Source organism: Nothobranchius furzeri, chromosome 8 (genome assembly GCF_043380555.1).
Source record: "Nothobranchius furzeri strain GRZ-AD chromosome 8, NfurGRZ-RIMD1, whole genome shotgun sequence".
Taxonomy (NCBI): Eukaryota; Metazoa; Chordata; class Actinopteri; order Cyprinodontiformes; family Nothobranchiidae; genus Nothobranchius; species Nothobranchius furzeri.
This window is the reverse complement of record NC_091748.1, coordinates 72049104-72190003: the sequence shown is the minus strand read 5'-3', so window position 1 is coordinate 72190003 and position 140900 is coordinate 72049104. Positions and strand designations below refer to the sequence as shown.

Genomic DNA, 140900 nt, shown 5'->3' with positions numbered 1-140900 from the left:
CCACATTGTCATTGTTTACAGATATGGTCAATGATCACACAGACAAAGTTCGAAAAAGATCTGATCATGCACATGGGAGTTATTAAGTCAAGTAAAGTAATGGCGAAAGGTCAACGTTTGAGGCTTAGCCACGCCCACACCTTTCAACTTTTGAAAAATCCGACGGTTGAATTTTTTCCCCTATGTCTTAAGAGTGTATTGCAGAAGTTTGAAGGTGATTGGTGAAAAGGGCGACGGAGCATCACTCTCCAAACAATGTGTGCGAAAACCACTAAATCACGTACTTGCACCAAAATGGCCGACTTCCTGTGCGACTTTACGCTTGGCTCCAAGAGACTTTTTTGTAGGTCCTGAGACCCCACATTAGTGTACCAAATTTCGTAATCCTCAGTCAAAGCATGGCTTGGGGCTGAAAGTTTTAATGGCTCTAGGGGGCGCTATTTAAGAATATAGGCCACGCCCACAAACTTCAGCTGTCTATTTCTCTTGGAGCTCAGACTAGGATCACTCACCAGAAGTTTCGTAGCAATATCACGATAACTGAAGAAATGAGACAAACGTATTTCCATGGCGTGATGGCGATTTTCGCCATGGTCCCAAAGCCCCGCCTTTTTTCAAAACCTGCCAGTACTGGAGACCAAGTAACCTCAACTTGTCTACTGCTGTTTGCCACAGAATCCTGGTGATTGGGTAAAAGGAGTCCAGTAGGGAGCTGTGAAAAAAAGAGTAGCGTGGCGACAGGTCAAAGTTTGAGGCTTAGCCACGCCCACACCTTTCAACTTTTGAAAAATCCGACGGTTAAATTTTTTCCCCTATGTCTTAAGGGTATATAGCAGAAGTTTGAAGGAGATTGGTGAAAAGGGCGACGGAGCATCACTCTCCAAACAACGTGTGCGAAAACCACTAAATCGCGTACTTGATCCAAAATGGCCGACTTCCTGTGCGACTTTGAACTTGACTCCAAGAGACTTTTTTGTAGGTCCTGAGACACCACATTAGTGTACCAAATTTCGTAATCCTCAGTCAAAGCATGGCTTGGGGCTAATAGTTTAAATGGTCCTAGGGGGCGCTATTTCAAAACATAGGCCACGCCCACAAAATTCAGCTGTCTATTTCTCTTGGAGCTCAGACTAGGATCACTCACCAGAAGTTTCGTAGCAATATCACGATAACTGAAGAAATGAGAGACAAACGTATTTCCATGGCGTGATGGCGATTTTCGCCATGGTCCCAAAGCCCCGCCTTTTTTCAAAACCTGCCAGTACTGGAGACCAAGTAACCTCAACTTGTCTACTGCTGTTTGCCACAGAATCCTGGTGATTGGGTAAAAGGAGTCCAGTAGGGAGCTGTGAAAAAAAGAGTAGCGTGGCGACAGGTCAAAGTTTGAGGCTTAGCCACGCCCACACCTTTCAACTTTTGAAAAATCCGACGGTTGAATTTTTTCCCCTATGTCTTAAGGGTATATAGCAGAAGTTTGAAGGAGATTGGTGAAAAGGGCGACGGAGCATCACTCTCCAAACAACGTGTGCGAAAACCACTAAATCGCGTACTTGATCCAAAATGGCCGACTTCCTGTGCGACTTTGAACTTGACTCCAAGAGACTTTTTTGTAGGTCCTGAGACACCACATTAGTGTACCAAATTTCGTAATCCTCAGTCAAAGCATGGCTTGGGGCTAATAGTTTTAATGGTCCTAGGGGGCGCTATTTCAGAAAATAGGCCACGCCCACCAGATGTTCACATCAGATCTTTTGGGGGGCCGGACTAGGATCACTCACAAGAAGTTTCGTGACGATATCTTTGGAAATGACGAAATGGGAGGCAAACGTAAGGCCAAGGCGGTACGCCTGAATTCGCCGCGCCACCACAGCCCCGCCCTCTGCCGAAAACTCCCATAAAGTGACGCCAAGCAACCCCCACTTGTCTTGAGTTACCAGCTACAAATTTGTGGTGATTAAGTGAAATGGGGCAATTTGGGACCTTTCACAGTAAAACTTGATCTTTTTGGTCCTGAGGGGGCGGGGCTTGTGTGATGTCATCATCCGACCTTTCAATTTACTTTGTGGGTGGATGACGAATGACCACAGAAAGTTTGGTAACTCTATTCCATTCAGTTATGAAGTTATAGCAATTTAAATATTTTTGGCGAGTAGTCAAACTTCGAGGCCTGGCTCCGCCCCTTCAACATATACGAAAACTCAGAATCCTTATCTCATTTTGTTCGCCCATCCCTTCTGAGCAATTTTACACAATTTTTGAGACGATCGTGCGAAAAATGATCGAGCAATCCAATCAGAAACGGACCCTAAAAACGGCAAAAACGGCAAAAAATCGCCATTTCAACCCAAAATGGCCGACTTCCTGTTTGATATTGACCATGGTTGCAAGAGACTTTTCTGTGCGGACTGTTGAGTACTACAAGTGTACCAAATTTCATAACTGTACGATAAACTAAGCTTTATGGAGAGGGGTTTTTTTCACTTTGTAGGGGGCGCTGTTCAGCCATTTTCTTTGCGATTTTTTTGGGACCTTTAAAATATCAAATTTTTCACCAGGCCTGACAAGTGTGCAAAATATTGTGAGTTTTGGGGTATGTTAAGGTCCCCAAAAAGCTGTTCAAAGGGGGCACGGAATAACAAAAAATAATAATAATCAGAGCAAAAACAAGAGGCCTTCGCAGCGCTTTCGCTGCTCGGGCCTAATAATAATCAGAGCAAAAACAAGAGGCCTTCGCAGCGCTTTCGCTGCTCGGGCCTAATTAAAGCTGCAAGCAGCGTCGTTCGGCCCTCGCAGCTCCGCGCCGCTCCGGTCTGGACGGCAGCCCGGGGCACCAGTGCACGTCTGACAGAACAGAAACGTCAACCACCCCGACACCAGAAACCGCGAATGGCCTCCTAGTCTGCACCTCACCCTGACTCAGCATCCCCTCTGAGCTCACCATTAAATTGAATATTAAGATTACGGCGTTACGCCAGAATTCGCCATGGCATCAAAGCCCCTCCCTTTCTGGAAAGCTATCAGATCTGAATGGTCATTACAGCATCATGAAGACAGTGCATGACCTTAGGGTCATGTTGACTAAATTAGAGGGGACAAATATGGGCATTTCAGCATAAAAAATAAATTCCTGTAGTCAGGGGGCGGGGCTTAGGTGATGTCAGCTGTCCACATTGTCATTGTTTACAGATATGGTCAATGATCACACAGACAAAGTTCGAAAAAGATCTGATCATGCACATGGGAGTTATTAAGTCAAGTAAAGTAATGGCGAAAGGTCAACGTTTGAGGCTTAGCCACGCCCACACCTTTCAACTTTTGAAAAATCCGACGGTTGAATTTTTTCCCCTATGTCTTAAGAGTGTATTGCAGAAGTTTGAAGGTGATTGGTGAAAAGGGCGACGGAGCATCACTCTCCAAACAATGTGTGCGAAAACCACTAAATCACGTACTTGCACCAAAATGGCCGACTTCCTGTGCGACTTTACGCTTGGCTCCAAGAGACTTTTTTGTAGGTCCTGAGACCCCACATTAGTGTACCAAATTTCGTAATCCTCAGTCAAAGCATGGCTTGGGGCTGAAAGTTTTAATGGCTCTAGGGGGCGCTATTTAAGAATATAGGCCACGCCCACAAACTTCAGCTGTCTATTTCTCTTGGAGCTCAGACTAGGATCACTCACCAGAAGTTTCGTAGCAATATCACGATAACTGAAGAAATGAGACAAACGTATTTCCATGGCGTGATGGCGATTTTCGCCATGGTCCCAAAGCCCCGCCTTTTTTCAAAACCTGCCAGTACTGGAGACCAAGTAACCTCAACTTGTCTACTGCTGTTTGCCACAGAATCCTGGTGATTGGGTAAAAGGAGTCCAGTAGGGAGCTGTGAAAAAAAGAGTAGCGTGGCGACAGGTCAAAGTTTGAGGCTTAGCCACGCCCACACCTTTCAACTTTTGAAAAATCCGACGGTTAAATTTTTTCCCCTATGTCTTAAGGGTATATAGCAGAAGTTTGAAGGAGATTGGTGAAAAGGGCGACGGAGCATCACTCTCCAAACAACGTGTGCGAAAACCACTAAATCGCGTACTTGATCCAAAATGGCCGACTTCCTGTGCGACTTTGAACTTGACTCCAAGAGACTTTTTTGTAGGTCCTGAGACACCACATTAGTGTACCAAATTTCGTAATCCTCAGTCAAAGCATGGCTTGGGGCTAATAGTTTAAATGGTCCTAGGGGGCGCTATTTCAAAACATAGGCCACGCCCACAAAATTCAGCTGTCTATTTCTCTTGGAGCTCAGACTAGGATCACTCACCAGAAGTTTCGTAGCAATATCACGATAACTGAAGAAATGAGAGACAAACGTATTTCCATGGCGTGATGGCGATTTTCGCCATGGTCCCAAAGCCCCGCCTTTTTTCAAAACCTGCCAGTACTGGAGACCAAGTAACCTCAACTTGTCTACTGCTGTTTGCCACAGAATCCTGGTGATTGGGTAAAAGGAGTCCAGTAGGGAGCTGTGAAAAAAAGAGTAGCGTGGCGACAGGTCAAAGTTTGAGGCTTAGCCACGCCCACACCTTTCAACTTTTGAAAAATCCGACGGTTGAATTTTTTCCCCTATGTCTTAAGGGTATATAGCAGAAGTTTGAAGGAGATTGGTGAAAAGGGCGACGGAGCATCACTCTCCAAACAACGTGTGCGAAAACCACTAAATCGCGTACTTGATCCAAAATGGCCGACTTCCTGTGCGACTTTGAACTTGACTCCAAGAGACTTTTTTGTAGGTCCTGAGACACCACATTAGTGTACCAAATTTCGTAATCCTCAGTCAAAGCATGGCTTGGGGCTAATAGTTTTAATGGTCCTAGGGGGCGCTATTTCAGAAAATAGGCCACGCCCACCAGATGTTCACATCAGATCTTTTGGGGGGCCGGACTAGGATCACTCACAAGAAGTTTCGTGACGATATCTTTGGAAATGACGAAATGGGAGGCAAACGTAAGGCCAAGGCGGTACGCCTGAATTCGCCGCGCCACCACAGCCCCGCCCTCTGCCGAAAACTCCCATAAAGTGACGCCAAGCAACCCCCACTTGTCTTGAGTTACCAGCTACAAATTTGTGGTGATTAAGTGAAATGGGGCAATTTGGGACCTTTCACAGTAAAACTTGATCTTTTTGGTCCTGAGGGGGCGGGGCTTGTGTGATGTCATCATCCGACCTTTCAATTTACTTTGTGGGTGGATGACGAATGACCACAGAAAGTTTGGTAACTCTATTCCATTCAGTTATGAAGTTATAGCAATTTAAATATTTTTGGCGAGTAGTCAAACTTCGAGGCCTGGCTCCGCCCCTTCAACATATACGAAAACTCAGAATCCTTATCTCATTTTGTTCGCCCATCCCTTCTGAGCAATTTTACACAATTTTTGAGACGATCGTGCGAAAAATGATCGAGCAATCCAATCAGAAACGGACCCTAAAAACGGCAAAAACGGCAAAAAATCGCCATTTCAACCCAAAATGGCCGACTTCCTGTTTGATATTGACCATGGTTGCAAGAGACTTTTCTGTGCGGACTGTTGAGTACTACAAGTGTACCAAATTTCATAACTGTACGATAAACTAAGCTTTATGGAGAGGGTTTTTTTTCACTTTGTAGGGGGCGCTGTTCAGCCATTTTCTTTGCGATTTTTTTGGGACCTTTAAAATATCAAATTTTTCACCAGGCCTGACAAGTGTGCAAAATATTGTGAGTTTTGGGGTATGTTAAGGTCCCCAAAAAGCTGTTCAAAGGGGGCACGGAATAACAAAAAATAATTAAAGCTGCAAGCAGCGTCGTTCGGCCCTCGCAGCTCTGCACCGCTCCTGCCTGGCCGGCAGCCCGGGGCACCAGGGCACGTCCGCAGAACACAAACGTCGACCACCCCAACACCAGAAACTGCTAACGGCCACCTTGTCCGCAACTCACCCTGACTCAGCATCCCCTTTGAGCCCACCATTATATTTTATGTCTCACCACTAGGGAATCCTCTATCTTTACCACACTGGTGGTGTGATGACAGTGACCAACTTTAATGCTATTCTGACCATGCTTTTTAAAGTTATCGAAGGATAACGTTATCTAGGTGGCGCTGTGACCAACTACAGAAAAGTCCCATTGAGGTCAGCTTTGGTGACATTATATAACATTCACCAACCGTTTGTGCCTCATTGGCTAAAGGGCATGATTGTTCATTGCCATATTCAGTTTCGGGCAAATCGGAGGCCGTTTGTGGAAGTTACAGTCAAATGTAAGGTCATGGCGTCACGCCAGCATTCACCATGGCATCAAAGCCCCTCCCTTTCTGGAAAGCTATCAGATCTGAATGGTCTTTAAAACATCATGAAGACACTGTATGACCTGAGTGTCATTTTCACTAAATTAGAGGGGACAAATATGGGCATTTCACCATAAAACAATAGACTTCCTGTTGTCAGGGGGCGGGGCTTAGGTGATGTCAGCTGTCCACATTGTCGTTGTCTTGAGATGTGGTCAGTGATCACACAGACAAAGTTTGAATTAGATCTGATCATGCACATGGGAGTTATTATTTCAAGTAATGTCATGGCGAAAGGTCAAAGTTTGAGGCTTAGCCACGCCCACACCTTTATACTTATTTAAAATCCGACGGTTGAATTTTTTCCCCTTTGACTTAAAAGTACATAGCATAAGTTTGAAGGTGATCGATGTAAAGGGCAACGGGCCATCAATGTCCAAACAACGTGTGCGAAAACCACTAAATCGAGAACTTGGACCAAAATGGCCGACCTCCTGTGCGAAATTGCGCTTGGCTCCAAGATACTTTTTTGTAGGTCCGGAGACCCTACATGAGTGTACCAATTTTCGTAATCCTCAGTCAAACCTTGTCTTGGGGCTGACAGTTTTAATGGTCCTAGGGGGCGCTATTTCAGAATATAGGCCACGCCCACAAATCTCAGATGCCCATTTCTATTGGGGGTCAGACTAGGATCACTCACCAGACATTTTGTGGCGATGTCACGATAATTGAAGAAATGAGAGGCAAACGTATTGCCATGGCGTGATGGAGAATTTCGCCATGCTCCCAAAGCCCCGCCTTTTTTCAAAACCTGCCAGTAATGTAGACCAAGTGACCTCAACTTGTCAGCTGCTATTTACAAGATATTCCAGGTGATTGGGTAAAAGGAGTCCAATAGGGAGCTGTGAAAAAAAGAGTGGCGTGGCGAAAGGTCAAAGTTTGAGGCTTAGCCACGCCCACACCTTTATACTTATTTAAAATCCGACGGTTGAATTTTTTCCTCTATGTCTTAAGAGTATATAGCAGAAGCTTGAAGGTGATTGGTGAAAAGGGCGACGGACAATCACTCTCCAAACAACGTGTGTGAAAACCACTAAATCGCGCACTTGGACCAAAATGGCCGACTTCCTGTGCGACTTTACGCTTGGCTCCAAGAGACTTTTTTGTAGGTCCTGAGACCCCACATTAGTGTACCAAATTTCGTAATCCTCAGTCAAAGCATGGCTTGGGGCTGAAAGTTTTAATGGCTCTAGGGGGCGCTATTTAAGAATATAGGCCACGCCCACAAACTTCAGCTGTCTATTTCTCTTGGAGCTCAGACTAGGATCACTCACCAGAAGTTTCGTAGCAATATCACGATAACTGAAGAAATGAGACAAACGTATTTCCATGGCGTGATGGCGATTTTCGCCATGGTCCCAAAGCCCCGCCTTTTTTCAAAACCTGCCAGTACTGGAGACCAAGTAACCTCAACTTGTCTACTGCTGTTTGCCACAGAATCCTGGTGATTGGGTAAAAGGAGTCCAGTAGGGAGCTGTGAAAAAAAGAGTAGCGTGGCGACAGGTCAAAGTTTGAGGCTTAGCCACGCCCACACCTTTCAACTTTTGAAAAATCCGACGGTTAAATTTTTTCCCCTATGTCTTAAGGGTATATAGCAGAAGTTTGAAGGAGATTGGTGAAAAGGGCGACGGAGCATCACTCTCCAAACAACGTGTGCGAAAACCACTAAATCGCGTACTTGATCCAAAATGGCCGACTTCCTGTGCGACTTTGAACTTGACTCCAAGAGACTTTTTTGTAGGTCCTGAGACACCACATTAGTGTACCAAATTTCGTAATCCTCAGTCAAAGCATGGCTTGGGGCTAATAGTTTAAATGGTCCTAGGGGGCGCTATTTCAAAACATAGGCCACGCCCACAAAATTCAGCTGTCTATTTCTCTTGGAGCTCAGACTAGGATCACTCACCAGAAGTTTCGTAGCAATATAACGATAACTGAAGAAATGAGAGACAAACGTATTTCCATGGCGTGATGGCGATTTTCGCCATGGTCCCAAAGCCCCGCCTTTTTTCAAAACCTGCCAGTACTGGAGACCAAGTAACCTCAACTTGTCTACTGCTGTTTGCCACAGAATCCTGGTGATTGGGTAAAAGGAGTCCAGTAGGGAGCTGTGAAAAAAAGAGTAGCGTGGCGACAGGTCAAAGTTTGAGGCTTAGCCACGCCCACACCTTTCAACTTTTGAAAAATCCGACGGTTGAATTTTTTCCCCTATGTCTTAAGGGTATATAGCAGAAGTTTGAAGGAGATTGGTGAAAAGGGCGACGGAGCATCACTCTCCAAACAACGTGTGCGAAAACCACTAAATCGCGTACTTGATCCAAAATGGCCGACTTCCTGTGCGACTTTGAACTTGACTCCAAGAGACTTTTTTGTAGGTCCTGAGACACCACATTAGTGTACCAAATTTCGTAATCCTCAGTCAAAGCATGGCTTGGGGCTAATAGTTTTAATGGTCCTAGGGGGCGCTATTTCAGAAAATAGGCCACGCCCACCAGATGTTCACATCAGATCTTTTGGGGGGCCGGACTAGGATCACTCACAAGAAGTTTCGTGACGATATCTTTGGAAATGACGAAATGGGAGGCAAACGTAAGGCCAAGGCGGTACGCCTGAATTCGCCGCGCCACCACAGCCCCGCCCTCTGCCGAAAACTCCCATAAAGTGACGCCAAGCAACCCCCACTTGTCTTGAGTTACCAGCTACAAATTTGTGGTGATTAAGTGAAATGGGGCAATTTGGGACCTTTCACAGTAAAACTTGATCTTTTTGGTCCTGAGGGGGCGGGGCTTGTGTGATGTCATCATCCGACCTTTCAATTTACTTTGTGGGTGGATGACGAATGACCACAGAAAGTTTGGTAACTCTATTCCATTCAGTTATGAAGTTATAGCAATTTAAATATTTTTGGCGAGTAGTCAAACTTCGAGGCCTGGCTCCGCCCCTTCAACATATACGAAAACTCAGAATCCTTATCTCATTTTGTTCGCCCATCCCTTCTGAGCAATTTTACACAATTTTTGAGACGATCGTGCGAAAAATGATCGAGCAATCCAATCAGAAACGGACCCTAAAAACGGCAAAAACGGCAAAAAATCGCCATTTCAACCCAAAATGGCCGACTTCCTGTTTGATATTGACCATGGTTGCAAGAGACTTTTCTGTGCGGACTGTTGAGTACTACAAGTGTACCAAATTTCATAACTGTACGATAAACTAAGCTTTATGGAGAGGGGTTTTTTTCACTTTGTAGGGGGCGCTGTTCAGCCATTTTCTTTGCGATTTTTTTGGGACCTTTAAAATATCAAATTTTTCACCAGGCCTGACAAGTGTGCAAAATATTGTGAGTTTTGGGGTATGTTAAGGTCCCCAAAAAGCTGTTCAAAGGGGGCACGGAATAACAAAAAATAATAATAATCAGAGCAAAAACAAGAGGCCTTCGCAGCGCTTTCGCTGCTCGGGCCTAATAATAATCAGAGCAAAAACAAGAGGCCTTCGCAGCGCTTTCGCTGCTCGGGCCTAATTAAAGCTGCAAGCAGCGTCGTTCGGCCCTCGCAGCGAAGCTGCTCGCCCTCCTTCCGCACCCCCTCCGCTCCATCCCCGACGCTCTCCAAACCCAGCTCCGTGCTTGTCCATCCTGGCCGGCAGCCGGGGGCACCAGGGCACGTCTGGCAGAACAGAAAGTCAACCACCCCGACACCAGAAACCGTGAACGGCCTCCTCGTCCACACCTCACCCTGATTCAGCATCCCCTCTGAGCCCAGCATTACACGTCTCACCACTTGGAGATACTCTATCTTTACCACACTGGTGATGTGATGTTCAGTCTCTGGCAAATCGGAGGCTGTTTGTGGAAGTTACAGTCAAACGTAAGGTCACAGCGTCACGCCAGAAATCGCCATGGCATCAAATCTCCTCCCTTTCTGAAAAGCTATCAGATCTGAATAGTCATTACAACATCATGAAGACAGTGCATGACCTTAGTGTCATGTTGACTAAATTAGAGGGGACAAATATGGGCATTTCACCATAAAACAGAAGACTTCCTGTAGTCAGGGGGCGGGGCTTAGGTGATGCCAGCTGTCCACATTGTCACTGTCTTCAGATGTGGTCAGTGATCACACGGACAAAGTTTGAAATTGATCTGATCATGCACAAGGGAGTTATTGAGTCAAGTAACGTAATGGCGACTGGTCAAAGTTTGAGGCTTAGCCACGCCCACACCTTTATACTTATTTAAAATCCGACGGTTGAATCTTTTCCTCTATGTCTTAAGAGTATATAGCAAGAGTTTGAAGGTGATCGGTGGAAAGGGCGACGAGACATCATTCTCCTAATAACGTGTGCGAAAACCACTAAATCGAGTACTTGGACCAAAATGGCGGACCTCCTGTGCGACATTGCGCTTGGCTCCAAGAGACTTTTTTGTAGGTCTTGAGACACTACATTAGTGTGCCAAATTTCGTGATCCTCAGTCAAAGCACGGCTTGGGGCTGACAGTTTTAATGGTCCTAGGGGGCACTATTTCAGAAAATAGGCCACGCCCACAAACTTCAGCTGTCCAATTCTATTAGGGGTCAGAGTAGGATCACTCATCAGAAATTGTGTGGCGATGTCACAATGATTGAAGAAATGAGAGACAAACGTATTTCCATGGCGTGATGGCGAATTTCGCCATGCTCACAAAGCCCCGCCTTTATTCGAAACCTGCCAGTACTATAGACCAAGTGACCTCAACTTGTCTGCTGCTATTTGCCAGTGATTGCTGGTGATTGGTTAAAAGGAGTCCAATAGGGAGCTGTGAAAAAAAGAGTGGCGTGGCGACAGGTCAAAGTTTGAGGCTTAGCCACGCCCACACCTTTATACTTATTTAAAATCCGTAGGTTGAATTTTTTCCCCTTTGTCTTAAGAGTCTATAGCAGAAGTTTGAAGTTGATTGGTGAAAAGGGCAATGGTGTAACACTCTCCAAACAACGTGTGCGAAAACCACTAAATCGACTACTTGGACCAAAATGGCCGACTTCCTGTGCGACTTTGCACTTGGCTCCAAGAGACTTTTTTGTAGGACCGGAGACACCACATTAGTGTACCAGATTTCGTACTCCTCAGTCAAAGCATGGCTAGGGGCTGACAGTTTTAATGGTCCTAGAGGGCGCCATTTCAGAAAATAGGCCACACCCACAAACTACAGCTGTCCAATTCTATTGGGGGTCAGACTAGGATCACTCACCAGACATTTTGTGGCGATGGCACGATAATTGAAGAAATGAGAGGCAAACGTATTGCCATGGCGTGATGGTGAATTTTGCCATGCTCCCAAAGCCCCGCCTTTTTTCAAAACCTGCCAGTACTGGAGACTAAGTGACCTCAACTTGTCAGCTGCTATTCGCCAGAGATTGCCGGCGATTGGGTAAAAGGAGTCCAATAGGTAGCTGTGAAAAAAAGAGTGGCGTGGTGACAGGTCAAAGTTTGAGGCTTAGCCACGCCCACACCTTTATACTTATTTAAAATCCGACGGTTGAATTTTTTCCTTTATGTCTTAAGAGTCTACAGCAGAAGTTTGAAGGCGATTGGTGAAAAGGGCGATGGAGCATCACTCTCCAAACAACGTGTGCGAAAACCACTAAATCGAGTACTTGGACCAAAATGGCCGACTTCCTGTGCGACTTTGCGCTTGGCTCCAAGAGACTTTTTTGTAGGTCCTGAGACACCACATTATTGTGCCAAATTTCATAATCCTCAGTCAAAGCATGACTTGGGGCTGACAGTTTTAATGGTCCTAGGGGGCGCTGTTTCAGAAAATAGGCCACGCCCACAAACTTCAGCTGTCCAATTCTATTAGGGGTCAGAGTAGGATCACTCATCAGAACTTGTGTGGCGATGTCACAATGACTGAAGAAATGAGAGACAAACGTATTTCCACGTCGTGATGGCGAATTTTGCCATGCTCCCAAAGCCCCGCCTTTATTCGAAACCTGCCAGTACTATAGACCAAGTGACCTCAACTTGTCTGCTGCTATTTGCCACTGTTTGGTGGTGATTGGTTAAAAGGAGTCCAATAGGGAGCTGTGAAAAAAAGAGTGGCGTGGCGACAGGTCAAAGTTTGAGGCTCAGCCACGCCCACACCTTTATACTTATTTAAAATCCGACGGTTGAAATTTTTCATCTATGTCTTAAGAGTATATAGCAGAAGTGTGAAGGCGATTGGTGAAAAGGGCGACGGAGCATCACTCTCCAAACAACGTGTGCGAAAACCACTAAATCGCGCACTTGGACCAAAATGGCCGACTTCCTGTGCGACATTGCACTTGGCTCCAAGAGACTTTTTTGTAGGTCCTGAGACACCACATTAGTGTACCAAATTTCGTAATCCTCAGTCAAAGCATGGCTTGGGGCTGTCAGTTTTAATGGTCCTAGAGGGCGCTATTTCAGAAAATAGACCACGCCCACCAGAATTTCACATCAGATCTTTTGGGGGGCCAGACTAGGATCACTCACAAGAAGTTTCGTGGCAATATCTCTAGAAATGACGAAATGGGAGGCAAACGTAAGGCCTAAGCGGTACGCCTGACTTCGCCGCGCCGCCACAGCCCCGCCTTCTGGAGAAAACTCCCATAAAGTGATGCCAAGCAACCCCAACTTGTCTTCAGTTACCCGCTACAAATTTGGGGTGATTATTGGAAAGGGCGAATTTTGGAAAATTTCCCAGTAAAACTTGACCTTTTAAGTCCTGAGGGGGCGGGGCTTATGTGACATCATCAATCGACCATTCATTTGTCTCCGGAGGGCGACGACGATTGTCCATAGACCATTTCTTTAACTGTAATTCTTTCATTTATGAATCTATAGCAATTTGAATTTTTTTGGCGAGTGCTCGAACTTTGAGGCCTGGTCCCGCCCCTTCAGTATTTACGAAAAGTCAATTTTATTGTCTCATTTTAATCGTCCATCGCTTCTGTTCGATCGCACACTATTTTTGAGACGATCGTGCGAAAAATGACCAAACTGTTCAACCAAATATAGACCCTAGAAATGGCCAAAACAGGGTCAAAATGGCCACTTTAGTCCAAAATGGCCGACTTCCTGTTTGATATTGACCATGGGTGCAAGAGGCTTTTCTGTGCGTATTGTTGAGTTCTACAAGTGTACCAAATTTCATCACTCTACTATGAAAAAAGGTCAAAGCGGAGGGGTATTTTTAATTTTCCAGGGGGCGCTGTTGAAACATTTTTTTACCAACTTTGACGTTGCCAGTGAAATACGTAAATTTCACGCACTTTCTATATTGGGCCAGAATTTGGTGACTTTTTGGATATGCTAAGACCCCCTAAAGGCCATCCAAAGACGCGGAAGAAAAAAAAAGAAAGAAAGAAAGAAAGAAAGAAAGAAAAAAAAAAATAATAAACGGAGCAGATACAATAGGCCTTCGCAGCTTCACTGCTCGGGCCTAAAAAAGCTGCAAGCAGCGTCGTTCGGCCCTCGCAGCTCCGCGCCGCTCCGGCCTGGCCGGCAGCCCGAGGCACCAGGTTACGTCCGTGGAACAAAAATTTTGACCACCCCGACACCAGAAACAGCTAACGGTCACCTCGTCCGCACCTCACCCTGACTGAGCATCCCCTCTGAGCACACCAAGTTTGGTGCAGTTACGACCTCGTCTGTAGGAGTTATTACAGTTTTAATGTTGTGTAGGGGGTGCTGTGGTGTTATTATACGAATTTCACCAACCATTTGTGTCTCATTGGCTAAAGGGCATGATTGTTGATTGCCATGTTCAGTCTCGTGCAGATGGGAGGCTGTTTGTGGAAGTTACGATCAAACGTAAGGTCATGGCGTCATGCCAGAAATCGCCATGGCATCAAAGCCCCTCCCTATCTGGAAAGCTATCAGATCTGAATGGTCATTGCAACATCATGAAGACAGTGCCTGACCTTAGTGTCATGTTGACTAAATTAGAGAGGACAAATATGGGCATTTCACCATAAAACAATAGACTTCCTGTTGTCAGGGGGCGGGGCTTAGGTGATGTCACCTGTCCACAATGTCCTTGTCTTCAGATGTGGTCAGTAATCACACAGACAAAATTTGATATAGATCTGATCATGCACATGGGAGTTATTAAGTCAAGTAATGTAATGGCGAAAGGTCAAAGTTTGAGGCTTAGCCACGCCCACACCTTTCAACTTTTGAAAAATCCGACGGTTGACTTTTTCCCCCTATGTCTGAAGAGTATATAGCAGAAGATTGAAGGCAATTGGTGAAAAGGACGACGGGGCATCATTCTCCAAGCAATGTGTGCGAAAACCACTAAATTGAGTACTTGGACCAAAATGGCCGACCTGTTTGACTTTGCACTTGGCTCCAAGAGACTTTTTTGTAGGTCATGAAACACTACATTAGTGTACAGAATTTCGTAATCCTCAGTCAAAGCATGGCTTGGGGCTGACAGTTTTAATGGCTCTAGGGGGCGCTAGTTAAGAAAATAGGCCACGCCCACAATCTTCAGGTGGCTATTTCTATTGGTGGTGAGACTAGGATCACTCACCAGAAGTTTCGTAGCGATATCACGATAACTGAAGAAATGAGAGTTAAACGTATTTCCTTGGCGTGATGGCGATTTTTGCCATGATCCCAAAGCCCCGCCTTTTTAAGAAAACCTACCTGTATTGGATACCAAGTAACCTCAACTTGTCTACTGCTACTTGCCAGAGATTCCTGGTGATTGGGTAAAAGGAGTCCAATACGGAGCTGTGAAAACAAGAGTGGCGTGGCGAAAGGTGAAAGTTTGAGGCTTAGCCACGCCCACACCTTTCAACTTTTGAAAAATCCGACGGTTGAATTTTTTCCCCTATGTCTTAACAGTATAAAGCAGAAGTTTGAAGGAGATCGGTGAAAAGGGCGACGGAGCATCACTCTCCAAACAACGTGTGCGAAAACCACTAAATCGCGTACTTGGACCAAAATGGCCGACTTCCTGTGCGACTTTGCACTTGGCTCCAAGAGACTTTTTTGTAGGTCCTGAGACACCACATTAGTGTACCAAATTTCGTAATCCTCAGTCAAAGCATGGCTTGGGGCTGACAGTTTTAATGGTCCTAGGGGGCGCTATTTCAGAAAATTGGCCACGCCCACCGGATGTTCACGTCAGATTTTTTGGGGGGCCAGACTAGGATCACTCACAAGAAGTTTCGTGACGACATCTTTAGAAATAAAGAAATGGGAGGCAAACGAAAGGCCACGGCAGTACGCCTTACTTCGCCGCGCCGCCACAGCCCCGCCCTCTGCCGAAAACTCCCATAAAGTGACGCCAAGCAACCCCCACTTGCCTTGAGTTACCAGCTCCAAATTTGTGGTGATTAAGTGAAATGGGGCAATTTGGGACCTTTCACAGTAAAACTTGACCTTTTTGGTCCTGAGGGGGCGGGGCTTGTGTGATGTCATCAACCGACCATTCAATTTACTTTGTGGGTCGATGACAAATGACCACAGAAAGTTTGGTAACTCTATTCCATTCAATTATGAAGTTATAGCAATTTAAATTTTTTTGGCGAGTAGTCAAACTTTGAGGCCTGGCTCCGCCCCTTCAACATATACGAAAACTCAGAATCCTTATCTCATTTTGTTCGCCCATCCCTTCTGAGCAATTTTACACAATTTTTGAGACGATCGTGCGAAAAATGATCGAGCAATCCAATCAGAGACGGACCCTAAAAACGGCAAAAACGGCAAAAAATCGCCATTTCAACCCAAAATGGCCGACTTCCTGTTTGATATTGACCATGTTTGCAAGAGACTTTTCTGTGCGGACTGTTGAGTACTACAAGTGTACCAAATTTCATAACTGTACGATAAACTAAGCTTTATGGAGAGGGTTTTTTTTCACTTTGTAGGGGGCGCTGTTCAGCCATTTTCTTTGCGATTTTTTTGGGACCTTTAAAATATCAAATTTTTCACCAGGCCTGACAAGTGTGCAAAATATTGTGAGTTTTGGGGTATGTTAAGGTCCCCAAAAAGCTGTTCAAAGGGGGCACGGAATAACAAAAAATAATAATAATCAGAGCAAAAACAAGAGGCCTTCGCAGCGCTTTCGCTGCTCGGGCCTAATAATAATCAGAGCAAAAACAAGAGGCCTTCGCAGCGCTTTCGCTGCTCGGGCCTAATGAGAAAGCGTTATTAACATTGTACCATAGAGCAAGCTGCATGCACAACATAATTACAATGTACAACATGACAATTCAAAGAATAAACCTCAGGAATCACGCATAGAGTCAAGTTTCATACTGAATGTATGCTGGCTACAACAAAAGTGAACTAAAATCTAGACTGGTGAAGTTTAGATTCAGCTCAAAGCAGAAGTTAATAAAGAGTCATGATGAAAGATCTGCTTATTTTACACAGTCAGTCAAATGCTGAAACATCACTCAGAAGATGCTGGAAAACAGTTTGTTTTGTGCTGCCGTGAGTCAGACTTTATTCAAAAGGTGGATTTTTATAGATAAGGAAGATCCCATATCTCCATGCACATAAGTAGACATTCAATTTTGTCAAATAACTTACATTTAACCTTTAGTTTTTAATAAACTTTAAATATTTTGACTTAATTCTCAATTTAACCCCTTTGAACTGTGTGAAAGCATTTTATTTCTGCTTGCAGTAAGTTTGCCTCAAAAGGAAAAGGGCAACATTTGAAGAAGATTTCATGCTGCTTTTAAGGAGGAATTAAAGAATTCCTAAACTTGTGCATTCCTACCAATTCCTTTTAGGGATGAAGCTGAGAATGGGTAATGTAGCGTCCAGCCTTTCCTTTAACCACCACGCTTAACTGTTCAAATACTCTAAAGCTTTATGGTAATTTTAAATTTAATGATTTAAAATAATTAATGGACATCTCAAAATCCAAACAAATCGTTTACCGGTCGTAACATTTGGAGAAGCTACGCAGCATGTTTCTACCAGCCCATCTTGTATGTCGGCGAAGATATAGGAGTGGGGTGGGGCTCCGGGCGGCTCAAAGTCACCTCAAGACGAACTATCTTACAAAAAGTGAAACAGAAGACAGTAAACGTCTAGAGTCAAGTTTTATCCGGTGTTTTGATTCTATTTACGTCTGATTAGACTCTGATGTGAGGGGATTTCCGTCGTGTAAAGCATACGAGTGAAAGTATGTGAACGTTCGCTGTCATTACGAATATCTAAGTTTCTACCCAAAAAAGCACGTCAACTGGAACCATTTGTGTTAATGAGGAAGATTCTAAGTTTTATAAGAGCTGTAAGGCAAGAACACTTACTTTTCCAAACTATTTTCCTCAGCCCGTAATCCGAGCCCGCTGCCATCTTGTTTTTTGTTTTTCTCCTAAACTTCCGGTGTTGCCTGTCTGCTCACGCATTTTGACGCTGTTGCTTCATAAGTGTGCGACTGAGAACGATTGTAGTTTTTCCATATGTGTGAGTTTTTCTTCAACTCTGAACGCCACTTCCGTGTAATGAGTCGGAGCACCCGTTTGAGCCTATGGTTAGAGCTAAATAATGCTAGCTAGTGAAAAGAAAACCCCTAAAAGAAATAAAAAATAAGCAGAAGAAATAAAAAAAATAAGCAGAAAATAAATGAGAGAAGAAAAACTCAAAGAAAGTCTGCGGCTTATACACAACAACAGTTTGAGTAGTCTATCTAAGTAATCAATTAAAATGAACAAATGAATTATAACGGGGTTGTCATTGTACAATTGTTGTGAAGTAGACCAACTGATGTTGTAAAAGGTTGAAGCAGAAGCTTTTTTTCCCCATGATGCGTAAAAACAAGTAGACAAGATAAACTAAAGAAAATACATAAAAACTAAAAAGTTGTATTCACAAAATAAAGCTAAAGTATAAACAAATTAAACCATACGAAGGAATAAAAAATACGAAATGACTAAACAATAATAAAAATCAATAGTAATGGATTAATCAAAAATCAAATTATAAATATTCAGTTAAGTCTTGACAAAAACAACAACAAAAAGCAGCATCCAAAGTTATAACCTTTAGAGATTTTTAGAACAGTCAGTCAAGAACCTTTAATTAACCAGATAGGTCGATTGAGAAGTTCTCATTGACGATGACGATCTGGCCAGAGGCAGCAGCAACAGACACATAGTCAGTTTTACAGAAACATACAAGATAAAAATAAGAAAACTGCTACAAATATGTATGTTCAAGCAATCAAAATGACTTAAAACAATCTTTAAGAACTTTGTGACTCCAGACTTTCAAAGTGTATGAAACTGATCTGAACCCTCCAGTGGAGGGGAAATCCAGCCCCTCTACCTGACACGTATGTCACAAGTGGTGGCTTCATCCTTTATTATAGGATAAGGATATCATGCCTGTAGCTACATGTTGCTCATCTGTCTTTAGTAAGCTTTTACATGATTGGACGTTTGCTCCAAAGCAGGAGGAGCTAGACTTGTATTTTAACTGAATAGACACCACATGTTTTAGGAAAAGGTGACATGAGAGTGTTTTTGGGAATCAAAAATAAGTGTTGAGATAGTAAAACACTGTGAGAAGGGCTTTGATGAACATATTGAGAATGGACGGCGTGAAGTGGTTGATGATTTTTGTCTCTCTGGGCATCTGCTCACAGGTAGGCCTACAGTTAGCCTATGTGATGTTACTAAGATGCAAATTTTCTCCTAAAATTTGTCACTAGAACATTTAAAGTTGAATGTTTCTTCTCTAAATTTGCAGACTGCAGCACAATCCGGTACAGTATTTTCAGTTGTAATCTTGCAGTGGATTGATCTAATGAAAATGCAGTGGAACATTGACTTGCTGTAATGATCTTACATCACTCTCGTGCAGCTATCCAAGTTTCCAAGTTCTCTGCAACATCCAAGACTGTGATTCTCAGATGGACCAAGTATACCGGAGCCACCTCATACCGGATCACTGCTGCCCTCAAAAGCTCACCAAACGTTCCCGTTGCTTTTTCGACGTTTGGTACAAACACAGTGATGGGCTCCATCAGCTCCCTTTCCCAAAGTGTCACATATATCTTCACCATAGAAGCTTTGGATGGTAACCAGGCAGTCCTGAGCACCGCATCAATCGAGACAGAGACAGGTGAGTTGTGTTGTCTAACCTTCTAATGCATAAGATATGGAGGACCAAATGTGATTTATGAAGTCAGTTGTTGTTGATCATTTAAAAATTCCTTCCTGTAGGTCTGTATATTTAACTGTCTTGATCTTGCTTCATTTTACAAAAATGGAACACTTTAGTTAAGTTTTCCATTTAATCAGTTTGTAAAAGGAACGAAAGCAGAGTAAAGTAAATTTAGAAGAATAAAAAAACTTCGTATCAGAGTTTGAGGAGATAAATTTGCCAGAGGAAGACTAAGTACAAAGAAGACAATAAATCAATGCAAATTTTCAAGTGATTTTTTTTTTAGCTGTGATTTATTTTTATTTATTTATTTATTTATTTTGCAGTATTTCTTTAAATGTTGTCTTTATGGAGCAAGACTTTCTAAAAAAATACTGTAACAAATTCAGGCTTTTGGATCCTTCAGAGATTTGCTTTGCATTTTCAGGTGAAGAACAATGACGACACATTGAGGAGCATGTTCTTAAATGTGCACTTTGTTAAACTGCAAACAAACACTGGTTCATCCCTTGATTTTAGGAATATTTAAATGCTTAAATGACTCTTATGTCAAACTTAGGTAGCTTGTAAAGCCAAAAAAATCCTTTGAAATGGTGACAAACTGGACTAAACGTCTTTGGCTTCTTGTAGGTCAAGTATAGATAATATATATTGTGGATTGACTCAAGACTTTAGCCATTTTCAACTGATTGGGAGCACTCCACACAATGATGTCTAACATTCGTCTCTTTTAGCTCCTGATATGATGGATCCCATCAGTGGCGTTAGCTCCAAGGATAGCAGGGCCTTGGTGGCGGATTTCAACCTGAAGACAGGGGCGACTTATTACATCATACGAGTTGAGAACGCCAATGGCTTCTTCAGAGAAGATGCAGTGCTTTCCTCCCCTGCTGAGATCAAGAATCTGACACCATACACTGAGTATTCGCTCAGCATCATGGCTGCCAACAATGGAGGCCGCAGCCAGCCATCGCTTCCTGTGACTGCAAAGACAGGTAGTGCTTTTACCAAGATTTCAGGGAATTCCTCAGACGGGAAACAAAGCACACAGGATCACAATACACCCCGAGGCTGTTCTGTTAGGACAAGAGTTTTATGTTCATCCTCGGGTTTTCCCATCAGTTCCATTTGCCCCAATGAAGTTAATTGATCCACCATAGCAGAGCCTCTCTATCGACAGTCTGTGTTGGTGTTGACTCAGTCAATGTGTCAGCATCCCTGAGGGGCGTTTTGTGTATCAGCGGTAACTTAACCTGAACACACGACAATGTTTTCAGGACACTTCTTTTCTCCATTCTCACCTCATGGTAACATTTGATCTACTTGTGACAAATTCCAAAATCATGCAAGTTTCACATCATGAATATGATATTTTCAGGAGCTCTGATACTCATAGGATGTCAGATCTGGATTTTGCTGTGGTTGTGAAGATCTGAATTAACATCAAACTTTGGAATCCATCTTTCATAGACAAAATTTCATGTGATTTTACCAAACCCTAACCCTAACCTTTCTATAGATGATTCTCTTGATGTTTGAATAACTGCGATGCTTGACTCAGGCATGTGAAACTTTTCTGTACAGCGCTACCTCCTCCCCAGCTCTCCACCTCGTCTCCCAGCAATGACAGCATCGTTGTAACCTGGCCTCCCGTTGCTCATGCTGTCCAGTACACTGTGTCAATATCCATGTTTGACTTCAGCTCTGAGATGAATTACAACACATCCAACACCAGTCTGACCTTCCCTGGCCTGGATGCTGGAGCTCTCTACATCATCGCAGGATCGGCTTGGGACCCCGAGGGCCGAAACGGAGAAAGCAGTTTGAATATCAGCCAAAAAACACGTAAAGACACATTTCTTTGTAATTAATTTGAAAAAAAAAAAAAGAATTGGCTTATTCAATTTTTAAATATAATGTGCAAAAGTCTTACATTTGTGCAGAAACAAAAAGCTACAAAATAAGGTAGAATTTTTGCAAGACCATTAACAAAACAAACTGGACAACAGTTTTTACTCGATAATAATGAAAGCTTATCAAAGGCCAAGCTCACTGAGAAAATGTTTTTTAAATGTAAATTTTGAAATATGATCGGTCACACGGAGTTTAACATGCAGACTAAACGTGAAAATAGTCTTCTACACCGATTTCCTAGCCTGGCCTGCCAGACCCGTCCTCTGTTCTACACAAAGAACTAGTCTGGTTACTCACAGGCAGAGAGGCACATGGGGGGCGGGACTAGCCAGCTAAAAAAATAACCAGTCAGAAAAAAGGCGGAAATGCCGACTGTACCGCGCGGCGCTGTAGTTTTTTAGGTGTAGTCAATAATGATGTCTGGCGGCGGCGCAAACATCTTTTGTAAGAAAAAAGGCTTTTAGCGCTGCTTCTTCTTGTGGTTTCAAAGACATTCAAGTCATTTAGAACAGAGGAAAGAGCCGCAGCGAACTCCGCTTCAGGTGCCATCTCGATTAGAATTCTCAGGGGGCGGGGTTGTTTGAACAGGAGAGTTCCCAGACCCATTCTTCCCACAAGGAGGTATGGGTCTGGCTGGTCAGGCTACCGATTTCCTGCATTAATCACTGATAGAAAATAAATGGGGAAACAACTGGATTAGAATAACCAGTCAGATCTACGTCACACTAAAAATGATCATTCATGGACTCAGCCACCTCGGCTCACGATGGCAAAGGCTGTTGTCAGTTCAGCGTCTGGTAAAAACCAACATTTAGCATTGGCAAGTAGAAGCTAACTGTTAGCATTAGCAATTCTGCAACATGTCAGAGCCCCTTCAAGCTTGTGTTATCTGTGGAGATAAAATATCTACGTGGAGATAAAACACCAACGCTCAATGGTAGAGACGCGTTGCCGTTAGCCAATCAGAGGAGAGACGTCCAAATGTCAGGATCAAAGACTCCAAATCCTGTCGCGTTCTGCTCACCACTCCTCTGACTCTTTTAGCAGGGGTGAAAGAGTTTTCCCCCACACAGATCAACCCACAAGGCATTCTTTTACACTAGAGATCTCTGCAAATGTTTTTTTGTTAAAGAGTGAACTTGGTCTTTAACAGATGAAGGAGGAGGAAACAGCAACATGTCATTTACAGTATGAAGAATTCTTCTTCTTCTGGGTTTGTCTTCATGGTATTCACTATCTTTCACCAGGACCTCCAACACCATCTTCTGTAAATGTCTCAGTGGTGATGAGTAACAACGCGGCTGGACTCTTGGTGTACTGGGAGCTCAGCCAGGAGGTTTATGGAACCATTGAGTATCAGGTGGCGAGTGACCACAACCAAACCTGCAACAGCAATTCCACTTCCTGCACCCTGTCTCCGGTGGGCTGTGGAGAAGTTCTCACCATCCAGGTCACGGCATTCAACGAGGCTGGACCCAGCTGCCCATCCACCCCAGTGGTATTCATCACCTGTGAGTAGCAGCGTAAGAGACAACAGCTAGTAAAACCCAGTAAATTCAAAACGAAACTCAGCTCTTCTTCCTTGTTCCATCACCAGTCCCCTGCTCGCCAGACTCTCTGGCTCTTGTGCAATCAGCAGGAGGAAACTGCACACTGATGTGGAACACGGTGCCGTACGCAGACAGCTACAGGGCCTTCATCACTACAGGTGACGGTAGTGAAGAGACCTGCAACACCGGCATCAACTGCACCTACAGCTGCCAATGTGGCTACACCTACCTGATGTCTGTGTTGGCCTACAATCACGCTGGCAGCAGTCCTCCAGGGAAAGTCCTCAACCACACCACCCGTGAGTAGCAGCAGAGGTTAGATCTGAACGGGACTTTACGGGAATGGGATTGTCTTTCATGTCTGTTTATCTGTGTTTCAGTCCCCTGCTGTCCAGATAGTGTGTCTGTCTCTGCGGTGAGTACCGACACCCTGGAGATCTCTTGGGCAGCTTCACGAGGGGCCATTCTGTATCAGACTCAGGCTGCAGACAGTTCAGGGGTCGTCCTCTGTAATGACACAGCATCAGTGTGCGCCCTCTCTGATCTAACCTGCGACAGCTCCTACAGCGTGGTTGTGATGCCCTGTAGCGAAATCAGTGGATGCAATCATGCTTGTGAAGCTCACACCAGAGACACGGGTAAACGTTTGTGGGGTTTTTGCATTTTGCACTTCTGCATTATTATTGAATTAAAATAGATTACATGTTTGTGCATTTTAATTACTTGTTGAAGAAAAGCAATAAAACCCCGCAGAATGCATATAAATAATAATAATAATAAAAAATCTCACCAAGACTCCAAAAATGAAATTCATCGCTTTTCTTCTTCTGCTCCAAACAGCTCCATGCATGCCAACAAATCTTAATGTAAGTCCCAAAACCTCCACCTCGGTCAGCGTCAGCTGGACAGCCAACAACAGGGCGGCTACTTACACAGCGAGTGCAGACGGAGGTTCCAGCAGACACACCTGCACCACCCCTGGAAGCAGCTGTGACATCGCAGACCTTTCTTGTGGCTCCGCCTACAAGTTCAGCGTCTCTGCAGCCAGCAGCGCCGGCCAGAGTTTACCCAGCTACTCTGTCTCACTGGAAACAGGTGGGAGGTCAGAGGCCATCTGATGACATCATTTTGTAGGTTAAGTAAATCCAAACAGCCTGAAAATGCATGCAATATAAAAGGTGTGGTTTACTGAAAAAACATTTTTAGTGATTATTTCTGATCACTCTGAATTTTTCATGCAGGCTGAATGTGAAAAAAGTCTCCTACACCTATCTCCTGCGTTAGCTTCTGATAGAAAATAGACTATGAAATGCTAGGATTTGCAAATCTTCACTTATCTATGTCACACTGTGGATTTGCATTCATGGCCTCACCCATCCTGGCTAGCGCCCGCCCACACGGTGGCTTTCTTTGGCAGCGAGGACCGACTGTGTCTTGGTGATGACGACTTCGCAGCATGGCTGAACGCGTTCTGTTAGCCAATCAGAAGTGAGGTGTGTGCATATAATTAATAATAAAGAGTAATGCTGCTGTTTTCAGCCCACCTCTGCAACAGCAAACTTCTGCATCTCAGAACAGGAGCGTCATAGCTTCTGTTTTAATGACTCATATTGATTTACACTAGAGAACACTGCAAATGTCTTGAATAAATGACTAAACCACACCTTTAATAAGAAATCAGTCTAAAACAGAGAAGCAAATCAAAAGAAATGTTAACGACCCTCTTTCCTATTCACTCTCTCTCTTTCTTAACATTTTTTCTTTTAAATCCCAATTGCCTATTTTTGCTCATTTTAAATATATCTTTAAACATTTTCTAAATGCTTTTTTATATTTTAACATTTTTTTTTGTTTTTGTGAAGCGCCTCGTGATTTTCATCTTGAGAGGCGCGATAGAAATGATATTTTCTTCTCCTTCTTTAACAAAGAAGAGGACAAATGAAGGATTCACGTGTTTGATCTCCTGCAGAGCCATGTTGTCCAGCGTCTTTAGCGGTGGAACAGGTGACTGTGGCAATGACCAACATCTCGTGGTCTCAAGCCAACGGCGCACACTCCTTCATCACCTCTCTGACGTCACCGCGTGGTCACGCCCGCTGCCACACCCGGGATTCCCACTGCCTCATGGGATGCATCACCTGTGGCACAAACTACACCGTCACCATGGAGGCGTTCAGCCTCAGTGGACTCGTGTCCAACTGCACCTACCAGGGCTTCTCGTCCAGTAAGGGGGAACTTTGTGATTAGTGGCTGAATCTATTGACGTCCCTAAAAGAACAAAAAGCACATCACTTGATCTCTTGCAGGTGTCTGCTGCCCGTCAGGCGTCAGGTTGTATGCGATGTCTGGTGACTCTCTGCGGGTTTACTGGCGCAGCACAGACAGCAGCCACATCTCAGTCACTGAGCTCACGGGCAGCCGCAGCAACTACACCTGCACCGCGTCTCCTGGTGAGAACAGCTGTGATGTTGAACACGTCCAGTGTGGGGACGTGTATCATGTGGTGGTAGCGCCACTCACACCAGAGGGCAGCAAAGTCCTGTTCTGTCCTCAGAGACTGTACTCAGGTACCTGTCACAACTAATCTGTCATCATTCCTTTTGACATAAATAACTTTAGGTTAAGTCAAATTCTCTGAAAATGTTCTGAGTGGATTTCGGTCTCTGCCCTTGTAGTCACGTGTTCGGGAAGTAACGTCGGCACAGGTGAGAGTGAAATTTATTCATGTAAACTAGTTTTCAGCCCTTTTAAATGTCCTGCTTCTTGGAGAATGTTAAAAAAAAACACTTTGAATCCTGTGTGACGTTTTAATTTCACTTTAATCTATTGTCCACCAGTTATTTACCGGGGAAAGAGAAGTGTCGACTAATAAACGGTAAGTTCAAACTTTGTTTAGACCCCAAACATCCAGGAATCAAGCAGCTTGTGCCTGTCAAGATGAGAATCAACCAGATTTTATTTATATAGCATGTTCCACAGAAGCCCGTGGCACTGAACAGTACTTAAACAAAAGGACACGCCACAAGGGTAAAAGTTAATAAAACAGTTAAAACAGGATTAAAAGACATTCTCAGAGTCAAAAGAACACTTCTACAATCAGAAAATTATCACTAATTTAAATGGAAAAAGTGCATTAGTGAAAACTTGCTGAAACATAACAAATTATTTAAAAAAAATGATACCAAAACTATTTTTATTCAAACATAATTTCATCTTAAATCAGACTTGATAAACAGTTAAGTTCTGTGGTCCAGAGTGTGTTCTTTCATTTGCGTGTTCTTAGTAAAGTCAAGCCCTATTTACCACTCAAAGACATTGAAGAGACATTGAAAAGGTTATACACCTGCTAATCATGTCGAGACTAGACTACTGCAACGCTCTTTATCATGGACTGGAGCAGTCGTCAATTCACCGCTTGCAGGTGGCTCAGAATGCGGCGGCCCGCTTGCTGACAGGTAGGAGGCGCAGGGATCACATAACACCAGTCTTACAAGCTCTTCACTGGCTCCCCATCACTTACAGGATTCAATTTAAAATGCTACTGATCTGTTTTAAGGCACAACACAGTTTGGCCCCTCCTTATCTGTCGTAACTTTTAAACGCTCATGTCCCCAAACGAAACCTCCGATCATCCTCTCTACATCTTTTATCTGTTCCCAAGTCTAGGCTGAAGTCCAGAGGCGACAGAGCCTTTTCTGTGGCCGCTCCCAAGCTCTGGAACAGCCTTCCCCTACAGCAGGGGTGCCCAATCCTGGTCCTCGAGGGCCGGTATCCAGCTTGTTTTAGTTTTAATTCTGCTTCAACACACCTGATTTCAATCAGCATGTGATTAACAGGCTTCTGCAGAGCCTGATGAGATGCTGCACAGGTGATTCAACCAGTTAATCAAGTGTGTTGGAGCAGAAAAACCACAAAACCTGCTGGATACCGGCCCTCCAGGACCAGGATTGGGCACTCCTGCCCTACAGATTAGGTCTGCTGACAGTCTTTCTGCTTTTAAGTCTCTTTTTAAAACCTACCTTTTTACCCTTGCTTTTAACTGATTTTATAGTTACGTAATTTTAGGGCCTACTGGAAGGCTCTCAGTGCTTTATCATTTAATTTTTACTGCTTGTCTGTGTGTACAGCACTTTGTGCAGTCTCTGATTGTTGGAAATGTGCTATATAAATAAACTTGACATTGACAGACCAAATTCAGTTTTATTCAAGATGTTTATTTATTTATTTAACCTCTATCTAACCAGATGAGTTGAAAGAGAACTCATTCTCATTTACAACGACGATCTGGCCAAGAGCCAGATTTTATTTGTTTTAGTTTCAATGAAATTATGTAAAAAAAATCTCATTCTGATTTTATTTATGTAAAAAAAAAAAAAGAAAATGTATTCCGACGTTTTGCAGATTTGATTTTTCTCTTCCTCACAGATGCAACTCAACTCCTCTTCCTCCGGCACAAGCCCTTCTCTACTGGAATGAAGCATGATTGTGGTTTAGCTAAATCAAGTTCGTGTCCATGATGCATATTTTAAGACGTAGCTTACTTTGAAGTTGCATTAATATTTCAGGTCTGCGCAAAAGCATCAGATTGGATTTATGGTTTATTAAACCATTAAATAAGAACAAATGTTTAAAAGTTCTCCTCAGATTGCTTATAATGAGACATACGCATGATAGAAAAACATACATTTGTGTCTAATCGGGGAAAAAATGTACAAAACTTGACATATTGGGAAAAAGCAATGCAAAAAGAAAGGCAGCTAGTTAAAACACATCATAACATAAATGTAGTTGTTTCATCCCCAAGTGGGCGGCCTCCTGATGAAGCGGAGATCTCAGGTGAAGTCAGGTGTGTGAAATGTGTCACCCAAAAGGCCCGATGCATTTTTCACAATAATAAACAATGCAAGCATCACTTGTGAGTTCTGTGGTTTATGTGTAATCAGTTTTTGAATCAATAAAGAGATCAGAGTTCTGATTTACTTATAAAAGAATTTTATCAGTATTACATAATTCTACACCTCTACAGTCCAACGCAGGGCAGTGTAGACAAACCCAAGGTCACACCAAGAGACAGTATAGTCTCCAGTCTACAACATGAATGTTTTTGGTCTGTGGGATGAAACTGGGGTACCCAGAGAAAAACCACTCACACATGGGGAAAACATGCAAACCGAACACAGACAGGTTGTGCAACAAGGTCTCAGAACCCGTGAACTTCCTGCTGCAAATCAAATCAAAGCTTTATTTATAAAGCGCCTTCCGCAACCCTGTCAGGAAGCCCAAGGCGCTGAACATGGTACAGTACAAAGTTAAAGAAAGTGAATAAATCAGAAAATAAAAGCAATTCAAATTACAGATTACAAATTACAAAAAAGGTGAAACATTCTAGTAGAAGACAAATGTGTAAAACAAGGGAAAAAGTGAACCAATGAAAACTGAGATAAAATCAACATAAAAGAGGGACAAATTCAAACATGTTCAAGGAACGCCAAGCGGAGGAGGTGGGTTTTTAGGCGACTCTTGAAGACTGGCAGAGATGGGGACCGCCTAACTGAGGGTGGCAACTGGTTCCATAGTGACGGTGCTAGGACTGAGAAAGCCCGGTCCCCGCGAGTACGACACCTAGAACGAGGGACAACGAGCAGGCCTTGGTCAGAGGAGCGCAGAGCGCGTGATGGGGAATGTCTGGTCAAGAGCATGGCCAGATAGGGGGGAGCACCACCCTGGAAGAAATTAAAAACAAAGATGAGGAGTCTGAAGTGTGAACGATAGCAAACCGGAAGCCAGTGCAGGGAGGTCAGAACCGGACTGATGTGGTCCCGTTTCCTGGTCCCAGTCAGGAACCTGGCTGCGCTGTTCTGCACAACCTGTAGGCGACGCAGTGATGCTGCAAGGCAACAGTGCTATGCATCACCTTGCAAGGAACAGTTAGTCTTCTTTAGCAAGACTAAAAGTGCAGACCTCCTAACTCCAAGTTACCCGTGTTTGCATTGACCCAAAAGCTTGTTTGGCATCATTCATTTTCCTTTGTTTTATGATGAGCCGACGCGGCCCTTTTTATTTCCACAGCCCAAGTTTCTGTTGGCTAAAGTCCCTACATAACTGAAAGGAGGATTTTCTGTGTCACTCACGGTGAACGGAGCAGGTCACAATAACAATACTGTGACATTCTTGTGGGAATAGTTTCCATTCATGGCTGATACGTGGAACATGACTGAGCCAAAGAGATGATATAGGAGATAAACATCTCCAAGTGATGAAACTTCTGGGAAACCAGAAGAGCATCAGAGAGCTTCGATCCTGCAAAGGTCAAAAGTTCAGGTTTAGAGTTACTTTATTGCACTTTTCTTGTAAACTTTACTTAAAATTCTTTATTTCCAACATTGTCCAAACATTCTAAGATTAGGAAGACCAATAAAAGACAATCCAAAACATGAAATGATGGGTATTTAACTGTGTTTTGATGATTAATGATCATTTTTTTAAACATTTTGTGCTTCAGTATTTCTTACTTGAAGCAAACAAAATCCAATCTAGTTTTCTGCCTTGTGAAAACTTAAGGGACTAATTAGCGGCACTGTGTTAATGCATGGGACACATTTGTTGATACGCTATCACAGAAATCAAACTTTTTTGAAGCGAGTCTGTTGAAATCAATCTCTAGAAACTCCCTGATTTTACTGGACGGCTTCCTCATTGGCTTTGTATGGATAGAACAAACACTCACATTTCACTCTGAATGATTTTCTTTGTTATAAAGATGCTCAGAAATTTCCCAGAGTGACTCAGCTGTAAATTATAGACACATTCAGGATCATACAATCATTGCTTTGGTGAAGAAACATTGAACAGCACACTAACAGAGATTCTGCTTGCCTCTCACCACGGACTGGATCTGATCGATGGTTCCAGACCTTCTCACCAGGATTGGACCCCTCGTCCACCCTGCAGTGGCTCCACCTCCCCTGCTTCCTCCACACTAACACAACCATATTAAATATGGTGGAAATGTACAACAAAATTAGGGGTTTCCACAGCTTTTTTTGACAACTTTACTCGGCCACTACTGCTACTCAATATTAATGGCTGTATTTTTATATAATGAGCAAACCCTGTCTCCTATAGGTTCAATAAAATTGAAGACCAGTGGATCATTCCCACCACTGCCATCTTAGCTGCATCACGTGTTTCGTCACTCCCCGGAAAACGCAAAAATTGAGCTGTGAGTGGGGGCAGATGAGTGACACCCGACAAACTCAGAATTGCTGTAGCTACGAGCTAACCGAAGCTACTGGAGGTTGGCAGGCGCTTTCAGCCAGAAAACCACAGCTGGGCAACGCTGCTACCTTCTGCCTTCGAGGCTGTAACACTTTGAATGTAAGGGCGAGGCTGAGGCCTTCCCAGGAGCATTCCACTAGCGCTGACGCTGACGGCTCATCTGCTGTCCGTCAATCAAAAGGACACGCCCATGGACGTAATTTTGGGGGGGACAGGGGGGACATGTCCGCCCACTTTTTCCAAAGTCAAGTTTTGACCCCTGCACTTTTTACTATCCAAAAACAATATTACACTATACTAAGTTGACACTGGTTGAGCTCTAGGACCAAGCAGAAAACAACCGTTTGTGTTGAAGCCTGTTTCCCATTAGAAGAAGAAGAAGAAGAAGAAAATATCATTTCTATAGCACCTCTCAAGATAAAAATCACGAGGCGCTTCACAAAAAAAAGTAAAAATATAAAAAAGCATTTAGAAAATGTTTAAAAATATATTTAAAATGAGCAAAATTTGGCAATTGGGATTTAAAAGAAAAAATGTTAAGAAAGAGAGAGATTGAATAGGAAAGAGGGAAGTCAGTGGATCCTGAGGAAGGTGGAATAGGTGGGGAGAGCAGAATAAAGAAAGAGGGGTTGAAGAAGGTCATAGAAAAGGCAGCTTGACCAGGTGAGTTTTCAGCTGCTTTTTAAAGGAGACCACTGAGTCCACTGATCTCAGGCTCAGGGGGAGAGAGTTCCAGAGGCTGGGGGCCACAGCAGCAAATGATCTGTCACCTTTGGTCTTTAGCCTGGTGCTGCACAACCAGTAGGCTTTGATCACTGGACCTCAGGGACCTTCTGGGGGTGTAGGGCCTAAGAAGATCACCAATGTAAGATGGTGCTTGCCCATGTAAGGCCCTATAGACCAGAACTAGGATCTTGAAATGAACCCTGAAGTTGAGTGGCAGCCAGTGAAGCTGGAGGAGAAGCAGGGTGATGTGGGTGTGTTTGGAGGACTTGGTCAGAAGCCGAGCACAGGCATTCTGAACCACCTGTAGACGGTTCAGGGAGGTTCTGCTCAGACACGTGAAAAGAGAGTTACAGTAGTCTAAGTGTGAGGAGATGAAGGTGTGGAGGACTGTCTCAAGTTCAGAGCGGGACAGAATGGGACTCAGCTTAACAATGTTCCTGAGATGGAAGAAGGAAGAGCGAACAAGAGAACTGACATGAGAATCCAGGGTGAGAGCTGGGTCAAAGGTCACGCCAAGATTCCTGACAGAACGTTTGGTGTGGGAAGCAAGCTGACCAAGAGAGTCTCTGACTTTGGGAACCAGCTTGTCTGGGGCACAGATGAGGATCTCAGTCTTATCTTCATTCAGCTGTAGAAAACTCCCAGCCATCCAGGTTTTGATAAGAGTCTAAGCAGGTGTGTAACAGCTGCAGCTTAGACATCTCATGGGGCTTAAAGGAGATGTACAGTTGGATGTCATCTGCATAAAGATGGTAGGAGATTCCTTTGAAGGAGCTCAGGATGTGCTGAAGAGGAAGCAGATAGAGGAGGAAGAGCAGAGGCCCCAGCACAGAACCTTGTAGGACACCATGGGTTGGACAATGTGTTTTGTATCTGAAATGCTAATTAGAGCATACTGTAAAGATCCCCCCCCCCCCCGTGTCCCCCCCACTTCTAAAGCGAAAATGACGTCCATGGACACACCCCTAAATATTCATAACGGCATCTAAAAGGACGAATTACAAAAACCTTCCCACCCCTCAGAGTCGTTGTTACAGTAAACGTGATAAATTAAACCTTAAATGTTTTTTGAACCAGTCTGTAAACATGTTTATTGAAGTGAAGTTGGTTTTTTAACGTGAGAGTCAATAGGGAGCCTAAAGCACACGAGAGCAATCTGCTGAGCAAACGGCCTCGAATGACCATCAGCAGATTGCTCACCGTGTGCGCCTGATTTTCACTGAGTTTTCCGCCTCACGAGATGCTGAGCCGAATATCTGACCAGTCAGATATTTTACGCCTCACGGGGGGGTAGAAACTTATCGTGTGCGCGCTACGTGAGTTGCCAGCTGAGCTGAACTATTCTAGTGGCCAATCAAAGTGTGTTCTCCGCTCACATGACCCCCATGATGTATTCAGATGCAGCCCCCTGCCCTGTCTGCGTGTCAGAAAAATAAACAAAACGGTACAGCAAATAGTCATTCGAGGCCATTTGCTCAGCAGATTTCTCTCGTGTGCTGCAGGCTTAAGTCTGCCCCGTTTCCTGTCGGCTCACGGGTCCCCGGAAAAACAAAAAAGGAATGCATGTCAATGGGACTAAACGAGCTATTGTCTGATCGGCTTTGCCTTAAGCCGGGCATACACTGTGCGACTTTTTCACTTTTTTGAGCTGATTTTCCACTCGTGCGAGAATCCACAAGATCGGGGCAAGTTTTGCGCCGAGCGGTCGTGTAGTGTACAGGGGGTTACGAGAGGCGATTAACACCACGTGACCAGCTACCGATCAGCAATCGTGAGCTCGCACAGACTTCTGGCGTGTTTAATATTTCGCTCGTCCCTCATGAGGGTATCGCACTGTTGAAGCGGCGCTGCCCAAAATGTATCAGAACCGCTCACGGCACATGCGCAATCCTGCAACAACACCGCTCGCCCGCTATTTCCCTAATAACACACGTTGTTCGTTTTTATTTCTACACGTTTTTTTACTCACAAATATTGTCAATAAAGCGTGTTTGTCATGTTCATGTCAAATTAAACTGATCACAAAACACAGATTTACTTTCTTTATTTTGTTTTCCTCGTCCAACCCCCATAAATCCCTGTGAGTCCTCCTGCAGCACTCCCGAAGGACAACAGGCAAAACAAGACAAAAAAGTCTGACGTGTTGAGTAAAAACTGCTATTTTTAGCATATTTTTAGGGCCGATGTGTTGCTACCAGACGTACAGTGTGAGCAGTCAGATCGCATCCGAGAACTGGGTCGTGCAGTGTGAGCGCATGACTCGTGAGATCTGCCCTGCGAGGAAGTCATGCAGTTTGAGCTGAAGCTGAGTGCTACGAGTGAAAAAGTCGCACAGTGTACGCCCGGCTTTATGCCCCGGATTGCAAATATGTTGTAGCCTACTTCAATTTAAATGAAAAGTAACGATGTGTGTTTCAACCACGCTAGTCAGGTTCTTTGAGATTCATCAGCTTGTAAATATTCGTAATTAGCATGACTACAAATCAGACGTCAATGCGTTGCATATAAGATGTCCTCACATAATCTCCTCTCCCCTAGCGTAGCTGCTACTAATTTACGTTATCGTTTCTGATAAACAGAAGTGATGCAACCGACACCGGCTAACTCTGATGAAGGCTAGAGCTACTAGCCGAAACATGTAATGTAAAAAAAATATTTTTTACTAAGCTGTGTAAAAAAAGAACAAAGTAATGGATTATATTTCCTTACAGTGCATATGACAAAAACGCTTTGGGCTTTGAACACCATTTGGGCTTCACACCTCTTCAACTGCAGTATTGTGTATTTCTGAGTTGTAAATTTAATAAAATCTGTGTTTTACATGCATATTCTTAAGGGCTAGGTGTTTATGTTTGTTTGCATCTTTTCTAGAATGATTTTTTTTATGTGCACTTGTGCATGTGACCGATTCAACAGCTGGTAACTCTGCTTTCTCAAATGTACATAAAACAGAGCCATAATTCATTTATAATAATCATCAGTAAAAAATAACCTAAGTCTGTTGTGTTTAGCAACATGCAGCAATAAAAACTACATTCTTGAATGGTTAAAATGACTTGAGAAATTCAAGGGAAGTTGCATCACAAGAAGCTGAATACCCGTGACCTGTAACAGGGTCTTCTTCAGAACAATATAATAGTTGCTCGAAAATACTGAGAAATATCAGTTCACTTTGCTTGTCCTTATTCAGAGTGCGCAAAAATTGTTCTTTTGTTTGTGTGGGACAGCTAAGGTTCCCTCTGCGGTTTACAGCCCATATCCGCTTTCATGTTGACTTCCTTTGTTTTCTAATGATGATCTAGAATGATAGCTCTTTATTCTGCTGTCGTAAAAAGATCCAAGCATGTAGCTTATAAAACACCAGGATGAAGACTAATCTATCTTGAGCAAAACCGACGACTTGATCAAACATTTATTTATTAAGTCAGATCAACTGACAATGTGTTTTGTATCTGAAATGCAAATTTCCAAAGATTACATACCTGTCTAAAGTTTCAGTGGCACTTGCTTTCTTTCATGGACCCTCCCAAGCCTTTGTCTCTGGGGATCACTCACTGTTCCCACGTACTGCTACTAGGATGACAGCTAAACACTTAAAACCCAGAAATATTTGTTGCACCATTCCTTTAGGCTCCTTGTAATTACAGTAGGTTGGTCGTGGATGACATGAAAAATGGTTTTAAACTACGTCATGTTCAACTCCATTAAATTATTTTAGTAACCAACAAACACTCAAAGTTGTGTTTCATTTTTTGTTACCAAACTGGACTAAAATGAAATGCACAATGATTTTAAAGTATCTAAATACTGTAAATTCAGTTTGCATTTTAAGAATAACTCTAAAACGTCCACATCAAGAAAAAAAAACATGATTTTAAAAAGATTTCTATTCATTTGGCAAATCTAAGATAACGTAATAATAAAAATGATCTACTTTCTTAACTGCAGTGCCCTCTCCAAACCTTTTTGGCCTGTGAGCTTCTTTTACACAACGAGAACACAGAAGAGACACTGCCATAAGATGTATCACACTAATACTTTCCATGTGTGAATATGCTTACTATGTTAAAAATTCATTACTTACATATGAACATCATGTATTGCATTCACTAGTTGATTTCTCTGTATTTCAATACATCAATATTATAAAAAAGTACAAGGAACATAGTGACATTCTGAAAATTTAATTAAACAAATATTATGTGTGAACTTTGCCTGAATAATTTGACATTTTTATGTAGAATGGATCAGTAACATAGGATTTTGAGCACACAGGAGAAGCTAACCTATTCCTGATCAGTCCCTGACCCCGTGACCTGCTCGGAGCTGTTTTGTATGCCTTTTAAAATGGCATTTATTCAAAACCTTTAAAGTAATTGTGTGATGTTATGATTATTTTTCCGAGCAATTCTCCTGAAATGACTGAAGCTGAAGATACTTAAAAAAAACAAGCTAAATTTGATGAAAACAGAAAATTCTAAACAGTTTGAACTGAAGTAAAAAAAATGTAAAAACAGAAATGACATTTCTTCATACTTTCTAATTAATAAATAATTTTCATGGTTTTTTTGCTCGTGAATGTTAAAATTTGCATCAATAACTGCTGGTAAAATGATGCTTTGCTGCATTTTTTTGTTGACAATATTAAAATAAGGTTGGAGGTTATACTTTTTATCTGCCACTGGATTTGTCATGGTCTGCGTCTGCGCCTCCCTCACGTGTCTCCTTGTGTGCTCCATCCCCCTCAAAGGATCCCCTCACGTGTCTCCTTGTGCTCCTCATGTGTCCCCTGGTCTGCAGCCCCTCCAGATTATCCCTCCCTGGTCCTGTGCTCACGTTGGTCTCCCCTAGTCACCCCTCTGCAGTTTTTCTATAGGTTCAGCTTTTCATTTAATTAGTCTCTTTTAGTGTGTTTCTTTCCCCACCGGTTTTTGTAGTTTTCCTTCCCCCTTAGAACATTAGTTATTTAGCTTGCTCTTCTTGTCTTTAGGTTTTGTTTTTGCTCTTAGGTCATGTTAGTTTCCTCTCCCTGATTAGTTAATTGTTTTCACTAGGTTTCTCTCGACAAAGTGCCAGCGGATGGAGCCGCGCACTGTGTCGCCGCGCGTGGTTGTGACAGCGCCATGACATCCTGTCCCACCCAACGTTGTGGGGGAAGTGGAATGTGTTGGGCCTGGCTGGAAGCTAGGGCCGGTGCGCAAATGGAGCGCACCCGTACAGCTGGCCGTGTAATATGAGTGACTGCGGGAACATGCAGATGTGTCGCAGTGCTTGGTGAGGGGAACATGTGTGAGGATTCGGCAGAGGATTCTGCAGAGAACTGTAGGATTGTGCTCTCTAAGTGACGTTTTTTGGGTTTTATTTCAAAACCAACATCATTCACAGAGTTATTACAGTCATAAGCACACACATTCCCCCCAACGAGTCATTTTCGTGGTTGCTTTCGGCGAGGTTCCTGTGACTGTGACTGCCAAGACGGTGTCTGCTGGCTCTTTCGAAACCGTTGGCCGCCAACTCTCTGGTCCCGCTTTGGCTCCACCTCAGCAGGAGGCCGGCTCCGTGGGGCGGGCGGTGCAGCTGGGCGCCTGAAGTTTCCGCGCCGTTCATCCCATCCTCTGGAGGAATGGCCGGAGTGCGAGGCTGACAGAGGGTGGACCAGGTCTCGCACCGGGGCTGACAGTTCAGCTGTCTTCTGAGCCCTCTCGATGACGCTTCTAAGATGTGGACCAAACAGAACATCAGAGGTGATGGGGCCTTCCAGCATCTCCCTGTGCAGGTGTTCAGGAATGGAGGGCAGGGCCTTGAGCCACAAGGCCCGCTGGATAAGGGTCTGCCAGGCAGCAATGCGAGCAGAACCGGTGAGTACAGCAGCGCACAGATTGAGAATGCATCAGCAGTTTTAGTAATGATGGTTTATGACTCGTCAAAAGCGTCAAGCTTTTCCACCATTTTGGAAATGCCAAAGGCAAGAAGGGCGATGTTATTTCCTGCAGCGCCGGTCTGGAAGGTGCACTGGTGTGCACGATCGGTGAGCCGCGTCAGCAGCTGGTCATGCTTAGAAGCGGGAACTGCTCGCGGGCCAGCGAGGTGGTTCTTGGCACCAAACAGCGAGGCCAAGTCCGGCACCAGTGGAGGAACGGAAGGCCAGCCTTGGTTGGAGAAGCCCTCGACCTTGTTAATGGGCGCATATGTGGAAATTGGCGCCTTGAGCTTAGCAGGTTCAGAGGGGCCGGACCACCAGCTCATTGCAGCGGGGAAGCGAGGCCAGATGGGGTCTGGACAGCACGTCTGTGTTGCCCCGAAAATTCCCGCCAAATCATCTGCTTCAGGTGGAGCCGGTTCTGGCACGGCTAGCCCCTTGCGGACCGCAGCCGCGGAGATGATGGTAGGCAGCTCCTGGAGCAGTGCTCTAACTGCTGGCAGGGAGGAGCGAGAAGTCACTGGAGCAGAAGGACCTGCTGAGCGAGGCTCGTCGACCTCCGTGTTGTCCAGGAGGGAAGAAGGGCTGTGGCAGCCAGCCTCGTCATACTCCTCATTATCGATGACATCGTCCAGTCGGTTGAAGCCAGCCAGCTCCTGGCCGACGCTGAAGAACTGTAAGGCCTTGTCCAGCGAGTATGTGTCAGCCACCGGAAATTCCTCGTCGGCGGCGGGGGTGAAGTACTCGACCCGGCGGATCTTTTCAGCCACGGGCAGAGCGGCACAAAATGGGCACGAGGCCTGGGGGGGTCAAGGCCAGGCCAGCGTGATGAGTCCCGAGACAGACCTCACACTTGGCGTACAGGTCGCCGCTGGAGATGGAGCCCGTCTGGCAGGCCGGGCAGGTCCTGGCGTCGCTGGACATGGTAGAAGAAGAAGAAGAAGAAAATATCATTTCTATAGCGCCTCTCAAGATAAAAAATCACGAGGCGCTTCACAAAAACAAAAACAAAAAATATAAAAATTGTAAAAATAGAAAAAAAAGCAGTTTGAAAATGTTTAAAAATATATTTAAAATGAACAAGAATAAGCAATTGTAATTTAAAAGAAAAAATGTTAAGAAAGAGAGAGTGAGTAGGAAAGAGGGAAATCAGTGGATCCTGAGGAAGGTGGAATAGGTGGGGAGAGCCGAATAAAGAGAGAGTGGTGAAGAAGGTCATCCAAAAGCCAGCTTGAACAAGTGAGTCTTCAGCTGCTTTTTGAAGGAGACCACTGAGTTCTCGTCTTTGGAGATTAACGGATGCTCCGTGTATTCTGATGAGGAACATAAACAGAAACACAAACGAACGACATTAGCGGGTAGGTGAGTAGAATGCTTCTTGGATAATTGCTCTTTAAAGGAAGCTCTTAAGCTTGGCTTGAAGAGATAACGGAGGCGAACAGTGGAGTCGCTCCACTTATATACCCACAGGGGCGCCCACCATTGGTGGGCGTACATTTAAGCTCTTCATGATTGGCTGATGCTGAGATCATCCTTCCAATAGCAGCTAGCTTAAGGGCTAAGACTAGACAAAATAGAACAAGAGAGAGAGCATCAAAAATCACATTTTATTACTAAATGAGACAAACAGCTGAAACTGTAAAAATGTTCTAACTAAATCACAGGAGACGTCCAGAGTTTGGAAGCCTGTGATCATCATGTGCTCAAACAAACAGCATTAAATTTGCTTCAATGAGTTGTTACCAAAGACAGGACTTTACTGTTGCCCAGATTATTTTTCTGAGGATGTTTTTCTGAAACCAGGTCTGTATAAAGCTTGGTTTATGCTTGACGCATTCACTTTCCGCTTGTTGATGCGGCTCGCGGATGGAACGCGCTTCACAACTCGCAGCGTTTATGGTTCGTGCGGCTCGTCTCTGCGGTGAGCCAATATTCTTCCAAACTGTAGGGGGCAGCATGGAGCTCTAAGGCATGCACCCAACACTTCACCATAGTAGAAGTAGAAATTACTGTTTACAACATGGCATTTCAGCATTTTTAACAGCGTTCTCGTCTTTTCCGACAGTGCGAGCTATTTCTCTCCAAGAATTATTTACAACATGTTGATCACGGTGATCTCTGAGCGCTGAATCATACAAATGTCTATATTTACGAACCTCTGCCATACTAGTTCTTGCCGGTCCGCCATGTTTTTCCGCGTCCGACCGTCCGCGTGGTTAGAAAATTTCCGAGGTGCGCGTTGCGGAAATTCTGGGCCGTATACATATTTTAATAATTTTTGTAAAAGGTTTTTTGTGCTTTGGTTTTTGTTTATTTTTTTGTGTGAAGCGTCTCGTGATTTTTATCTTGAGAGGCGCTTTATAAAAGATCGTTTCCTTTCTTTCTAAAAAGAGAAAGCATTCCCTTCCTGATGGAATGTGCTGGAATCAGTTATGTAACAGAAAATAGCCTAATGGAGATTACACAATCTGACATAAGTGTTTTAATAAACTAATCAAACGCTCATCCCTCCAACCATCCTTCCTACTCTTTGTCCCTCCCGTGTTCTCAAGGCAGGCTGATGGTTGGACTGCCTCTTCCCATTTCAGGAACACCGATTGGTCCCCACCCAAACTGACGTAACGCTAGGAGAAAAAAAATCTAGCACTTCTTTTGTATTTGACTCCCTTGTATACACACCAAGCTAACTTTAACCTCACTTTCAGAGCGAAAGATGGGATTGCTGGGAGCCATAAGCTTTTCATTTGCTTTGTTGTCTGTCACACAGGTAAATCTTTCATTTTTCATTTAAAATTTGTAATACAGATTGAATATATGGTTTCAAATAACCAGTAAAATATTTTAAGCATTTTACATATTATTTTGCTTGTTACAGATACATGAGTGCAATGCACAAGGTAAGAACATAAAATGTATAATGTAGTAAGGAATAAACAAAATAAAATCACTAAAGCCAAACATGTCACAGATTGAAATCCACGTGTAGCATTTAGATGGCACGAAAGAATAAATAATGATTTTTTATTGTTTCTGTAAAATTTTTATCTCTGCTCTGGACTCAGTTCACTACCATGTTTTATGTCTTTCAGTGTGCAAAATCTTATCAGCAGTTCCCATCACCGCTTCTTCAGTTCAAGTAAAATGGCAACAATATTCTGCAGCAACAAGCTACATTTTGGACACCCGACAGATAAACTCCACAGACACCGCACCAATTGTTCTTGTGGTGTCATCAGGGCAAGGGCTTGAAAAAACCGTCCAGGGTCTGAAACCTGGAACTCAGTATAATGTGACACTCAAAGCCATCAACTTTTTTTTTGTAGAATGTGTGACGTCGGTATTGGTGACCACAGGCAAGTTCATTTGGTGGCAACATTGGACAATTTTGTGGGTACATATACTTTGAAGAGGTGATGAAAGTTTGTGATGATTTATTTTTTTATTTTTTTGCTTCCTAACAGTCCCTGACACATCCCAGATCTTAGATGGGTCATCACCAACAAGTACTTCCATTAGTTTAAGATGGAGTGCGGTACCGTCTGCACAGTACTACACCCTGGAGGTGTACTCTCAGACCACTGGGAAAATGCTGAACTTTAACATCACCAACACCTCAGCGGTGGTGCAAAATCTGCAGCAATCCACCAACTATGACTGTTATGTCACCACGGTTAACCAGGCAGGCAAGGGAGACCGAAGCAAAGTCAGGACCATCACCACTTGTGAGTAACAACTTGTTTTGAGTCAGGACCTCTGACAAAAAAGGAAGCTTTTGTACATTTAACGCCTTCTCTCCACTAAAAAAAACTATGCTTAAATAACTTGCATTAACAAAGGGATTAACGTCCACTGAAATTTTGTTGACCATTAAAGGATTGCATGTTGTGACCAAATGTGCATATTCAAATTTGACAAAGTAATCATCAATCAACCAAAACACAACAAATTCTTGCTAAATGTTATGAAACAGTCTGCGTGTGAATTTTTGCCGATGATGTGATGTTTTATGTGACAGATAAATCCTAATTTGAAGATTCAGAGGTAGCTGTTTCAACAATTATGTGTTCTCAGTCTGAATGGTGTGTCTTTTTTTTAGTGGTGCAGCCTCCAGTGAACATTACAGCAATGCGAATAGATGACGTAACTACAAGAATTTCATGGCAACCGGTGGCGGCTGTCTTGATGTACCAGGTCACTGTTCGAAACCTTGATGACCCCACCATCAAGCCTTCAGCGTATAATGTCTCAGACACCAAGCTGATGGTACCTACTCGCCCATGTACCAACTACATGATATTGGTGTCCTCATTTAGCAAGTTCCTGGTACCGAGCGAACCCACAAACTATGCGTACACTACCAATGGTGAGTTTCCAGCCAAATCAATATCAATAACTGGTGGATAAGGATCTAGGTCAGCTATTCTCTCTCAGGGCTTCCTTTCAGACAAGCAGAAAATGATCCTCAGGTTAAAAAGAATTTAGACTCTCTGATGACTTATTAGTGGTTCAGGGTGTCACGTAAACACATATCTGTGACAAACGAATCCCATCAGGATTAATCTGATATCATGAAAAATCCGATTTCAAATATCAAACATAATTGAAAAAGTCAATCAGTGTTTATCACTTTAAACATCAGTTTCTTACATACAAAAATATATTTTTACATCTTTCATGTTGTTTGCAGCGCTTTCACCAGTTTCATCAGTATCGGTGGTCTACACCTGCCCCAGTAACGCTGTCATGGTGTCATGGTCGTCTGTTTCTGGGGCCAAGTCCTACATGGCCACAGCAATGGATGGAAATGGAACAACAATGTTGTGCACGAGCCAGAGTACCAGCTGTCAAATCACAGGACTGAAATGTAACCAGCCATACGTGGTGAACGTTTTACCAGTGTCAGACAACTGCAAGAACTTGGTCAACACAACTTCAGCCACTTTTCAAACCGGTGAGGCAAAATAAAAAACCTTTTGCAAAAGTCAGCTGGTTGTTTGTGACCTCACCATAAACCACCAGCTGAGTTACCATTCATCTGTAGTTTTAATCTTGATTTGTCAAAATGAATAATTCTTTGCTTAGAAATCCTGACAAACCATAGTAGTAAAAAAGCTCTGCAAGTTGGTCTAGCTACGCTTCACTGTAGCCTCAGCGTGTCTACCATTGGCTCGGCTAAGGATAGGCTGGGCCAATCACAGCGCTCTATGTCTATAGAATGATGTTGGGCGGGTTTAGCACCACGGGGAGTCTAAGTCTCCACACTTTCCGGCGGGCTTGTGGGTCCCCAGAAAAAATGAATGCAAGTCAACAGGGCTAAAAGAGGCTATTTTCTAATCTGCTTTGCCTTATGCCCTGAATCGTAAATATGTTGTACTTCAGTTTAAATGAAAAGTAAAGATGTGCATTTTCACCATGCCTGTCACATACTGTGAGATTTATCTGCTTGTAAAAATTCATAATTCCAATGACTACAAATCAGACATTGGTACTTTGCAAATATGACATCGCCATGGAACTTCCTTTCTTCCAGCGTAGCTGCTACTTACCACATGGCAATAATTGTGGTGGTTCTTTCCTCCTGAAGGAAGGATTCAAAGTTCGCTGAACTTACATCCATTTCCCCTCTGCTTCTCTCTTTTTCTGGTTTGATGACGGTGATGCGTATTTGTTGTCCTGGACACAGTTACAAAAAAAACAACAACAACCTAAAATACCTTTTGACCCAGTTCGAAATAAGTGCTTTCTTGGAGTTTAACTGAACTGGTATCAAAATGCATCTTTAAAATTCACAGAAATCATATGTGAAATCCATGGCACAAAACAAATACCATTAGAAAATAGCTTTTATAGCTGCATTGACTTGCATTAATTTTTACGTTCTTCCTGCGACCCATGGTCCCGAAGTAGATGGGCGTGACTTAGGCTCCCTATTACAACAAGGCTTTATTTTCCCATTGATGGATGAGCTGCAAAAGAGCAAAACAATAAAAGATGGCGGCACAGGAACGGTGCTCATTTGAAATGGCTTCTACTTCTTCTTTGACCCGGGAGTCCCTCAAAGGGACAGAAGCTGAAATGAGGGCTTTCAAACTTTCAAAGGCCCAAATTAACAGTAAGACAGACATTATTGTTGATAATCATGTTAAGCAAGCAGACAACTAGTTAGGACAAAATAAGTAAATTTCAACCCCAAACCACTAAAACACACAGCTAAACACTAAAAGATGTTCTATTAAATTATTTGATAAGCATTTGTACCACTCCACCCAGACATCTTATCTTTGTGCGGGCTGTTTATCCTTTCGTCTCACATTTCACGCCATTTAGCATACGGGCCTAGTTGAAACATGATGTCCTGCCCCACCCGCTTGAGTCACAGAGGGGTCCAGTGAGCTTTTGTGACTTGAAATATGCTTAAAATGATCATGTTTAAAACTTGCCATTAAAACCTTACAATTATAATGGAATATTAATCAGATACCCTTCACAAGCTCTTGATTATTTTGATTAAAACATTGTGGATCAAGATCAATGTCATTTTTCCCTTTTTATTGTTGCAGAATGAAAATCTACCGATAAGAAAATTCTTTTAAAAATCTCTCCAGGGCATTTTTAGTTTCTGACTAGCCTGCAGTCATTGAGGAATACTTGTATAAAAGTTTTATTCGCTGTCCCAAGCTCACATGAATGTTTGAACCATCTCTAGGTGTCTCCTTCAGAAACTGGGTCTCCCATTGAGCTTCACTGTCTATACCGTATTGTGCTGTTTTCACTCCGTAAATAATAGTCAGGACTTTTATGAAACCTGACTGCGGTGAAAAACAAAACGGGTATCTTCAGTATCAGGGCGTTTTGACCTGAAAAGAGATTTGAGACATTAGCCTTTGATGGTGACATTTGACCTCAATCATTTTTATTTCTACTTCCTCCTTTATCCATTTTTCTCAGTATCTTTTTTCTCTGCCCTAATAAAAGTTTATAGTTCAACGTGTCTCATATGGTTTAATATCTGCATGCATATCTCCTCTCCAAGCTCCGTGCCCTGCAAGCAACCTGAAGTTGGTGCGAGAGTGTAACAGTGATGTCATCAAGTTCTCATGGAGCCAAACAAACAACACAAACTACTACAAGTCCCAGGCAGTTGACTCAAAGGTGCCTTTGAAATTATATCTAAACCTGCAAACCTTTCTATTTACGTAAAGCCTTTTTTTTGAAAAATGCATTGTGATGACTGAAAATCGTCTGCGGGGTTAGCACAGAAGATCTCCATGAAAAAACTATAATGTTTTTTCTGTATCACGTTTCTCTGTACTCAGGGAGGGATCTACAACTGCCTGACCCAGGACACGTCTTGTGATTTTACTAGTATGCCGTGTGGACGATACTACAACTTCACAGTTTTATCAACTGCCACATCCTCCGCAGGGGAGTGCAGTAGTGTCTCAAGCTCAAGTGTTGGCATCCAAACAGGTAAGCAAACACACACATTTGAAGCATGTTAATTGCTCTTGAACAACAATTAATGGCATAAATAACAACAAATCCAGCACAAAACCAGGATCTGAATTCAAAGTCTCACCCCTCAAAGGCCTTCATCCGAACACGTATAACTATGGAGGTTGTGTCATTTATACAGAAGCTACAAGATAATTGGCTTAAAATTCCTCACGGTTAAAAACAACTTCTGACATTATTGAAGGTTTTTCCATTAATCTTCAGCCCCTTTTAAAAGACACACCGGCAAATCAGTGTAATACTGCCGCCACGGTGTGTCTTATGAACGCGCCGTGGCGGCATGGTGATGCGGGAATTTTGCGGCATTCGTGCCACCATGCTTAGTAGTAATATTACCGCAACGGCTGAGTTGTGAATGAACTTTACGCCTTGGCGTAACAGAGGGAGGTGTCATGATCACGTGGGGAGTTACTGCCAGGCTCCGGAAGGGAAATATTAAAAAAATCAAAGTAAACACGGGCCGTAAGTGTTGCTTTTTAAATCATAATCAGCTGAGATGCCAAACTGGAGCAATGCAGAGCTCCTAGAGCGTCTCTCTGTTAGAGATGGAGCTCAGATCAGGAGAGATTGCACAGGGACGATGGAGGACAGACTCCTTTAGGAGCAGCTTGTTAAAAAAACGTATTGAGCACGGTTTCAATCACAATAAAAAGCAAGGTATGTCTAAGATAAATGGAAGTCTACGGCAGCACAGAGGCCGCCCCCATACCCCCTTTAAACCTAATCTTTTGCAAAAAGGACACGATTGCGCAACATTACCATCATGGTCTGTGCACTTATAAACGACTTAAGGCTCTCTGATGTCGCCACGGCGTTGCGACAAATTGGTAGCACTGTTTTCTAAATAGGCTTTAGTTTGATGTTTCCAATTGCAAGTGATAGTTGTATTGATACTAGGGGTGAGCGGTATTCATATTCAGGTTTTTGATATGGAACTTACGGTACAAGACAGAGGCGTAGCAAGTGCTTACTGGGAATACTGGAATTGAATCTTTGTGAAATAAGACTGTTTAGCCTTTTGATTAAGCTGGGTTTCCCTGCCAGCTCCATGACGAAAAAGTGGGTGCGCCCCTCATAGGGTGCGGGACAGGTGTGTGTGTGGGGGTGGGGTGGGGGGGTACAGCACTCGCAAAAGAGGAGGGCAATCTTTGGTCGAGACAATATTTTTGCTCGTTGTTTGTCACAAAAACCAGCTCAGAGCAGAGCCTTAGTGGTATGAATCAGAATCAGAATCAGGTTTATTGCCATTGTCAGTGAACAAACAATTCACAAACTAGGAACTTGCTTCGGTACTAATGTGCTACATATAACATGAATAATAAGATTAAAAATAGAATAAAATATAATAAAAAAAACTAGAATAAAACTTTCAGCTATAAAAAATGGCAGGCAATGGTAACATGGCCGATAACGTGAATTTGTGTCGAGTACAGAAGACGAGCATGGTTGTGTGTTTATAAGCTATTCACAAGTCTAACGGCAGATGGAAAGAAGCTGTTCTTATGGCGGGAGGTTCTGGTCCGGATGGACCGTAACCTTCTGCCTGAGGGAAGCGGCTCAAAAAGTCTGTGACCCGGGTGCGAAGGGTCAGCTGCTATCCGACATGCACGCCCCCGAGTTCTGGAGACGTACAGGTCCTGGAGAGATGGAAGGCTGCAGCCAATCACCTTCTCAGCAGAGCGCACAATGCGCTGCAGTCTATGTTTGTCCCTGACTGTGGCTCCAGCGTACCACACAGCGATGGAGAAGGTGAGGATGGACTCACTGATGGCCGTGTAAAACTGCACCATCATCTGGGTCGGCAGCTTGACCTTTTTCAACTGCCGCAGAAAGTACATCCTCTGCTGGGCCTTTTTGATCAGGGAGCTGATGGATGGCTTCCACCTAAGGTCATGTGTGATGGTGGTTCCGAGGAAGCGGAAGGAGTCCACAGTGGTGACGGGGGTGTCCGTCAGGACGAGGGCGGAGAGACGGGGCTGTTACTTTCCTGAAGTCCACAATCAGGGTATGAGTGTCCGCGCTGAGTCTGGGAAATCGTGGGTTCAAATCTGCAGTCGGGTCATACCAAAGACTTTAAAAATGGGACCCAACGCCTTCATGCTTGACACATAGGTTTGATTGGGGGGTTAAACCACCAAATGGTTCCCAAGCGCCAGTGTCTGCTGCTCACTGCACCCCCAGGGGATGGAGCAAATGCAGAGAACAAATTTCACACGCCAGTGTGACAACTAATGGCCCTTTAACTTTACCTTTAAAAATAGTGCGAAGTGATCAGTAACCAGTGTGAGGTGATCTGCATGCTACACAGAAAAAACACTCACCACACAAATGGTGGTGATGTTGAACATCTGGAGCAATCTGTGACTCCACCCCCTTTGCCAATCAATGGCTGACAATTATGATGTGGCCCGGGTTAGAGCACATGGAACTGCAATGAAGCAGGAACTGAAAAATAGGGGAAGTAGGGGGAAATACCGAACCGTGCTGTTGGAAAAGGCGGCCAGACTGAACCGCACCCACCCGAGTCACAGAGTAGTGTTGTTGAAACCAGTATTTTCACAGGACCGCGGGACCTGCCTTGTCCCTAGTGAGAGGATACTTTTTACAACCATAGGTCTGGAATCTGTCCTTCTCCACAATCTTCCTCAGGGTCCGGTCACCTCTTCTCGTTGTGCATCATTTTCTGCCACACTTTTTCCTTCCCACTGAGGTGCCTTGATACAGCACTCTGGGAACAGCCTATTCGTTCAGAAATTTCTTTCTGTGTCTTACTCTCTTGCTTGAGGGTGTCAATGATGGCCTTCTGGACAGCAGTCAGGTCGGCAGTCTTACCCATGATTGTGGTTTTGAGAAATGAACCAGGCTGGGAGTTTTTAAAAGCCTCAGGAATCTTTTGCCGGTGTTTAGAGTTCATTAGTTGATTCAGATGATTAGGTTAATAGCTCGTTTAGAGAACCTTTTCATGATATGCTAATTTTTTGAGATGGGAATTTTGGGTTTTCATGAGCTGTGTGCCAAAATCATCAATATTAGAAACAATAAAAGGCTTGAACTACTTCAGTTGTGTGTAATGAATCTAATATATATGAAAGTCTAATGTTTATCAGTACATTACAGAGAATAATGAACTTCATACAATATGCTAATTTTTTGAGAAGGACCTGTATAAGAATTTTGTCATGTACAACTAGCTACATGTTTTTCCAATGGCTACAACATTTAGTAAGCTATTTTGAACCCTTACAAATAACTGGAGATTCAGAAACATGTTTAATTTTTTAAACTGTATCCAGCACCCTGCATACCCCAGAATCTACAAACATCAGCCAGCTGCAGCAGTGATGTTCTTGTCACCACATGGGACCTTGCTGAAGGGGCACTGTGGTACAACGTTACAGCTGTCGGAAACCTTAGAAACAGCAACTACTCCTGCAGCTCACCAATCAACAGTTGCGCTATGAATGGTGTCAACTGTGGAGAGAGCCTGACAATCACCATCACAGCCTTTGACAATCAATGTGCCAGTCCAGCGCTGCTGGGGTACCCTGCTGAGACAGGTGAGGACAGCACACTAAATGATAGGGACACCCCTTACACAAATATGTGATTAAATGTGATTTCTTCCCTCTCCTCCATTGACAGTCCCATGCATGCCCCAGAATGTAACAGCAGTGAAGGAGTGTGGGTCCAGCTCCATCACGGTGACTTGGGTCATGAATAATGGAGCAATTTTTTATGTTGCCATGGCGAAAGGCAGTGACAATGTCATTCACAGCTGCAACTCTCTTGATACGTCCTGTAAAATTACTGACCTGAAGTGTGGCACCAACTATCAAGTCTATGTGATTGCCTCCAACTTCTTGTGCAACAGCACTGCGAGTGATGCAATCATCTTAGACACAGGTGAGGCGGCTTCCATCATTTTTAGTTTTATTTATTTGTTATTCAGGTCATAGCTGAATTTGTCTTTAAATTTAGAAATTTGGAAAATACAGGATCAAACATTTGCATATCTCACAAGGTTGTAATGCTTCATTATTCCAGCCGCCTGCCCACCAGACAACCTCACCGCCACCTTGAACTGTTTCACCAACCAGGCCCTGATCTCCTGGCATGGAGGGCCAGCAGTAAATTCCTACACTGCTGTTATGACAGATGGAAGTCAAGGACTCCTTAGCTGCAGCTCAGCTACAACCAGCTGCACAGTGCCCAACCTAAAATGTGGTCAACGTTACACTGTTGTTGTGTCTTATCATCTTGAGAACTGCTCCAGCGTGCCTTCTCAGCCCATCTACATGGATTCTGGTAGGAGAGATCTCTACTTCAATGGCGAGGCGGTAATTCATTTTAGCCTGAACTCCATCAACTAAATATCAAACGTTCTTAAAACGCCAGTGAAATCAAGCGCAGATGACTCATAAATGTTGGCACTGTCTGATTAGACCAGTAGAGCTGTTCAATCACATTAAATTTTAGGAGTTATTTGGCGGCACAGTTGGTAGGACTGTTGCTTCGCAGGAAGAAGGTTGCAAGTTTGAATCTCAGTTGTAACCTTTTTACATGGAGTTTGCATGTTCTACTCATGTATGCAAGTTTCTTCCTGCTGGCAAAAAGCATGCATGTTAGGTGAAATTGTCATTTGCATTGGATTAAAATTGAACAGGGGCGTGTCCAGGGAGTGGCCTGGGGTAGCAAATGCCACCCTTGGAATCTGATTGGACACCCCAGGTGCCACCACACAGAATTCCCTTTAGATAGGCTTTTCATTGTCCACAAAAGGCTTGGGGTAATAAAAAAAAGCATAACCATTGGTGCCACCCATGCACAAAGTGGTGCCTCACCTGGGCCACCCCATTTTAAAAGATCTGGGCACGCCACTGAAATTGAATACACTTATTTATTATTTTACCACTTGCACATAGCTTACTGAAGGACATTTGTGTCTATACACAGTGTGGAAATGGTCACCCTGCTGATCACCCTGCCTACTTTTTCTTAACAAAAAAGATGTGAATTTTCATTTGATAGAGATTTATCATCATCAGTTCGGTGTAGTTTTTACCGTTAACCTCTGGAAATATCCATCGAAACATTGTTAAAAATGAATAAAATGTCCAGCTGCTCTAAAGTACATAGGTACACAGGTTCCGGGTTTAGCGTCTTTGACGGACGCCATATTAGCCAGCTCAGGGTCCTGCGCCTGTTGATGACATCACACTGGATAATTGGCTGGACGTACGACTTATGGATGTTACGTTACCATGTTCAAAAACATTTAGGCAGTAAGAAACACAAATTCGCATGATTTCTGCTCCACAGGTAAAACATTTACCGTAATGTGACAGTAATGGTGATTTGGTGTAAAGTTGCCCTGAAATGTACGTACTGCGCACCGTCATCAGGAAATTACACACTGCCACTTTAAAAATGTTTCTTTTAACAGTGACATGCTTTGACTGTCAACAGCAGTCTTGATCAGAAATTTCCTCAGATGTTACCGTGCTGTGTTAATTTTGACAAGAAATTTTTATTTAGTTTTAGTCTTTTGACAAAAATTATTTTTAATTTTAGTCACAATTTTTTCATCCTATTTGTTTAAGTATTAGTCAACAAATTATAAGTATTTTTCTTTTGATGCAATCATTTTCAGTTTGTGTAAAGGAAATGTTAAAGTGACAATGTGTATTTTCCCTGGCAATAGGGGGCAGTACATACCTAAATGGTAAAATGGTAAATGGCCTGTATTTGATATAGCGCCTTCTAGAGTCCAAGAACCCCCCAAGGTGCTTTACAACACAATCAGTCATTCACCCATTCACACACACATTCACACACTGGTGGGGATGAGCTACAATGTAGCCACAGCTGCCCTGGGGCGCACTGACAGAGGCGAGGCTGCCGAGCACTGGCGCCACCAGTCCCTCCGACCACCACCAGCAGGCAACGTGGGTTAAGTGTCTTGCCCAAGGACACAACGACAGCGACAGACTGAGCGGGACTCGAACCAGCAACCTTCCGATTACGGGGCGAGCACTTAACTCCTGTGCCACCGTCGCCCCCCTAAACCTTTGCAAGCAAGCAGTATTTTTGTGTGAGAGTAAAGCCTGATTTATGCTTCTCTGTCTGCGTCGGTGTGGCGCAAGGGCTCACTGATGGGGTCACAGAGGGTGACGGAGACATACCCAAAATATTAAACATCCATCGAAAGTGATGGAGACTGCAAGCTTGTGATTGGTCAGGGTACCGCTTCCTGTAAATTTGTCACCAGCACCGCAGTTGCCCTGTTAATAAGTAAAACGATATTTTGCGGCAGACCCAGATTAGATTGAAGAACACATCGCGGAAAAAGTCTGAAAATATGAACGTTTATTCCCCCGTGACTGAAGGAGTACAAAATACGGAGCAAATGTGGAAGGAAATGACAGGAAACGTGGGTTTAGAGGTGTGTAATAAAGTCTGAAATACATAAACACATTAGGGGTTGTATGAACTAGTCGACTAGTCGACTTCACTGCTCTGTAGTGACTTTTTATGCCTGTCATCGACTAGTTGCTGTCACATGATAATGAGCGACAAGATGCAGTGCTCCAGCAGGTGATGAGCCCCTGCGCGTCGGGAGGCGGAGGCGACGTGCTGTGCCAGAGCGTCGGTACTGACACCGGCGGTAAAATGGACATTTAACCAAACTGTGACCTTTTCCCTCTTGCAATTTTAACTTCCCCTCACCCCCATCCTAATCTTAACTGGCTTGCGCATGCAAAGCTCTGATCTTTGATGCGCTCCAGACATCTGTGTCCTGAGCACGGCCACAGTAACATTATCAAATCAGGTGTCACCCCCTCAAAAACAAATTAAACACGCGATCGTTCATGTCAGCTCATTTCCTTTCATGTTTTCTGTCTTTTATTTGTGCCTGATGCGTTTCGCTGCTGCGGAGCGAGGCGCATCACCAGTATTGTCCTCCAGTGACTCACCTCACTGATGCGGCTGGCGAGCAGCGAGCACTTCGCTGTTTTTGCGGTCGGTAGATCTTTTAGAACTGCAGTTCAAAGGTAACTCATAAGGTGAATATATATGAACCCAGGTAGCAGTTTTTCTTTAGGACTGAGAGGAGATGCAGGAAGATAATAAACAGGCAGGACAGAAAAATAGTCAAATAGAAACAAGTTAGTTTTTGTACCTGGTGGTTGCAACAGACAGACACCATTGAATCCATGCTTTCGTTCTTTTTTAAACACAGAAACAGTTTTGTTTACCTGTTTGTAGCTACGGTTTCGCCGACAGCTGCCGGCTTCTTCAGGCTGACGCTGATGGTGGCGCGTCACTTCCTTCTCCGTTTATCTGCAGGCAGCAGAGGACGTTGTCGCCCTCTACTGCCCACTCTCCCCTCTCCGACGATGCAGTCCCATGCGTGGTCCAGCGTGTAAACTCCGTCGTCCCTGTTCATGGTCCCACATCCACGTCTCCTTATCTCGATTGCTTCCTTGATCCATCTTTTGTATTTTTGTTGTTCAGTGGTTATGATCCGTGTGCTGTCCCAGTCCATTATATGGTTTTCTCTTAAGCAGTGATCTGTTACGGCTGACTTTTTTATTGTGCTTTCTGCTTCTTCTTTTGCTGCTCTTGTGTGTTTACGATTTGCCTCTTTCTCGCACTCCTTTCTGTGTTCTATTGTCCGTGTATTGAGTTGGCGTCCGGTTTCTCCTGTGTATGTTTTATTGCATATTTTGCATGGGATTTCGTAGATGACTCCACATTTTTGTCCAGCTGATATTTTGTCTTTTGGGTGTACTAATCTGTTTCTAACTGTTGTGTATGGCTTTGTTGGTGTGTTTATGTTGTGTTTTTTCATTGTTGCTCTTATTTTTTCCGTTATGCCTCTGATGTATGGTAGGGTTATCACTGGTTTTGGTTCTTGTCTTTCTGGGTTTCTGGTTCTTTTTTTGGGTTGTTCTTTGCTTTCTGTTTTTGTTTGTTGTTTTCCTTTGTTTATTGCCCATGTCGGGTATCTGCAGGTCTTTAAAGCGTGCTGTATGTGTTTGTCCTCTTGTTTACGGTCTCTCTCTTCTGTTATTATGTTTGCTCGGTGATATAATGTTCTGATTACTGACATTTTGTGTATGGTGGGGTGTTCTGATGTCCATAATAGATATTGGTCTGTGTGTGTTGGTTTCCTGTATGTGTTTATGTTTAGGGTCCCGTCGGTCTGCCTGGTGATTTTCATGTCCATAAATGCTATGCTGCCTTCTGTTTCTAACTCATAAGTGAATTTTATGTTGCCCGTGTCGTCAATATTGTTTAAGTGTTGTGTTAGTGTTTCTGTTTGACCTTTTGGTATGATTTCCAGTATGTCGTCTACGTAGCGTTTCCATAGTTTTATTTCGCAGTTTGGGGGGGCGGTGGCTATGGCTTTTTGTTCCAGGTCTTCCATGAAAAACTCGCACAGGGTGGCTGATAACGGGTTACCCATGGCGAAGCCTTCCAGTTGTTTGTATATTGTGTTGTCGTATGTGAAGTAAGTGGAGGTAGCTACCAGTCCTATCAGTTGTGCTATGTCATCTGCTGTGAGGTTTGTCCTTTTATGTAAAGTCTTGTCTTGTCTGATTCTGTTAACTACTATGTCTATGGTTTTTTGGGTTGGTGTTTTTGTGAACAGAGGTGTGACGTCATGTGAGATGAGTATGTCGTTGTCTTCTATTGTAATTTCCTTTAGTTCTTTTGCCAATTCTATACTATTTTTGCAGTGTTGGTCTGTATTTCCTAATAACGGGCTGATGATTCTGCTGATATCTTTTGCCATGTTGTATGTTGGTGTACCTATGCTGTCAACTATTGGTCTAAGTGGGGTGTTTTGTTTATGTATTTTTGGTGTTCCATATATTCTTGGTGTTATGTTCGCCGTGGGAATCCAGTGTTTGTACATTTTTTCTGTTATTTTGCCTTTTTCGTGCAGTGGCTTCAGTAATTTTTTCATGTTTTTCTTAATGTTTTCTGTTGGATCTTTTTAAAGTATTTCATATGTATTTTTGTCTTCTAGCATCTGTTTCATCTGTTGTTTATATTTTTCTCTGTCCATAACTACTGTGGTTCTTCCTTTATCTGCCGGTAGAATAATTATCTGTTCATTTTTGGATAAAGCTGTCATGGCTGATTGTTCTTCTTTTGTAATATTGCTGTGTTGAATTTGGCTGTTTTTTAATATCCCAACTACGTTATTTCTGAGTTCTGCTTTCTTTCCCTCATCTGTGATCTGTTGACATGCTAGTTCTGTTGCTACAATAAATTCATCATATGGTATTTCTTTTGGTGTGACTGCAAAGTTTAAACCTTTCTTTAATATGCTTTCTTCTGCTTCTGTTAGTTTGTATTGTGAAATGTTACATACCCATGAGTTTGGTGTGGAGTTGCCTTGTATTTCTCCCCTCTTTTTCTTGTTTATGAGTCTGTTTAACTTCTTTATGTGTCTTTCTTTCACTTTTATGAACTCTTGTTCCTGTTTTTCCATCATGTGTCCTTTAATTAGTTCCTCCATTTGTTTATCAAGTTTGTAATTCCTTTTCAAGTCCAGGTGTCCTCTTTCCAGTTCGTCCTCCACACGCCTCTGTTTGGTTATGACGTTCCTTATCCTCTCCTTGAGCAGTGCTCTCTGTGCTCTTTCTATTATATTTTGTGCTGTCTGGGTCCGGATCGATGTTTTCAGCTGTAGGCTTGTGGGTGTGATGTTTTCGTCCCGGCATCTTAAACAGAAGCGAAGGTGGTTTCTTAGACGTGCGCGTTTCTGGTGTAGTCGTTCCAAACGGCGGAAGTCCTTCGTTCCTTGTTGTCCGTATTTCTCTTTGAACATCTTAGGTGTGTTCTTGCTGTGTCTTTGTAAATCCATGCTTTCGTTCTTTTTTAAACACAGAAACAGTTTTGTTTACCTGTTTGTAGCTACGGTTTCGCCGACAGCTGCCGGCTTCTTCAGGCTGACGCTGATGGTGGCGCGTCACTTCCTTCTCCGTTTATCTGCGGGCAGCAGAGGACGTTGTCGCCCTCTACTGCCCGCTCAGTAGAGGGCGACAACGTCCTCTGCTGCCCGCAGATAAACGGAGAAGGAAGTGACGCGCCACCATCAGCGTCAGCCTGAAGAAGCCGGCAGCTGTCGGCGAAACCGTAGCTACAAACAGGTAAACAAAACTGTTTCTGTGTTTAAAAAAGAACGAAAGCATGGATTTACAAAGACACAGCAAGAACACACCTAAGATGTTCAAAGAGAAATACGGACAACAAGGAACGAAGGACTTCCGCCGTTTGGAACGATTACACCAGAAACGCGCACGTCTAAGAAACCACCTTCGCTTCTGTTTAAGATGCCGGGACGAAAACATCACACCCACAAGCCTACAGCTGAAAACATCGATCCGGACCCAGACAGCACAAAATATAATAGAAAGAGCACAGAGAGCACTGCTCAAGGAGAGGATAAGGAACGTCATAACCAAACAGAGGCGTGTGGAGGACGAACTGGAAAGAGGACACCTGGACTTGAAAAGGAATTACAAACTTGATAAACAAATGGAGGAACTAATTAAAGGACACATGATGGAAAAACAGGAACAAGAGTTCATAAAAGTGAAAGAAAGACACATAAAGAAGTTAAACAGACTCATAAACAAGAAAAAGAGGGGAGAAATACAAGGCAACTCCACACCAAACTCATGGCTATGTAACATTTCACAATACAAACTAACAGAAGCAGAAGAGAGCATATTAAAGAAAGGTTTAAACTTTGCAGTCACACCAAAAGAAATACCATATGATGAATTTATTGTAGCAACAGAACTAGCATGTCAACAGATCACAGATGAGGGAAAGAAAGCAGAACTCAGAAATAACGTAGTTGGGATATTAAAAAACAGCCAAATTCAACACAGCAATATTACAAAAGAAGAACAATCAGCCATGACAGCTTTATCCAAAAATGAACAGATAATTATTCTACCGGCAGATAAAGGAAGAACCACAGTAGTTATGGACAGAGAAAAATATAAACAACAGATGAAACAGATGCTAGAAGACAAAAATACATATGAAATACTTTAAAAAGATCCAACAGAAAACATTAAGAAAAACATGAAAAAATTACTGAAGCCACTGCACGAAAAAGGCAAAATAACAGAAAAAATGTACAAACACTGGATTCCCACAGCAAACATAACACCAAGAATATATGGAACACCAAAAATACATAAACAAAACACCCCACTTAGACCAATAGTTGACAGCATAGGTACACCAACATACAACATGGCAAAAGATATCAGCAGAATCATCAGCCCGTTATTAGGAAATACAGACCAACACTGCAAAAATAGTATAGAATTGGCAAAAGAACTAAAGGAAATTACAATAGAAGACAACGACATACTCATCTCACATGACGTCACATCTCTGTTCACAAAAACACCAACCCAAAAAACCATAGACATAGTAGTTAACAGAATCAGACAAGACAAAACTTTATACAAAAGGACAAACCTCACAGCAGATGACATAGCACAACTGATAGGACTGGTAGCTAACTCCACTTACTTCACATACGACAACACAATATACAAACAACTGGAAGGCTTCGCCATGGGTAACCCGTTATCAGCCACCCTGTGCGAGTTTTTCATGGAAGACCTGGAACAAAAAGCCATAGCCACTGCCCCCCCAAACTGCAAAATAAAACTATGGAAACGCTACGTAGACGACATACTGGAAATCATACCAAAAGGTCAAACAGAAACACTAACACAACACTTAAACAATATTGACGACACGGGCAACATAAAATTCACTTATGAGTTAGAAACAGAAGGCAGCATAGCATTTATGGACATGAAAATCACCAGGCAGACCGACGGGACCCTAAACATAAACACATACAGGAAACCAACACACACAGACCAATATCTATTATGGACATCAGAACACCCCACCATACACAAAATGTCAGTAATCAGAACATTATATCACCGAGCAAACATAATAACAGAAGAGAGAGACCGTAAACAAGAGGACAAACACATACAACACGCTTTAAAGACCTGCAGATACCCGACATGGGCAATAAACAAAGGAAAACAACAAACAAAAACAGAAAGCAAAGAACAACCCAAAAAAAGAACCAGAAACCCAGAAAGACAAGAACCAAAACCAGTGATAACCCTACCATACATCAGAGGCATAACGGAAAAAATAAGAGCAACAATGAAAAAACACAACATAAACACACCAACAAAGCCATACACAACAGTTAGAAACAGATTAGTACACCCAAAAGACAAAATATCAGCTGGACAAAAATGTGGAGTCATCTACGAAATCCCATGCAAAATATGCAATAAAACATACATAGGAGAAACCGGACGCCAACTCAATACACGGACAATAGAACACAGAAAGGAGTGCGAGAAAGAGGCAAATCGTAAACACACAAGAGCAGCAAAAGAAGAAGCAGAAAGCACAATAAAAAAGTCAGCCGTAACAGATCATTGCTTAAGAGAAAACCATATAATGGACTGGGACAGCACACGGATCATAACCACTGAACAACAAAAATACAAAAGATGGATCAAGGAAGCAATAGAGATAAGGAGACGTGGATGTGGGACCATGAACAGGGACGACGGAGTTTACACGCTGGACCACGCATGGGACTGCATCGTCGGAGAGGGGAGAGCGGGCAGTAGAGGGCGACAACGTCCTCTGCTGCCTGCAGTTAAACGGAGAAGGAAGTGACGCGCCACCATCAGCGTCAGCCTGAAGAAGCCGGCAGCTGTCGGCGAAACCGTAGCTACAAACAGGTAAACAAAACTGTTTCTGTGTTTAAAAAAGAACGAAAGCATGGATTTACAAAGACACAGCAAGAACACACCTAAGATGTTCAGACACCATTGAAGGTAATCAGAAGTGAGCAACATAAAATGAAATAATTATTTTAGTGTTTAGAGTAGCAGGAACTCTGAGAGGCTGCAGGCGCATCAGTGAGTTTGCCGCCGCTGCGCAGGGGGAGGGGGGAGAGGGCTGAAGCAAGATGCAGAAACTACCATTGTTAAAAGAGACGTTTAACTTTGAAAATGTGGGTGGGCACAATTTTAATTGTCAAAAACTCCAGCGAACCTACCGACCCCCCCCCCCCCCGTGCCGCTTCAGGTGTATGACGTCATCAACAACTAGTCGAAGTCGACTCGATTTTCATTACTTGACTGTCGACTTTAAAAAATTAAGTCATGCAACCCCTAAAACACATTAGTAAATACCTTATCGTGGACCAGATTATTGTGTTGTTATTGTGACAGGAGACCACAGAAAAGCGCCACGCCCTCTGCTGCCCTGGCCGGGGAATTGTTTTGCAACACTCCACTGCCTGCGCAGAGGTTCACGCGTAAAAACCTTTCCTATAGTCCGTGTGCATCTCTCCATTGTGGAGCTCATGGTGAAGTATAAATCAGGCATAAGACCTCACCAACAGATGCCCATTAGGACAAAAAATCCCTGGGAACACAACCTCCAGCAAAATGACAAGCACATTAGCCTCCCTTTCATCATTGGCAACAAGTGAAGAGGTAAATGTGTAAAGTAACAACGTTTATGAATGGTGAAAGTTTTGTAACTGTTTGTTACAAATCAGTAAATGCATTTTGTCCTCATGGGCTCCCGAAGAAGGAAGCATGGCATCTTAAATGTCTCCCACACCCGCATTAGCTTATTTTAGAAAATAGACGGTGAAAAACTAGGATTATAAAATCCCGACAGATGTACGTCACGCTGTCATTTAACGTTCATGAACTTACCCATCTTTACTCGGGATGTGGAAGGCTGTTGTCAGTTTAACATCCAGGAAACAGCAGAGAATGCCTCTACTAGTAGAAGCTAACATTAGCATTAGCAACTCCACCACATGGCAGAACTCCTTCAGGCTTCTGTTATTTGTGGAGATAAAACATCCATGTTGGAGTCAGTGGTATAAGATACTGTTATCCAATCAGAGGTGAGATGTCCAAATATCAGGAAATAAGATTCAAACGTATTAAAAATATGACTGAAGGACCTCTTAAAAGGTTTTGGAGTTTGGGTCATTGTGGCTTTCCAGCTGGCAGCTTTACTGCTTGTTAAACATTTGGTGTAACAAACTTATAATTCTCTGTAAAAATGTAAGCGTAGATTGTGTTTAATATAATAATGAACTGGTTTCTTTACCTTTTCTCTTCAGTTCCTTGTGGTCCAGCAGGAGTTCAAGCCAACGTTGACTGTGCATCAGGTGTTGTGAACATCAGCTGGAGCGCATTCAAAAACGCAACAGGCTACATCGCTGTGATCTCAGACAGCAACAATCAGATTACTCGTTACAACACTACAGGGACTAAGTTGATAGTTACCCCCAATGTTTGTGGAGAGGTGTACACGCTGAAAGTCATGTCCATCAATCAGAGTTGTGTCAGTTTTCCTACTGAAACAACCTTCAAAGAAGGTAAGAGGAATATTTTTATCCCCTTCTGATGCTAGTATGTTAGTAAGGTTAACAATTTGGTGGTATTTTGAATTTCTATTTTAACATTTTTTAAGTTACATTCTGCCTTTTTTTGGGTCTCAAGTACACAACCTTTGAGAATTTAAGGTATATGTCGTAAGCCAAGTCACCGGGCCAAATCTAGGTGTTAAATCTCAAGGCCTTGGCTCACGGTACGATATTGTAGGCTTGACCTCTGACCCCTCCTGACGGACACCCTTACTCTGTGGAGAAATATTTTACCTTGTGCAACCTAGGCTTTTAATTCTGGTAAAATCACCTTTGTTTTGCTGTGGGAAGACTCTTGCTGTATCAGAACATTGCATGAGCTCATCACGCTCAGAACAGACCCTCGTCAGCTTCCCCTCTGATCAGGCGAACGTTGATGTGAACAACCTAGGATGGAATGAAGCAACCAGCAAACTCACCTTTTGCTGTGCCAGAGAAGGAAAGGGGGCCCCCACAAATACATTTTAATTTCCTTCCAGAAGGAGGGAAAAGTTTAATCCACACACAAAAAGGAAAAAAGGTAATCCAACACAGGGAAGAACAGCTTAGGCTAAATAGGAAAAGTTCTTATCTAAAAACCCGAGATTCTAGCAGATCCGAAGAGAACAAGCTCTCTCTGTGTTTACACACACACCTCTCAGCTCCAGCAGCAACAACAGCCACACCGATCAGAAACAACAAACATCCCTCCCACCTTCGTGCATCATACTAATTTTTTCTCATTCTTCTAGGCTATTTCTTTTTTTTTTTTATTACTGTCTCTAATCAAGGATCAACTTCTTAACAGGACGACTCCTATTTAATTTTTACAGCACCAAAACTCCCCCTCCACCGTTGCAGGCCCCTTTTCTCCAAAGCCCCCTTCAGGCAGGCCTTGAAAAACGGAAATGTTCCGGACTCTGTCCGTAAGACCTTTGTGTCTGAATACAAACATCCGGATAACGTTTTCCGTAATTTAACCGGACGCCGCCCCTAGTAACAGGTCCGGACTTGTCACGGACAGGGTGGCTGCTTCAGACTGGTGAGGTCGAGTTCCGGACAGGGAGGAGGGGGAGGAGGAGGTGACCGGGGGACGCTGTGCGCACCTAGATAGCCCGCTGCTGTAGCATGCAGCGAATCATGGCAGCTCGCCTCCTACGGTACTGTGTCCGCGCAACGGAGTGCATCACACCGCTTCCGTGATTCCTTTTAACCATTGAGCTTCATCACCCTGGTCTCTTGTGTGTCTTCGTGCGCGCAGAATTATGCTTAACATAAGTCCGACCAGTGAGAGGAATTCTATCTCTTCGTCTGCCATGTTTGACTGAATGGCTTTGTTTGAGTAAATGACGCATGCACGCCCGCCGCACTGCACCCCCCCCCCCCCCCCCCCCCCCGCTGTGTGAAGGCAGCCAAAAGGACAAGTTCCAGTACAAAAGTGGTGTGTCTGAAAACACAGTTCCGGTTAAAAACCAGATTGAATTGTCCACACATATTCCAGAATGTCTATCTGAAAAGGGCTCAAGTGTGATCTTTGTCGTTTAACGCTTCTTCGCCCAGCAAGCAGGAAGCCCCCCTCCTCTTCCTTTGTTCTCTTCACACATGCAGTTCTTGTTTAGATTTCACACTCTGGTTTCTGAGAAGTCAGGCATGCAGTCTTGGTTCCAATAAACCCAGTCAGCTTGCTCCTTTCCACAGAACTGAGTGCAGGAGAGGGGGGGTCAGGAGGTCAGAGGTTACCACAGTGAGAGGAGCTCAGCTCAGGCTCGAATCACGCTATCAGCGAGTCTGCCCCGAGTCTCCTCTCAACAGTATACAAAATAAAAAAATCTGTAATACCCCCTTTTTGCTTTTTACAAATCAAGTTAATTTTAAAAGTATTTTCAACCAGATTATTTTGGACTATGATCTCATATTTTACATCCGGGTTCTTTATGAGATTTCTATTTATGTTAAATGATCTGAGCTGAAGTGTTTCACTCCCCCAGCCCCCTGCGTGCCCACTAACGTGGTGGCAATAAGAGCCTGCGGGCAGAAGCGTGTACAGGTCACGTGGCAGGTAAGCCGTGGAGCCAAAAACTACACGGTTGTTGCTCTGGATGACTATGGAAATAGTTTCACATGTGTATCCAACGTGACATCATGCTGGTTGGATGGCGTCATGTGTGGTCGTGTTTACAATATCAGTGTGACTGCCATGGATGACTGGTGTACAAGCATGAGGAGCACTCCAGCAAAGCTAACAACAGGTATACAGCTAGCAGACTTAGCAGTGTTTTGCATTACTTAAATACGTCCTTTTGCATATGCTCCCACTTTTAACTTGAACACTGCTCTGCAGAACCTTGTCCTCCCACTCATCTAATCGTATCCCTGAACTGCACCAACAACTCAGCCAAGTTAGTCTGGGACAGCAGCCCAAACGCTGTGTCCTACACTGGGAAGGCAATAAGCACGGATGGTGATAACATCAACTGTACAACAGGATTCACACCTGGGTGTGAGCTGTTTGGTTTGCGCTGTGGAAATGTGTACACCGTCACTGTGTCGGCATCGGATGGTGATTGTCAAACTGTGGACAGCCAAGCAGTCATTAAAACAACTGGTGAGCTAAAACTGTTACATCTGTTTAGAAATTCCTTTTCAAAATCAATAAAAAGTATGTTAGCATTATTTTTTATAGTCTAATAAAACTAGATCTTATTTGACCGCGTCCTCTTGTTTCAGCCCCATGTACTGTTCAGAATGTAATGACCAGTCTGAACTGCAGCACCAGTGTGTTGACTGTCGGCTGGGTGCCTGGATCCATCCCGGTGAACTACAGCGCCACCGCCGTGGACACAAGCGGCACCACGCTCCAGTGCAGCACAGGGAACTCCAGCTGCTCAATAGCAGGCTTGAGATGTGGTCAGCAGTACACAGTGAAAGTGAAACCCATCAGCAGCACATGTGAAGGCTACCCTAGCACCCCTGTGACTGTAAATTCAGGTGTGTGAGCCAGTTCATCTATCATAGTCAGGCATAGCCACTCTTTTTACTCCCACATTCTTTTCTTTTCTAGTTCCTTGTGTTGCCATGAATGTCCAAGGCACCGTGGACTGTTCCACCAACACGCTGCAAGCATCCTGGGATGCAGCTGCAGGCGCCGTTTCTTACATCTCCACAGTGAAAGGAGCTGGAGGTTCCACTGCCTCCTGCTCAACAGCTAATCAAAGCTGCTCGTTCCCTCATCTGCAATGCGCTCAGACTTATTCTTTCAGTGTGGTGGCTGTCAACGACAGGTGCAACAGCTCAAAGAGCACCGTGGTTGCAGCAACAACTGGTATGCTTCGGCTCACGTCAGCCGCACACTACACCTAACACAGGATCATCTCTGAAAGAAAACTTAACTCAAATGACTTCACTTAATTATTTGGTATACTTTTCTCACTGTCTTATTGTACAATTGTACTATCACAGAAAAAAATTACTTTATAGTTCCCTCACCCCATTTGTAGCAAATACTTTGAATTATAAAATCATTCATGTAAACTCTTGTTCTCTTTATTCTCCAGCTCCTTGTGACCCCACAAATGTTACTGCCTCTCTAAACTGCCTCACTGGTGTGGTGACTGTGGCCTGGTTTGCTAGCGCTGGAGCAAATCAGTACACAGTTGTCGCTGATGCCAACGGAAAGAGTGACTCTTGCAACTCCACTGGAACCTCCTGTAAGCTGACCAACATGCAGTGTGGAGGGAACTACACAGTGACTGTGCTGGCAGGAGATGCAAAGTGCAACAGCTCGGTTTTAGCTAAAACCAGCATAGTAACAGGTAAAATGTCAGTTTTGAGTTTTGCCTTGAAGCACATCTGCCGACACATCCATTTAACTCTTTCGCTGCCGGCGTTTCTCACCGTTTTTACTGTTTTTTTAAGAGTCACAGAACGTTGCGTGCTAGGATGATGTTGATGCCAAAACAACCAAAACAAAGCCGAGACTCACCTCTTAAATCAGGAAGAATCCGCGCGTTTAGAGCGTTATCCGTTCTTTCATAATCCATTGTTGAATTGTGATCGGCAGAAGCTTTTCCGGTTCGCGCCTCACTTTTTTTACAGGAACGGCCCAAAACGACCTCCTAACACATGAATGTTCTGCTTCCTGATCACATGACGTGTTATGTATGCGGATGAAGATCGGCTTCAGGGCTGAGATGTTTGTTCTTTCAGCGTGGGGGCTCGTCCGACGCCCACACAGTGAAAAAAATGCAAATGACGACTTTAGTCGTCAATGGCAGTGAATGAGTTAATATATTCAGAGCAAAGCCCTACATTCATTGGTTTAAAATCATGACTAAATTATTGTATGTCATGTCTCCAGCCCCCTGTGCTCCAGTGATCCAGAACTACAATCGCTACTGTGTCAATAACTACACTGTGGTCAACTGGGTGGAGAATGGGGATGCTTTGAGCATGACGGTCAATGCCACGTCCGACTGGGGACACTCGGTGTCCTGCAGCTCTTTCACCAACAACAGCTGTTCCCTGACGAACCTGCATTGTGGACAAACATACACAGCTCAGGCTGTCGCAAAAGGAGTCCAGTGCTCAAGCAAACCCAGCTCTACTTTTCAGATTGTTACAGGTATATCACGTCTAAGAGAAATACATTTTGCGAGAGTAGGTTACGAGACATGTTTCTGCACACTTAATCTGTTTGGATGGCAGTAAAGCATTTAAACTGACTGTTTCTCTCACCCAGCGCCCTGTACTCCTGCGAACGTGGGCTACCAGTACTCCTGTGATACTGGGATTGCCCTTGTGAGCTGGGACGAGACTTTGGGCAGGATCAGTTTCTACGTTCGTGCCCAGTCTGGAAACACTACAGTCACCAGCAGCTCCAGCCAAGGGACTGATTGCTCACTGTTTGGACTACAGTGCAGCAACACATATTTAATAGAAGTTATAGCAGTGGGTGATAACTGCAATAGCACCGTGCCTGGTGTGACACAACTACAGACTGGTAAGAGCTGGAGGGGCAACAGAACGTTAAAAGCCGTTATGGCAAATCTGCAAACAAGCGAGGTTTTGAAACACTAACATGATCAAGGGACACCTTTCCTTGGGTATCTTCCCTGAGATGCTTCTGCTGGAAACCTGCAAAGCTGGAGTAAGCGAGATAGTGCTAAATACCTGTGGCAATGTGGGGAAATGAGGGCCTGGGCGGGATTCAATCCCCAGACTCCCGGGTGAGAGTCTAAAAAGTCAGCCAAAGAGACATCGCCACGGCCAAGCCACGGCGCATGATCAGTCGGCATATAGTGACAGGAAGCTCAGCCTGTCACACACCAGTTGCTGTTTTCTAAGTCCAAACGTGTCATGTTGTACGTGACTTCAAATGGTGTTTTTTTTTCTCTTTTTTTGGGACTCTGGTAGTTAGAAGTGGTAGCAGCCGGCTGTTTCTCCCTCTCTGATATTACTGAGTGGAGCATCTCTCACACCAGTGGTGTTTTGTTGCTAAATACGCAAGTGTGTAATGAATGGAGGACCCAGGAAAGTGCAGCCGTTTGGCAAGACCAACAACCGGAGGGTCCAAAAGTTGTTTTTGGTCGGAAACGGGTTATTGGCGGAGATTTTTAGACAAATGCGAGAGCCACTTTATTCTTTTATTTTTTTTGTTTTCGTTTTTTATATTCACAATATATTTATAGCTACACTATGTTAGAACATTGTTAAGAGGCATGAAAAAACGTTTTAAGCTAATTCGTTTTCCAAATTTGCCATTGCAGCTTAAAAAGTGCCCGTGCGGCTCTGTAACATTTGCCACATTTTGTGAAAAGCAAACAGGTCTTGACCATAGCACGTCTTTAAAAACACTGTTTCTGGCCAACAAAGTAAACTTTATCCTTTCCTTTTTCAGCCCCTTGTGCTCCAACAAACATCAGTGCTTCCCTGTTGTGTGAAAACAACACAGCAAGTGTGAGCTGGCAGTTTAGTCCCGGTGCAATAAGCTACAAAGTGACGGCATCTGGAAGAAATGGAGACCAAAAAAGCTGCAGCACCAACACTTCAAGTTGTCTGCTTTCCAACATGTCATGTGCTGTGACTTACATCATCATTGTCACCCCGTTCTCTAAACAATGCCAGGGCATAGACAGCCGCCCATACAACTATCTTGCAGGTGAGAGGAACCGAGGGAAAATATGGTTTTAGTAGCTTTTGATTAAATAATCAATGTTCTAATTGTTTAAATTATTTTAAAGGAGTCCTAGAATTAAAAGCTGCATTTACTATGTTGTTCAATATAGGCAGCTTGGGGTACCTAATGTACCACAAAATCTGTGCCGTTTTTGTCCTTTTCTACAATTAGTAAAGCTGTAATGGGTTGCCACAGAGAAAGGGCTCTTTTAGAGCAAAGCTGGTGAAACACATCATAGACATGGACAGACCACCTTAAAGAGCAAGACACTCCGGGGGGGAAACCGGCATAACAGCACGCAGCTCATTTAAAATTCATGTTTTGACTGAGTGGGCGGGGTTAACCCGTCTTTCCATTGTAGGGCTTATTATGGGGTTGTGTGTGGCTGTTTATCAGGGCTCCTTGGTCATTCTGAGCTCCAACAAAGTTTCATGTGCTATATAGAGACTCAAAGAAGAGTTTCCAACTGAAAAAAAAGATGTTCAAAAACCTCTTTAACAAATAATTAAAAAATGACTAAGCTACCAATATAACTGTTTTTTTTACAAGGACAAGACCTTTACATTTTTGCACATGGTCAGATAAGAGAGTAGACATTTGACAATGTCATCATTATTTACAAAAGTAACACAATATTTTGTTTTTGCTTCATTATGACAACTTCACTGCAGGTCCCTGTCCTCCCACACACGTCCAAGCATCTCTGCAGTGTGCAGGTAACGTGGGTCAAGTGACCTGGGATGCTGCTCTGAAGGCAGATCTGTATTCTGTCTCGACTTTGCCTTCCATCCCTGACCCGAGTGTCCACAACTGCTCCTCCAACGGAACAAGCTGCTCCCTCACGGACCTGTCTTGCGGTGCGACGGTTGCCATCTCTGTGGTCACCATAGAACGAGGCTGTCGAAGTCAACCCAGCGACGTTGTCTTTCTCAAAACAGGTCAGAGATTCAAAGTGTTAGACCTGTTTGCATTCTCTCCAGTGACAGGTGACACAAATTCAGCCTAACTTTTCCACGTGAGCAGTACCCTAAACTTCAGACACATAACAAAAAAACCTTGTAATGGGCTCGATACACAGGAGGCGACATCGCCTCTCCTCCAATCATTTCCAATGAGACATGCGCGACAAAGCGATAATCGTGGGTGAACGTGCGTGTGAACTTTTGCGCTCGTGCACGTGTCGTGCACAGGCGACCCAGCGACGCGATCCTAGAAAGTTAAAATATTTTCAACTTTTCATCGCTGTCGCTTGAACGAGGAACAATCAGCGGAGGTTTCATTCACTGACCAATGAGCGGACAGGATGCTCCGTACATCTCCGAGCAAACATGGAGGAGAAGTTGATACTTGCTGTGACGGATTTCCCAGAACTGTACAATATTTCTACCAAAAAGTAGATATATATATATATGTATATATATACATATATATGGGGGGTCCCCGACCACTAGCCCGAAAGTCTCTCCTGGTTCATCAATTATTTGGTAAATTATATTTAGCCTGTATTTGATATAGCACCTTCTAGGGTTATACAACCCCCCACAGCACTTTTCAGCACAATCAGTCATTCACATACACTGGTGGTGGTGAGCTACAATGTAGCTGCAGCTGCCCTGGGATGAACCAACAGAGTTTTTTTGTTCATTTATTCATCCGTTTTCCTCTGCTTATATGGAGTCGGGACGCAGGAGCAGCAGCCTTAGCAGGGGGGCCCAGACTGCCTTCTCTCCAACCAGGGGCGGATTAAGAACTGAAGAACATCCGGGGCTTAACACATGACACACGCACGCGCGTGACACGCACTAGTCTACATCATATGTGTCTTGTACCACATAATTTTTAATCTGAAGCTACATATTAAGCATTTTCAGGGCAGAGTATTGTTCCTGTTAGTGTTTAGTGTGAGGTGATAGTAAATATTCACTTTCTTTCCCCAACCACTTTACCTGATAAGCTAACTTTAGGCAAACCAGCAGCACAACAAAAATTTTCAAATAAGACTCACAAACCTGAGTCAGCACCAGTCTCATCAAAGCTGGGGTTCTGTCGCCGTACTTTTGGTCTAAAAAACGTCCTTATGTCCATCTTCACTCATGCGTTTCAGGCAGAGACTGCAGAAGAAGCCAGCTGCTGAAGAGCTTCTTCTTCAGTGGTAGAGGCTCAGGCAGGCTGTATACAAACTACTGCCAGCTGCTCCCTCTCTGTTGGACTTTGGTACTGCATGTTACTTCCGCGATTTAGATCCGGGGCTTTCTATGAAACATCCGGGGCTTCAGTCCAAGTAGCCGGACCTAACGCCGCCCCTGTCTCCAACCACTTGGGCCAGCTCCTCCGGGGGAATCCCAAGGCGTTCCCTTGCCAGACAAGAAACATAGTCCCTTCCAGCGTGTCTTGGATCTTCCTTTGGGTCTCATCTTGGTTGTACTTGACCGGAGAATCTCACAAAGGAGGCATCCAGGAGACATCCTAACCAGATGCCCAAGCCACCTCAACTGGCTCTTTTCAATGTGGAGGAGCAGCAGGGCTACTCTGAGCCCCTCTTTGATGACCGAGCATCTCACCCTATCGCTAAGGGAGACCCCAGACACCCTGTGGAGAAAAGTTATTAAGGTCGCTTGTATCCACAATCTCATACTTTCGGTTACTACCCAAAGCTGGTGACCATAGATGAGGGTAGGAACGTAGATCGACCGACTGATAGGTACAACGCCCAATCCACCCATCGATCTCCTGGTACATCTTTCTGATACTTGGCTGCATTGAAAAAATAAAACTTTTATTAACTCGTTCAGTGCCAGCCATTTCCTGATCGCTAAAGCCCTTCGCTGCCAGCGTTTCCCACCGTTTTTACTGCTTTTTTAAGAGTCACAGAACGTTGTGGGCTAGGATGATGTCAACGCCAAAACAACCATAACAAAGTCATGTCACCTCTTACATCAGGAAGAATTAGCGCATTTCAAGCTTTATCCGTTCTTTCGTAATCCATTGTCGAATTGTGATCGGCAGAAGCTTTTCTGGTTCGTGCCTCACTTTTTTTTTCAGCAGCGGCCCAAAACGATCTCCCAACACATGGATTTTCTGCTTCCTGATCACGTGACGTGTGACGTACGCGGATGAAGATCGGCTTCAGGGCTGAGATGTTTGTTCTCACGGTGCGGGGGCTCGTCCCGATGCCCACACAGTAAAAAAATGCAGTGAACGGTTGAATTTAAAATGATGACTTTCGTCGTCAACAGCAGTGAATGAGTTAAAGAAAAATCTATATACATATTTGTGATCTTTTTTTTAAATTACTATAATTATTTATAAATCAATGTTGCAGTGACTCCTCCATTCCTGACAAGTTTGTGAAAAAGCTGCCTTGTATGGAACATATTCATTTTGCAAGGAATGTTGGTGAACCATATCATTTCATATGCAACCTCTTGTTTCGTTTCCATCTTATTCACAGTCATCTGTCCGCCCACCGGTGTCACCGGAGTGACCACCTGCAGCAACAGCAACATCACAGTGAGCTGGAACCCGAGTCCAGATAAGGCAGCCGACTATTTCATCTCCTCCCAGGGAAGCAATGGGACGTCTGCAAACTACACCACATCTGCAGCATCTCGAGTGCTCTCCGGATTGCAGTGTGGAGACTTGTTTACGTTTAAAGTCGCTGCCAGAAACTCTGATTGCGCCAGTTTCTTCAGCCAGCCCATCCAAACTAAAACAGGTTCATAGCTGGATTAGTTCTGATCCTAAACAGTTATTATGTATGAAGGTTAAATATATATTTAAATGTATGTTTTTATACTAATGACAGTGTGTTCATGTTTTCATTTCCCCCAGCTGTTTAAGTAATAATTTGTAAATTCCAGGGGTCTCATTTATCAAACATTGCGTAGAATCCTTACTAAAGTCGTACTTAAGCTCAGCAAAAAAAAAAAAAAGTACTTACGCCAAGTAGGTTTGTGATCTATCAAACATGGAGTACGCACAGCTGCACGCAATCTCCGCTTCATGAATCGGAGACTAACGGGTGTTTCTCAGCTGCGTTTTAGTCACATCCCGCCCTCACCACGCCCATTTACTGCCATAAATAGTTAATGCAAAGGGCCTTGTGGATCTCATGCATATACACAAGCCGGCTGTTGCAGCGCTCCAACAAAATGACATGGCGACCGTAGATCAAGGCAGATCAAGGAAGTGCAATTTCACAGAAGCAGAAGTTGAGGTACCTGTGGGTGAGGTGGAGAAATGAAAGGAAGTGCTTTTGCAAAACAAATAAGAGAAAATCCACGGAGTGGCACAGCGTTGCTGAAGCCGTCAATGTTGAGTTCTTCAGAGAGATCTGTGGCGGATATAAAAAAATGGTCCAATCAGGATTCGATTCCCAGACTCCTGGGTGAAAGTCACGCACACTAACCAGTCAGCCAAACGGAGATCTCCCCTGTTCAACTAGCCAGGGCTCATGATCAACTGTGTTACAGTGACAGGACACACACACTGTCACAGATGCATGACATTCTGTCTCAATCTGTCCCCCTGCTGATATTCTGCATTCCGTATTCCACGGTTCTGGGTGTGTGCGTGCGTGTGTGTGTGTGAGTGAGTGTGTGCGCGTGTGTGTGTGCGTGTGTGTGTGTGAGTGAGCATGTGCGCGTGTGTGTGTGTGTGCATGTGGGGGTCTTGTTCTGTGTGAAAACGAAGCAGTACAAGTGATAAAGCTGCAGGATTTCATCATTTTATCCTTCTCAGCAGCAGCACTGCAGGTGCTCTCCATGTCCAAAATGTGCGTAAGCCAGGTCCTTAGTCAACTTAAAGTTGCGCACATTTTTCCGCTAAGTTTTCTTTCATAAATCCCAAACTTTGCGTGGAAAGTTGATTACGCAGTTTTCCGACCCAGTTTTGTGCTTGATAAATGAGGCCCCAGATCATCCTTTAAAGTCCTCATTTGTGTTGCTTACTTATAAAACGCTCCACCTCCATTTCTTTTTAATGAATGGTGACTTTTCACAACTTATGTATTTCTCTCATCTCTCTCAGCTCCCTGCCCTCCAACCAACCTAACAGTAAAAACTGAATGTGGCACCAACAGGGCGATTCTGTCCTGGGCTCCTAGTAAATACGCCCTCTCTTATACGGCCACATTCACTGGTGTGAGCGGCCAGGTCGTTTCCTGTTCCACAAACACAACAACCTGCTCGGTGAAGCTGGACTGTGGAAATCAGTTCTCAGCCGTCGTGGTCGCTTCCACCGAAACATGCAACAGCAGCGCCTCAGCCGCTTTAGGTTTCCGCTCAGGTAAAATTAAACCTGCTCTCTCGGTTTCTTTTACTTTTTGTCATAAATTCAAAGCCAATGACTTCATCAATCTTTGTCTTCAACAGCTCCGTGTCTGCCTAACCAGGTGCAAGCAGTTCTGAACTGCAGCACCAACTCCTTTGCAGTGCAGTGGAAAGGAGACAGTGGTGTCATCATGTACAAAGCAATCGCCATCGGCAGTGACAACTCAAGTGCGACTTGTGACACCAATAGCACCAAGTGCACCATCAAAAACCTCAAATGTGGCCTCCTGTACAGCATCGTCGTCACCACATCATCTGTTGACTGTGGCACCATTCAGGGCTCTGACTACTTCATGTACTCAGGTAGCAAAAGTATAATGTAACGTTTTTCACTTGAATTGTTGCTACGTAACAATTGGTCATATAAATGGGGATCTTCATATCCAATCATGTGATCGGAATTTGGGTCCGAGCGTGATTTTGAAAGAATCCGGAATCAGGTGGAAAAGATTGGCTTTAACCGTATAAAACAACAAGCATGACTCTTTAAATTCATCCTGAGAAAGAGATTTTCAAACTGAATAACACTGGATTAGTTTTAATTTCCTTTATATCTTTGCTTCTTGGACAAAAACAACACTGCAACGTCGCACAATTCACAGCAGGCAGGGATTCAGACACCATAACATGTAGCTGTTAGCTAGCAGGCTAATGAATAGAATGGAACAGACTGCCTTTTATTGTCATTATACATGAGTACAATAAGATGTAACGTGAAAAGTCGCCTTTAGAGAGCGAAAACGTCTGCAGATTGGAAGTATTTTACATCGGACAGTGAAGTGCTACAGCCACTTGTAATGTGTGCATTTTGGGCAATTAACACTGTGGAAAAGACAGAGCTGCAAGATATGCCCCCTTAAAAACAAACTTCTATTTCTCGGCTTTTCCCTTCAGACGCTGCCATAGAAATTTTTTCTATTAGTTCGCCACAGATTTTCCCAGTTCACAGCAGCAACTCGGACAAAAACAAGGAGCCAGCCGACGTTGAAACATTTGAATAAACAGAAAAGTTGCAGACAGACAGAAAAACATTGGGTTTTGCTGTCTCCTGGAACACCTGGAGCTATGGTGGTTACAGATGTTGTGCAGAGAAAGGCGAGCCTGTCTACCGTTGCGCCATCTGCCTGCTTCGTTGTGGGAACGTGCATCATTCGCAGCAGATGCATTTTGAGGAGCAAAACAATTTGAAACAAGGGCAACAAGGCTACTTTTAAATATGTTCAAAATACTAACAAGTTTCTTTAAACTTGTATTTTCTAAACAAGTGATGTTTTTGGCAGATAAATTAAGGAAATTACATAAATACAGACAGAAAGAAATACATAAGAAAAAACCTTGAAGATAACTTGGATGTGTTCACCCCTTTCATCCTTATTTTAAAGCACTGCTGAAGTATCGGACCGGGACTTGGTATGGACAGCCACTCAAAATCAAAAGACTCGGACTCGAATTGGGAACAATAATTGTGATCGGAACATGCGTACTTATAATTTAACATTTTCAGTGTCAGTATAGATAGAGGATGGAAAAAATGGCTTCATGCAACAACAAAAACCTGATAATACTAAGCCATAGGCAACCAGGGCACCAAACTACCTGAGGGATTTTGCTACTCAAAGAAGAAATAAAACTCAACTTTTAAACAGTTTATTTTTAAGAAAAATCAAGTTAGATATGTTATTCTGCCACGTTTTGATGTGCCACACTTTTCCACCATTTTAAATATTTGCAAATATTTTAACAAATCACTGAAAACACTCCTGTTTCTCCATCACTTCTAACAACGTCTCTTTTTCCAGCTCCGTGTAAGCCAGACAACGTTACTGTGGATTTGCAATGCAGCACTAACATAGCCCTAGTCACCTGGAAAAACTCGGGCCCAGACCAGACTCAGGTCGTAACAGCCACAGACCCCAGAGGACTGGTCACCGCCTGCAACTCCAGCAGCTCCAACTGTACCTTCAGTCAGTTGAGCTGTGGGGTGACTTACATCATCAGTGCTGTTGGCTACACCAACTCATGCAGCAGTGATCCAGCTCTGGCTAAAGACCTCACTACAGGTACTTGGACTTCTCAACAGAGTAGTATGAGACAGCTGTGCTTCTTATGATCTCCCACCTAACCTCTTTTTCTCCTCCACAGCTCCATGTGTCCCCACCCATGTCTCGGTACGAACAGACTGTGCTAGTGGTATCACAGAGGTCACATGGGACCCAGCTCTTGGTGCCACATCGTACACCGTCTATGCTACTGGCAGCCTCGGCTACAAAACTCAATGCGTCAACACCGACACATTCTGCGACTTCAGTAGCCTGGCCTGTGGGCAGGACTACAACCTTACAGTCGTGGCACAAGGAGGCTCCTGTTCCAGTTTAGTCAGCAAGACCGTCACCTTCAGCTCAGGTTAGAGGATGCAACCTTTTATCATTTAAATAAATAAGACACCACATGATAACACATTTCTTCAATTTAAAGACCTTGTTTAGCTATTTCAAAGTCAAAAAAGAAGGAAAAACAAAATGTTTCTTTTATTGCAACTCTCTCTGCTAGGTCCTTGTCCCCTCAGTAATATGAACACATCACTGAACTGTGACACCAACACCGTGACAGTTTCTTGGACTCCCGGCAGAGGCATCTTCACCTATAATGTCAACGCCAATGCTTTTAACATAGTAGACCAGCAAACCTGCTCAACTAATGGCTCATCCTGTAATGTCACCTCTCTGACCTGTGGGGAAAGTTACCAAGTAAGTGTGAGTGGACTGGGGAAGACCTGTTCCAGTCCCGCTCAGACCTGGAACAGAGTGAACGCAGGTGGGTTCACTCATGCGGAACTTGACTTTGTTTACAAAAATATCAATTTTCATGCATCAATCTCTGTCACACTGAAGGGGGAGTAATCAGATTTGTTCATTCTGCTTCCCTCCACCAGCTCCGTGTCCTCCCACCCAGGTGCGTGTGGACTTTTCCTGTTCTTCTAACAACATCACTGTGTCATGGATGGCCTCAAAGGGCTCGGTCTCCTACATGGCCGTAGCTGACAACGGCAAAGACCAGCTGTGGACCTGCAACACCAGCAGCACTGCCTGTCAGGTCTCTAACCTGCCGTGTGGACAGGACTACAAAGTCTACGTTGTTGGTATTGATGACAAATGCACTGGAGCCAAAAGTAACATAACGAAGATTCAAACTGGTGAGAATTTAAAGCAGAGTAATAGTTTTGCATTGCTATTGATGGTAATGGACGACAGTGGCAGAGCAGTTAAGCTCCCATCTCGTAACCGGAGGGTTGTGGGATCGAGTCCTGCTCAGTCTGTTGCAGTCATGTTCTTGGGCAAGACACTTAACCCACCTAGCCTGCTGATGGTGATCAGAGGGACTGGTGGCACCAGTGTTCAGCAGCCTCACTTCCGTCGGTGCTCTCTCTAAAGCTTGGTTTATGCTTGACGCATTTACTTTCCGCGCGGTGATGCAGCTCGCGGACGGAACGCGCTTCACAACTCACAGTGTTTATAGTTTGTGCGGCTCGTCTCTGCGGTGAGCCAATATTCTCCCAAACTGAACGGGGCAGCATGGAGCTCTACAGCATGCATCCAACACTACACCATAGTAGAAGTAGAAATTACTGTTTACAACATGGCATTTCAGCATTTTTAACAGCGTCCTCGTCTTTTCCGACAGTGCGAACTATTTCTCTCCAAGAATTATTAACTACATGTTGATCACGGTGATCTTTGAGAGCTGAATCATACAAATGTCTGTATTTACGAACCTCTGCCATACTAGCTCTTGCCGGTCCACCATGTTTTTCCGCGTCCGTCCGTCCGCATGGTTAGAAATTTTCCGAGGTGCGCGTTGTGGAAATCTTGGGCCGTGCGGAGACGCGGTGGAGGGGCGTGGTTGTTAAAATGACACAACTTTTCCGCGCAGAGCCGTGCGGACCTCGCGGACGCGTCAAGCATACACCAACCTAAAGGCAGCTGTGGTTATGTGACAGTGTGAGTGTCCTGTCACTGTGATTGATAATGCGCCCTGGCTACCTGGCCAAGGGGATGTCCCTTTGGCTGACTGGTTAGCGCGCATGACGCTCACTCAGGAGTTTGGGGATCGAGTCCCGCCCGGGCCCTCATTACTCCGCCTTGCCACAGTTACACTGTAGCTCATCACCACCAGCGTATGGATGTGTGTATGAATGGGTGCTTTACAAATTCAAATTCAATTCAAAGATACTTTATTAATCCCAGAGGGAAATTAGAGTTTCAGTACACACAATTCTGAGATCAGACATGCATAGGCATAGAAACATGACAAGAATTGGTGACTGTGGTCATTCGCAACCCGAGTCGCGCTACCTTAATAGAGATCAGAGGGGTTTACATGACGATTGAGTCAGGTGGAGGAAAAAAAGGCACTTCAGAGTTACCCTCCACAGGGAGGGCAGCTTTGCTCTGCAAAAAACTCTCCACACATCAACAGCAGCCACAATAAGCAGTGCTCGCCACCTCCGTCTGGACAGGGGGAGGAGGTCGTTGGGTTTGGAAGGCACAGCGACTCTTGGAACGATTCAGCGGCCTTCACAGCTCGCAGTCCCGCCCAGGCTGGGATAGGGAGACAGAGTTGCCATGGCGACGGCAGCATTCCACATTTCTTCTGAGGGGGAGTATTCGTTTCAGCCTCACAGGCTCAAGGGCACTAGATTCAGATAAGAACTTGTTTTGGGGCCAGACAGAGATCATTTCTTCTCTTAGAGTTTTGCTGGTCCTCAACCTCTCAAAATCCAATAATGGCGTAAATTAATCTATCCCAATCCGTGATGATTTGTCCACTCGCTCCTTGATCGCATCCATCTTTTGTGCCAGAGTCTGAATCTCAGCCAAAGTTCCAAGCTTACGACTCATCTCGACAATTATATGAGTCTGTGCATTCACAGCACGGTGTAATCCATCCCTGAGCTCTGGGAAAGAGTCAGTATTCCTCGACAGCTCATTAATTTTCTGGTAAGCCAGGTAACCTCCCAGGCCAAAAGCAGGAAACCTGACACCAACACCACAAATATCCAGACGTCTTCAGAATCCTCTACAGACAGTTGAGAGAGGCACACTTATCAGGTTCCACTGTTTCCAGGAGTCCATGGTATGCCCAACAACTGGATCTGTCCCAGAGGGGCACCCGGGAGCCCCTTCTCCCCTTCTCATTGTTGAAAAATTTTTGTCAATCACGTTGAGAGACCAGCTGACCAGGTCCATTTTTAATAATTTCCAGTTTCCAGAAAACATGCAGAAGCGTCGTACACCCAAAGACAGACAAAGAGCCTTGGGGATAAGACAGGGAGGAGAGGAGGAAAAAAGCGTCTGTACTCTCCAAGAGCCAGAAGAAGAACGGAACGGAAGAAGAAATACAGGCCATTTATCATTTCTTACCATTGATGAGAATCCCAGCAACTCCTTCTTTGCTCTCGTTGCAGCTCCGTGTGTGCCAGGGAACATACAGCCAAACCTTGACTGTCTGTCTGGTGTCCTCAATGTTACCTGGCAGTCCACAGGTAACTTCTCACAGTTCTATACCTCTGTGGTGAGCAGCACGGGTCAAGTCAGCACCTGCACATCGAACAACCAATACTGCATAGTCCGCAACTTGCAATGTGAAATGACCTACAGCGTGACCGTGATGGCCCAGAGTAAAGCCTGCAACAGCTCCCTCAGCCCCATAAACAAAGTCACCGCAGGTAATTCATAAAGCAATGCAAATATATGCTCCTCTTTATTTGCTTTTCCTTCATTAATTGGATTTTGCTGTTTTCAAACAATTGCTGAGATTTTTAGGCATTACTGAACTTGTCTTGTGCTTTTTCCACTCAGCTCCCTGCCCACCCTCATCTTTCCTTCCTGTTGTGAACTGTGACACTGGAGACTTTTTTGTCAACTGGAATAACGGCATCCCAGGGGTCGTCTACACGGTGTCCGCAGTTAATGCCAGTGGTTTTAAATATAACTGTAGTGGCACGACCAGCGGCTGCCATCTTAGCTCACTTGAATGTGGAACACAGTACAACCTCACGATCACACCGGCCAGGAACGGATGTGTTGGCAGAAACAGTTCGACACACGTTGTCTCAACAGGTAATGGGAAAGGCTCGCTCTTTCCTTGTCCAGGCTTTTTGCCTGCAACACATGCAAGTGATTTACTGGCTGACTGGTTGTACATGCTACAGTGTCACTCACATTTCTCAGGATTTAATCCAAAGTTTTGGTCCGGGCATCAAAATCTGGATAACTCCATAAATAACTTTGAGGCAGCTGCCGGATTTCATGATCTGCATCTCATTTCCTTTAGTTCCCTGCGTTCCTCGCCTGTCAGCGGTAGAGATTGACTGCCTGACCGACTCAGCGTGGCTGATGTTTAATGAATCTGCCGGTGCTGAAGCATACATCATCACAGCAAATAACACTAAGGGAATGGTCCAGATATTTGAGTGCAACACCACGTCAGATGTGACGTGTGACCTTCCACCACTGATGTGCAGCCAGAATCTGACCTTTACTCTGAAGGCTCGAAACCAGCAGTGCACCAGTGCACCCAGCAACGCTATCTCCAGAGAAACACGTAAATGAAAAAGCTTTATATGTTAAAATATATTTTTTGTCTTTTGAAAAGGAGTACATTTAATTTATTACTGTGAATAGATGGATCCTGTTTCCCAACCGATTACTACATTCATTTGGATTGTGTTTATTTTTTATCCTGAGTAATTATTTTGTCTTACAGAACTCAAATCTGCCTGTTTGATCTATTGATTCACAAAAAAAGATGTTAACAATTGGATTTAAATAGAACATTTATTCTTTGAAATTTGTGATGAAAAATGTACCATAAAGTGTTTCTGTTTCCGCAGCTCCCTGTCCTCCAGTTAACGTCAACGAAATAGTGAACTGTGACAAAGGAACAATCACAATCAGCTGGTCAGCTGTTCCTGGAGCAGTGACGTACACGGCCACCCTGGAAGAGCTGACCACTGGTAAATCGAAATGCTGCACCACATCTGGAACCACCTGCAACATCACTGGTCTGCCGTGTGGAGAAATGTTTTCTCTGCATGTCACGGCTGAGGGACGAACCTGCAACAGCTCAGAGAGTGACATCATAATGACGAGGACAGGTAGTTCACCACAGCGAAAGAAAAATACAGAAAACACACGTCTGCAATGTTCAGAAATGGTTAGATAAACAGAAGGTCAAATCCATAAACCTTTGCTTATTTTCAGCACCGTGTGTTCCCGATAATCTGAATGCAAAAATGAGCTGCAGCAACAATGTTGCTACCATGTCGTGGAATCGCAGTAACGGAGGGCAACTTTACACCGTGACAGCAGTCAGTGGCGGTGGCCAGGTGGATGTGTGCAGTTCTCCTGACAACCAATGTGATCTGACAAATCTGCAGTGTGGACTGAACTATACCGCTACGGTGACTGCAGAGGACATACAGTGCAAGAGCAAACCAAGTGACAGTGTGACACTTAAGACAGGTTTGTTTTCTTCATTGAATCGAAACACAATAAATTATGTAACCTGCAAATTTAGTAAAATTATGTTAAAAGTTGAAGATGTTTTCTATTGAGTGAAAGCGTTGAAAAAAAACCCTGAAAATAGCTCATTTTAACCCTCGTGTTTCTCTTCTCAACAGTACCGTGTACTCCTGAAAATACCTCCTCTGTGATGGACTGTCAGGCCAATTCTCTGGTTGTTTCCTGGTCTAAGAGCTCAGGAGCGGATTCATACATCGCCACTCTTCAGGACAGCAATGGCCAGAGCACAACCTGCCAGGGAACAACCGAGGGCAGGTGCAATGTCACAGGAGTCGGCTGCGGTCTAGTCTACCATGTCTCAGTGGTCTCCTCGGATGGATACTGTCAAAGCCCGCCCACGCCAATTCTTAACACACCTTCAGGTAGGAAAGTGTAGAAACATCTCTATGTACATGAATGTGAGTTTATATTAGACTGATATGGTGATAATACTTGTTTATTAATATGTTATTACTGACTTATTAATTATTACTATATCACAGACCAGTGAAACGGGAGTCCACCTGACTAAAAAGGTATTGAGGGATGCACATTTGAGAACTGACACAGGGTTATTACAATGTTACTACAATGTTATTACATACTATTAATGTGGTACTCCTCTGGACTAAAATCCCACCCACGCCAATTCTTAACACACCTTCAGGTAGGAAAGTGTAGAAACATCTCTTCATACACATGAATGGGAGTTTATATTAGATTGATATGGTGATAATACTTGTTTATTAATATGTTATTACTGACTTATTAATGTATTACTATAACACAGACCAGTGAAACGGGAGTCCACCTGACTAAAAAGGTATTGAGGAATGCACATTTGAGAACTAACACAGGGTTATTACAATGTTACTACAATGTTATTACATACTATTAATGCGGTACTCCTCTGGACTAAAATCCCACCCACGCCAATTCTTAACACACCTTCAGGTAGGAAAGTGTAGAAACATCTCTTTATACACATGAATGGGAGTTTATATTAGACTGATATGGTGATAATACTTGTTTATTAATATGTTATTACTGACTTATTAATGGTATTACTATATCACAGACCAGTGAAACGGGAGTCCACCTGACTAAAAAGGTATTGAGGACTGCACATATGAGAACTAACACAGGGTTATTACAATGTTACTACAATGTTATTACATACTATTAATGTGGTACTCCTCTGGACTAAAATATATGGAGACGAATGCACGGCTGTCCAGTTCAGTTTATCCAAGATATTTATCATAGTGGTCTTGTTAGCTAGTGGGCCATTGTATTACTATTCTGTAACTTGATGCAATTTCCAGATTTGGTGGCTGAAGTATAGCTTTTATTATTCTTTGTGCATCGAGTTTTTAAATTAGATCTTTTCATGATGTAAAAAGGTTCACCGTTTTTCTGTTCATCCCTCAGTTCCATGTATAGCGAGACAAATCCAGGCAAGGATGGACTGCAACACTGGGAAAGCCTTAGTGTCATGGAACCCAAGTGATGGAGCTCTTTCATACATAGTCATGGCCACTGGACCTCCTGGTCAAAATGTTAACTGTAAGACCAACATGACCTCCTGTGAGCTGCAAGGACTTTTGTGTGGTTCGAGCTATTCTGTAAGTGTGATGTCACAAGGCGAGAAATGCAGCAGCGTAGCTAACATGGTGGGGAATCTGGTCACAGGTGAGCAACACAGGAAAATGCACGTAAAATAGTGTGTCAATGTGTTTGTGAATGTGTGTGTGAAAACCAGTGGTAGAGTCATGTTGCTGACTCAAGAATGCACGTTACAGAAAAGTCATTCGTCATTCCCCACGCATGCATAAAGAGCAGGTTCACTGAGAAACCACTTTTTACTAATTATTTTTTTAAATAATCAGTCATTCAGAGTTTAACATCCAGGCTGAACATGAAAATAGTCTCCTACACCTATTTCCTGCATCGGCTTCTGATAGAAAATAGACTGAAAAAGGCTTGGTTCAGAGAAGTCTAACAGATCCATGACACACTGTCACTAAACATTCACAACTCTCCAATCTTGACTCGTGACATCAAAGGCTGTTGTCAGTTTAGTGTCCAGGAAACAGCAGAGAACACCGCGACTAGTAGAAGCTAACATTAGCATTAGCAACCCCACCACATGGTAGAACTCTTCCAGGTTTGTGTTATCTATAGAGAAACCACTAGGTGGCCTAGTGGTAGAGTGTCCATCCTGGGACTGAGAGATCAGGGTTCAAATCCCAGTTGGGTCATACCAAAGACTTTAAAAATGGGATCCAACGCCTCCCTGCTTGACACTCAGCTATAAGGGGTTGGATTGGGGGTTAACCACCTAATAGTTACTGAGGGCAGCCAGAGCTGCAGCTCATCGCTCCCCAGGGAGATGGGTCAAATGTGGAGATGTAATTTCACCAGTGTGTGAGGACTAATGGGATTTTACCTTTGAAATGTTGCAGAACAAACAAAACCTGTGGTAGAGCCTTGTTGCTGTTAGCCAATCAGAGGCGAGATATCCAGACATGAGGAAATAAATCCTGCCGTGTTCTTCCACTTTCTCCTATGACTGACTTCTAACGTCATGAAAAAGGCGCACCAGAGCACTTTACCCCAGAGAAGGACTTACATGGTATTCGTTCCTACTAGAGACAACTGCAAATGTATTAAATATGAGTAAAGTTGATCTTTAATTGAATTCATCAATGGAAAGTAAGAGTCCTGTAAAAATAGAAAGTTAGAAGCATCACACACCGTGCTTGCTGCAGGGTAGAAGAATATGTACGTTACGATCACTTGAAGCTGGGTGTAATTAGGGAAGTCCCGATCAGGTTTTTTTGCCCTCGAGTCCGAGTCATTTGATTTTGAGAATCTGCCGATACCGAGTCCCGATCCGATACTTTCGATACATTAAAAAAAGAAAAAGAAAAGGAAGAAACTGTTCCAGAATGTTCCTTATTTTTTATTTAATTACATTTTTATTTTAATTTCTAACAACGGATCACTTCTGTGAGGTAGCTCGAACGATCAAGTAATAAACAACATAAATTCTTCACTTTTGGACTTTACTGCAAATAGAAAAAGTCTAATATAAAAACAGAAAGCACTTCAACCTAAAATAACTGGCAGGGGTCTATTTTGCCTCGGCCCCCAAAATGCTTAGATACGTCCCTGCGCATGGGACGGAGTTTTGAAGATGATCTGAATTGTATCAACTATATAAATACTACATGCTGATAAGTTATTGCTTCATACAGGTACAAACGTGTAGTGAGATAAATCTACCTACATTTAATTTTTTAAGAACTTTGTTTTGTTTTCTTGGTTTTTATTTTCCTGTCTTCCTGTCCTGTCTGTCTCTGATCTTCCTGCATCTCCCAGTCCTCCAGAAAAACTCCAGCCTGCTTCCTTCTTTTTCACCTCACAAGAAACTTTTTAACCAGCAGATCAAATTGATCTATCGACCGCAAAAAAAGCGGAGTGTGCGCCGCGCCGCCCGGCTGCGCCAGTGACGAGCGCTGCAGCGCGAGCGCGTCCACACGTCGTGCTCAAATACAGACATAACTTACCAGAGAGAAAATGAACGGATACGAACGACTGTGTGTTATTTATATATTTTTTGGTGACACCACTTAGAAACTTAGAAAATGTTACTGTGGCCATATGCCGAGGCCGAGGTCATGAATAATCAGCGGTCTGCCTGCCGCTCTCTGCATCTCTGCTCAAAAGAATCCCCGCTACGCTGAGTCCATGTAAATAATATAATAAAGGTAGAAACTGGATCTCTTTTGTGCTCCTTCTGGGTGTGTAAGTTAAGGGCATCAGGGGAGCCAGACAACCTTTAAGGAGAACCAAGATGCTCTCCTGTAATTTGAACCCAGGATCCGAGTCCGGATCGGGGCTTGGATCGGGAAGTAAAGCCCGAGTCCCGATCAGTCTGAAACCATGTGATCGGGGCGATTTCCGATCATGTGATCGGATCGGGACATCCCTAGTACCAATAGCACACATGACCATTTGCTATGCTTTGTGCCTCTCTGAGATCAGGTCCACTCCAGTCCTGCAGATTAGAGACTGGCATTCATTCAAATATTTCAAACATGTTCTTAATAATGGAAAAGTAGAACGGATATAAAACACTTAAAATACTCGACATTAAGGCTGTGCATGCAAAATATAATAATGCACATGCACTGAAGAGTTGTTTTACACTTTATCCATGTATTTATCAATGTATTTATATCTCTCCTTCAGCCAAATGTTATAAAAATAGTCTTAGATAGTCATCATTTAAAATGCATCACTTTTGAACTCCTTAGAAATTGAAAGTCATGCCATAAGTTTAAGAAATAAGTCTAAATTTAAAGTACTTTTTTGATGGTAGTTGTCTTTGCTAGAACATCGACTTGTTTGTAATAAAACAGAGTTTAACTGCATTTGTTGTTTTATCTGCAGCTGTTGATCCACATGTCTTTTTATTTAGGGCCGTGCCCCCCTGAACACATCACTTCTCAATACTCCATGACAATTGGCCAGGTGCAGTGGGATGTGGCCAACGGTGCCAAGTACTACATTGTGAATGGGCAAACAGAGCAGGGCCTCAGTGTCTCCTGCAACACCAGTGACACCTACTGTGCGTTGTATAACATGATGTGTGGACAGATCTACAACATCACAGCCACCGCAAACAACCAAGTGTGCAAAGATGTGTCCTCTGTTGAAGCAGCTACCATCACGACCGGTGAGAAAACATAAAGATTTATTCCATATTCCTAAATGACTTTTTGTCAATATACAAAATAAAAAAATATCTACAAAATAGGGAAGAGGTAGCCTAGAAATCTAGACAGACAGTAGCCAAAACAAATGTATTTTGCTCTGCATATCGGTCTAGCCACGCTCTATTGGAGCCTCAGCAGGTCTACCATTGGTTTGAGCAGTATTGTGTTATGCCAATCACAGCACTCTATCAGTTTGGTGATGCGCTGCGATGAGGCGATGGAGTGAAAAAACTACGATGGCAGCGGCTCGTTTGAAACAGCTTTGGCATCAACTTTGAACTATTCAGACTTGGGTTTTATTTTAGTCACGAGTAGGGTTGTCACGGTGTGAAAATTTAACCTCACGATTATTGTGACCAAAATTATCACGGTTTTCGGAATTATCGCGGTATGTTTTTTAAACGTGTTACATTTTCAGACAACTAAATAAACCCTGTATATCAGGAAAATATTGTCCTCAGTTTGTGTCTAAATTTTGCCTAAAACGTGTTATTTTGTAATTATGTTGTTTATTTGTTTACATTTTCCCCTTTAGTCTTTAAAATACCAATATTTGCCCATAACTTCTTATAATTTGATGTCTTCATTTTAAAAACATTAGACCAGATGATACTCAGTACTCAAGTAGCTTTCTAATCAGATACTTTTTTTACCCTTACTTGAGTAATAAACCCTATATCAGGAAAATATTGTCCTCGGTTTGTGTTCTTCCAGTGAGCTTTGCAGATGTGGGAAAATCAAACAGGATAGCCGTCTTCTATCAACTGTCCCTCGCCATTCTTCAAATATCCAAAAAATGCCCATACTTCCCACTTTGTCTTCTTTGAGGGATAATAAATGTCCCGAGTGCTGCCGTCTCCTCCTTTGGTGATTATTTCAGCTTTAGCCTCAAGAAAGTTTTGGGAAAATCGGCTCAAAAAAGTGAAAAAGTCGCACAGTGTACACCCGGCTTTAGACTCTTTGACTAGACTATGTGACTATGCAAGAAGCATCTTTTCTGCATCATTCAACCCACTTTGTCCTTACATTCTGTTTCTGTGACCAGAGCCCTGTCCGCCCAACAATGTGGAAGCCAGTGTGAACAGTCAGAATTACCAAGGGACAATATCGTGGGAGGCCACCTTGGGTGCTGTGAGCTATGAGGCTCAGCTCAGAGGACGTGATGGCCACTCACTAAACTGCACCACTAATAACACTTTCTGCACTGTACAAGGCCTCCACTGTGGGGTTGTGTACTACACCAACGTAATTGCTAATGGAGGAACTCTGCCCAGTAGCCCTTCCGCCACTGTGCTGCTGGTTTCTGGTATTGTTCCTATATACAAACACATATAGTTTTTGAATTAAAACAGGCATGGAAATATTTCATTTTCATCACAAATCTGTTTCCTGTCTTTAGCTCCCTGTAAAGCTGAAAATGTTGCTGGTATCCTGGACTGCTACAACAACTCAGCGACAGTCTCCTGGAGTTTAGGCTCAGGAGCTAGCTCCTACATGGTGTCTGCGTCATCAGCGGATGGCTATTACACTTACTGTCAGACTGATGGGAACCAGTGCACCTTGACAGATCTGCAGTGTGACCAGATTTACAACGTCACCTTATCAACCATCAGTACCCACTTTCAAATTGACACACCCACTAATGTGACCTTCAACACACGTAAGTCGCAAAACAAAAGGGCATATTTGTGGAATAAACTAGAATGGAACCACTGGTCCTACTATTATAACCGGAGTTCTCACATTGTTAGTTCATTTTTAACAAACTGAACTTGTTGGCTGTCCAGGCCCATGCAAACCAAGGAATGTTGGTGTGGACCTTCAGTGCGGGACAAGAATAGCCAACTTGTATTGGAGCAAAAAAGACTATGTGGAGCTCTACTTGACCACTGCCACCTCTAGCATGGGAACAACTTTGAAGTGCAACTCCACCAACTCCACCTGCCAATTCCCCAATTTAAATTGTGGGGAATTGTATGTATTCTCAGTAACAGCTTACAGTAAAATGTGCTTCAGCGAAAACAGCAGCATCGTGGAGATTCAAACAGGTGGGGAAAGTAAAAATACTGGTTCTATGGCTGCTTGACATTAGGAATCCATAGAATTTCATAATCGTTGATCATCACAATGACAATATTAGATGTAATAAATCGGGATGCACTGATACGAACATCTGCTTGATACTGGATGTGTCAAATTGTATTTATAAGTGTTCTGACATCACTTTACAGTAGAGTTATGTAGTCCTGCAGATGTAATGTAATGCATGTTTTACCAATGGCTATAATAATGACACAGTTGGTACTTTCCACCTGTAGTAGATTCAGTGTAGCTGGTCACTGAGAATAGAAACAGCCTGATAGACTCCCATACAGACAACTATGTGAAATTTGACATTATAGGTTAAAATTTCTATACAATAACACAGTATTCATTTTAAATGTCATTTACACCTCACTCAAAAATAAAATTTGATAAATGGCACAAATCACAATTACAAAGGAATGAAATTCTCCTTTTCCACTTGTTCATACATTTTTTCTATTCCAGAACCTTGCCAGCCAACTGGTTTGTCAGCCAAAGGATCATGCAACAATGACACAGTTGTGCTAAACTGGTCCAAGGCTAAAGGGGCACTGATTTATGAGGTGACTGCCTTTGAAGACCAGGGATATGTAGCAACTTTCCAAACGAACAGCACGACATTAGAAACTGATCTGCCATGTGGACACCAGTTTAACTTCACTGTAAAAGCTCAAGATAATAGATGTGAGAGCCCTCAGAGCAAGGCAGCACACTACAAGACAGGTATGTTCTCATGTTTCTTCGTATCATAAGTTCTGTAATGACTTTTGAAGTAACAGCTGTTACTCTCTACAGGTCCCTGCATCCCTGAGAATTTGGATAGCTACACAAACTGTGAGGACAATCTGGGCTCGGTCAGCTGGTCCGTCGCTGCCAAAGCAGAGTGGTATCTGGCTGTCGCAATGGGACAGGATGGCAACACCTATGAGTGCACCACGAACGCAACCACCTGCATCTGGAATAATCTGCATTGTGGTCAAAACTACACAGTTAACGTTGTTGCATTTGACTACACGTGCACGAGCATGCCAAGCAACAGAACAATAATCCGGATGGGTAAACAAACATTTTGATGTTCCGATTAAACAAAGAAGCTTCAGCATTAATTCGCTGCTACAGTAGTTTGTTTATTGGTCGCAATGTCTCACATCTTCTCTTTTTAGCACCGTGTATACCAAATAATCTGAAATCGTCTTTTAACTGCACTACAAAGGTGACTGCTATCTACTTTTGCAAAACAAGACATTTCATTAAAGTTTAAACCATTTTGAATTACTGTGAACTCGACTAAACATTTTTCCACAATAAGTGTCTGACATGTTCTCTCTTTTTAAAAAGGTGGGATCACTGACTTGGAATGCAAGTAAAACTGCAGAGTTTTACATCGCAACTGCAGAAACCATCAGTGGCTACAAAGTACAGCTCAGCACCAACAACACAAAGGCCTACTTTTCTGAGTTTGCATGTGGTCAGCAGTACTTCCTGTCTGTTCAGGCAGCAGACTCAGTTTGTACAAGTCGTTCCAGTCCACCTTCAACGGTTATGTCAGGTAAAATCTTATTGCACACTCGGAAACAACCATTTTACACCAAAATTCTCCCCAAGGAGGGACAATAAAGGGATTTTCTATTCTATTGCCAAGATACATTCACGTTTTCCTATTCTCTTGTTGGAAGTTGTTCTGTTTAAGCCCTGGCTAACGTTCGATTAACTTCTTTCTCCTCGTTTCCCTCAGAGCCCTGTCCACCCACCGGTGTTTCCAGCCTTATGAACTGCATCTCCAGCATAGCTATGGTGTCGTGGGTCACTTCAACTGGAGCACAGTTCTACATCGCTACAGTAACAGCAGCGGATGGCAGTTCAAATATCTGTGCCTCTGATAGCGACCAGTGTGCCATGCCGAATGTCCCCTGTGGACAGAATCACACAGTGACTGTCGTCGCCTCCGACAATGTCTGTAATTCAGACCCTAGTGGGCCTAACATTCTGCAGTCAGGTGAGGAAAAAGAAATAATGGCTTATTGCATTTTATTAACGAAAACAAATAAAAGACTTATTTGAATAACGTAACTCCCTACATTTCATTCTATCCAGTTCCTTGTATTCCAACTAATGTGAAAATAAACATCAGCTGCTCCAACAATAAAGCAGTTGTGTCCTGGAATCCTAGCAAGGGGGCTCTGAGGTATACCGTGGTAGCTGAGAGTACACTGGGAGCTATTGCCAACTGTAACACTACAAAACTATGGTGTACTTTGACCAACTTGACGTGTGGACAACAATACTCCGTCCAGGTGACTGCACAGGATAACATCTGCTCAAGTTTGCCCAGCCCACCTGTTGACTTCCAGTCAGGTAGAATAAGTGTTACATATACACGATTCATCTTAGGACTCGGCAATTTACACATCTGAATGTAGGCATTTGCTCAACAAGTGTTTCTCTTGGTTATGTCTTTTAGTTCCCTGCATACCCAACAATGTCTCAGTGGCTTTGGACTGCATCACCAACTCAATCCTTGTGGACTGGCTGTTTGCTGAGGGTGCCTTGAGGTACAAAGTGAAAGCTCAATCGTCCACTGGCCAAGTTTCTACCTGCAACGCCAACATCACCAGCTGTGAGCTGGGGAGCCTGCAGTGTGGCCAAACCTATAATGTGACTGCAGTGGCCTTAAATGATCAGTGCAGCAGTCCACCCAGTAATATGTTGCAGATGGAAACAGGTAACTACCACAAAACCGAAGCTAAAAACAAAAGTGTACCACAGAGTTCTTCATCTATGCTTAAAGTTTTGAGCTGTTGATACCTGGTTATTTATACGTATGACTCTATTAATTTACATCCTCAGTGATCCTCTTTGACATTTGGTTTTCTTTCACCAGTGCCTTGTCCTCCAAAGAATGTTGCAGTTGTTCTGGACTGCTACAGTAACACAGCACAGGTAAACTGGCAGGCCAGCAGGGGAGCGCAATCCTATATTGTCCAAGCTCTTGGCATCGAAGAAGGTGAAAGTAGCTGTTCCACAAACTCACTTTCCTGCACTCTGCAAGACCTCAAGTGTGGCTTCACATACAACGTCAGTGTGATTGCTGTGGACAGTATGTGTAATGTGTCGCAGAGTGACGTTCAACTGCTGCAAGCAGGTAAGCATAGAGAGCATATGTTTTTACTTGGTCAAACTATGGAAGTCTATTTGGAAAAATGATTTGATCAGAAAAGGAATATTTTGTTATCTTAATTTTGAAAACTGATCCAGATATTTCTTCCCTTGTGTTTTTGTAGTGCCTTGTGTACCAAACCTGGTGCAGGCTCATGCGGTTTGTGAATCAGGTGGGGTGATGGTCTCCTGGGAGCCAAGCAAAGGGGCTTTATTTTACACCACGCTTGCCCAGAGCAGTGGTGTAAACCCTTCAAAATGCAACAGCACTGACACAACTTGCCAGTTCAATGACCTACTGTGTGGCCTCAAATACTCAATTGCCGTCATTGCTCAAGATAATATGTGTAGCAGTATTGAAAGCTCTTTTGTCGAAATCAACACAGGTAAGAATCAAGACCTCAAATATTTATGATTTGAACACGCAAAAAGAAAATAAAAAGGTCTTTTTCTTTCTTCTTACATGCCTTTCCTCTTTCCGCTTGAAGTGAAATGCGTACCACAGAAAGTAAAAGCAGAGATGGTGTGCAGGAACAACACAGGCGTGGTGTCATGGCAAGGAGATCCGGCAGTGTCCTCCTACAACGTGCAAGCTTTTGGTCCCGATGGTAACAAAATACAGTGCAACAGCAGTGATATCAGTTGCAAGCTGCCGGGCATGCACTGTGGCCAGCTCTACAACCTGACGGTTACAGCTCTGGATGGACGCTGTGACAACAGCAATGCCTACCTCACCCTAGAGTCTGGTAAATATGACATTTGGTTTGGTCCCCCACTTCATTGCAACAACATTTCTTAAGCCATGTTTGCCGTGAGATTCCTGATGACTGTTTTGATTGAAAAAAAAGAATTTCTTACAATCTGATAGCAAATTAAACCAGATGTATTTGGCTCTAAGTATTTGGGGTGATTCAATTCAATTCAGTTCATTTATGTTGCACCAAATCACAGGAGTCATCGCAAGGCACTTTACAAAGAAAACGTTTCATTTGAACCTACTTGTCAGTGCACTGAGTTCAGTTCATTATGCCAATTGGTTAAATGTTTCCAATGTAAGGAATAGGTAGCATGGCCTGCCAGACTCCTCCTCTATTTAACTCATTCGCTGCCAGCGTTTCTCACAGTTTTTACAGTTTTCTTAAGAGTCACAGAGCGTTGCGCGCTAGGATGACGTTGACGCCAAAACAACCAAAACAAAGCAGAGACTCACCTCTTACATCAGGAAAAATCCGCGCGTTTCGAGCGTTATCCGTTCTTTCATAATCCGATGTTGAATTGTAATCGGCAGAAGATTTTCCGGTTCGCGCCTCGCTTTTTTTTACAGCAGCGGCCCAAAACGATCTCCTAACACATGGATTTAAAATGGCGACTTTAGTCGTCAATGGCAGTGAATGAGTTAATTCTACACAGAAAACGAGTCTGGCTACTCACAGGCAGAGGCACACGAGGGGCGGGACTAGCCAGCTCAAAAATAACCAATCAGTAAAAAGGCGGAAATGCCGAATGTACCGTGCGGCGCTGTAGTTTTTTTAGCTATAGTCAAAAATGGCGTCTGGCGACAGCGCTAATATCTTTCTGTAGAAGAAAGGCTTTTAGCGCTTCTACTCGTTGTGGTTTTAAAGACACGTTCAAGTCATTTAGAAATGAGGAAAGAGCCGCAGCTAACTCCGCTTCAGTTGCCATGTTCATGAGAAACTCAGCATTACGGTGTGTGAATTACGCTGCTCAGCGCTGATTGGCTCAGGTAGAATTCTCAGGGGGTGGGGTTATTTGAATAGGAGAGTTCCCTGGCTGGTCAGGCTAAGGAATCGGGTGTGCCAATTAACCATTTAAACGATGCATCGCAGTGCAACACATGTCAATTTAATTGATTTGCAAACATCCAAAAACAATTATAAATAAATGCCAAAAAACTGCTGCAAAGTGAGGGAGAACGGAAAAGTTGTTTGTGCTGCCCGGACACGTTAGCGAACAAACCAGAGGGGAAAAAAACGGCAATGGTGGCAGATTGTTTCTAAATTAAATTTACTCATCAGGATTAAATGAAAGGCACTACAGAGGTACGCAAGAGAAAGTGAAGCCAGACAAATAAACCAGCTCTTCTCAACCCAACCAGCCCTCAGTGGCAGGGTAATAACAGCAGAGCAGACCCACCAAGGCTGGAGACTGAACAGTACTTGACCTTAATATGGGAGAAGGAGGCATCACATCAATAATCGAATCATAGGACCTAGGAATTGAATCAAATCGAATCGTGAGGTACCTGAAATGGCACACCTCTAGTAAGGAACCAAGCAGACTGCATCGAGTCACTGACTTGTTGTGTCAAGTGACTTTACAACAATCCCCATACTAAGCAAACATAAAACTCCCCAATAACAGGAAGAAACCTCCATCAGCCATCTGCTGTGCCTCGCTGGGGGTTTGAAACAAAGATTTGTTTCCAACAGGTATCAAGCTCAACATCCAAATTCAATTCCTTCCCCAATAAGCCAAAACTGATCTACGGTAGCATTTTAGCAGTACTTTCCTTAGATTTGATCTCATTTGCATTTGAACTAGCCTGGCAAGCCAGACTAAATAAATGTATTATTTAGTCTGGCCACGCTCCATTGACGGCTCTCGGTTGTGGGGCGGGTTCTAACGTTGTCTTTCAAATGATCTCTGCATGCTATTGGACAATGAATGTGACATACTCTTGTTTCACTCTGTTGCATCATCCCACCCACCAGGCATATAGAGTGCCCTGATTGGCCCACAAAGCGGATAAAGCTCTGTGATTTGTTCACTAAGCAGATAGAGCACTATGATTGGCCTACCATTATGGACCAATCACAGCTCTTTATGTGTTTGAAACCCCTCTAGAGAGCTGTGATTGGCTAGCCAGAGTCCTGGTAGGAGCTGCTGAGGTTCCAATGGAGCATGCCTAGACCATTCTTTGCAAAGCAAGAATTTGGTCTAGTTCACTAGGCTACATTTGAACATCACACATCCAAGATTTTTATGCCATGCATTTCTCCCTTTTTTTCTACCAGTTGCTTGTAAGCCAACAAACGTCAAAGCTTCTCTCCAGTGCAACACAAACTCTGCTGCAGTGACATGGGAGAAAGCCAGCGGAGCCCTCTCTTATGTTGCCATGGGAGATTCAGAGGATGGAAGTCAGCACTTGGAGTGCAATAACACCATGACATACTGTCGCCTGAATGACATGATGTGTGGACATACCTACAACGTGAGCGTGTTCAGCCAGGATAAGTCCTGCTCCAGTGTTAAAAGCGACATTGTGCGCGTGAGATCAGGTACGGTGAACATGTCACATTTAAACTCCCCCCAACTGTGTGATCTTACGTGATGTGCCGAACTGTCTGCAAGTAAACGTCTCTCCTTCTATTTCATCTTTCAGCCCCTTGTCCACCCCAAAACGTGTCTGCTAAAGTAAGATGCGCTGATGGTGCCATTTTAGTCTCCTGGTCTCCCAACCCCGATGCCCAGTATTTTCATGCTTTGGTTGTGAGCAACACTGGAGCCAGATTCTACTGTAACTCCACTGTCAACAATTGTACAGTTTCCATTTCTGCCCCACCACCTTGCGGTCAGAACTACAGCATCACTGTGCAGTCTGTCCGAGACAGTTGTGAGAGCAAACCTAGCGCTGTAGCAACGACTGGTTCAGGTAAACGTCAGTCAACAGTGGCTTCTAAAATGACTCATTTTTACACACATTTATATATTAGAACTGAATAAATGCTCTTAAAGGTTTTGATTATTGCTCTTCTGGTGTAGAAAGCCTACTGCACACCGGAAGCATCAGTGGTGTGGAACAGCAGCGGAACGTCACTGCTTCAAATAGAATCCGTTATAGTCTATGGGGGTGATTCAAACCAACTGCGACACTGCAATTTTCAGGCGCGTCCCAGATGCGGCACGCCGCTCTGCTAAAGATGGAATCAGGTTCTATTTTTGCCACAAGCCGCTTCTGGGATTCCACAATTTCCACAGTTGACATAGGGCTAGACAGGAAATCACGCACGGTTTCGGTGTAAAACCCCAGGTAATTTTCAAAATAAAAGTCCATTGCAGTGATGCGATTTCATATCTACGTAGATTACGTCAATACAAGTGACCTAACAGCTTATTTACTCCCTGCATTGTTCCAGAAGTGCAGTGGTGTGTTTTTCATGGCTTTAATCCTGGCAGTGGAATGGAACATCATATATGACATCAAACAGCGATATACAACGTATAACCTTTTTTTTTGTTTGATGGTGGATGGCATACAGTCGAGGGATTTTATGATTTCGCAAGTTAAGCGAGGAGGATGGCAGAAGTCTTGAGAGATTTTGTGATCTTGTGAGTCAAGCGAGGAGAACAGCGGAGAAGCTACTTCATGATTGAGACTCTCCCAGTGTGCTCTGGAGTGCAGCAATTGTCGCAAGTAAACCTTTCGGCTGCCGTTCCATGCCACTGATGCTTCCAGTGTACAGTAGGGGTTAGTGTTTTTCATCATATCGTATAAGATCAACATGCACAATATGAACTCATTCACTGCCATTGACGACTAAAATCGTCATTTAAAATCCAACCATCCATCCATTCATTCATCCATTGTCTGAACCAACTATGTCCACGTAGGGTTGCGGGGGTGGGGGGGGGGGTGGCTGGTGCCTATCTCCAGCGGTCAATGGGCAATCAGGCGGGTATATCCTGGACAGAGAGCCAGTCCATTGCAGGGCAACACAGAGACACACAGGACAAACAATCACACACACACACACCTAAGGACAATTTAGACAGACCATTTAACCTAACAGTCATGTTTTTGGACGGTGGGAGGAAGCCGGAGTACTCGGAGAGAACCCACGCATGCACAGGGAGAACATGCAAACTCCACGCAGAAAGATCCCAGGCTGGGAATCAAACCCAGGACCATCTTGCTGCAAGGCAACAGCTCTAACCACTGCGCTACTACGCAGCCTTTAAATCCAACCGTTCACTGCAAATGACGTCTAAAGTCGTCATTTGCATATTTTTACTGTGTGGGCATCAGAACAAGCCCCCGCACTGTGAGCAAAAACATCTCAGCTCTGAAGCCGATCTTCATCCGCGTACGTCACACGTCACGTGATCAGGAAGCAGAAAATCCATGTGTTAGGAGATCGTTTTGGGCCGCTGCTGTAACAAAAGTGAGGAGCGAACCGGAAAAGCTTCTGCCGATCACAATTCGACAACGGATTACGGAAGAACGGATAATGCTCGAAACGCGCTGATTCTTCCTGATGTAAGTTTGGTGTTGACGTCATCCTAGCGCGCAACGTTCTGTGACTCTTAAAAAAAACAGTAAAAACGATGAGAAAAGCTGGCAGCAAACAGCTTTACCGATCAGGAAACGGCTGGCAGTGAATGAGTTAATAACAGTACTTATGCAAAGTAGATGCATGATGACAGAATGTGTGGATTTTTTGCCACTGACATTTTCCCTGCAATATTTAGTTGTCTGAATTGCATGTTTTCCAAATACCATGCAGGCCTAATGTGTAGTAACAAACAGTATGCTTGTGTCTGAGTTCTCAAAGTAATTGGTTATATGAACTGACAAATTGTAATCTGAAAATAAACAACATAATTACAAAATAACACATTTTAGGCAAAATTTAGACACAAACGGAAGACAATATTTCCTGACATACAGGGTTTATTTAATTGTGAAAATATAACACGTTTAAAAAAAAAATACCGCGATAATACCGAAAACCGTGGTAATTTTGGTCACAATAACCATGAGGTTAAATTTTCACACCGTGACAACCCTAGTCACAATGTCGTTGTGAGCCTGTGTGTGTGTGTGTGTCTGTTAGCGGCTCCACCCTCTTGGTCTGCTAGGCAACATCATTTGTTGCATTTTTCAAACAGAAAGAGCGGAGTTAGACTCTGGTAGGGGGTGACTTGCTCTTTAAAGAGCAAGTTACATCTTAACCAAAAAGCACTATAGTTCCAAATTATTGACTACACGTATCTACAGCACAAATAGACACTCATTCATATAGTTTAACAGCAAAAAAAAAAAAAAAGTTGATTTGGGGGTGAGTTTCTCTTTAAGCTGCAAACTCTTTCTTTTTCCTCACACCCCTCAACAGCTCCATGTGTGCCCAAGAATGCTAAAGGCTCTCTGGATTGCCTCTCGAATGCTGCCTGGGTGTTGTGGGACCAATCAGTCGGGGCAACCAGCTACTTTGCGTTGGCTCAGGCAGCCGACGGCCACAGCTTCAACTGCACGTCCTCCTCCACAACCTGTGAAATTACAGATCTGAAATGTGGAATGCTTTACACGTTCTATGTCACAGCGACGAATGAGTTCTGCAGCAGTAATCACAGCAACACCTTTGAACTTGAGACCGGTATGAAAAAATATGATAATGGAGCCGTTTTAACAGATAGGAGCATCTTGTGTCATAAAGTTGGGATTTTCTAAAAGACTGTTTTGCTATCTTTTTTAAGGTCCTTGTGCTCTACAGGCCATCAGTGCATTTACTGATTGCAACAGTGAAATCATCATGGTTGAATGGGAGCAAAAGCTGGACATGCCTCTCTACCTGGTTACAGCTCAGGCCGATGATAAATCTATGATTTCTTGCAACAGCTCATCCAATTCATGCCTCCTCTTCAATGCCCAGTGTGGCACACAGTACACTATCGTAGTGTCAGCTTCTTCTGACAAGTGCAGCAGTCTGAGAAGTCCTCCAACAAAGATTAAAACTGGTAGTCAATCTGGCAGATTCGTTTAGTCACTCGAACGTTTTGATGCATTTAGGTTTGAAGATGTCTAAGGAAAGTATGTTCTTCTTCAGCACCATGTGTTCCAAGCGATGTGACAGTGGTGCCATTGTGTGACCAGAATGGGGCTGCAGTGTCATGGGCAAACTCGGCTGTGGCCACATCCTACTATCTGACGGCCACGGGGCCAAATGGAGATGTTGTAACCTGCAACAGCTCAACAAACAACTGCACCCTGCCGATGCTTCACTGTGGCCAGACGTATGGCTTAAGCATCACGGCCAAAGGAGACAACTGTACCAGCTACCCCAGCCACATGCCGTATAAAACAAGTATGAAAAATATGGTTTAGTTAGTTATATTTAAAATCAAGGAGTATTATTTATGACTTATGGCATTGTCTGACTGCCCTCATCTCTTTCTATTCAGCACCCTGCCCACCCACCAATCTTGCTGTGGATACCGACTGTTACACCAACTCTGCTGTCCTGTCTTGGAATAAAACTGACAATGCTATTGAATATTTTGGCCTGACACAGTCTGGGAACCAGGATCCTCTCTACTGTGACAGTAGTACCACTTCCTGCACATTCCAACCCCTGCAGTGTGGTGCCATTTACAATTTCACTGTTAAAGCCTTTGATGGCACCTGCAATACCTCATATAGCTTACCTTTTGAGATGGGCGCAGGTAATTGATTTCATTTAAAGTAAGCAGGGTGGCATATTACTACTGAGTGCCTATGTGTTACCTGAACACTCCTCTTTCTCCCTAGCACCATGTCCACCATCTAATGTGAGCATTCGCATGCAGAGAATAAAACAAATGTACTGGGCCATGATCTCATGGAGCCTCGTCAACTGTTCAGGCGTTGAGTACATGGCAAAAATACAAGGCCAAATTGGAAACAACCCTCAAACTCTGATGAATGTCACCTCTTACTGGCTGCGCAGACCGTACTTTGAGCTACCAATACCTTGCAGCACAGCTTTTAACATGACAGTATTCTCCAGAAACTCAGGTGGAGTCAGCAAGCCCTCCAGCATCTACTCTGGAATCTCAGGTAACTTTAAGTGCAAAATATACACCGTCTTTTATTTACCGTTTTTCTCAGCTTCAAAATGTGGTTTTTTTTATAAATAAAATGCCCTTCAGTTCTTTTGTTAACAGCATGGTCACGTTTTGTTTTGCAGCTCCCTGCCCTCCACAGGGGGTGAAATATTCAGGTAACACGCAGTCCGCTGTGCTGTCCTGGAATGCATCAGCGTTAGCCACAAGCTACACAGTCTACAGTGTATTAGGGGGAAGCCGTGTGAAGCTCTGCAACACCACCGGGCTCTCCTGCATGTTGACCAACCTTGATCTTTATACCACTGAAGTGAAAGCATGCAATAAAGTTGGAGAAAGCAACCCTAGTCAAAACATTACAGGTAAAAAATTAAAGTGACACTAAGCAGTTTTTAACACTTTAACCAATTCCTTTGAAAATGGGGTTCAGAGACTGTGATGGTAGAGTCTTCACCAGCTTCACATTCGCTGCAGCCCTCTGCTGACCAGAAACAGCTCTCACCAGTTTTGTAGATCAGGTAGGTGTCCTAGGGGGCGCGCTTTACCCGCTTAACAGCAGTTGGCTACTTTCTGTGCCAGTAGCTAGCAGTTAGCCTTTTCAGTTTGCCGACCGCTAATAAAAAACACAAGAAAAAAAAATTGTTTTTTTGTAGGCATCATTGCGGAGCCTGGGAGTAAAAGTCAGTAATGATTTTGGAGGTGAAGCAAAGAGCTAAAACCAGGGTGAACATCGTCGCACACTTATCTGAAGAAGCTAAAGGAGCATATGGAGTCAGGGGCTAACGTTGACCTGGCTTCACAGTGAGATTTAACAGGTGTAGAAGACAGTCCCGCCCCGTGGTGTCAACAGGTGCCTGTCGTGGCTGCAGATGTCTCATTGCATCTGGACACGACGACTTAAATGTAAAATTAATTGGTTAAAGTTACGAGATACTGTATTGTGTATGTAAACAGCTAGCGAGTCCGTCCGTGGACCGTGCGTGGCAGGAGAGGCAGTTAGCTACAATGGTAATGCAAAAAGTTATTTTGCCAAATTTATAAAGTCTACATACCTCTGCTTTGGGCCCGTTTTTTTCCTTCTTCCTTCCTTTGCTTCCAGAATGCTGATTCCAATGGCTTAGGTGTTCTTTTCATCGTAAAAGATATCAAAAATTTCAACGCGATGACAACAGGATGGCCTTCTACAGTGCTACCCAAGCACGTGATCTACGGCACCCTTAACGGTCAAATGCATCAGAGCGGTGGCTCAAGCGGGAGCTCGTCATGCAGCCAGATTATTAGAATTTAAATATTGATGTTTTAATTTCATGTCATTTCAGAGGGGAATTTTGAGTATGTAGAGAGTGCATTTCATATTACAAACATAAATTTAATAAACTTTTTATTATTTTTATTTATTTATTTATTTTAATTTTGCGCCCTATACATCAGATGGCGCCCCAGGCGGCCGCCTGTGTCGCCTGTCGGCGAAGCCGGCCCTGCACCAAAGCCTGAACACGTGAGTTTTCAGCTGCTTTTTAAAGGAGACCACTGAGTCCACTGATCTCAGACTCAAGGGGAGAGAGTTCCAGAGTCTGGGGGCCACAGCAGCAAATGATCTGTCACCTTTGGTCTTTAGACTGGTGTGCTGCACAACCAGTAGGCTTTGGTCACTGGACCCGAGGGACCTGCTGGGGGTGAAAGGCCTGAGAAGATCACCAAGATCACAGGGCCTGATACCCCATACAGAAGTATTCCTTAAAGGGCCCCCTGAGGGACGTGGTCGAACACCTTCTCAAAATTCACAAAAAACATGTAGATAAGTTGGGCAAACTCCCACCCAACCTCCAGGACCCCCCTAAGGATATAGAGCTGGTCCAGTGTTCCATAGCCAAGACGAAAACCACATTGCTCCTCTTGAATTCAAGGTTCGACAATCTGCCGGATCCTCCTTACCAGAACCCCTGAATAGACTTTACCAGAGAGGATCAGGAGTGTGATCCCCTGTAGTTGGAACATATTCTGCGCTCCTCCTTTTTAAATAGGGGGACCACCACCTTGGTCTGCCAATTCAGTGGAACTGCCCTGATGTCCACGAGATATTGCAGAGCTGCGTCAGCCAACGCCATACTACAACATCCAGAGCCTTAAGGGTCTCTGCACAGATCTTATCCACCCCTTTGCCACCAATAAGTCTTTTGACCACCTCAACGGCTTCAGCACTAGAGATTGGAGAGCCCAACCCAAAGTCCCCGGACTCTGCTTCTTCACTGGAAGACGGGATTGAGGATGCCTTTGTCGTACTCCATCTACCAATCCACAATGTCCCGAGTAGAATTCAGCAGCACACTGTAACCACTATAAACAGTGTTGGTAGAGCACTGCTTCCCTCCCTAAGGTGCAGAATGGTGGACCAGATTCTCCTTGAAGCCGTACGGAAGTCTTCCTCCATGGTCTCACCAAACCCACACCTGGGCTTTTGCCTCTGTGACCACCAGGGCCACATTCTGCTTGGCCTGCCAGTACCCATCAACTGCCTTTGGAGTCCCACAGGCCAAAAAGATCCAATAAGACTCGTTCTTCAGCTTGACGGCATCCTTAACCCTCAGTGTCCACCAGCGGGTTTGGGGATTGCCACCACGACAGGCACCGACGACCTTGCAGCCTTGCACAAAAACTCAGGCTCTCCACTAGAGAGGTCCCATGTTTCCTCTTCGGGCTGTGCCCGGCCAGGCTCTAAGTGTGAAAGTCCAGCCACCAGGTGCTCACCGACGTGCCCCACTTCCAGGCCTGGCTCCAGAGCTGGGCCCCGGTGAACTGCGCGTCCAGGCGCGGGAACACCGTTTCCATTTGTATTAGTCATCATTAGGGGTCTTTGTTAGTAACCTGCATTGCATTATGTTTTCATCTAATTTAACTTATCTTCTTCATTAGATTTGATGACATACAAGCAGTTGGATCCATTTATTTTAGCCCAGTCTACATTTATCATAAAACTGTTTGCTCATTGTAGAATCAGAAATGTGTATTAGATCAGCTACCACAATCATGTTTTCTTTCCTATTTTTCAGGACCAACGAGTGCACGCAGACGACGAGATCTGCATGCCACACAGGAAATGTATTTACAGTATGATTATTCACAGGAAGGTAAGTGTAATGGCAATATTGTGTTTTAAGACCCATTAGCCCAGTGATAGGTGTGACTATTTAGCTGTTGTGCTTCTTCTCTATCTCTTAGATGAGGGCATCACAGACCTTAAACGCCCAGAGGTGGTGAGTGTAACCATAAGTGGAAGGTCTTTGCATGTGAAATGGAAGATGGTCGAAAATGCAGAAGAGTACACACTTATCTTAGAGGACGAGCAGGCAAACCTGCCACTGAGAGTGAGACACGTGAAGGGTGATTTTCACAAAGAGACTGGGATCCAACCTGGAACCAACTACTGCGTCAGAGTGGCAGCCAAGAACAACAACTACACTGTCAGCCAAAGCAACTACTCTAAGCCGAAGTGCACAAACATTGAGGCCTTGTAAAAGAACAAACACACACAGGATTCACTTACATAGAGACTGGATTAAAGAGAGATCACTTTGGTTACATGCTTGTCTCCTCTACACATTAGCATTTATCACAGGGTAGTTTCTGCTTTGATTTCAATAAAAAATAGGAATATAACTAAATAAGATGTGATTGCACATGTGAAACCATAACAAAATGATTATCTTTGGGGTACATCTTTCTTTGTCACAATGACGTTACGCATTTTAAATCTGAACTTTTAGCCATTATAGCTAACGAGATACTGCTGAAACTATATTTATCAAAGATGGGTATGTTTTTGAGATAGGTCATTAGACTCTGGATGATTGTCAAACCAAAACAAATATTAATAAACTGAAAACCATTCTGTATATTTTCTTTTTATTGTACTACATGAATTCTCTTTTGTGAACTGTTTGTAACTGTTCCATAAATGATAAGAAAAATCTATGAAACATTAAAACACATGTGCATTTTTTTTAAACACATTATGTTCTAGTCATCTAGTATGATACATGATAAATGACATGCACTTGCCTAGTACATTTCTGAGTCAACGGACTTCAAAGTGCTTTACACTACAGTCTATCACTGATGATGCGCATGATGAGCTGCATTTTAGCCACAGCTGCCCTGGGGTATGCTGACAAAAGTGAGGCTGTAGTAGGTAGGTGCCACCAGTCCTTCTGACCACCACCACTAGGCAAGGAGGGTGAAGTGTCTTGCCCAGGGACTCAATAAATATCAAAAGAGCATGGGTTCAAAATGAGAAATGATAAATAAATGGCCAGCACTTGTAGCATCTTTCAGAGCGAGAGTACTAGGAAGCATAGGTTGATTTTGTTGGGCCCTTAATATAATCAGATAACAAAAGACCAAGAGGGACACTCCACATGTCAAAAGCAAAGTCAAACACATGTGAGAACAATTAAAGTTATCTCTTCATCTGCTAGGGCAGGTGTCTCTACCTCCAGTCCTCGAGGGCTACCATCCTGTTGGTTTACTGTGTTTCCTGCTCTACCACACCTGAATGGAGTAATTTAAGCCTCTCCTTACCACATTTAATTCTGTACAGGCCTGATAATTACTCTTTCATTTCAATCAGGTGTATAGGAGCAGTGTGCTACCAAAACTATTTATGGGGGCACCATGTGCTGCTGACCTCTACTTGGGACGTTGTGGATCGGTGGACGGAGTTCATCAAAGACCTCCTCAATCCCTCCGGCAAATCTTCCAGTGAGGATGCTATTGGACGCTCCTATAGAGAAACCTTACATATGTAGCGTGGTTACTACATACTAGGATTCAACACTGTTTACTTCAGTTTGGTTAGATCCTGAGAAAAGATCGGACATTAGCATATGAACTTATATTATGCACAAATATCTAGGATATTAATGCAATCGATAGAAGTTCATACACTAACTGTCTTGGTCTATATTTTAATCCAAAGATTAATGTCTAATTTAAAGGGACTTTACGGAGTTTTGAATGTTTATGCTCGCGATTACCACCTCAGGCCAAATGCGTAACGGCAGCTTCAATAGGAGGCTCGTGCATGCTGTACGTGCACACTCCTTAACGAAAATAACAGCTGAGACAGTCCTGTGTGTGTGTGTGTGTGTGTGTGTGTGTGTGTGTGTGTGTGTGTGTGTGTGTGGCCCGGAGGACACAGGACAGGAGAACGCGCAGCTAATTAATTAAATAATTTGGTTCTGTACCTTTCTCTTCAGCACAGCCGACAAAGGTTTAAGATGGGTCAGTCCTCCTGCATGCTCAGACCATTCCCTTCCCTTGCTTGAAAAATTGTTCCAAAATGAAAGTTGAACTCACATCTTTTTTATCTGTGAATTCAATGCCGTTTGGCGAGTCTCAAATAAAAATTTGGGCATCTTCCTGTAAAAAAATATATCATTAATGTAAAAAAGAAATTCTAAAACAACTATGTCACATCCAGAATGAAGCCCAGGTCTTCTGCACGAAAGCCCGCAGTCTTATTAGACGAGCTAAACCACCAGTGACGTCTTCTGTATCTGTAACATTTATATTCTTGATGACAGCTGAAACAACGTACAAAGAACGGTTCGGAGGGCTATACCTGAGCGTGAACGCGCATGAAGCAGCCTGCTCGACCCGAGCAGCTCTCTTTTCCTGTGATTTTACAGAAAAACGGCCGATAACAGTAAAAATGCCATGGCTCATTCTACAGGATCAGGGCATTACAGGAGAATGTATTAAGAAGAAATGTATTATTTCTATACATGTTTTGGCTGTCAAACTTCCATAATGCCCCTTTAAGATAATTAAATTTAATAGCAAAAGTTTATTTATTGAATCAGAAGTTAAAGCAATCTTTACTTATTCAATAATCAAACATATACACCATTCTGTGTTTCATTTCAAAGAAGAGTCTGAGTTTTAAAAAGTTAAGAATTTATTACAACTCGACCCAGCGAGGAAAATGTGACCTTTGTCACAAATTAGAGGCCATTCATGACGCTACACACATATAAGCGCGGGTACGCACACAGGTGCTCACCAAGCCCCCACAATGCGGCTCTAAAATTGGGCCCAACCCGGAAGTACCAAAAATTGCAGTTCCACCCTCATCCGCTGGGAGCTGGTGTCAGAAGCGAGCAAATCCTCATTGACTCCCATGTTAAAAATACCAATTTCACAGCAGAAATAAACATGTTTACAGCCTGGTACCAAAACATGTTTTTGTTTAAATTATCTAGTTTACACTCATGACAACTCTGAGGAGGTGAATTTTTTTCTCACTCTTCTGTTTAAGTGTATTAAAAGCCTAAAATTCTGTATAATTAATTAGCATCCGACCCACGTGACCGCCGCCTCAGACCCACGTGACTACAGAGCAAGCTCCGTGGAAAGGCCTCAGTAGAGCCTCGGTCTGGCTTGGAAACTGCTCTGGGATTTTGAATCTCTGTGTTTGTGTATTCTGTTTTTGATATTTTTTGTGCAATTGTTGGAAAAAATGACTTGCTGTGGCATTAATTGCACTAATAGAGCGTCCAAGGAGTCTCCACTTCATTTTTTTCGGTAAGTAAAATTATATTTATGTATTTTAGGTCACTGCCGAGCTGAGCTTAGATTTTAACATGTACTGTTTAACCATGAAATTTAAATGTAATAGGGTAAAACCCAGTGCATTTAACATAATGCTGCACTTTAGAAAATGGGTTGAAATATAACATGTTGGTGGAGCTGGGGGCGGCTCACTGCGCCGCACTGCCGCAGCACGGCCGCAGTAATGGAATAGCTCTGATTGACTACAACGGGACCGATTTTGCTGCGGAGTTCGTGCCGGAGCGGAGGTAGTGGAATTTGGGGGTTAATACCAGGGGTTTAAGGCAAACATGTAAACGTAAAGCTTTATTTTTGTTTGCCAAACAATTTAAAACAGATTTTTGCTTTTTCCAAGAGTGTCATTCCACACCTGCTGATACAAATTTTTGGAAATCGCAATGGGGTAATAACATCTGGTTGTCCCATGGCTCTGAGCATTCTGCTGGAGTTGCCACGCTTAAAAATTATTTTTCTGGGGATGTGTTAAACTCTGACTTTGAAACCTTAGGACACTACCTCTGCTCAATAATCAGACACAATAACAGTACTTTCATTGCAGTAAATATATATGGTTACAATAATAAAACAGAAAATTATAAATTACTCAACTCCTTAAGCCTGATTTATGCTTCTCCGTCTGCGTCAGTGCGGAGACACGCAACGCCATTATCCGTCCTTGCGTAGGGCACGCAAGTACGTACGGAGTCGAGCCCACTTTTTTAAACATCCGTCGAACGAGACGGATTACGCAAGCTTGTGATTGGTCAGGACGCCGCTGTTGTTTACAGCGCCGCCATTGCAAAGAGAGCCGAGTTTAACTAGCGGCAGACACGGAGAAGCTTGAAGAATACCTCGCGAAAAAACTCTAAAAACATGAACGTTTAATTCTCCCGTGACTGGAGGAGTGAAAAGATGCGCAGCAAGCGTTTTATTTGTGGACGGAAATAACAGGAAACGTGGGTTTAGAGGTGGGGAGCGCATGAAGCGGTGGGAGAATGAGAGACAAATATGTCCGTGTTAAAAGTCTCTTATATACACAAAAAACACAAAATAAACACACGATCTTGGACCGACACATGACAGGATACCAAAGAACAGCGCTATGCCCTCTGTTGTCCTGCCGGGCAATTGCTTTGCAACGCTCTCCAGGAGACGGAGAAGTAAAAGAGCAAAACGCTTCCGTCAATCCGTGCGTGTCTGTCCCTTGCGGAGCTGACGGAGAAGCATAAACCAGGCTTAAGTCGATGACACCACACTCTTCTTAAAAAATGCAAACCAAATCCCTCTAGCTCTTAGTGTGATTAGTGACTTCTCTGAGGCCTCTGGTTTATGCCTAAATCTAAAAAAGTGTAAGTTGCTAGCAATTAAAGACTGCCCTGCAAATACTATCTGTAATATTTCTGTTAAACAGGAAGTCACATACCTGGGACTGTTTATATCCAAAGATCAAAAATCAAGATGCTCTTTAAACTTCACTCCAATTATACAGAAAACCCTAAAAAAGTTCAACCGGTGGCTGCAGAGGGACTTGTCTTTGAAAGGTAGAGTGTTAATTACTAAAGCTGAAGGGTTATCCCGATTAACATATGCTGCTCTCTCTTTACATCTGGATAAGGAAATTGGTAAACATATTGACCGTATGCTCTTGAATTTTATATGGAAAAACTGTACGCATTATATTAGGAAAACTGTTGTGATGAATAAGTACGAATCAGGTGGGCTTAATGTCCTAGACTTTTCTACTTTAAATAACACTTTCAAAATTAATTGGGCTAAATATTTTCTTAAAAACCCCACCTCTACCTGGACCCTTATACCATATCATATTTTCTCTCGTTTTGGTGGCTTTAATTTTATTTTGAATTGTAATTACAATGTTGAGAAACTCCCTATAAAACTTTCATCCTTCCATAAGCAAGTCCTCTTAGCGTAGACCCTCATTTATAAACACAACTTCTCACCTCACAAATATCTTATCTGGAACAACAGAGATATTTTATTTAAAAATAAATCACTTTTCCTGGAAACTTGGGTCTAGAATGGGATCCTACTGGTGGCTCAGCTGGTTAATAAAGAGGGACAACTACTTACTTACAACAACTTTATTGCCCCATATAATTTCCTAATCAGTGTTCAGGAATTCTCAATGGTGCTTGGTGCCATACCCTCAGGGACTTTAATGTTATATAAAAACACTGACAGCTCAATATCTACCTCTGTCACTCTCCCTGATCCAGTTGAGTCACCAATAGGAAAAATCTGCTTTCCTCTAGAACTTGGTAACAGCAATAAGAGAATACGTAGTTTATTCCAGAAAGATATCGTCTCTCTCCCGTATATAATATCTTATTGGAACCGATATGTTCCAGATATCAAGTGGAAGACAGTCTGGATGATCCCCCAGAAATATTTGATTGTAAATAAGGTGAAAGAAGTCTCATTTAAACTTCTACATAAATGGTATCCAGCCAGTCATTACATGGTCAAATTTAAAAGGGACATACATACTAATTGTACTTTCTGTGGGGATCATCCAGAAGCTGTGACACATCTTTTTTGGTGCTGTTCTTTTACACAAAGATTCTGGAAGGAATTTAGCAGGTTTGTTACTGTCCATATTTTAAGGGAGTGTTCTTTACGATGGGAAAATGTTTTATTCTGTTTCTTTAAGTTCCCCATGAAGAATGATAAATGTTTTTTTATGATAAATCTGTTAATACTTTTAGCTAACTTCTTTATTCATAAATGTAAGTTTACCAACAAAACACCATATTTCTGTCATTTTTTAAGGATGTGGAATTGTACATAAAATCAATATTAGAATCCACCAACAAAAAGGCTCTCAAAACAATATATATGTGAATTTTTGCGTGTATTCTTATAATTGTTACTTTTTTCTTTTACCCCTGGCTTTGTGTGTTCATATTCTGTTGTTTTGTATACTTCATTCGTTTCTATGTTGTATACTCATTGTTTGTTAAATAAAGTAAAAAAAAAAAAAAAAAAAAAAAAAACGGGCAGATCCTGTACCGACACCGGAAAATTTCAATCACAAGTAAATGGCTGCAGCACTGTTGCCTCACAGCGGCCTTTCTGCGTGGGGTTGCGTGTTCTCCCCGTGCATGCGTGGCTTTCCTCCGGGTACTAGGTTATTAATTGTGAGTCACTTTGGATAAAAGCGTCTGCCAAATGAATAAACACAAACATAAATAAATAAACATAAATAAACTACGTTACCTGCGCAGCATCTACTAGCGGCACCAAAGCGACGTTAATACAGCGCCATCTAGCGGCAGGGAGGGTTATCACAACAGCAACGCCAACCGAAGATGAATCCTCTTTTCAGCCCAGCGCTTCACCAGCAAAGACACCAGTTTGTCATCAATTTTGTCAAGATGAAGAAACCAAAAATGGTACTTAACGTTTTTTTAACTATAACTATATTTAATTCAAAAGTTTTAACTTCGAAATCAACAAGATGTTAGCGGCTAATAAGCTAGCCACCGTTAGTAGTTTCTGCTAGCTAAGTTCGCTTTGTGGTTTTGAGGTAAACCAGTCGGTTTCTCACGCGGTTTGTGGTTTTTTGTTCGGCGTTACTTCAAAATAAACTCGGGAGTTGATTTCCAGGTGGCCGACTTGGGCTGCAACGATTGCAAACTCCTGAAGCAGCTGAAGTTTCATCGTGAGATCGAGCTGTTGGTTGGAGTGGACATCAACGGTGACGTAATCAAGAAAAAGATGTACGTGAGGGGCACTGCTGATGCTTTGGATGACAGATTAAAATAATAAAATAATCGCACCGCATTGAATCGTTTAGTTTGATCGACAACTTTCTAGATTATAGTTACACTAATAATTCCCTTTTTAGTGAAGAGTCTGCAGAATGCTTCAAAAAGCCACATTTTATAATGTTTACAGTAAACGTGAGCAATAATCCTTGAGGCTGTTAGAAGATCCTTTTGGACATTGGCTGCTATTTCCATCAATCACTTCCCATTTAGCCCCATATAATCATTGCTTTTGTGTGATTGAAGACATTTCTTTTGCTTGTCCTGAAACTATATCCCTTCAGGCGTGGATTAGCTCCTTTATCGGCCAACTATCTACAGCCTACTTGTGATCAGCTGTGCGTTGAGCTTTACCAAGGCTCAGTGACGCAGAGGGATGCTCGACTGAGAGGATTTCACCTGGTTACCTGCATTGAGCTGTAAGAGGCTGTTTAATCATTGGTCCACAGTGTCCGTGTGTCCATTCTTCTTGTTACATATGTTTTTCTTTTTTGCAGCATAGAACATCTGACTCTTACGGACTTAGATCACTTCACGGCAGTGGTTTTTGGATACATGACTCCATTGAGTGTTATCATCAGCACCCCAAACTCTGAATACAACGCCCTTCTGCCTGGACTGTCGGGCTTCAGGCACAGAGACCACAAGTTTGAGTGGAACAGAGCAGAGTTCAGATCCTGGTACAGTACAAAGTTCCACTGGTTTATGAAAACCCCAACAAAACCAGCTGAGTGTAGATGTGGTACATGCTGTTACATAAGGCTGTTATCAAACCCCTCAGGGCCCTGAAAGTGTGTTTGAAGTACAGCTATAAGGTGGAGTTCACTGGTGTTGGAGAAGCGCCACTGGGGATGCAGGACAGCGTGGGTTTCTGCTCCCAGATCGGTGTCTTCTACCGACTGGAAGGCTGCACCGGCTGTAATGTGTTGCCGTTCAGTGATGAAGAGGATGTTTCTCCTTACACTTTGGTGAGTCATTTCTACTGTTTCTAAACATCTTTAAAAACAAATAGAAGTGCTTTTGTTTAAAGAGCAAGTCATCCCCAAATCAACTTTTTTTCTGATAAACTATATAAATGCTTGTCTAATCATGCTGCAGACACGTGTAGTCAATAGTTTAGCACTTTAGTGCATTTTAGTTAAAATTTAAATATTCTGCCTAAAACTGTCAAGTGTTGTGCTGTTGTCAGGTAAAAACTCTGCACTGCATTTGAATTTAAATCTGCCATCGCTATTGGCTAAGAGGTACCCTAGAACTTTAGCTGGTACCATATGATGTCACAATGCCGTTGTGAGCCTGTGTGTGTGTGTGTGAGACCCCTTCTTTCCACCGGAGCCGTCAGCAGCACGTTACTGCAGCAGCACGTCATAGCTGCTGATAGGAACCGCTGTGGTCAACAGAACCTTTTCCACCTGAGCCGTCAGCAGCGCGAGTCGGCCGCGTCTCAGGAGCAGCATGTCGCGGCCCTTACGCGCCGGTTCTATTTTCTACGCGCGACGCCTCTGAAACGGGTCAAGTTCGACATTTTTGGGGAAGGAAAGACAGGAAATCGGACGCGGAAATGGAGAGAAGCTCCCGAGATTTTCAGAAAAAATAAACGTACTGCCTTCCGTTTGCTTTACTTTTAAAAAAGTTACTAAATGTGCGGCCCCGTGAGAAGTTATCACCTAGCTAGCGGTCACCTTTGTTTTTCAGGTCCGTATTGGCAATTATAAAATGGACAGAACATAAAACACAAACATTTTGGAGCCATGTTGTAGTTTTCTCCTGCTTGTTGTTGTGTTTACTGACGAAGGCACTCGTGTGACTTCGTGCTCTGTCAGTGACAGCTGCTCCCCTTCTGCTTCGCGTCTCGTGGGAAGGGCCAAGCAGCAGCTTACGCAAGCAAGACGTGCTGCTGCAGTAACGTGCTCCTGACGGCTCCGGTGGAAAGAAGGGGTTAGCGGCTCCGCCCTCTCGGTCTGCTAGGCAACAGCATTTGTTGCATTTTTTAAACAGGAAGTTGGAGTGGAGTAATACTCTGGTAGGGGGTGACTTGCTCTTTAAACATTCTAGGCTCACGTGTGTGTGTGTGTGTTTCAGCTGTATTCTGTAAAGTACCCCAGCCTGCGTGACAACAACACTTTGCGCCGAGTCCTGGTGAGTGAGGTGTTATACTGGGCAGAACAACTGAAGAACAGGTGGATGGAGGAGAAGAGCAGTGACAGAAACTATAACTCTACCTTTAGTCTGACTGAGGAAAGGGCGGAGGGATTCAACCCAACACATGCGGCCATAGAGGGATGGCTGGCAGGTAGATCGGTTTGTATAATTGACTTGTGAGGCATGTCTGAATTGTTTTATTTGTGTAACCATCAGCATGTGCAGAAGGCATGGATGGTCCAGTGGGCTGTTGTGGGACAGGTGACGTGGATAAGTGTGAAGAAATGCTCTGGAGAAACAGCTTAAAACTGGAGTCTGGTACAGGAAGTGGGTGCGTTTGTCTTGCTTTTTTCCTGAAATGCCAGGAGAATGGGAAGCATCGTTTTATTATCCTCTGATATTTAAACACAACTGAGACATCTTTCACAACTATATTTGACCCTTGTGTTTAGATATATTTCCATCCCTCTGGCTGTGCTGTGGTCCTGCTGCCCTAAAGTCAGTGAGCTGGGCGGAAGCCTGAGGAATCTTAGACATCTGCTGATGGATGAGCCTCACGTGAACATGAGTCAGGATGGTGCTGCGGTACTCGTAAAATATCAAGAACAAGGTGCTCATTTCTAATTCTGATTTAAATCACACGTGTCAGACAGAAGGCTCACGGAGCATTTTTATGTGGCCCACGAGATAAAATATCAAAAATATATTAAAACTGACCTGCTGGCCGATTTTACGGCAAAGACTACAACTCCCATGATGCTTTGCGGCGTTAGCGCAGAGCTGAAGGGCCCCCTCCTTTGTGTTGTTTCCAGCGTCTGCTGCCGGTGTCTGCAGCTTCGCTCTCGGAAAAACTAAGCACTCCTCTCACAAAATAAGTTTGTTTCCAAATGAAAAGGTTCAAAACTGCATAATGTTTATAAAGAAAATGTGCAAATTTGCCGTCACTTTTTCAAAATATATTAAGTTTCGCCCGCTACTTCGTCCCAGATTTTCATTTCGGCCCTGTGTGAATTTGAGTTTGACACTCCTGATTTAAATGATTAAATTTCATATTGTGTGAAAGTGAGAAACACGAGGACAAGTGAAGAGACCTTCTGAACACCAACGACAGTTAGTTCTTATGTGTGTCATTCATAATCCTGACTTTAATCTGTTTTCTTATAGGAAGCTTTTAACTAATCCGCATAATTAACTCAACTCAGAATGCTTTTGTTAATGTCCTCTTATTGTGAGTTGGTGCTATACTAATAAAATAAATTAATTAGGAAGAGGATTTATAATTAGACTAATTAAAAATAAGACACTTGAGTTGTTCTAGTGTGTTCGTATGAGACATTTCTCTGCAGGAACACTAAACCAATCATCGTGGCCTTTAGACTGTTAGTTTATGCCAGTAAGAGGAACATGGGTATTTTTTTATTTTATATTGAGCAACAAATTGTCTTCCCCCCCCCCAATTCCAATTAACAAATGCACTGCATCATTTTACCTCAACTTCCCTTTTAATAGTTGCTTTATGAAAATATGTTTAGCTAAATTATAACGGTTTATTTGTAGAGTTTGCTTCGTATTAAATCCACATAAATACAAATGTTATTTCCCCAGTAAGTGATTTGATTCTTCCTTAAACCCTAAATTATGTGATTTTTATTCTTTGAGGATTCATTGAAGCATTTTAATGCAATTAAATCATTACTTATTGGTCTTAACACAGAACGTTGCTGTTTATATCGGGGGTTATTCTCTGGCACTGAAGAATTTGGCTATGTGGTCCCAACAGAAACATCAACAGATCCATTAGTTCTTTTTGCAGGGTATCTGCAGGTTTCAGGGAGCCAAATTTAAGACTTTTAAAGACTTTTTTAAGGCTACTTTGACCAAATTTAAGCTATTATTTTCCAATTTAATTTAAGCTATAATTTCCAGTTATTGCCTGGAACTGGTGCTAACCACGTTGCGAACGTGGGATTAGCCATCCAGTTACCATTAAACTTGCACTTCCCCACGGCACAAGCTCCCACTAGCTTAACCAGCTAATGTGCTCATCTAAAAATAGCCCCCTTTCACAACCAGCTGAATGTGTACGGTTCCGCTTACGCCAATATCATACACAAAAAAATGCTGAACATCAACTAGAAATTCACAAAAATTTTATAGAAATAAAAGAATCTTGTTTATTGGTTCTTTGGTAATTTAAGACCTTTGGAAACTCTATTTAAGGATTATTTGTCATTTTTAAGGCCTTAAATTTGGAAAAGCAAATTTAAGACTTTTTAAGGACCCGCGGATACCGTGTTTGACTCGCTCTTCGTTGTGTTTTCAGATGAAGAGGACGACGATGCTTACCTGGAGGACGGCGAGTATTCAGAGGCCAGCTGGTGCTCTCACGGTGTTGAGCCAGAGGAAGACTGGGAGACAGTTTGATAAACAGGATGTGGTTTTTTCAGTTCATAGATAAAATATTGGAATCTACCCACGGATTTATGTGTAAGAAACTTTTCTGTAGGACAGCAGTACTTCCTGTTCAGCCTGTGAACTTCAAATTAAGAGTCATTTTGTTTTGGATCATTTCTAAAGATAAACCTGTAAAAGGAACCGATTTGGTCTTTAAAATAAGGTACTGAGTAAAGGTGGGATAAAAATAAACCTTTAAATGTGCAAACATGTGTTGTCATTTTGCTTAGAATAATAAAAAAAGAGAATTAAGGTTTTGAAACTGTTTTATTCAACTGTGCCAAGTTGATATTTTAGGCAACGATACAGTTAATAAGGAAAACAAATGTTGGTCAAAGGAGCACGTCTGTAACAGAGAACACTGGAGCGTGTCGGAACATCACAGAACATCATTTACAGTTTTTATAAAGACAACAGCTTCACAGAAGAGAAAAGCAACCATGTTTGGAACATGTTCGGTACCAAGATGAGCACACCTGTGTCACAGGTAAAACAAAAGGCCCCAAAAATAAACACCTCTTTGACTGCGCGTTTCGTAGCCAGAATTTATACACTCACTACTGAATAGTTCATCACTTTTTTCCAGACGGGAGTATTTAACAACTATCACATAATCAACAAAAGACCACACAAAGACGAGGGGTTTTAAATATGGGCTTTGAAAGTGGAACTCCGACGTTACTTTATACCCACAACACCTGAACTACAGAAAAACCTGGCAAACAAAGTCGTTTCTTCAGTGAGTTAAAATCATTAAAAAAAAATGGCACAACATAAAATTCTGGGAGGAAAAAAATCTTTAAAAGTGGTAAAAGTTCCAAATGGACACCATGACCATGCATTAATTACAAACGTAACACGGACGATGTTTAAACGTAGAAACACTGATTTGTGTAGATATGGCTGCAATATTACCTAGCTGAGGTGTTGGACATCTACCGAGGCTCCTGACGGAAGAAAACATCACTGATGCTGGACAGTCGCTCTTTAAGCTTTGTTCTGATGGTAAAACAACTAGAAGATGAACTTTAAACTCCAAAGAGGCTAGAAATGCAGATGGTCTTGGTGCACGACCCACAGCAATGCTGATGAGCATTCCACTGAGCCCCTAAAGCAGGGGTAGGCAACCCTGGTCCTGGGGAGCTGCTATCCAGCACGTTTTAGAGGTTTCCCTGCTTCAACAGTTGATTCACCTGTTCAGCAGCTCATCAGGCTCTGCACCTGCTGAATCAGGAGCGTTCTCGCAGGGAAACGTCTAAAACAAGCTGGAAAGCGGCTCTCCAGGACTAGGGTTCCTTACCCCTGCCCTACAGGAACACTGGTTTAAAAAGGGTTCTCATGCAGACAAGAAACTATCTGGCGCATATGGACAACCATACCGAGGATGAGGCATCATCTGACGCGTACGAGAAATCCAACCTTTTCCCTCCTCTTCCCCTTAATGGGCTCCGTCGTATTTAATTCTTGACGGGGATCATTTCATTGTTTGCATTCTAGTCTTAACGCAACAAACTGAAGACGTGCATCAATTCAAAAGAGGACATTATTTGTAGAGTGATGAAAAGTTCCCCATCAACAAGCCAGGCTGGAATGACGCTGCTCAAAGGCGCCACATCCGTGCACGAAAAACCGTAAAACAAGCAGGAATATCCGGATTCTGGCTTGGTTTCAGCGTTTCACCAGTCTCGTTTTAGGGTCAAACAAATGTTAAATAAAGCGACATTTGCTCGTGGGAAAAGAAATGTGTGTGGTTAACAAGAACAGGCTCCTGATGACATTTACAGTTCTACGACATGCTTTCCTATTTTCTCGTTGCCGTGAATTCATTTAACGTCATCTCTTCATTCATCAGAAAACGAGAGCTACGGTAAATAAACCCAGTGGTGTTATTCGGGTGCACTCGCGGTCCACGTTCACACATTAAATGGCTTTAGTCGAGTGCTTTGTATTAAAACATTCTCACCTTGAAAACACAAACAGCCGTCCGTGCCGACGACCGCGTCGGCCGCCCTAAACAACCAGACACTAAAGGAATGTGTTGAAAACCCTTTTTTCAGTGTGGATTCTAGTTCGTTTAGCTAACGCCTCCTCCGGTCATCAGCAGTAAAAAGCAGCTCCTGTTAAACGCTCAAGACGCTGGATGACGATTAGGACTTCCCGCACCCAGACGGATCAAATGGTTTCAGCTCAGGAAGCCAAAAAAAAAGAAGCATTTTTGAGTTATCTCATTTCTAAATTTGTCTAATTTCCCAATCTACCGCTGCACGTGTCTGTATGGAGATTGCATCGGATTACTCCCGCCTAAAATGATCACAGGAGGGCCCTGCTGGCGCTACAGAGCGATCCGGCGTGTGATGTAGGAACGGAGAAGGAATTAGGAACACGTTTGTCATTTCAGTCCATTAACGAGAGGCTTCAGGGCTAACGCTTAATCACCACCTGCTCGTACGCTCCAGCACCAACCCTGAGAGAGGACACCAGAAGGTTCAATTAATAATCACAGAATAAAGTCAGCTGTAGTAGAATATAGCCTGAAGATGTTGGGATTTTAGCACGTTTCTCTTGTACTATAAGAAGTCTTGAAGGTGAACTAGAAGTCACCGTAGCTGTTCTTGTTACCTGGTGGGAAGATGGTGGCTTCCAAAGGCCGTACTTCCTCCTGGCCCAACAAACAGACGCAAGCCTTCCTCTGCAGCAGACACAGTTGTGGTCAAACCCAGCCGCTAACACAGCCTGCTGTATAATTCTCATCATGAGGAGCAGCCGGTTGCTAGGCAATCTAAAAATAATCGCGTTTTGACAGTAGCTCTTTTTTCTAAGCTTTGAGCTGAATGAGACCTTCAAATGCAACACAATGCTCTCCTCAGTGTTCACACCGACTCGTGTGAATCCGGCACTTTAGAACAGGACTGCAGTTTTCCTTCGTTCGACATTTTACCACCAAACCGACCACTAACCTTCGGCGCTGGAATCCAGCAGGCTGGGCGTGAAGTCTTGACTCTGTAAGATCTTTTCCACGACATCATCTGCGTCCACCCTCGTGTCGTCCATCCTCTTTAGCTGAGACTCCATGGAGTCCTGTTTGACCGGATGTCTTAAGGAGAGGAAAACACAAGGAGTTATTTCACCTTTCACTTACACTAAAACAAAGTTTTCTGGTGTTCTTGTGCTGATCACAGTCAGAAAGAAATGGTGCTGGTGGTGTACGCACTCCTGCCTGATGGGGTGATGCTCTGGGGAATTCCTCAGTGGCTTGTCTTTGTGACTCCCTGGAGCTGAAGATGGCCAACTTCTGGTCAGGCAGAGGTCCTACCTCAGTTACAGGAGCTTAAGTGTCTCAGGGTCTTGTTTACAAATGTGGAAAGGAGGGAGCGGGGGGTCGACAAGCGGACTGATGCAGCTTTTGCAGCGACACGCACGCTGAACCGGTCCACTGTGGCGAAGATGAAGCCAAGCAGGAAAGCAAAGCTCTCGATTTACAGATCGATCCTTGTTCAAGTCCTCAGTTATGGTCACTAGCTGTAAGTAATCATCTAAAGAACAAGGCCACGGATACAAGAGACTGAAATGATTTTCCTCCATGGAGTGGCCAGGACGGGCCTTAGAGGTAGAATGAGGAGCTTGGAACTCAGGAGAGACTTAAAGTAGTTTTCTCGAGAGTAACTCGGACTAGTGCAGCTCGGCATGATCACATTTTCCAAGAACGTGGTTTGGTATTTTCCCAGCTTCTAGTCCCTGCCCCGTTGAGTTTCCTGGAGATGCTGACCCCTTCTTTCCACAGGAGCCGTCAGGAGCACATTACTGCAGCAGCACGTCTTGCTCGCGTAAGCTGCTGCTTGGCCCTTCCCACGAGACGCGAAGCAGCAGGGGAGCAGCTGTCACCGACAGAGCACGAAGTCACACGGGTGACTTCGTCAGTAAACACAACAACAAGCAGGAGTAAACTACAACATGGCTCCAAAAGGTTTGTGTTTTATGTTCTGTCCGTTTTATAATCGCCAATACGGACCTGAAAAACAAAGGAGACCGCTAGCTAGGTGATAACTTCTCACGGGTTAGGGTTAGTAACTGTTTTTTTAAGTAAAGCAACCGGAAGGCAGTACGTTTCTTTATTCTGAAAATCTCGGAAAGCTTCGCTCCATTTCCGCGTCCGATTTCCTGTCTTTCCTTCCCCAAAAATGTCGAACTTGACCCGTTTCAGAGGCGTCGCGCGTAGAAAATAGAACCGGCGCGTAAAGGCCGCGACATGCTGCTCCTGAGACGTGGCCGACTCGCGCTGCTGACGGCTCCGGTGGAAAGAAGGGATGAGTCAGGCCAGCGACCATGACCACTGATTGGCTAGGGGGCGGAGCCGCTGGTTGCTCCGGAGTTTTCTGCCTGCAGCTTCACTGCCTGCGCCATTTCCTTGTTCAGAGTCTGCCAAAAAGGCACACCCGCTTTCCATCCCAGAGCTGGCAGGGAAACACGCCTACACTCACACGAGCCAAACCAATCTGTACAGAGCTGCTCCTCTAGGGGGTGTTTCAGGCAGGTCCTGTTGGCAGGAGACTCCCAGGTCAATCCAGGACTTGCTGGAGGGTTTTTATCTTCTGGTTGGCCTTGTGATCCTACAGGTGGAGCTGGTGGAGGCTGCTGGGGAGAGGACGGTTTGGGCCTCTCTGCTAACAGATGAATCCAAGTTGGCGTCACACCGGCTTGTGTCTCCCTCACAATACAGATGAGAACTCTAAAAGACGTCCGACCATCATCATAGAACAGACACACAGCAGTAAATGACTAAATCCCACATCAGATTCATTTGTCTTCACAATGCTTTTCTTCTTCTCACACTGCGTGCCAGTAAACGCAAACCAAAATCTATTTATATACATCCAGTCCTTTGGTTTGCCTCCCTTAGCAGCAGATTCATGTCGGGCGCTTCTGAAACGCTTGAATGCACCAACAGCAGGGCGCACTCGGCTCGGTGGTGGTGTTAGTTGTGAACAGTGTAAAACGATGAATACTTTATTCTCACTGGCTCGACTAAAGCCTCCATCTTTGGCCAGATGAGTTCAGAGCAGACTTTTAGATTGTTGGTCAGACAGAACCTTTAACCGGGTTTGAGCCGACAAAAGAGGACGTGTGTTGTTGTCAGCAGCCTGCGGTCCTTGTTCAGTTACAAACAGTTGCGTAGGCCTCACAAGAATCCTGCTCATTGTGTCACTCTGCAAACACAAACTTTATTTTCATGTGAATTTTGGGTGTGACCTGCATAGTTCGATCTGAAGTATGCACTGGTAATAAAAGACAAAACCGCTGAAAGTGCACGCACAATATTAGCAACATTTAAATTTCTTGAATATCGTGGTTTCCGTAAATGACTTCCTCAGTGCTTTTAGTTGCTTTTTGCACGCACAGCTGATCAGAACCACAGCTTAGACGTGAAGCTTCAGCTACTTCCTGTCCCACTTTCTTGCTGAGCCTCATCACTGAGGTTTCACAGCCGCCAGTGGTGCAGCTTTATTCACAGGTGAATATAAAAAAATGGCACATATGATCTGATTTTGAGTACTAGAAAACATCAAACTAACTCAAATGAATAAAATGAAATAATTATTTAAGTAAACAGTGTAAAATATGACCAACTGTGTCATTATTGGATGCTTTTTAGGTCCCGTTCCAACTCATGGATAATAAAGTTTTTTGTGACAGGAGGATTGGTTGGCATCTGCAGTGATGCGGACGCTGAGCCGATCTGTCGTGGGGAAGAGGGAGCTGAGCCAGAAAGCCAGGCTCTCGATTTACCGGTCGATCTACGTCCCAATCCTCACCTATGGTCATGAGCTTTGGGTAATGACCGAAAGAATGAGATCGCGGATACAAGCAGCCGAAATGAGTTTCCTCCGTAGGGTGGCCGGGCTCAGCCTTAGAGATAGGGTGAGGAGCTCGGACATTCGGGAGGGACTCGGAGTAGAACCGCTGCTCCTCCGGATCGAAAGGAGCCAGTTGAGGTGGTTTGGGCATCTGGTCAGGATGCCTCCTGGACGCCTCCCCGGGGAGGTGTTTCGGGAATGTCCTGCCAGCAGAAGGCCCCCGGGTCGACCCAGGACACGTTGGAGAGGTTACATCTCCAATCTGGTCCGGGAACGCCTTGGGGTCCTGCCGGAGGAGCTGGTGGAGGTGGCCGGGGAGAGGACGGCCTGGAGCTCCCTAATTGGGATGCTGCCCCCGCGACCCGGACCCGGCTAAGCGGAGGAAGACGAAGACGAAGACTAAGTGACTCAATAAAACCAAATGCATGGTTCAGCTGCACTGCCTCACAGGCTTTAGGGCTGCTTCCTGGAACATCTGGCCTCAGAACATTTTTCAGTTTGCTGTAAATTTTGCTCGGTTTACTGACAAAACCACCAAAAGACTCACCTGTTCAGTCGCTCGGATGACGACGCACTCCGCACTGGTGTGCCGGCTTGGTTGCTAGTGGTAGCTGTGGGAACTGGTTCTTCGGGGAGAGCTGGACGCGGTCTGGACTCCCGGTCCTCGCTGGGCTCTGGAATGCTTCCGATGCCTGTGGAGGCGCTGCCCACCGAGTGGTTCCTCCGGTGGCTGAACTCTGACATGCTGGAGGAGCGGGAGTGACTTGTGCTGTAGCCTGTGACAATCAACAAGGTGCTAAGTTTATGCTAACCACTATCTTACATACATACGAACCCTCGATATTATTATTATTATTAATAAAATAAAAACAGCTTTTTACAGCATTTAAATGGTTGAAAAAGATTATTATAGGGATCAAACTAGGGGTGGGCAGTATAAACGGTATACGGTAGAAATTACCGGTATATTAATTTGGCCAACGGTAGAGATTTTCACTATATCGGCCTATCGCGGTAGCGCATGTTGATGACGTCATCAAGCGGCGTCTGTTGAGGCTGAAAGCATGGAGCCTGTGGAGGAGGAGGTTCTCGTAAAGAAGACCGGTGCAACGTCGGTCATTTGGACTTGGTTTGGCTTTAAGGAGTCGGATGTGGAGCAGAACAATATAATCTACAAAGTATGCCGGAAGAAAGTATTAGCGAATAGAGGGAATACATCTCATTTGTTTTACCACCTCAAAACGAAGCACGTTGTGGAATACGAAGAAAGCCAAAAACTGCATCCTCAACAAACGCCCAGTCAGTCGAGTGGTAAGAAAAAAGGTGGTCTTACACACCAGCAGACGGACATTTTACAAGCATTTGCTAAAGGCACTCAGTATGAGAGAAATAATCAACGGTGGATTGATATTACAAACGCCATTACCACGTACCTGTGTAAGGACATGGTGCTGTAACGTGATGAAGGAGCCATTTCTACCCTCTAACAACTGTTCCCTTTTGACACAGTGCCAGAGTGCATGAAACAGCCTCAAGGTCATGCATTCGCTTCTAAACTGTTTACGTTCCAGCAATGAAGACAGAAGAACGAAGAATGAACTCTTTTCTTTTAATTAATCAAAGAACTCTATTTTAATAAAGCTAATCCATCAAAGTGTTAGTCAATAATAAGATGTGACCGACCTGTGAAATTAAAATATTATAATTACTTTATTATGATCTTAGAAATGAGAAGTACTGTGACTATAAGGATTCCAACAGGACTCATTTCACGTAGTGTTATAAAGACATAACACATTCTTTTAACTGATCCAATCAGAATGTTACAGTGCCGTTTCTTACAGTGGAGAAAAGCGGCTTTCGGGACATGATAAGACACTCGATCCACGTTACGAGGTCTTCACTTTATTTTAAAAACTTTTGTGTTTTGTTAACTTTTACTTGTATTTTTATTTAAAATATCCAAATCTTTATTTTTTTATTAAAGAATGGTGTGCTCCATTTTTTGGAAAAAGATCTGTTACACATCTTAAATATTACTCGTAAAGATTTTTGATTTTTGCACAATAAGTTTTCTTAAAATGGCATTTTAGTGTGTTTATTCTGCTGCTGCAGTGTATCTGGTATGTGAGTATGTTTAGAAACAGTCGTTTTTGACATATATACAAAAGAAAGTCATATCGCAATATATACTGTTACCGCACATTTTTCAAATTATATCGCAATATAGATTTTAGGCTACATCGCCCACCCATAGCTCAAACGCAAACCAGGCATGCATGTAGTATAGATTATCGTTTTCATGCAGCAGCATGGCTATTTTGTTGCAAAAATGTAAATGAAATGTTGAATCTATTTCAGTTTATTTTTATAGCGCCAAATCACGGCAGTAGTCGTCTCAAGGTAATTTACAAAGTAAACATTCCAACTGATTTCAGTTCATTAAGCCAATTAGTTAAAAGTTTCCTATATAAACAATCTCAGCAGATTACAACAAATCACTGACTTGTGTTAGTGACTTTCCAGCAATCCTCTTACTAAGCAAGCATGTAGCAGCAGTGGAGAGGAAAACTCCCCTTTAACAGGAAGAACCCTCCAACAGATGCTGCGTCAGTATGAGCAGCCATTTGTCACGACTCGCTGGGGTTGGAGAGGAACGAGCAACAAATCTGCAACACGTGAAAACCACTGATGTAGCAGCTCTGCAAAGAAAAAAACCTGGTGCTGCGTTCGTGTCTGCAGGAGGCCTTTTCAAGCGTCACTAGGAGAAAATTGACCAGAACCTAACGTGTTGTTTGAATAAATGGAATAAAAAGTGACCCGTGGCAGGAAAACCATGTTTCAGCCTTTCACGAACAAACCATTAGAGCCGATCTGTGTGCAGATCCACTTCCTCTAATCATCTATTAGTGTCATCTTATCTGCTGCTGATGGAAACTCGAGCTTTGGGCTGTGAGGGTGGAGTATTTTATTACTTCTATTCTCCTCGGTCATGAGGTTTGTTTTCTCAGTTTGACCTTAAGCATTTTTCTTCTATGAATGTTACTGATGAGAATAAAGGATTTATGTAAGTTGAATATGACCATTCCTCTGTCTGCATCGTTACACAGACGATAATGGAGGATAATAACTTTTAGGATGTGGGATGGCTCTACCTGAGAGTTTGGACTGCTGGCTGGCGTAGCTGGATGTCCGGGAGTGGCCGCAGCCTCCTGGCTCATCTGACACAACGGGACACTTCCCCTCTCGACACTCTCCTGAAGCGCAAAGACGAGTGAAAGACAAATATATTATTATAAACCACAAGTTTGTGCATTTATTGAAAAAACTGAGGTCGGTTGTGAAGGATAAGCAGACAACACACTGAGCTGCAGATACGTGGCAAGACGGGACTTCTGTTAACCCTCTGGAGGCGGGCGTTGCAGATTTGCAACGTTAAAGCCTATCTACCTGGTTACTCCACATACGTATTCATGAGCAATTTTTAACTCAGAAGAACCCCCGAAGGACTTAGTTGTTCGTCCTTTTATCAAAACTTACTTTGAGCCTGAGAGGGTGAAAAGTTGAATTGGAGATGTTTTTCTGGCCATTCAGGGAGCAGCAGAGCGCCACTAATAATCTGGGAAAACCTCACAAACAACAGGGCCGTTTCTCAATACCCATGGACGCTAGCGCGTTCTTGTGTACTTGTCAAGTATGTTCTCGGCAAGAACAGCAGAACGTCCGTCCTACTGAGTACAAGAGGACGGCATTTGGAACAGAACTGTACTCTGTTGCATCACGGGAACAAGCGCTGCTTTATCCTACGGCTTGAAATAAAAATGAAAGTCTAGCTTGTCCCTTAAATAACAAAATAACTATTTTTACATTGGATTTGGATATTTGGTCCACTTTTATGAAAATTGATAAAATGAAGAAAACTATTTTCTTTTTCATCAAAACAGAATTATTTAAGTCACTGCTGCTTTTATTTTGATAGTGGGTTAGCATTTAGCATTTTGACGTATCGTGAAGAGCCAGGGAAAAAAAACAAGCAGCAAATTTTACAGGTACACACAATTAAATACGACATCACTCATATTTATTTATTTAGACTAAATTATTTGCATTTTTATATAGAAACACTACAGTCGTGAGCTCTTTCCTCTGCCATGTTCCGTTTGGGGTATAACGGTTTGTGAGGTAATGCATTATGGGATACCTTGTTGGTCAAAGTCCACAGATTGATGCGTTGATGCATCCTCGTAATTGCCCTGTTATGTACTTTGGATTGGACCAGTACTTGGGCCATTGTTGATGACGTTACACAGGGACGCGAGTACACAAGTTCAGATGAGTACACATATTGAGAAATGGCCCAACTTCCCCAAGCACACACAGACTGCCAATGCAACAGACTGATAACTCTACCAGTTGACAGAAAACAAGCTGCGTTCACTGAAACAGGTCCGTCACCTAAAAAATTCCCAATAAGAACAGAACCAGACTTTAAACAGAACGTATAAATCAAAGATTTTAATCAAATTTGCGAACAGAGCGTAACATTCCCTCCATGACACTAGGCAGCCCAGCTCTGGCTTCACTTCCTGTTCAACTGCTCCAAGCCAAAAATACGTAATACGTGCACACAGAGAGGTGTGCGGGGGGTGGGGAGGGGTGGGGGGTAGATTCAATTCAAATTCAAAAATACTTTATTAATCCCAGAGAGAAATTAGAGTTTCAGTACACACAATTCAGAGATCAGGCATACATGGGCAAAGATACATGACAAGAATTGGTGACTGTGGTCATTCGCAACCCGAGTCGCGCTACCTTAATAGAGATCAGAGGGGTTACATGAGGATTGGTTCAGGTGGAGGAAAAAAGGCACTTCAGAGTCACCCTCCACAGAGAGGGCAGCTTTGCTATGCAAAAAAACACCTCAGACAGAAATGCAACAGACTTCAGACATCACACAACATAGGTGTCTACTAGGTGGGTTGGTGGGTTTGGGACTCTCCACACGTCAGTGCCTGCAGCCACGATAAGCAGCACACGTCACCTCTGTCGTCTGGTCAAGGGAGGGAGGTCGTTGATGTTTGGAGTGTGCAGTGACTCCTGGAACGATTCAGCGGCCTTCACAGCCCGCAGTCCCGCCCCGGCTGGGATAGGGAGACAGAGTTGCCATAGCGATGGCAGCATTCCACATTTCTTCTGAGGGGGGAGTATTCATTGCAGCCTTACAGGCTCAAGGGCACCAGATTCAGATTGGAAATTGTTTTGGGGCCAGACAGAGATAATTTCCTCTCTGACTTAAAGTTCCTTGGTCCTCAACCTCTCAAAATCCCAATAATGGCGTAAATTAATCTATCCCAATCCGTGCTGATTCGTCCACTCGCTCCTTGATGGCATCCATCTTTTGTGCCAACGCATAAATCTCAGCCAAAGATCCAAGCTTACGACTCATCTTGACAATTATATGAGTCTGTGCATTCACAGTGCGGTGTCATCCATCCCTGAGCTCGGGGAGAGCGCCAATATTCCTCGACAGCTTGTTAATTTTCCGGTAAGCCAGGAAGCCTCCTAGGCCAAAGAGCAGGAAACCTGACACCAACACCACGAATATCCAGATGTCTTCAGAATCCTCTACAGACAGCTGAGATAAGCAAATCAGGTTCCACTATTTCCAGGAGTCAGAGGGCAGTTTGGTGGATGACTCATGATCCAATCTTTAAGAACGGGACATTCACAATGATTGGATGAGGTTTTTCCAGGATTGTAAATTTCAGAGGCAATTACAGTTATTCCTTTTTTAGATAAAACATTTCATTTAATGGTTGCCATCAGTTATGTGAAGACCATTTCAAACGATAAGTCAAAAGATGCTTCAAAAAACACCTCCTACCCCACTCTAAAGAATAAAAGCCCTGAGTCCTAAATACTGTGTGAGGTGTCCGTGTGTGTGTAAAGTAACACTGGGATGAACTACGATCAGCTGTTTTTTGGCTTGTAGCTTATTTTTAATCAACTGGGAAAAGACCCAGACAAGTTATTTCCATGCCTCCGACTAACTCATCCTTCAAATCAGCACTCCAGGAGAGAAAATTAAAACCATTGGTAAAATGACTGAATACCTACAGACAAAGATTCATAACCATAAAACATTTGTCTTCTCCTTCCACAGTCTCACAAAACACGATAAAACCACAGCTGTTTCCTAAAAACCAAACCATCCAGATTAAAGCGGAAGCACACCTGCACCCAAAAGGTGCTTCTGGACGAGCGCATCATCACATCAACACATTTTATACACTTGCTGGCACACAACCCCCCAGACAGAGTCCTATTTTTAACCACGTGCGAGCCCGCTGGTCAGAACAGATTGTAGTTCATCTGAAAGAGCAAGTTTAAATTATACATGAAAGAGTTCTACTCTCAAGGATCTGAATGTGTTCTCACACACACACACACACACACACACACACACACACACACACACACACACACACACACACACACACACACACACACACACACACACACACACACACACACACACACAGAGAGAGAGAGAGAGAGAGAGAGAGACATTTGGAGGATGATCATCTACATAAACAGGAACAGGGGTTTTAGAAACTTGCATGAAACTGCAGAGATATGACTCAAAAAGCAAACAGCAGCCACACAGAGCATAATGAGAATTTATTGATTTAAAACACAAGGGAGGAGATTTGGCATGGACGGAGATGACGTGTGCCCACCAACATCCAGCAATGACCATATAGTCCCCACCAATAATTTGACCACCTCGGCTAACAAACAACAAGCCATTGATCATTACCCTAGAGGTTCAGAAAGGGTTGGGGGGGTTGAAGAGGGTCAAATGTGTGTGTCTCACGCTCAAGTAGAGCTGGGCGATATGGCTAAAATCAACCTCGATAACGATAAATGGACGATAACTACAGATACGTGCAGAAACAAACGTTGTCCACTAGATGGGGCTGTCACATGTATTAGATTCAGTCATATTGTTACGTAACTCGGGCTGTGCAGTGGCGCAGTGGTTAGAGCTGTTGCCTTGCAGCGAGAAGGTCCTGGGTTCGATTCCCGGCCTGCATGGAATTTGCATGTTCTCCCTGTGCATGCGTGGGTTCTCTCCGGGTGCTCCGGCTTCTTCCCACAGTCCAAAAACATGACTGTTAGGTTGATTGGTCTGTCTAAATTGTCCTTAGGTGTGTGTGTGTGTGTGTGCATGATTGTTCGTCCTGTGTGTCTCTGTGTTGCGCTGTGATGGACTGACTCTCTGTCCAGGGTGTACCCCGCCTACTTGCCCATTGACTGCTGGAGATAGGCACCAGTCCCCTGCGCGACCCTAAGTGGACAAAGCGGGTTCAGAAGATGGATGGATGGATTGATGTTGCGTGACTCAAGGTGGTACAGCTTCATAAAGGGACATGAGCGTTGCCAACTTACGCACATCTTCATTTTTTATTATCAAATTTATTGACATGGGAAAAATGATCTTGATAATAGTCAGAAATTTTGATAACAATAAATTATCGATTTATCGCCCAGCCCTACGCTCAATGCGTGAGAGTTGGCAGTCTACGCCGCTTGTTAGCAGCGCCAAAGCTCGAAGAAAAACGTTTCAGTTGTATGCTAGACTCCTGTGTTTGCACTGCGACGTGAGGGACCAAAAGCGAGTGAGTATACCCAAGGGTCCTGAGAGGACGACGCTAACTGTATAAAAGCAGCCATGAACTCGAGAGGCTCCACCGTCAATTCATATTACAGCAGTCAAGTTCCCCGACAACCAAACCACACACTTCCAGTCATCACAATAAAAGCGCTGTACACCACATCCTGTCTGACTGAATTATTCAAAATAAGAGTCTACATGGGGATTGAGGCAAAAAGAAAAAAGAAGGAGGTTGAGGACATAAGGAGCTATTTTACAAAGTAACGTGTAAGTCACTTAAAGTTAAGTTTGCTAATGAAATGAGTCAATCACAATAACGGTATTGGCAGAGCTAGGCTTTAGTGCTCAGCATACAGCAGGTAAACATCAATCAATCAAAGCTTTATTTATAAATAAATATAAATGTATAATAAACATCTGTAGCTCATCAGATGATTTACCTTTCTCTGAGAGAGGAGAACTAACCATGTTAATCATGGTTCTCTTTCTCTCTCAGAGTCTAACGTCCATTCAGACTAGGGATGTCCCGTTCCAATATCGATATCGGAAGTAATTCGATATTGGCCCAAAAACACTCTATCGGATTACTTCCGACTGCATCCAAAAACTCCGATATAAGCAGTCTGTTAAGGTTCAAATTTTTGTAACCGATTGTTAAAATAAAATGCTATTTTCTCATAATTACGGTTGCTGACCTTTTTTTCCTCTGATTGAGTAATATCACTTGATCAAGCCTTTCATACACCCACACTACGAAATAGGTAAAAGTATGTGTGACTTGTGCTTGTATCGTATCGGATTGATATCGGTATCGGTCAGTACTGAAGGCTGCAAAATTGGTATAGTATCGGAAGTGAAAAAGTTGTATCGGGACATCCCTGATTCAGATGTTGGTGACACAAGAGCTTTTCAATAACATTTAACATTACAATGAAGTATGTAGAATATTGTATGTGGGGAATCAGTACTTTAGTGTTTAATGATGGATCAAAGAGAAAACAACAACACAAAATAGGAGGGGGGCAGATTTATAAGTCCCCACCAATGTCAATAGCAAATCTACACCAATGGGAAAACCCATTAAATCTTAAAAAAATGATATAAATCAGCAGAATGTGTGAATTATTTTAGCAGCAAATGAAATTTATACAGCAGCAAACTAAAAGGCTGGCAATATTCTTTTTGAAGCGCACTAAATTAATTCCAGACAGATGAAAGTGTAACAAAACCTCAGTAAAATGTGATCTATCAGACATCTTCAGATTCCCAGGAAGGCAACAGGACATGGGCAATGAGTGTGATGCAGGGGGATGATTCTTACCAGAGAAACCTTTCTGGGAGTCTCCCCCCTTCCTCTCCTCCAGCAGGTTCTCTCCATCTCCAGGGACTCCGATCACTGTGGCTGTGGAGGGGGGCCTGCTCACACAGGAGAGAACAAGGTGGTTTTTTATTCTCTTGTAGAAGAAAGCAAATCAGAGTCAGGATGATTAAAGTTTAGAATTAAGTATCAAAAAATCTGTTAAATTCATAAAACCTTTAAAATCAGACCATTAAAGGGACTTTTCGGACTTTTGAATTGTTATGCTCGCGATTGCCCCCTCAGGTCAAAAGCATAACGGCAGCTTCAATAGTAGGCTCGAGCACGAGGCACGCATGCTGTACGTGCACACTCCTTAACGAAAATAAAAGCTGACAGTCCCTTGTGTGTGTGTGTGTGTGTGTGTGTGTGTGTGTGTCTGTGTCTGTGTCTGTGTCTGTGTGTGTGTGTGTGTGTGTGTGTGTGTGTGTGTGTGTGTGTGTGTGTGTGTGTGTGTGTGTGTGTGTGTGTGTGTGTGGCCCGGAGGACAGAGGACAGGAGAACGCGCAGCTAATTATTAAATAATTTGGTTCAGTACCTTTCTCTTCAGCACAGCCGACAAAGGTTTAAGATGGGTCAGTCCTCCTGCATGCTCAGATCATTCCCTTCCCTTGCTTGAAAAATTGTTCCAAAATGAAAGTTGAACCCACATCTTTTTTATCTGTGAATTCAATGCCATTCGGCGAGTCTCAAATAAAAATTTGGGCATCTTACTGTAAAAAAAATACCAATAATGTAAAAAAGAAACTCTAAAACAACTATGTTCACACTCAGAATTGAACCCAAGTCTTCAGCATGAAAGTCAGACATCTTACAAGGTGAGCTACACTCTAGTAACATTCATTGCATCTGTAACTTTTATATCCTTGATGACACCTGAAACAACGTCAAACCAAAGAACGGTTCGGAGCGAAAATGGCTATTTTGTTGCTAATTTGCAGGAAATATCTAGAAGAAAGTTCTACAGAAAGTAGCTAAGGGTCCTCAGAAATGTAGCTAGGTTCATCACTAGACGTTAGGAACAGCGACAAAGTCGCTGAGTTGGCACTGCCTCTCTCTCTGCTGCTAAAGCTACGGATAGCAAATGCTACGGGCTATGCCTGAGCGTGAACGCGCATGAAGCAGCCTGCTCGACCCGAGCATCTCTCTTTTTCTGTGATTTTACAGAAAAACAGGCAATCACAGTAAAAATGCCAGGGCTCATTCTACAGGACCAGGGCATTGCAGGAGAATGTATGAAGAAGACATTTATTATTTCTATACATGATTTGGCCGTCAAACCTCCATAATGCCCCTTTAAAGCTGAGAATGAGAATCAGCTAACACACACACACACACACACACACACACACACACACACACACACACACACACACACACACACACAACTTTTTAGGTCAGATCATGAGTAAAGAAGCCTTTCTCATTTTAACAACTCACTTTTTACTGACTGAATATTTCCACTAGCAAACCAGAACCACTAGATTTATCCAAATGATAAAAATAGTCTCAGCTTTTGATCTTACTGTCCAAAGTCTCACCACAGGAAAACACTCGCATCAATCTACAAACTCTGTCAAACAACAGAAAACAAAGTTGACGCCATCCTGTTTGCAACTTTCAAAAATGAGAATCGAGGTAAATAAATGATGGACTCGTGTGTCGTACAGCCATTTTTGTAACAATGGCACTTAAACATGGTTGCATTATATTGTTTTAAATATGTGACAAGCCTGTAAATCAAATCACAGAATTGAAATGCAGAATAAAATACTTTAACTGTGAGAAGTTAGAGATTTATGAAACCTACGTTTTGAAACATGGATCTCCCGACATCAGCTGTGTGCCGATGATAACCTGTTTAAAAAGAATCAAAGCATTTAAATGAAAGGAGAAAGGAAGCTGGGTGTTGATCTGATTACCTGGATGATTGTTGTTTTTTTATTATAAAACATTTCTAGTGCACATTTCACTTTAGTGAAGTTATAAAAAGACTTTATCAACATCATGGTATTTCCTGGTTGAAACGACTCAGAACCCGGCGTTACCTTGAGAATGGAGTTATCCTGACGAGTGTTTTTGGTATCGTAGCCTTCCAGCAGACACCTCCGAGTGGTGTTTCCTGAGCCGGCAAACTCCGCTAAATTCAGATCTGCAAAACCAAGCTGAAGGAGACGGAACAACCTTTTAAAACTACTTCTTCTCAGCAGACCAGTCTTTTCTCTTTTTTCTTTTATTCCTCTATAAGTAAGGGTTCAGTGAACAATTAAAAAACACATGAGATAAAGAGGCAAACTTCAGGCCATGAAGACCATCTGTTAGCTCCAGTCCAATGTCTGAGGTTGGTAGGGGAGGCGGTCAAGAGTTACCTTTGCATATGCCTTTCCACCCTTGAGCTCCTGACAAGAAGAAAAAAAAAACATTTCTTAAAGGCTCAGCAGTAAAGAGGATGTTTAAAGTGAAGCAGGAGCATTTTACTACATTGTTTGAAAAGCTCTTAACTTACCGATGGCAACCAATAAAAGTTTTTGTCAGAGAAAGGATTCATTTGCATCTCCTCTTAAATGTACAATCCCAGAAAAACCTCATCCATTCATTATGGACGTCCCATTCTTAATGAACGGATCCTGATTCTTCCACCAAACTGCCCTCTAGACCTCCCCCCACCCCCGCTCATACCCCTTTAGGTTTACGACTCGCATGTTCTTGGCTCAAAGCAGCTGAATAGGAAGCGAAGCCAGAGTCGGGCTGCCTAATTGAACAGACGGAATGTTCCGTTCGGTTTGGTCAGCGGTCTGTATTTGTGTAGCGCCTTCTTAGGGTTCTACAGCCCCCCAAGGCGCTTCACAACACAACCAGTCATTCACCCATTCAGTACTGGTGGGTATGAGCTACGGTGTAGCCACAGCTGCCCTGGGGCACACTGACAAAGGCGACCACCACCAGCAGGCAAGACGGGTTAAGTGTCTTGCCCAAGGACACAAGAGCAGCTCTCTGGTCGGAGCCGGGATCGAACCTGCAACCTTCCGATTACTGAAAAACCCCACTGTACCTCCTGAGCTGCTACTGCTGAGTCATTTGTACATTTAAGTTAAGGAGCTGTTTCACATGTTCTGTTCTTTTTGGGGAACGTTTTGGTGGATTGGACGAATGTATCGACCATCAGTGATTGACCGAGCCCTTCGCAGGTCCCTTTTGTTTTTACAAGCCTTTTTATGCCTATGCAGATGGAACATTACAAACTTGAAAGTCGAATTAGCATCTTTTATGCAACACTCTTGTTTACATACGTGTTGAGCATCACTAGAAAGCTGGGACTGCAGTGATTCCATTGGTTTATGCCAGTCAATAATTCACTATAACTGTGTACACAGTAATAAACACCTTTGTCAAAATGCTTTGAAATAATGTCTAACTCCTTGTTGAAAGTCTGAGGGTGGGGTGGGTTCTGGAAGTTTTTTACCCGTTTGTGGTTTTTTACCAGATTGTTGGTGGCACTCAGCTGCTGTCATTTTGAAGTTAAAAATAAACCAAAAAAGCTTAAAATCTGCCTTTTTTCACCATAAAAACACAAACCCACCCTAGCTAGTATATCAAATTACTACACGGTTACACAGCTGCACTATGCTAGGAATTATGGAACAAAAGGTGCCAACAACAGGTCTAAATGGTATGTTTTTATGGTTGTTTGAAAATATCTGTTGTGTATGGAGATGTACTACTTTTTGCAACTGTCAGATTTTATGAGTCCAGGGAAGAGCCTGAACAAATGGGGTTGGAAATTTGAATTGCAATTTCTTCAAAAAGTAGCTTGCTGAAAGATCTTTTTCTGAGAATGTACGCTCTACCTTAAAGCTGCTTTCCGGAGTTTTCCCCTTTCAGTATTTGTCAGAAATCTGTAAAAGTGATTATCTTATCATGTACTGTGATAAAATGTAAGCAATACGTCTTTATTTAACTTTTTTGCTAAGCACACCCCCTGCCCCGCAGAGCTTCGTGCAATAGGAAACTGAGCGTTGACCAGAACTAACCAATAGTGTTAGACTACCGGTTACTTGCTTCAAATTTAAGGAGTACCTCTGCTGATGCAGAGTTGATGAACTTTTCACGAACAAGTAAGTCTCTAAAATATAAATATATGAGAACACAACATGAGAATAATACTCGTAGAAAAAAATCCAGAAAGAAGCTTTAAATTTAAGCAAGATTAATTAAAAATGCAGATTCCATAAAAACATATCAAACAAATTCATGGACAAAGGCCTACTCATTATGTGTTTTTAAATGCTGTCTGTAAAATGAAAGTCACATTCAAAACACTGCATTGATAAATCTATTCAACTTCTGTATTTGCTAAATGTAAGTTTGGGTTTCACGTGGAACTCACGTTGCACCAAAAACAAGAAACTCATTTTTGATGCACAATTTTAAAGACTCATATCACACATAATCTCCATCTGTAGTCACAGTTTACCTTTCTGACAGACACACGACACACACAGGGGTCCAGGACACCGGTTCCTGCACTGGCGCTCATCTTGCATGGGAAGGTGAACTGCTTCCTCCACCGAACACAGTTGGCCTGCACTTGCTCCCTGGAACAAGAAGTCACCAAGAATTACAACCACCTCAAAGGTCAGGCATTAGGAGAGGGTAGAAATGATCTGCATGGGTTGAACGCAGGGTTCTTAAAGAGCAAGTCACATCAAAATCAACTTTTTTTTAGCTGATAACAAGTATAAATGAGTGTCTAATAGTGTTGTAGACTTGTTGTATAGTCATAATTTTAGCATTTTGATGCATTTTGAATAGCTGCGCTGCTCTGGGCGGCTGCATGTTGGAGTAGCTCTGTTGACTATATGTAAGTTTTGCCTTTTCTTGGGCATTTTTTCTTCTAGTTTCTCAAGAAAAAATGTATTTTTTGGACACTTTACTTTTCTGTTTCTGGTGCTATGAAGCTTGGAGGATTTTTACTGCTATTTTATAGCTTTTTTCACTTTTTGAGCATTTGTTATGATGCGTAACCACGGCAACTAGCTGTTTACAATCGGTAGCAGCTGATTAACATTGGAAAGGCTGAAATAATACCTCAACTGAAGCCACAAATCCCAAATGAGCTAAAATGCAAGAAGCCTGGGTGCAGAGCGGGAGCAAAACGGAGACAGAGAAAGAGGAAATTCAAACCATCTCTTCCATCGATCATAATGGGCAACATGAGATCACTGGTCAACAAGATGGAGGAACTCCAAGCCCTTTCAAGGACTCAGCCAGAGTTTCGGCAGTTTCGGAATCGCTGGATGAGATAATGCAAAGAAGGATTCTCCAGAGAATCAAGAAGATTATGGACAACCCTGAGCATTCTCTTCACAAGACTGTCCAACAACAGAAGAGTGTCTTCAGTCAGAGGCTTCTTCAGTTTCACTGCAACACTGACCGCTACTGGAGATCCTTCCTGCCAACAGCCATTGTGATATACAACAACTCTTTGATGACTTGATTATTATTATTTTTATTCTGAGCTACTACAGCAATCAATTTCCCTCTGGAATTAATATAGTATTTTTGAATTGAATTGAATTTCTTTGAAAACTTTAAATTCTGTCTAAAAACGTCAGTCTAGCGCCCTCTTCAGCTCAAAAGTATAGAACAAGTTTATTTTGAGCCATTTTTAGCCAATGGCTAACGAGAACGTCGCTACGTATCTAAGGAAAGTACTACGTAGCAGCTCTGTGGCTGTAGGTTATAGAAGCATCGCGTCTCAACCAGCCTTGAAGCAGTCAGGGCTCGGATTAGCCGCAAGTGAGTTGTGCTGTAGTTAGCATTAACATTGTGTCAGAGTCCCAGAAAAGCTTCTAGTATTATAATTATTTAGTTGTAGTAGCTTGGCTATTAGATTGTAGTTTAGTGTTATTTTTAACATGCAACTCTTTCACCAATTCGATGGGAGTTTGAACCGGTGTTAGAGCAAAATCTGTGACCTAGCGTAATCTGTGACTGTGGGGGGCGCTAATAACTTTCTCATTTTATGGGTCTTACAACAACAGAAGAAGAACAGCGCTTATGTAAACTGCGTAACAATTGTTCCAGCGGAGATTTTGGGCTTCACGGTTTCTTCTAGCATTTGATAAATGTTGCATTGACTGAAAATGTAATTTATGTTGAATACAAAACTATCTGCTGAACTTTCTAACGGATCGCGGGTGTTGTTGGATGTTCAAAATGCTTTTTTCTTTATTTTCTCCTGCATCCTTACAGCAGCCTGGACTCACTGTTCGTTTTTATTGGTAGAAAATTCTGTCACCCTGGTGTAAATCCATAATAGTCATATGAGTGTAATAAAACAGTATAATTTGGTTCTTCTACCTCCTAAACATAACCTGGACTCAGCTGACTCTACTTACAACCCTCAAATAATAAGCTGGTCACCATATTTGAATAGGGAGAAAATTTTGTGACCTTAAATCTATAATATTCATGTAAAAGTTGGATAAAACCGTTTAATTTGGTTCTTCTGTCTCCTAAACATAGTCTGGACGTATTTGACTCTACTTAAGACTCTCCTGTAACAAATAACAAGCTGGTCACCATTTTTTACATCCAGCACCTTCCTCAGTAGAAATGAATCTGGGGGCAAAAGGAGACCCATCCAAAATGGCGGCCGGCCACTATGGCAGCGCCAGTCCACTGGGTGTCTACGTATATATGTCTGTGGTAGACCTGCAGTTTATAGACTTGAGCAATGGCAGATCCACCGAAGGAACGGCATTTAGTACGGACTCTGGCCTAGCCGTGTTGCTAATGAATAGGTAAGCAATAAATTATTTCACCGGGGTAATTGTGTTTGGTCGGGCATAAAGTTGTTATAAAGTCCTGATAAAACTTTATCCAACGCTGAAACACCGCTTAATGTGTTTGTTTGGGAACGAGTTGGAAAACAGCCAACAAACTTGCCCTTTTTTGACTGTGACGTTATTATGCTAGCCTTGAGAGGGCGACAGAGAGCATAAAGCCGCAAAGTTCAGGAGTGTGTCTTTTAACTCCCCGTGACATCATAACTCTTTAACTGTACAACAGAGAAAAATTACGTCAGATTATATCAAAGAGACATTTGATAAAAGATCAGAGACATGATAAAACTATTTGAAGTAACACTAAATAGTTTTTAACACTTTAAGCTATTCCTTTAAAAGTGGGTTTATGTGCACTCTGCTCTTTATCTGCTTTACGGCTGTTAGCTGTTATGCTAGCAGTCAGCATTTTCAGTTTGCCGATCGTCAATAAAAAAAAAACACAAGAAGAAAAAAAAAGAAGTTTGTTTCTCTGTTTGCATCATGGCTGAGCTTGGAAGTAAAAGTAAGAGAGTAATGTCTTTGGAGGCAAAGCAAAGAGCTAAAACCAAAGCGAACATCGCCTACACTAGTTTGAAGGAGCTAAAGGAGGCTACAAAATCACAGACTGCTGGTGACCTGGTTTTGTTGCTACTGGACTTATAAGTAATACTTTTTGTTCAACAGTGTGGATCTTTTTTCTTTGTGGTTTATTATACTACTAGTTATTTCAAGTGAGATGTAGTAGTGTGAAACGTGTGGGCAACAACATAAGCTGTTCAGAGATAACCAAGTTGAACGTTTAATAAAAGATTGATTGTGTCACCATCACACAAGTCAGATCTATTGTGCAGGATTAGATGTTAATCTCCCTTCCTATACTCATACTTGAGGCACTGATAAAAAACAACCCCTGAAACTGAGTGAGTACTCAACTAAAACATCTCCCAGCTCATCCCTTCTCAAAGGTACTTACTTAAAAAGCAGAATTATTGTATATAGATTCATGTTTGGGTCACAACGACAGCAGTGGTATGCGTCAACGTGACTGCTAGAAGACATTTCCATTCTCCTCCATCTGGAGGTTAAACTGCACGTGAGTCGTAGCCTCCTCTCAGCCAAAATGAAAGAGAAAGGCTTGTGTGCGTGGGCTGAATTACGATCCCACAGATGGCCTCACTTTCGCTGGTGTCCTCTTGTCTCCCACTCACTCACCATACCAACTCCAATCTGTTCATCTAGGCTTACACGAAATACATTAGAGCTGAATTTACGCTTTGCTTAAAAAAAGCTTCTGCATAAATTTGAAGAAGACGAACAAGCCAAAAGAAACTGAGTTTTAATAAACTGACTTTGCACTCACTTAAAAACAGCTCACATAAGAGGTAGAGGTAAGGCTAAAACAGAAGTTGCACACACTCACATACACACACACACACACACACACACAGCCAGTTTAAAGGGACAGGCGTAACGGCAGCTTCAATAGTAGACTCATGCACGAGGCGCGCATGCTGTTCGTGCACACTCCTTAACGAAAATAACAGCTGAGACAGTCCCGTGTGTGTGTGTGTGTGTGTGTGTGTGTGTGTGTGTGTGTGTGTGTGTGTGCGTGCGTGTGTGTCCCGGAGGACAGAGGACAGGAGAATGCGCAGCTAATTAATTAAGTAATGTGGTTCTGTACCTTTCTCTTCAGCACAGCCGACAAAGGTTTAAGATGGGTCAGTCCTCCTGCATGCTCAGATCATTCCCTTCCCTTGCTTGAAAAATTGTTCCAAAATGAAAGTTGAACCCACATCTTTTTTATCTGTGAATTCAATGCCGTTCGGCGAGTCTCAAATAAAAATTTGGGCATCTTACTGTAAAAAAATATACCATTAATGTAAAAAATAAACTCTAAAACAACTATGTTCACATCCAGAATCAAACCCAGGTCTTCTGCATGAGAGTCAGACATCTCACTAGGTGAGCTAAGCACCAGTGACGTCCTTTGTATCTGTAACTTTTATATCCTTGATGACAGCTGAAACAACGTCAAACCAAAGAATGGTTCAGAGCGAAAATGGCAATTTTGTTGCTAATTTGCAGGAAATATCTAGAAGAAAGTTCTACAGAAAGTAGCTAAGTGTCCTCAGAAATGTAGATAGATTTGTCACTAGGTATTAGGAACAGCGACAAAGTCGCTGAGTTGGCACTGCCTCTCTCTCTGCTGCTAAAGCTACGGATAGCAAATGCTACGGGCGATGCCTGAGCGTGAACGCGCATGAAGCAGCCTGCTCGACCCGAGCATCTCTCTTTTTCTGTGATTTTACAGAAAAACAGGCAATCACAGTAAAAATGCCAGGGCTCATTCTACAGGACCAGGGCACTGCAGGAGAATGTATGAAGAAGACATTTATTATTTCTATACATGTTTTGGCCGTCAAACCTCCATAATGTGCCTTTAAGGTGCAAAAATGTAAAAGTATTGTGTAAACATGGTAATAAGACAAGCCTAACCAACAAACTGAAATATAAAGTTAACACAAATGTAAACAAATTGAGGTAAAGCGGTATAATGTGGTTACGGCAGCCTTACGCCTCGTTTAAAATGAAAAAAAAAAAAAACCAGCAGATTTGTAACAAAAGCTGACTTTATCTGAAGCTTAATAAATTTCTGAAAGCGAACTCCGAGCCAGATGGACACCACTTCGGGAAATCTTGCTCTGGTTCCTGCACAATGGCTCGCGGCACAACCCTGTTAGTCAAGTACCAGCTGAGGCCATCCTCCTCATCCCGCTGCGTGGTTCAGATGTCCTGTTAAACTACAGCTGTCCTCCGTTTAAAGGCAGCTGCTGTACAACAATTCCACATGAAACAGTGGAAGAACTTTTATTTTTTCCATGAATTTTTACGAGGCAACGTTGAAAATATCAGATGTTGTCTCTGAAACGGTTTAAAAATGAATATGAATGAAGATTTTGGGGAGCAGAGACAGTGAAACAGAGTTGATAAAAGCTAGCTACACAAAAAGAAAGGAAACGATGCAAAAGTGCCCTGATGCTACAAGGACGTAAAAAAGCAAAACTCAGAGAGGAGGAATCTCTCGCGATGTAACCAAATTGGCTCCCACTACCAGCTTACATGGAGCAATCGCTGGCTGATCGTTAGCCACGGCTGGAGAAGGAGGGTTGGTGAGTGGGGGACACGCTGTGGACTAGGGATGTCCCGATCCGATCACATGATCGGAAATCGCCCCGATCAAGTGGTTTCAGACTGATCGGGACTCGGGCTTTACTTTCCGATCCAAGCCCTTATCCAGGCTCGGATACTGGGTTCAAATTACAGGAGAGCAACTTGGTTCTCTTTTAAGGTTGTCAGGCTCCCCTGATGCCCTTAACTTACACACCCAGAAGGAGCACAAAAAAAGATCCAGTTTCTACCTATATTATATTATTTATATGGACTCAGCGTAGCGGGGATTCTTCTGAGCAGAGATGCAGAGAGCGGCAGGCAGACCGCTGATTATTCATGAACTCCAGCTGCGTTCTGCACACGGCCACAGTAACATTTTCTAAGTTTCTAAGTGGCGTCACAAAAAAATATATAATTAACACACAGTCATTCGTATCCGTTCATTTTCTCTCTGGTAAGTTATGTCTGTATTTGAGCATGACGTGTGGACGCGCTCGCGCTGCAGCGCTCGTCGCTGGCGCAGCCGGGCAGCGCGGCGCACACGGGCAGCGCGGCGCACACTCCGCTTTTTTTGCGGTCAATAGATCAATTTGATCTGCTGGTTAAAAAGTTTCTTGTGAGGTGAAAAAGAAGGAAGCAGGCTGGAGTTTTTCTGGAGGACTGGGAGATGCAGGAAGATCAGAGACAGACAGGACAGGAAGACAGGAAAATAAAAACCAAGAAAACAAAACAAAGTTCTTAAAAAATTAAATGTAGGTAGATTTATCTCACTACACGTTTCTACCTGTATGAAGCAATAATTTATCACCATGTAGTATTTATATAGTTGATACAATTCAGATCATCTTCAAAACTCCGTCCCATGCGCAGGGACGTATCTAAGCATTTTGGGGGCCGAGGCAAAATAGACCCCTGCCAGTTATTTTAAGTTGAAGTGCTTTCTGTTTTATATTAGACTTTTTATATTTGCAATAAAGTCCAAAAGTGAAGAATTTATGTTATTTATTACTTGATTTTTCAAGCTGCCTCACAGAAATGATCCGTTGTTAGAAATTAAAATAAAAAGGTAATTAAATAAAAAATAAGGAACATTCTGGAACTGTTTCTTCCTTTTCTTTATTTTTTATGTATCGAAAGTATCGGATCGGGACTCGGTATCGGCAGATTCTCAAAATCAAATGACTTGGACTCGAGGGCAAAAAACCTGATCGGGACTTCCCTACTGTGGACATCAAGTAAACAACGCTGACTTAGCCACCAGCTAATCATGGCGCACAGCTAGCGTGGAGGAGATGGGCGAAACGAGCTACTAGTCAGCCACAGCTGGAGCTGGGGAGATGCTGTGTACGCTGCGCGTTAACTCCCACGGATTACCAGCAAAAGGAGACCCAGGTTTAAAGGTAACGTTTGAGAAGAAGCCCTCTGAGTCGGAGCGTCTCTGTAATGCGTGGAGAACTACATCGCTGTTAGTAGAGTGTTGTGGAGATAAAGAAAACCACGCTGATTAGCCACTGGCTAGCGCACGAGCACTGGAGCGTGTTGGGAGAGACGGCAGGCTGCGGGAAGAGAGGAGACTTGAGTAGAAGGACTTTGGTACAGACACGTTGGGACCGGATCGGGAGTTCTGGTTCTACGAAAAGATGGATGAACAACTTGAGGTGAGTTTGGGAGTCAGAGACACTAATCAGAGGCTGGCTTCCAGATAATGACTGGCGGGGATCTGAACATATGCGGCTTCCATGTGTTGGACATGATGAGGAACTGACAAATTTTATGTCTTTTGATTTAATTGTCTTTAATTCAAACTAACAAGTAGATCAACGGTGTAGCTATTCTTTTCTATTTCTTAGTTGAATTAGCAGACTTCATGCTTCCAGGGCACACTGCTGCCCTCTGCTGGTTCTTTCAGGTTACAGTCATAGTCCAAACGGTAACGTGGAGCTCGTATGTCCCTAAACAGCTACTGTATTTTAAGATTGTGGATGACCATGGAGCCTCGACCACAGATTATGTGTATAAAAATGTATAATTTCAAGTTCAGAGGAATATTAAGAATTGATTAGGGATGAGCCGGATACTCGTCTGAAATGAGTATCCGGTACGGATAAAGCATTTTTGACGAATACGAGCATGAAACGAGTAAAACTCGTAAATATCCGTAATCGGGCTGAAGGAAAATCCTCATTGGGTAACTGACTGTCTTCACGCTCTGTGACTGGCCAGTCACATTGAGCGACCGCCGCTCCCTACACACAAAACTCTGCAGCCGGAAGCTCAGTCCGTCCGGCCCATCCATCCACGCACGCGCGCACACACACGCACACACACACACACACACCGACAGTAACGGAACTCTCTGTGCTTGCTTCACTGTTGCTCACGTTTCTTCAATACTCCCTAAGCTTTCTTCAGCTCGCCTCTTTTTCGGTTTAATATTTAAAGTGACTTTTTCGTAACGTACGTGGTGCATTTGACAAGACAGAACTGAAAACGGCTCGTGCTGCGTTGGTCACTGCCTCCGCTCCTGTTTTTATTTTATTTTATTTTATTCTCTCTCTCTCTCTCTCTCTCTCTCTCTCTCTCTCTCTCTCTCTCTCTCTCTCTCTCTCTCTCTCTCTCTCTCTCTCTCTCTCTCTCTCTCTCTCTCTCTCTCTCTCTCTCTCTCTCTCTCTCTCTCTCTCTCTCTCTCTCTCTCTCTCTCTCTCTCTCTCTCTCCTTAAATATTAATGTTCTGATTGTATTGAAAAACTTGTTCTGTAACAGTTTCTTTACTATTGTGATCAAAAACATTCAATCTCAATTCTGAGGCTGCTCTGTAAATAGTTTGCAAATAAACAATACACATAGCAACTTCTGATCAATCCATATCAATTTCAGACTTAAAATAATGTATTGATGTAAACCACACCCACTTCCGGGTTAGGTCACGCCCACTCAGAATACAGACACAGATAACTTAGATGGTTGAACAGATACAGATACAGATGGTGGTGTACTCGCTCATCCCTGATGTTGGTGAGAAATAATAGTGAAAAAGGACAAGTTTGTGAACAGGAAACACAGGATTTGATAGTAAACAGCAAAAAATATCACACACTGGGGCTTTAAAGCTTATCATCAGAGTTCAAGAAAACAAAAACCTCTTAGTCTTAATTTTATTTTATTGTCATTATCCTGCAATAAAACTAAATGTCCAAACTAAGTTCAAACTATTGCAGCTATTATAAAACAATTGATAGCCTTTTTCAAATCTTCCAGCACTAACTTTTTATTTTTATTTTACATTGCCTGAACAGCTTTATTTGCAGCAAACATGATATTTATTATAATTAAACATGCAGCAGGGCTTACAGTTTCACTCTACAACAATGCTTCGCCTTGTGTCCCCTTGTTAGAATCTGCTTTTATGAGCGACAGCACAGAAAAGGACGGACTTTGGTCGTGTCATCCTGGCAGCAACAACAACACGAGCATGACTCAGTTACTCCAGGGTCACAATGAATAATGAGCGTAGGTAGTTTCCTCAGCGGGGAATTTGCATGAATATCATCTTGCAATTTCTTGCAACAAGCACATTTACAGTATGTGAACAGGGACGGGTGAGGATGCTGCTCAGCTTCAGCTGATAAAATCATTTTATATCTGCTGCGTCTTATCTTGTAAAAAAAAAGTATGCATTTTTTGTAATCATTTTACATCTTTAAAATTATTTTAAATATGCTTGTAGTTAGTTTTTAAGATAAGGAAAAAAGTGACTTGAGCAAGAAAAAGCTCAAGAACTACTTCTACTGAAGTGACCATTCAATTTTTTTTTACATATTTTACAATTTATTTTCTTACTTTTTGCTGGCAAATGTCACTAATAATAGATGTAAAGCATTGAACGGACAAATATGAAGACAAGATGAGGCAACACAAATTTTCATTAAATAAAAATGAAGCATTAAGGGGTCCAATCTTTGCAAGCAGTAATATTTGCCATTCTCAAAATCTATGACCACAGCTAAATATGCATTATCAGTCAAACTGTTGTTATTTAAATATAGTCTTGATTTGTTAATGTAACTAACACATTGGTGTATTAATATTTCAGTTTTTTAAATTGACAGAAACTAAAAGGCAGATAATAAATTAGACTGTGGTGTGTTCACATTTGTGAGATAATAACAATGATGATGAACAAACACAAAGCCTAAAATAAGTAGTTTAGCTTCCGAATAAAGTAGAAACACATCCAGATGTTGGCTTTAATAACTGCTAACCTGTAGCATTGTGGTCATTTTGGTCGTAAATAAAAGTTAATGTCAATAGTTTTGTCTGAGTAATCCAAAACAGGCTTTAAACTTACAAATGACCACTGGGCTCTGATAAAAACAACAATGAGCTCATTTTAAAATGTTGTTGTAGCCGTTCAGCTAGTTAGCAATTAACTAGCCGTTTTTAAACAGGTGAAACCCATAAAACGGATGTAACCAGATGACAGAACACAGTTAATTAAGATTTCGTGGCTTCATTAAAGATTTGTTTTACCTAGAAGACTCCTCGGAGAACCCGCCATCAAGCAACCTGACTTTACAGAAGAGGACACCGTTAACGAAAGGGACCGAGGACAGCTCGTCCAGCTCAAAATCCACCCTGAACTTAAATTTCTTCTTTTTCATCATCATCAAATCCATACACGGTCTCTGTGTTCCGAAGGAGAGGTTCTGGTTCCGCGCGGCTTTGACATTACAGCTCCATTGTGTGAGCTTCTGGGAGGATGGCGATGGTGAAGCTACGGATAACAACAGAGCGTCAGCGGTGAAAGCTAGCTAAAGTCTAAGCAAGGGTACTTCCTGGCAGGGATTTCAAAATAAAAGCTTGACTTAAACCTTGGAAGTACCCGTTATATATATATATATATATATATATATATATATATATATATATATATATATATATATATATATATATATATATATATATATATATATATATATATTTCCTTTTTCATGTGGAGATACATTTCTGTAGTACTTTAAAATTATTTTCTGTACTAATTTGTGAACCAGAAAAACAGCATCAGTTGAATGTTGAAATTGGTAGAAAACCTTGAAAACTTCTAAATTTGCGTGTTACTTTAGTGTTCCAATTTTTCAATTTTACTGGTT

General features: G+C 43.2%; 12 protein-coding genes across 15 annotated transcripts in view; 10 read left to right on the top strand and 2 right to left on the bottom strand.

Moving 5' to 3' along the window:
* The window catches only part of stxbp3 (syntaxin binding protein 3), a 44329-nt gene extending 26556 nt beyond the window's left edge, over positions 1–17773 (bottom strand). Inside the window, exon 1 of one of the 2 annotated variants that reach the window (XM_054752072.2) lies at positions 17654–17773. In XM_054752072.2, coding sequence (XP_054608047.1) covers positions 17654–17699 — 46 coding nt within the window. In that variant the 5' untranslated portion in view covers positions 17700–17773. Of the gene's footprint in view, positions 1–17278; positions 17631–17653 lie in introns of those variants that run through there. The other variant, XM_054752073.2, reaches the window with a different exon arrangement.
* An 885-nt stretch (positions 17774–18658) lies between these two features.
* Positions 18659–29160, top strand: LOC107392968 (fibronectin type III domain-containing protein 7). Its single transcript, XM_015971076.3, has 14 exons — positions 18659–18990; positions 19095–19110; positions 19209–19469; positions 20246–20506; positions 21096–21356; positions 22673–22936; positions 23023–23274; positions 23356–23613; positions 23816–24070; positions 24945–25199; positions 25282–25542; positions 25651–25680; positions 25813–25850; positions 27401–29160. The coding sequence occupies exons 1-13, from the start codon at positions 18922–18924 to the stop codon at positions 25842–25844; spliced, it is 2475 nt and encodes an 824-aa protein (XP_015826562.3). The 5' UTR covers positions 18659–18921; the 3' UTR covers positions 25845–25850; positions 27401–29160.
* Positions 29161–39485: 10325 nt separating this feature from the next.
* On the top strand, positions 39486–40629 carry LOC139071496 (fibronectin type III domain-containing protein 7-like). The gene is made up of 4 exons (XM_070553996.1): positions 39486–39666; positions 39775–39796; positions 39989–40252; positions 40361–40629. The coding sequence occupies exons 1-4, from the start codon at positions 39613–39615 to the stop codon at positions 40627–40629; spliced, it is 609 nt and encodes a 202-aa protein (XP_070410097.1). The 5' UTR covers positions 39486–39612.
* A 299-nt stretch (positions 40630–40928) lies between these two features.
* Positions 40929–42118, top strand: LOC139071495 (uncharacterized). Its single transcript, XM_070553995.1, has 3 exons — positions 40929–41262; positions 41587–41850; positions 41982–42118. The coding sequence occupies exons 1-3, from the start codon at positions 40959–40961 to the stop codon at positions 42116–42118; spliced, it is 705 nt and encodes a 234-aa protein (XP_070410096.1). The 5' UTR covers positions 40929–40958.
* LOC139071494 (fibronectin type III domain-containing protein 7-like) lies at positions 42115–48545 on the top strand. The gene is made up of 7 exons (XM_070553994.1): positions 42115–42175; positions 43933–44051; positions 44216–44369; positions 47708–47971; positions 48057–48317; positions 48459–48484; positions 48534–48545. The coding sequence occupies exons 1-7, from the start codon at positions 42115–42117 to the stop codon at positions 48543–48545; spliced, it is 897 nt and encodes a 298-aa protein (XP_070410095.1).
* Positions 48540–59583, top strand: LOC139071578 (fibronectin type III domain-containing protein 7-like). The gene is made up of 2 exons (XM_070554301.1): positions 48540–48719; positions 58654–59583. Exons 1-2 carry the CDS (start codon positions 48563–48565, stop codon positions 58938–58940), a joined length of 444 nt encoding a protein of 147 aa, XP_070410402.1. The 5' UTR covers positions 48540–48562; the 3' UTR covers positions 58941–59583.
* A 495-nt stretch (positions 59584–60078) lies between these two features.
* Positions 60079–61689, top strand: LOC139071493 (fibronectin type III domain-containing protein 7-like). Its single transcript, XM_070553993.1, has 5 exons — positions 60079–60105; positions 60499–60586; positions 60927–61187; positions 61280–61556; positions 61683–61689. Exons 1-5 carry the CDS (start codon positions 60079–60081, stop codon positions 61687–61689), a joined length of 660 nt encoding a protein of 219 aa, XP_070410094.1.
* Positions 61608–71444, top strand: LOC139071492 (fibronectin type III domain-containing protein 7-like). The gene is made up of 11 exons (XM_070553992.1): positions 61608–61926; positions 62000–62260; positions 62493–62750; positions 63296–63559; positions 63677–63937; positions 64835–65095; positions 65785–66051; positions 68565–68828; positions 70142–70399; positions 70486–70746; positions 71338–71444. The coding sequence occupies exons 1-11, from the start codon at positions 61689–61691 to the stop codon at positions 71442–71444; spliced, it is 2700 nt and encodes an 899-aa protein (XP_070410093.1). The 5' UTR covers positions 61608–61688.
* Positions 71445–72808: 1364 nt separating this feature from the next.
* LOC139071577 (fibronectin type III domain-containing protein 7-like) lies at positions 72809–76309 on the top strand. The gene is made up of 3 exons (XM_070554299.1): positions 72809–73257; positions 73376–73636; positions 75908–76309. The coding sequence occupies exons 1-3, from the start codon at positions 72963–72965 to the stop codon at positions 76177–76179; spliced, it is 828 nt and encodes a 275-aa protein (XP_070410400.1). The 5' UTR covers positions 72809–72962; the 3' UTR covers positions 76180–76309.
* LOC107392962 (fibronectin) lies at positions 76194–99762 on the top strand. The gene is made up of 31 exons (XM_070553991.1): positions 76194–76209; positions 76302–76562; positions 76777–77046; positions 77336–77599; positions 77706–77966; positions 78125–78388; positions 79437–79697; positions 82492–82749; positions 83835–84095; positions 84189–84449; positions 84577–84837; positions 85340–85597; positions 85670–85930; positions 86038–86087; positions 86213–86423; positions 86610–86870; positions 86969–87229; positions 87336–87596; positions 87756–88016; positions 88156–88416; positions 88519–88776; positions 91066–91329; positions 91434–91703; positions 94165–94425; positions 94526–94786; positions 94876–95133; positions 95231–95491; positions 95577–95864; positions 95995–96231; positions 98920–98997; positions 99089–99762. Exons 1-31 carry the CDS (start codon positions 76194–76196, stop codon positions 99382–99384), a joined length of 7455 nt encoding a protein of 2484 aa, XP_070410092.1. The 3' UTR covers positions 99385–99762.
* Positions 99763–105769: 6007 nt separating this feature from the next.
* henmt1 (HEN methyltransferase 1) lies at positions 105770–111070 on the top strand. 3 transcript variants are annotated; one of them, XM_015971089.3, is made up of 9 exons: positions 105770–105891; positions 106106–106218; positions 106551–106685; positions 106764–106946; positions 107048–107234; positions 108349–108559; positions 108637–108739; positions 108861–109018; positions 110732–111070. In XM_015971089.3, exons 1-9 carry the CDS (start codon positions 105808–105810, stop codon positions 110830–110832), a joined length of 1275 nt encoding a protein of 424 aa, XP_015826575.3. In that variant the 5' UTR covers positions 105770–105807; the 3' UTR covers positions 110833–111070. The 3 variants fall into 3 exon arrangements, with proteins under 3 accessions (XP_015826575.3, XP_015826574.3, XP_015826573.3); XM_015971088.3 differs by having other exon boundaries at positions 108634–108739; XM_015971087.3 differs by having other exon boundaries at positions 108625–108739.
* Positions 111071–111110: 40 nt separating this feature from the next.
* On the bottom strand, positions 111111–140547 carry fam102bb (family with sequence similarity 102 member Bb). The gene is made up of 11 exons (XM_070554296.1): positions 140281–140547; positions 130224–130344; positions 128119–128148; positions 127798–127914; positions 127560–127606; positions 125714–125808; positions 119870–119971; positions 117262–117490; positions 113820–113956; positions 113482–113551; positions 111111–113326 (listed from the first exon to the last, which is right to left on the bottom strand). The coding sequence occupies exons 1-11, from the start codon at positions 140424–140426 to the stop codon at positions 113284–113286; spliced, it is 1137 nt and encodes a 378-aa protein (XP_070410397.1). The 5' UTR covers positions 140427–140547; the 3' UTR covers positions 111111–113283.
* Positions 140548–140900: the final 353 nt, after the last annotated feature.

Bases quoted from the DNA above. Each gene is read 5' to 3' on its own strand.
- LOC139071493 (XM_070553993.1), top strand. From the start codon at position 60,079: ATGGCAGCTCGCCTCCTACGGTACTGT. The intron at 60,587-60,926 runs GCATGCAGTCTT...TCACTCCCCCAG, and splicing joins TCTGGTTTCTGAGAAGTCAG to CCCCCTGCGTGCCCACTAAC. The intron at 61,188-61,279 runs GTATACAGCTAG...ACTGCTCTGCAG, and splicing joins TCCAGCAAAGCTAACAACAG to AACCTTGTCCTCCCACTCAT.
- LOC107392962 (XM_070553991.1), top strand. The intron at 84,838-85,339 runs GTGGGGAAAGTA...TTTCTATTCCAG, and splicing joins CATCGTGGAGATTCAAACAG to AACCTTGCCAGCCAACTGGT. The intron at 87,230-87,335 runs GTAGAATAAGTG...TATGTCTTTTAG, and splicing joins ACCTGTTGACTTCCAGTCAG to TTCCCTGCATACCCAACAAT.
- LOC139071495 (XM_070553995.1), top strand. From the start codon at position 40,959: ATGTGTTCTCAGTCTGAATGGTGTGTCTTTTTTTTAGTGGTGCAGCCT. The intron at 41,263-41,586 runs GTGAGTTTCCAG...TGTTGTTTGCAG, and splicing joins CTATGCGTACACTACCAATG to CGCTTTCACCAGTTTCATCA. The intron at 41,851-41,981 runs GTGAGGCAAAAT...TTCTTTGCTTAG, and splicing joins TTCAGCCACTTTTCAAACCG to AAATCCTGACAAACCATAGT.
- henmt1 (XM_015971087.3), top strand. From the start codon at position 105,808: ATGAATCCTCTTTTCAGCCCAGCGCTTCACCAGCAAAGACACCAGTTT. The intron at 105,892-106,105 runs GTACTTAACGTT...GTTGATTTCCAG, and splicing joins AGATGAAGAAACCAAAAATG to GTGGCCGACTTGGGCTGCAA. The intron at 106,947-107,047 runs GTACAGTACAAA...CAAACCCCTCAG, and splicing joins AGAGCAGAGTTCAGATCCTG to GGCCCTGAAAGTGTGTTTGA.
- LOC107392968 (XM_015971076.3), top strand. From the start codon at position 18,922: ATGAACATATTGAGAATGGACGGCGTGAAGTGGTTGATGATTTTTGTC. The intron at 21,357-22,672 runs GTAAAGACACAT...ATCTTTCACCAG, and splicing joins GAATATCAGCCAAAAAACAC to GACCTCCAACACCATCTTCT. The intron at 22,937-23,022 runs GTGAGTAGCAGC...TTCCATCACCAG, and splicing joins CCCAGTGGTATTCATCACCT to TCCCCTGCTCGCCAGACTCT.
- LOC139071492 (XM_070553992.1), top strand. From the start codon at position 61,689: ATGACCAGTCTGAACTGCAGCACCAGTGTGTTGACTGTCGGCTGGGTG. The intron at 63,560-63,676 runs GTATATCACGTC...TCTCTCACCCAG, and splicing joins TACTTTTCAGATTGTTACAG to CGCCCTGTACTCCTGCGAAC. The intron at 63,938-64,834 runs GTAAGAGCTGGA...TTCCTTTTTCAG, and splicing joins TGTGACACAACTACAGACTG to CCCCTTGTGCTCCAACAAAC.
- LOC139071577 (XM_070554299.1), top strand. From the start codon at position 72,963: ATGTTTCTTTTATTGCAACTCTCTCTGCTAGGTCCTTGTCCCCTCAGT. The intron at 73,258-73,375 runs GTGGGTTCACTC...TCCCTCCACCAG, and splicing joins CTGGAACAGAGTGAACGCAG to CTCCGTGTCCTCCCACCCAG. The intron at 73,637-75,907 runs GTGAGAATTTAA...CTCTCGTTGCAG, and splicing joins CATAACGAAGATTCAAACTG to CTCCGTGTGTGCCAGGGAAC.
- LOC139071578 (XM_070554301.1), top strand. From the start codon at position 48,563: ATGACAGATGGAAGTCAAGGACTCCTTAGCTGCAGCTCAGCTACAACC. The intron at 48,720-58,653 runs GTAGGAGAGATC...TTTTCTCTTCAG, and splicing joins GCCCATCTACATGGATTCTG to TTCCTTGTGGTCCAGCAGGA.
- LOC139071496 (XM_070553996.1), top strand. From the start codon at position 39,613: ATGGGATTGCTGGGAGCCATAAGCTTTTCATTTGCTTTGTTGTCTGTC. The intron at 39,667-39,774 runs GTAAATCTTTCA...TGCTTGTTACAG, and splicing joins CTTTGTTGTCTGTCACACAG to ATACATGAGTGCAATGCACA. The intron at 39,797-39,988 runs GTAAGAACATAA...TATGTCTTTCAG, and splicing joins ACATGAGTGCAATGCACAAG to TGTGCAAAATCTTATCAGCA.
- LOC139071494 (XM_070553994.1), top strand. From the start codon at position 42,115: ATGATGTTGGGCGGGTTTAGCACCACGGGGAGTCTAAGTCTCCACACT. The intron at 42,176-43,932 runs GTGGGTCCCCAG...CTCCTCTCCAAG, and splicing joins CCACACTTTCCGGCGGGCTT to CTCCGTGCCCTGCAAGCAAC. The intron at 44,052-44,215 runs GTGCCTTTGAAA...CTCTGTACTCAG, and splicing joins CCCAGGCAGTTGACTCAAAG to GGAGGGATCTACAACTGCCT.
- fam102bb (XM_070554296.1), bottom strand. From the start codon at position 140,426: ATGGATTTGATGATGATGAAAAAGAAGAAATTTAAGTTCAGGGTGGAT. The intron at 127,915-128,118 runs GTAACTCTTGAC...CGTCTCCTTCAG, and splicing joins GTGGAAAGGCATATGCAAAG to CTTGGTTTTGCAGATCTGAA. The intron at 113,327-113,481 runs GTAACAAGAACA...GTCCTCTCTCAG, and splicing joins AGCCACCATCTTCCCACCAG to GGTTGGTGCTGGAGCGTACG.